The sequence below is a fragment of the Telmatherina bonti genome (assembly GCF_933228915.1).
Source record: "Telmatherina bonti genome assembly, chromosome: 12".
Classification (NCBI taxonomy): Eukaryota; Metazoa; Chordata; class Actinopteri; order Atheriniformes; family Telmatherinidae; genus Telmatherina; species Telmatherina bonti.
In genome coordinates, this window is record NC_136610.1 from 34,938,530 (window position 1) to 35,082,708 (window position 144,179).

General features: G+C 41.7%; 5 protein-coding genes across 5 annotated transcripts in view; 2 read left to right on the forward strand and 3 right to left on the reverse strand.

The window, feature by feature from the left end:
• Window positions 1-23,632: 23,632 nt before the first annotated feature.
• Window positions 23,633-70,609, forward strand: gpc4 (glypican 4). The gene is made up of 9 exons (XM_079250562.1): window positions 23,633-24,346; window positions 52,167-52,325; window positions 61,447-61,844; window positions 62,092-62,257; window positions 64,380-64,510; window positions 64,602-64,748; window positions 67,663-67,787; window positions 67,861-68,033; window positions 68,114-70,609. Exons 1-9 carry the CDS (start codon window positions 24,190-24,192, stop codon window positions 68,326-68,328), a joined length of 1,671 nt encoding a protein of 556 aa, XP_079106688.1. The 5' UTR covers window positions 23,633-24,189; the 3' UTR covers window positions 68,329-70,609.
• Window positions 70,610-77,305: 6,696 nt separating this feature from the next.
• brd8b (bromodomain containing 8b) lies at window positions 77,306-100,997 on the forward strand. Its single transcript, XM_079249605.1, has 18 exons — window positions 77,306-77,347; window positions 78,306-78,402; window positions 79,607-79,676; window positions 79,781-79,830; window positions 79,925-80,047; window positions 81,719-81,799; window positions 82,223-82,287; window positions 83,482-83,648; window positions 84,768-84,944; window positions 87,226-87,319; window positions 87,706-87,848; window positions 91,078-91,504; window positions 91,585-91,622; window positions 91,694-91,893; window positions 91,979-92,071; window positions 92,190-92,258; window positions 95,273-95,558; window positions 100,142-100,997. The coding sequence occupies exons 1-18, from the start codon at window positions 77,329-77,331 to the stop codon at window positions 100,199-100,201; spliced, it is 2,259 nt and encodes a 752-aa protein (XP_079105731.1). The 5' UTR covers window positions 77,306-77,328; the 3' UTR covers window positions 100,202-100,997.
• A 2,047-nt stretch (window positions 100,998-103,044) lies between these two features.
• On the reverse strand, window positions 103,045-104,336 carry LOC306763467 (DNA damage-inducible transcript 4-like protein). The gene is made up of 2 exons (XM_079250281.1): window positions 104,119-104,336; window positions 103,045-103,635 (listed from the first exon to the last, which is right to left on the reverse strand). The coding sequence occupies exons 1-2, from the start codon at window positions 104,291-104,293 to the stop codon at window positions 103,187-103,189; spliced, it is 624 nt and encodes a 207-aa protein (XP_079106407.1). The 5' UTR covers window positions 104,294-104,336; the 3' UTR covers window positions 103,045-103,186.
• Window positions 104,337-111,360: 7,024 nt separating this feature from the next.
• On the reverse strand, window positions 111,361-120,654 carry sting1 (stimulator of interferon response cGAMP interactor 1; the record flags this gene model as incomplete). Its single annotated transcript, XM_079250202.1, has 7 exons — window positions 111,361-111,608; window positions 114,544-114,730; window positions 116,541-116,800; window positions 116,973-117,081; window positions 118,077-118,263; window positions 119,975-120,201; window positions 120,643-120,654. The coding sequence occupies 7 exons, from the start codon at window positions 120,652-120,654 to the stop codon at window positions 111,361-111,363; spliced, it is 1,230 nt and encodes a 409-aa protein (XP_079106328.1).
• A 10,019-nt stretch (window positions 120,655-130,673) lies between these two features.
• The window catches only part of ppp3cb (protein phosphatase 3, catalytic subunit, beta isozyme), a gene marked incomplete at both ends in the record, with an annotated part of 53,470 nt that continues 39,964 nt past the window's right edge, over window positions 130,674-144,179 (reverse strand). The window contains 5 exons of the mRNA XM_079250556.1: window positions 130,674-130,852; window positions 137,498-137,545; window positions 141,324-141,421; window positions 143,524-143,608; window positions 143,711-143,788. Of these exons, the coding sequence (XP_079106682.1) occupies window positions 130,674-130,852; window positions 137,498-137,545; window positions 141,324-141,421; window positions 143,524-143,608; window positions 143,711-143,788 (488 nt within the window). The remainder of the gene's footprint in view (window positions 130,853-137,497; window positions 137,546-141,323; window positions 141,422-143,523; window positions 143,609-143,710; window positions 143,789-144,179) is intronic.

Genomic DNA, 144,179 nt, shown 5'->3' on the forward strand with positions numbered 1-144,179 from the left:
TGCTTCGCTCCTGTTTCAGCTCCATATAGTTTCATAGGACTATTTATCAGCGCTGCTGTGTCCATGAAAGAAGAGCTCCTGAAATGTGGTAGCCAGTTGGAGAGTCTGCGTTCCACAGGTTAGGCTGAGATGAAGGGAGACTGGCTCAGACAAAGCAGATGTGAGAGGTGGAGTGCAGGTGTTTGGATAGAAGAGGAATCTGGGTGCCCACATGGCCTGACTCTTCTGTGGGTTTAAACAGCACGCAGAGGCAGAAAAACATGCAGACTCAGAGCGAGAGCTGCCTTCATCGGGATAAAAGCCTTTGTTGCAAACTCTTCCAACTGTGGTATATTAGTTTGCAGAGAGTAGCGCAACCCATGCAAAATGGCTTATTAAATATTAGCTAACAACCTGATAGTGTCAGTAGTCAATTTTACATCTTCTAATAATAAGCTTGTCTTGTGTGCTAGCGCCAATGTTAGGATTTTAAAAAGTTTTCTGCATTAGTTGCTAGCATGCTAGCATTAGCACTGACATGCAAAATGACTTACCGTATTTTCACGACCATAAGGCGCACATAAAAGTCTTAGATTTTCTTCAAAATGTGCGTCGCGCCCTATCGTGCAGTGCGCCCTTTGTGTGCGTGTTGTTGTTGTTTTTGTTGTTGTAATTGGACGTAGTAGAGAACACCATGAGAACGTTAAAGGGTGAAGTGTGGGCGTTGATCGCATATAAAAGAACAGGTATGTGCGTTATGCAGAACACCTTTTTCTAACAACCCTAAACATGGCTAAAAGACACGCTTATGAAGCACAATTTAAGCTGAAGGCCATCAACTACGCCAAGCAACATGGAAATCGAGCAGCCGAGAGAGAATTTAATATTAATGAATCGAACTACAACCGCTGGACATCGGTGTGAACCGGCCGTTCAAAGTAAGGCTGCGAGCGGTGTGGGAGCGATGGATGACCGATGGAGATCACAGTTTCACTAAGAGTGGAAGGCAGCGCCGGGCAAGTTACGCCACAATATGCGAATGGATTGTAGATGCTTGGGCTAACGTGTCTGCTGGTACTGTTGTCCGCGCTTTTGCAAAAGCCGGCATCATTTCCGAGGAGCCGCACGGCACGGAAAGTGACTCTGACATTGAAGAAAGTGAACCTCACATGTTTGCTGGAGATTTAGCGCAGCTGTTCAACTCCAAAACAGAGGATGAGGACTTTGATGGGTTTGACTAATGACGATTACCGGTAAAAAAAAAACAACTTTGTAATCAATACTTAAATAAAGCACAACCAAACTCAGTTTTGCTCCCGCTCTATTTTTAAAAAGGCATACTTGTATGCTTGTGTGCATTGAAAATGTTAAAGGGGGGAGTGTGGGCGTGGATTGTACCGGTACATAAAACCCGCGCCCAATGGTCAGGTGCGCCTTGTGTATGTGTTAAATACAGAAAAGGAGCACATAACTGAGACTGCGCCTTTTGGTGCGGTGCACCTTATGGTCGTGAAAATACGGTACTAAATATTAGCTAACAACCTGATAGTGTCAGTAGTCAATTTTACATCTTCTAATAATAAGCTTGTCTTGTGTGCTAGCGCCAATGTTAGGATTTTAAAAAGTTTTCTGCATTAGTTGCTAGCATGCTAGCATTAGCACTGACATGCAAAATGACTTACTAAATATTAGCTAACAACCTGATAGTGTCAGTCGTAAACTTTACATCTGATCATAGGTGCTAGCGCCAAAGTTAGGATTTTAAAAGGTTTTCTGCATTAGTTGCTTGCATGCTAGCACTAGCACTAGCATGTGAAATGTCTTACTAAATATTAGTGAACACCATGATAGTGTCAGTATTAAAATTTCCATCTTCTAATAAAAAGCTTGTCATGTGTGCTAGCACCAAAGTCAGGATTTTAAAAGGTTTTCTGCATTAGTTGCTAGCATGCTAGTATTAGCACTAGCATGTGAATTGGCTTTCTAAGTATTCGCTAACACCAAGATTGTCATGATGTGTGTTTTGTGATGTCTCTTTAGTTTCTGGTTTCCTGTTTTATTTTGTAGTTTGTTCCTGTTTTGCCTTTGTCTATGTTCATTAGTTCACCTGGGTTCATTTGTTTCAACTGGCTCTTGTTGTGTTCTGCGTATTTATACCCCTCAGTTTTTGTCTTGAGTTTGCTGGTCTGTTGACTTGCGTGTGCTTGTGTTTGCGTGTCTTCTGGTCGACCATATTTTCAACTGTTTTTGGCATTGAGGTTTTTTTTGTTTTTGTTTTTGTTTTGTTTTTTTTAATTAAAACATCTTGGCCCTGCATCGGGCCTCCCATCCCTGCATTTGGGTTAACACAACTTCCACCATGCATCGTGACAATGATAGTAGTAAACTTTACATCTTCTAATAAAAGGCTTGTGTGCTAGTGCCAAAGTTAGGATTTGAAAAGGTTTGCTGCATTAGTTGCTAGCATGCTAGCATTAGCACTAGCATGTGAAATGACTTACTAAATATTAGCTAACACCATGATAGTGTCAGTAGTAAATTTTACATCTTCTAATAAAAAGCTTGTCATGTTAAGATTTTAAAAGATTTTCTACATTAGTTTGCAGAGACTAGCATGTGAAATGTCTTACTAAATGTTTGGTAGCTAACAGTAGGATAGCCTTCTTTGTCAACATTATATTTGCTAAAACTCTGCATGTATTGTTATGAGTGTGCTGTGTCAGTGTTAGGATATGAAAGAAGTGTTCTGAATCAGTTCTGAATTTGACTCTAGCGTAGTTCACAACCAGTGTTGTCGGGGTCAAGAAGAAGTGGATATACTTTCAATTTTTTACCCTTATTATTTTTTTTTTTTTTTTTTTTTTTTTTTAAATAGAAGAGTAGCCCAAAAAAACAGTTTCAGAAAAAATGACATATAAGACTATATTTAGTTGTCACATTATTTCTGCTCTTTGGTTTTAGGAAGGAGGAGTTATGAAAGGACTGGCACAATGCTGACACACAGACTTGTGAGAGATAGGTTCATAGACATATATACACATATCTTTATTATGTCTATGTTCAGGCTAAAGTTAACACAGCTGACTGAACCAGTGTAGCATATAGGTAACCTTAGCTGAGCTGCTGTTCAATATAGGTACATGTATAGAGACCTTTGTAATCGTAAAAGCAGCATCACAAGGTGTTTAGAAGTAGGTATACTCAATCCTGACTGAAAAAGAAGTGGGTATACTCCATATACCTGCGTATACTGTGGACTACACCACTGCTCACAACTCTTGCATTTGTTCGTTTCTGGTCGATGGCGCGTCTAACCAGAAACACTCATAAACAACCAAAACTCTGCAAATAACTCCAGCATTGACTGTTTTTTTTTCTGAGAAACAGAAGAAATTAAAGATAAAAGAAGAGATGTTCTGTGCAAGTTCGTGTGCAACATAACTGCAAACTGAACTCTTCCAAGAAGACATTTGGAGAAAAGGCTTTAATCTTCAGCTGATATAGTGTTCATATTTTAGCCAAGTTAAATCTGTTTGCGTTTTAGATAATTTATGATTAATTTATTTTCATCCCGGTTTCCAGAATTGGGACATAACGTTTCTGATGAGGTATTAAATTGCTGGAAATCTAAATTGGGTGGAATAAAAAGAGGTTTTTAAAGGGCGGCCTGTAGCAGGGAGGCAGATAATACGTAACTAACTGGAAATATCCTGACCCAATGTTCCAAACGACCATCCCTCTCTGAGCTTATAAACAACCTCTGTAAATTCAGCCAGTCCTCCTCCTTCCCCACCTCCTCCACGCCCCGCACAAAAATAATGTAGCTTGCCACCATCTGTGTAAACAGGCTTGGCTAGAAAGAGCTTCAGTCTCCCTTCTTGTTCTCACTGAAACAGGCCACAAAGTTTTGTGTGTCCCCATCTCTGGGCCTGTAGCTATGTGGCGACAGAGCAAGGAAAGCTGGGAAAAGGGAGAAGAGAAACAAGGGGGTAAATTTACCCTTTTATTGGACCCTTAATAGTCTTCCACTCTGAAGCTTTCTCAAATGAATCCAAGGATAAAACCTTTAAGATTAGCCCGAAGGCAGGAAGAAGAGCCCTGGTTTTAATTTCTGTGGATACAAGCTCCCAGAGCTGACTGAGTTCTCATCATCTACACAAGGGTCCCACCAGTATTTGATTCATTTCGTAAGCCCCGGCACTTTTTTTTTTCTGTTTGTGAGTATGCGTCTTGGAAAAGCGTTTGTTTGCTCAAGAGCTTTATTTACATTCACAGGCACTTTTTGGATGCACTAAATTGATTCCAGGCCCGTTCCTGGGTCGTGTCCATCAGCTCCGCCACAGTCCACAAACACTCTGCACACAGCAGGACCATTCTCCAGGCCCGCCGCTCTGCTGCACACTGCTGCTGTGGCACACACAAGCCATTTTGTGGGAATGTCTTAAAACTTTAGTGAAGGGCTTGGGTGGTTTGCATTTCACCAGTTAACCCTCTTTCTCACCTGGACCCTAAAATTCTCCTTCTGTCCTCCCCTTTCCCCGCTCTTTCTCTGCTTTTCCAGCCGGTTCTTTAAAGCAACTCGACGACAGGGCGAACATAGCAGGAGTCGTGCTGTCAATAGACTCCGAGCTGCTGGAGGAAACCACAAGCTAACCACTAAAAAGGCCTCAGACAGATAGTGAAACTGCACACCAGGAGCTCTCTGTCTGTACAGTCAGAGCGGCCAAATTGTCACACGTGGCTTCACTTCAAGCCTGCCTTTCTGCAGGAATGTGTGGAGAATTGTGCTTGTTTGTCAGCAGGGACGTTTCCACAACAAACGCGTCTCAATCTGCCAGCTACATCTTCTTAACTGCACCTACTGCCGGACCCGGGAAAAGATTGGAAACACATGTGTCAGGCCCCTCGCGTTAGAAGATAAAGATAGCATCCAAAGAATGTCTCCGGCTCTGATAAGAACCGTCATTGTCCGGTGTGTTGGGAAACTTAAACGAGGCCAACCTCTGACCCCTGGGTCGGCACTGACCTCTGAGGGAGCTCACAGGCCTTCTCTGTGCGCAGCAGAGCTCCCCACCCTGAAGGAGCTGCTTTCCCTCAGCACAGAATCAACTCTTTGTACGTTTGATTTGTTATGGGTTTTTTTTTTTTTTTTTTTTTACTCCTCGCGTCCGTGCACAAGTTTTCCACCAGAGTGCTAATATTAGGAATTTGCAGGAAAAATGTAAGAGTTTTTTTTCTCTTTGCATGGCTTCTCTTTCTCCCTGCTATGGTCATGTTAGTTCCTAGCTGGACGAGGAGACTGACGTAAAAAGGATTTGGACAGTGAGGGGAGAGGCCAGCGAGTGCAACATGCCTGCACAGTCTCCCTTCAACGGTTTTGTTAATTAATGGGTCTCGACTTGCATTTGTTCCACATGCCACAATATAGAAAGTGTGTGTGATGGGTTGGTTTCACCACTTCCCAAGATGCTTTCCGCTCTTATCAGAGCAAAGCCATAAAATGAGGTGTGTGGGTTTGGACTGGAGGTTTGGTAAAATTACATCTTCTTTCTGTTTTTCTGCTCTTCACTTTGTCTCCTGACTGCTTTTCTCTTTTAAAAACCAAACTCTTATTATCTCTTCCTGTCCACGTCCCAGCCTGGCGTACTTTCTTGGCCTTTGTGTGGGAGGGTCCCTCAGCCTAGAATAACAGAGAGCGTTGTGGAGGTTCGGAGGCCAGAGCGGCTTAGAGAAGGGCGCTGTTGGAAAGGCCAGGGGCAGGGCCTCCTCTGGGCGTCCCGTTTGTCTTGGCTCAACATTCCCAGCCTCTCGGAGCGTCCCTGCGGTCAGCCTGTGGGTGTGGAAACAGACGGCCACATTCCCCCCCCCCCAAACCCATGGACAGAGGCATCTTGCTCTGTTCCATCAGTTTGCACCATGCCAGCACAATCCTGAGATATACGACGTGCACGGCCAGCCAATAATTACAGCCGGGCTTCTTATCAGCTAACCTTTCATTTGCAAAGTCCAGCTCGGATCAGAACAAGTGTTGTCTTAGCAGCTCCTAACAAAGAGCTCCTCGCTTTGGAGTAGCTGCGTTGTAGAAATTATGCTCCTGATAAGATGTTTGCTTTACCTCCAAAAGCATAACCTGTTTTAAGCTTCTGACTCTTTGACCAGCTTAGGTGTGTTCTGTGCACGCATGGTCCGCCAGCGCAGCAGCAATCTAAACCATCTCTCCTCCATCTCTTCATAAGAAGCACCTGTGTTTGGAGACTTAACATTCCACATATTTATCGGACCCAAAAAAAGGACTTTGTGCATAGCACACATGTAGGGAATAAACTGTAGCGCTCCGTGAAGGTCCACGCCGGCCAGAGGGCTGTAATAATCTGTCAGCTGCCTCCTGATGTGGCCCTGCTCTGAAAAGTAATTGGATTCAGTTGAGGGAAGATGTTTACCCACAGTGTAAAATCAATTCTGCGACTTGTAATCTTCACCTGTAGCGCTCTGCTCACCGTAGCCAAGTTTTTGGACATAGTTTGCTTGTTGTGACAACTGCACGCTGTAAACGACGAGCCTCAGGCGCCGAGCGTTGCGGAAAACAAGACTCCAGATGACTCGCTCGCCCTCCCTCTTCCTTCTGTCCTCTTTTTGCACAGACAGAGAGAAACACACTCATGGGACTCGCTCTACAGCCTCTGTTTGACCTGTTAGGGTGATCCAAACAAACACCCCACCCCCATTTCTCTGTGTAAAAACCACAGCGTCTGGACACACGGGCCGGCTCTCCTGAGGAATGGACACTAAAGAAAACATAAATTCAAAGCTTGAATGCTACCGCGGTTGTTGACTCGCATGTGATTACCATGCCTGCTCATTCATGGTCCAGGCTCCTTTAGCACGCTACCAGTCAATGGTTGGACTGTTGACCCTTCCCCTGGGTCGTAACCGGAGCTCATAAGGCCACGATAAAACTAGCCGGGTCATTCTAGCAAGGTGGCGTCTTTTGCAGAGTGATAGACTTAAACTGGAAGGTTTGAATGGATGAGCAGGAGGAGGCCTCTGTTCTGCTGAAAAGCCACAAGGGCTCATATTGGCCGCATTAATCACAGCTGAGACTGAGGCTGTTTTTATAGCTAGGAGTTATCCATCCATTTGCCTAATTGTCCCTGTCTGTCCACTGTCGTGGCTTCTCCCTAAAAAGCCCAGAAAAAAAGAGAAAAAAGACATGAATCTGGACAACTTATGTCTGCTTTTCTTTTTATATATCTCATTCATGTGTCTGTACTTTGCTCCACACAGAGGCACAGGTGTTCATCACTAATTATACCAGGATATTATTAGTCCCAGTCTGGCGTAGGAGTGTAGGGGATCTAAGTTTGCATAGTGTTCAGTCCCAGTTGGGTTGTTTTTAAATCCTGCAGAACAAGGCCCCTCTGTGGCGCTGCTCATGTCCAAGTGTTTAAACTAGAAAGAAAGACCCTCTTCCCCCTTCTTTCAGGAATTTTTCCCGAAAGGGAGACTTCTTTTTCCATTTTTTTTTTCTCCCCACATTATTGCTGCTGTAAAGCACACCAACAACAATGCTCTCCCACTTTGTCTTTGGCTTTTTCACAAACTCACAGGGGCGTTTGTGCCCACCCCACTCAATCATTCGCACACAAACACACAAATGCATTCCTTCACCCCCCACCCCCCACCCCCTCCCACCTTCCCGCCCTGCCTCTTATCCACAGTGTATATAAAAGCTGTATCGAATTGCACCTTGAGCTTAATTGGCTCAGCAGTACAGTGTGCTGCTGTCGACAGTGACAAATCGGTCTTTCAAAGCCCCGGAGAATGTCTGCCCACTGCCATGTCAGAGGACACAGAAGGAGGAAAAAAAGTTAATTGTCCCCTGGCTAGCTTTCAAACGATGTTGTAACGGCACAAAAATTTGTTGGAGATGCAGTTTGGAGCTTTGGAGGTTTATTTATTTGCCTCCTTCCTCTGTTTAAGATGGTGCCAGGCAGCGTGGAGGCCTGAAGGCAGCAGGCAGTTCAGGAGAACGGCGCTTTTTCTGCATGTTTCTGACCCCAGCAGAGCAGGGCGAAGCTGCGGACAGACTCCGAACCGCTCGCTCTGATCACGCAGTGGCTCAGATAAGCCACTTCCTCCCCGTGGATTTCTCACATAAGAGAAAACACGACACAGATCAGATGAGACACCTAATTCAATTAGGAGGAATCTGATATTTTTAGAAGCTCAGATGTGACTCTGTGCAGGAGGATGTGTACGTGCAGAGTCAGAAGTATGAGGAATTTCAGCAACTCTGTGTGTGAAAGTGAGTGTGTTTCCTCTGGATCTGGCTTGACAGGCGGCAGCTAAGTTCATACTTCCTACTACAGAGTGCTGCTATAAAACCGATATCCTGGTTCACAGCGCGTCATAAGTCAGCGCCTTGCTTTCACGCAGCGTTCTGGATGGAGTTTGACTCAAACTCAGGTCAGTGTCAGCAGGGGAACAAGCAGGTGATTATTAAGTCGCTGCGCTTTGTTCAACTCCAGAACCAGCAAAAATGATGAGTTTTGCTTGAGCAGAGAGGAAAAAATGGAGCATGGTGTGAAACAGTTTTATTTTCTTCCCTTCTCCGACACCAAGCGCTCCCTGCATGCCGGAATCTGACAGTTTAATGAAAACAAAAGAGATATTCTCAAGAAATACAACAGCTGCATGCGTCTCCAGCGGCAGGACGCTGGAATCTGTGTTAAACTAACATCTCTGAATACATCAGTTGTTTGTTTTATGTCAGAGGTAATTGTAGAAAAATGTGAGATATATTTAATTAAGCACAGACGCAGAGGTTTAACTGTTTTATTGAATCACAGGAGTTCGTTAAAACGTTCTCTTTCCATCGGCTGTAGATTCATTCAGGTTGCTGAGTTAAGAAGCAAACATGGCACACGTAGACGATAAATATTTCCTGAAAGAATGCTTTGATGAGGGGAAAATGAAGAAAAAGCATGTTGTTGAATGTCTTCATACTTCTCTAGCATTTCTAAAAGCCAATAATTAGAAGAAAATACAAACAAACCAAATAGAAACATGTCAAGTTTACAGATATTTTTACTGCAGCTATTTATTAAAAAGCATCATTAGCTTTAATAAGGCTGTAACTGCATTGCTTCTACTCTACATGCTAAGCTAGGCTAGGCTAAGCTAAGCTAGGCTAGGCTAGGCTAGGTTAGGCAAAGCTTTTTTTTTTTTTTTTTTTTTTTTTTTAAACTTGAACATTTTTATTTTTTTGCCGCTGTAAAAAGGAAGAAATGTTTAGAAAAAACTCTCAACACTCCTCTAAACTCACAGACTCTCCGTCTGGCTAATAATTACCAAAACTATCTGATGTGCTGCTTAAGCTAGCTTGCAAAGGTCAAAGTCTCCTGAAACCATCTTATCTTTGGCACAACAGATATGTTTTTATTAAAGTCACTCAGGGAGGTGGACATTTCTTTCACTCCATTGTGAAATTATTATACTCATTTTCTCTGCTATTTTGACCGTTTTAAGGTTAAAAAAAAGGGGGGGGGGGGGGGGGGTTTATAACTAAAAGCGCTTGACATTAAAACTTAAAAGCATTACAGCAAGATGCAAAGACACATTAAATAAAAGAAAAAGCTCAGAGCCCCCCAGGAGTTGTGGAGTTTTTGTCTTTTTTGTTACATTACAATAAGGGATCATCTGACAGACACTGATTAAATGGCTATGAAAGCACTTTTAAAGCTGTTTTCTTTCAATGTTTCTGGTCTGTATCTGTTCCTTTCAGCATCAAGTCAACATAACACGCACATTTACACGGTAAGAGAGGAAGTGTGTTGATGTAACGTGGCACTTTTTACAGGTGCAGATGAGGTTTGCTGTAACCTGGAACAGTAACAAGCTTTTGGCTGCTTGTGTTCAGACTGCAAACTACGAGGAAACACAAACTATTAAAAAAAAATCCCCCGTGTCCCATTGGGGGGGGAAAAAAACACCTGAATCTGTCCATCTGGGCAGTAGTTTCACCCGATGTGATCCACTAATGTGAATCACAGATCTCCCAAATCGGACTTTCTTCTGTTTTATCCTCACATTTGCTATTTTTTGTTTCCTAAAAACAGTCATCACAGCGAGTCTTGGTTCTGTAGATGATTTAATTCTTAAAAACCACTTCAACCAACAAAGGACAACAAACCACTACACCAGGAATAAATATAAAAACTGGTCAGGTTTGGTTTTAAACGTCATTTTACAGCTTTCAACATTTTTAATCAAACTTAAAAATGACTTGATCCTTGTCTTAACCCTGTCATGCATAATGAAAACCTATTTAAAGGCATTTTTCTTCAATATTTATGAATAATATATATATATATATATAGATATATATATATATCTATATATATATAGATATATATATATAGATAGATAGATAGAGAGAGAGAGAGAGAGCTGCCTGTAAAATAAGATGAAATTGACTAAAGTTATAATAAATAAAAAATTTATAAATAAAAAAAAAATCATTACATTACTTTCTAATTCTGGTTTAATATATATATATATATATATATATATTTTTTTTTTTTTTTTTTTTTTTTAAAGCAAACAAATAAGATAATTTATTACATATTACATCAGTCATAAAGTAATATTTAGTTGAACAATGCTTTAATGTTTCCGCTCCAGTCAGGTGTTTTCTGTTCCTCTCAGTCAGACTTCTGCACCTGTTGGCAGGTATTTTGTCCCACTGTTCAACAGAAAAGTCTCTCATTTGTCCAGGACACATTTGTTTGTTTGTTTTCTTTCTTCAACTCAATTAAATGAAAAAACAGTGTCTTATATTACTAAATTATATTTTTGCAAAGTTTTAGTTATTGTTCCTTTTTTAAGTCTCCAGTTATTTGAGTGACTGTTGTAAATTCAGCCTTTTCTTTAATGAAAGGGGATGAAGACATATGAGCACAGCTGTATAAATGTGATACAACTGAACATAAACTGTAATTACAAGTTTGCCTTTTTGATAAAAAGGAAAAGACAATTTTACCGCTATATTTAAATTTACACCATATAAATATGATTATTTTTATAAAATTTTATGGAATGCATTAAAGTAAATTCAAAATATCACAAATAAATAAAAAAAAGTATCATTGCATAAGTCTGCAGAGGTAAAATACTGTATTTAGAATCCATTTCTGCAGAAGACCAAAGCTGATCCATGGCAGCATCGAGCGGTTTCGTGCCGTAAAGTAAAATTTCTCTCTTGTTTTGGTTTATTACACCAGACTCGGATGACTAACCCGTCGTTTGTTTCACATTCGGAGACACAACTTCATGCAGCCTCTGTGTTTTTTATTTTTATTTGTTTTTAGCAAATCGCCACGTAAATCCACATTTCAGCACTTGCTGTGTGTGTGGTTCAGCATGTGTCTACAACAATAACATGCAACATCTGGTTATACGAGGAGCTCTGCTCTCTCCCAGTGTAACATTGTTTTAACAGCTGTGCAAGACATCATGCGAAAGCAAGACAGACATGTGTTTTTCAGCTTTTGTCACTGTTTGTTCTAATTGTCTCCATCTTTTTCCTCCTGCTTCTCTCATATTTTTCATTCATCTGTCTTCCATCGTTATCTGCTACCCATCTCCTGCCTCGCCTGTCTCCCTCTCAGACCTCTCTGATAATCTGGCGATGGACGACTTCACCTTCCAGGAGCAGCTGCTGACCCCTCGGCTGGCCACCGGCGGGCTCGGAGGCATCCCCTCTCCTGCAGCTCCGCTGTGGAGGAGCTCCCTGATTCCAGTCCTACCTTTAACAGTTGCTGTCCTCCTGCTCTGCCACCACTGACCCGTGCACTCCCTTCTTCTTCTAGACACTTTGCAGAAAGAGACAAACCGTTTGGGATTCGGGTCCTGATGCAAACCGCAGTGGCTCGCAAATGGAAGCGTGACCGACCTGTTTGTCTGGAGCTGAACTTGTTTTACTTCAGAATCAGTGGATGTCCTCAACAAACCCGTTAAAGCACAGCCGATACATCCATGTGCGTCGTGTAAATAAGGAAACCACCTGCTGACTATCTCCCACCAAGACTTTTATGCTCTCTTCTTCTCATTTTGACTTCCTCTGTAACAATAGCTGTGTTTCCATCTCGGTTTTTAGCTGAATAAAAGTGATATTTCTGACATTTTAACTAAATTTACCAGCAACTTGCACGTGTTTCCAGTGAGGGGTGTTTAGCCTGTAAGCAGATGAGATTTTACAGGACACTGAGGCTCTTGCCAGGTTGCCAGGTTGTGTGTTTTTTCAGGGTTTTCCACAGCTTTTTAAAGCCTTTCTCTGTTTATCCTTCTAATCCATTATGAAACTCTGCATTTTGTTGTTATTCGCTATAAAGTATGTTATTATATTTTCTCTTTAATTATTTTTAAGAAGACTTCAGTTTGCTCCTCCGTCCATCTTTACCTGAAGTAAACTGGTGACGTCACCGACCCTCTACGTCACATCCGCTGCGAAGAAAGCGCTTTCTCTACACGTTTATACTTCTGTTTAAAAACCTCTGAAAAACAACTTCAAATCAAATCAAACTTTATTTCTATAGCACTTTTTGTGCTTAAAAACAATACAAAGTGCTTTACATTATAAAACAATTTACATCCAAATAGATAAAACACATACACCCATAGTCCCCTTTCACCCACCCACAACCACCCTCACCCATGCCCTATTAGCCATATAACTTCATGAGAGTGGAAGACATTTTTAGCGATATTTGAGAGTTTTTTTTTTCCCACTTTTTTATTGCGATATTTAGGTTTTGCGCAGTGATGGAGACACAGCTAATGTGATGGAGATCCTCATCTTTATCTCTCCCATGGACCTGTAAGTGAAGACCGAACAAACGGCAGAGCTTTTAAACACTCGGCCCGAGCCACTGCCTCGGAGGAACAATCTGGAAGAAGCAGAAAGTTCCTGCTTCATGGCAGGCAATGATCTCCGGCCAGCGCTGGACCTGAAGAGTTTTTAATAAGCTTCTCATTGGGAACCACTTATTAATAATGCACTTTTCCTTACAATGCCCTGCTACTACATAAATATCTGTCTGAAACTCTGATAGTTGTGAACAAACTTGTGTCCCACCACCACTGTTTCGCTTTGAACAGCCCTGTGATTTCAAACCAAGCCAACAAAGAAATGCTTGAAGGGTTTTCACCAGCAGACGAGTCCCTAAATCAGCTTGATTCCGATCCAGACGTGTGTTTCTCCGTGTCAGTGCCATGTTTACCACAAGACAACAAAAGGTGGTGATGAGCAGTAGGGGGGGTTTGTGGACTGAACTACTTGCTGGACTGTGACGCTTTAGCTTCTTCTTTAGCCTTGTGCATTATGCAAGCAGTTACATGACATATAAATATGTGTGACAATGTGTAAATTAGTCTTGTAATGTTTGTTTGTATTAAGCTCATGTATTTTCAAAGTCTGGCCTTTGTATTTAATCACTTGTTCCTCTATAGTTCTTTTTGTTTTGTATAAAACCAGAAGTCATATTTCATGCTGTTGTTTATTTAGCTTTGCCTTGTTTTCTAAATGAAGTGCAGTGAAAAATGAAATCCAGCTCACTTGTTGTTTATACTGGAGGACATATGATGGAAGTGTTGAAGAACACTTAATTAAAACTGAAAGCCATCCGCTGCTGCTCCTCAGCTGACGGTGGCCACTGTGCTTACAGCCAACTGTTTAACGTGTCATATCAGTAGAAGAACATGTGTGTTTAATAACAGTAATGATTGCTGTGTTTAACAGTCATACCAGGAATCCAGCAACCCAGACTGTAAAGCCTAACCTACATGCAGGCATAATTAAGCCTTAATAACACCTCTGTTTTTTAATGATAACAGTCATTTATAACCAGTTTGAAGGTTGCAGTCAGTGACCTGGAAGTGGTGATTGCTTCAAATGTCAGCTTGCTTAATTATTTATTTATTTTAATTTATTTATTTATTTGTCTGTTCACGGGGAACATAGGATGTAAAATAAATAATAAAAATGTTTTATGGTTTTATGTTTTGCGTAACGTTTCCATTGTAGATTTTTCCAAACTTTTTAAAAGACATAAATGATTAGACATTTTAAAAGTCTGAATCAAATTAAATACACGATAAGATTTAGTCTTTAACTTTAGCTTGTACATGATAAAAACTGGAAAACTCTTTACTCAATTCAACTTTTATCTGGAGTAAAGATTGGCATTTTGTCCAACAGTGCTGGTTTAACTAACCAGGCTTAGGGTTTCAGAGACTTGTGTTGCACATAGAACTTCTATAATAATAAAAAGAAAAGAAATTTTATATATATATATATATATATATATATATATATATATATATATATATATATATATATATATATATATATATATTTTATTATGCAGGAAAAAAGAATACTTTGCAAAAGCATAAAACAATGAATAAAGAAATATGATGATTAAAGAATGGGAAGACAAAAATAGCACTTAGACACTAAAGAACAATTAAGTTACACTTAAAGTAATAAAAACTCATGAATATATATATATATATATATATATATATATCTATCTATATATATATATATAGATATATATATATCTATATATATATATATATAGATATATATATGGGTACAGGTTCATTTCTACACATTTTTATTTATTTATCTATTTCCAGATTATTAATTTACACATCACCTTCATTCTTACATGAATTTCTGTTATATTTCCTGCAAACAGATTATTTTCCTTAACAAATTTCTTCCATTACATAACACATCTGATCTTCCTGTAAAAAAAAAAAAAAAAAAAAAAGTCTTATTTTGGGAACTAAATGTTTAAGTTTAGTGTTCATGTGAGACGTGTTACTTAATCAGCTTCCAGCAGAGAAAAATATACTTTCTAGGACTTTTAAAGAAAATATTCAGCCCATAAAACCTCCCACCAGTGTGGAAGTTAGCATCTAAAAGTCCTTCTTCAGACCTCTGTACATTTGACTTCACACTTGACCCCTCCCATCATTAAATCAGGGTGGGGTGGTCAGGTGTAGTCCGTTGTGCCCACGCTGAACTGTGATGTTGCATTTCCCAGTTCCCCGCTGCAGCTGCTGTATGGAAGCACAGGCAGGTGTTTCAGCCCAAGCCAGAAAAATGTGCCGGTTTGTGGTGTTGCGTGCTTTCAGTTGTTGATTTTTCTCCAGAACATGTGAGGTCATGTTGGGGGGGTCCCACTGCAGCAACACAGCTATCAATGTCAGAAAGCATGTAGCTGCCTCGCTATTACACCTAGAATAGCACAAAACCTAAATATTATATATATATATATATATATATATATATATATATATATATATATATATATATATATATATATATATATATATGTATATATTATATGAAAAATATATTAATTGCAATAAATGGAAACACCTACTTTTAAAAAAAATCTCTTGGATCCCTAAAAAGTTTTTATGCTTTCATGAGACATTTTTAGACATTTTTATATAGAAATATATCACAAAATGTGTAATTGAAACACTTATTTATATTTAAATGTTCCTAGAGGTGACATAGAGGGTCAATCCATCTCCAGTAAAGATAACTGGTGTGGCGCAAACAACAGCTAAATGTTGAGTTTTACAAGAAATTAGAAGGGAAATAATGAAAAAAGGTTTTGAAAAGTCGCGTCAAATCCTCTGCAGCAAGTAGAAACCCTGAAAATAATGATATGTGGCCACCTTGAGAACTGTTGAGAACACTCTTCAATGGAAACTCCTGCACATCACATCATCAAACAGTTTGTCAATTTTACAAATATCGCTTTTATTTTTCCAAAAACTGTAATGAAAATGCAGCTTGTGCCATCTATCATATCATCAGGGTTTCTGTAGCTGCAAGTCCATTCGCCTTAAAATTCCCCAAAGCTTAAATATGGCAATGAAAAAACTGGTAAAGGAGACACATTTAGAAAAGTAGAATCAAATATCGCTAAAAAGTTTTTTCCCACTCATGAATATTGCAAAAGTGCAATGGAACAACTTTTTTTTTGCATTTACACATCCCCGGATGTGACATAAAAGGTCATGTGACCAATTCATCCCAAGGTTTTTTTCTTTAACTTTTAAAGATTGTACAACAAGTCCGGGAACAAACAGACAACAATAAACACAGCAGTGAAAACATTAGTAGTAGAGAGCTGTTTGAAACATGATACAGTTCACATAAAAAACCAAATAATAAGAAACAAGAGGACAACTTTAAAACAGCAAGGACATCCCAGAACAAATATTCTTTTTTTTTAGCTTTTAGATTCTTGTGGACCAGATATTGAAGTGATTTAAAGTAACATGTCATTAAAAAATGCATTTTTTCAATTTACATGTATGAATGTAATATTTACCTGACATGATTATGAGATTAACAACATCTGAGATGCTTGTGTCCAGATTGTCCATAAAATATATATATATTGTTTATTTTTAAAGAAATCCAGCTATGAATGTCTGACCAGAACAGGTTAACAACAGAGCATGATTTAAAAAAAAAGAAGGGTGCTTGGTGGTTTCAGTCTTGGAAAAACAAAAGGTACAGGGATCTACTTCATATTTAAATCTTTCAAAGAGGAGATTATTAACAGGGTATTTAGCGGAAATTATTTTAAAAAGAGTTTCTCTGGGTGGGTTTGGATATGACAGACTGAAAAAGCCTTTTTCCTTAGAGAACCAGCAATGTTATCTTTTGTAGAGCAAGAGTTTAAATCTCCAAAAAGTTTCTGTTTAAAGACCAAACTAATCAACTTATTGTCACATCTTTTATCTAATAGGCTGACATCACCAATTATTAGGGCAGGCAGAAAGGGAGTTCATCCCAAGTAAAGACGTGTGTATGGACCATGAACTGTATATGAAGAGATGGACGGAGCCTCCATGACGTCACCCGTAGGTTTCTGAAGAGCTGAATTGAAGCTCGGTGGGCGGTTCCTACCATCGCCATCTTGGCAGGGGCATGCGCGTCATCTCACCCGGAAAATACAAATATGGGCAAAGAGGTGGAGCTGAGAGGGGGGCTGTGAGCGTCATGGTGGATGATTGACATCGAGCGAACTCCGAGCTTTCTGTAGCTAAGAGCTAACCGAGCTAACCCGGAGGTAACAGGAGCTAACCAGCTAACAGTGGTAAGCGGGCTAAAGCTAAGTCACGTTGTTAACCGGCTAAAAACCGCGGTTGTTCTACGTTCTTCTGACTTGAAACGGGAGATCGGCTACATGTCAATCAAAAGGACACGCCCCCAAATATGCCGAACTTATTGTTGTTTGTCAAAACTTATAAATATCACTCTTGCTTTGCAAAAAAATATAATGGAAACACAGAGCTGACACAAGTTACATTTCTAATGCAGTTTTCTTTTCTTTTCAATAAAGTGACATTTCTAAAAATTTCAGGTGTTTCCATTGAATGGAGTTTGGTGCTTTAGCTGCAGTTCTCATTAAATCTTGTTCGATTCTGAAATCTGTGAGAATTGCTGCGTTTGCTGTGTAGCATTGTTTCTGCGGAGGATTTGCCCCAGCATTTTCTAATCCACTCTCCTTTATTTCACTTTCTGATTAATTGTCAAACTCTAATCTGTAAAAGATGTTCTCCTCCTCTTTCCATACCTCCGGCGGTTAAAAGTGAAGTCTATGCAGATGTGCATAAAACTGCAGTTCCCCCTTCATCCACTAGGGGCTGCAAAACAGAGCAAATCCCCATAGACTCCCATGTTAAAAAGACCAACTTCACAGCAGAAATAAACATGTTTACAGCAGAAATAAACATGTTTACAGCCTGGTACAAAAATCCATTTTAGGTTTAATAGGTCAGGTTTACCTTCATGACAACTGTGGGGGGAGTGAATTTTTTTCTAACTCGCCCGGTTAAAAGTAATTTAATTTTGAAGTTCGGCATATTTAGGGGCATATTTAAGAACGTAGAACAACCGTAGAACAACCGCGGTTTTTAGCCGGTTAACAATGTGACTTAGCTTTAGCCCGCTTACCTCCGTTAGCTGGTTAGCTCCTGTTATCTCCAGGTTAGCTCGGTTAGCTCTTAGCTACAGAAAGCTCGGAGTTCGCTAGATGTCAGTCATCCACCATGACGCTCACAGCCCCCCTTTCAGCTCCAGGGACACATAAATGCGAAAAAAAAAAGTGTTTACATTACACTTTTGTGATTTGTTTCAAAATCTAAACATCTGAAAAATCACCTCATAAGAGCATAAAAAATTTTTAGTTATATTTGAGACATTTTTTTCAAAATGCAGGTGTTTCCATTAGCCGTTTTTATTACGATATTTAGTTTTTACGCAATTCTAGGTGGAGTGAAGACACACCTGAGCGTCTTCTCGTAAACTTTGGACAGCTTTCCCCAATGAGGAAGGAATTTCTTGTTCAAACAGCAGCTGCCAATTTGTACAACAATAACCGTCACAACAGATTAGATAAAAACAGCCATGGGACGAGCCGTCTTCTGCCAAATGAACAGCTGTCCAACACTTAGAAGGATGTCTAAAAGTGACGATTTGCAGGAGTCTGAATGAGAAGGTGTCGTTCAAGTCTGGGAAATGACTTTGCAGCGATGGATCCTCAGTTAAAATCAAAGGTTAGATGGAAAGTTGGGGAAATATCCTAATAAATCCAATTAAAGTAATCTTTCTGTCAGCACATTTTCATGTTTATTATCAACATCTGTAAAGCTGATTTAGCAACATGCATGTTCGGTTTGCCTGGACTTCTGACTTTTTATCGTCCTAAATCAGGAATCTGCAGCCTTTACAGTCCAAAGAGACATTTTCCCATCAGCCCGGTTAAATGGAACTTGTTTCGTGCCACAAATTGGTAAAAAAAAAAAAAAAATTCCTTTTTTTAAAAAAATATTTACTGTAGAAAATTTGCTACTTTCAAGAACTACAATTTTATTTATCTATTTTGGGTTTCAGAAAAAACACTTGTTAACATTTTCCTTCTATGGGTGTAGATATTTTGTGAAAATTATGTAAAAAATACTTTTAAAAGCTCATTTTTTCAGCTTAATGACAAGTAAAATAACAGTCTTCATGTCTTTATGTTGTGGAAAATCAAAGCCATTATTCCAAATCAACAAAAACAAAACAGCATTAAACTGGGTTATAGACTAAACCAGCATTTGTTATTATATCTGTATTTAAAATCATTTGTTGGTTCTTTAAGTGTTTTAGCCAACGTTATACGTTATCAGAAGGTCCAAAGAGCGGCAGGTTGCAGACCCCTATGCTAAGTGAAATGTCCTCGGTGACCGCCATCAGAGCTGCTGCGTTAACTGAAAATCATGTCGGTGAGGCAGAAGTCACTCTCTTCTGATTAGTTTGAGCAAAAGAAAACAAAAGAAACTCCCTCACAGCAAGAAATTGGTGTCAGGCTGAATGAATTAAGGTACATGAAGTTGCAATTTAGCTCGATTGCCAGGCTGTTTTTACATTTTAATATGAGGAGAATGAGAAAATGCTGTTAAACTGATGCTGTCTTATGTGTCTTACAGACCGCGGGTTTCCGTAAGCTGTCGGACGTCCTGCTTTAAAATGTGGGGAAGTCATTAACTGAGGTAAAAACCAATGAGGAAGCTGGGAAAAAAAAGCTCTGAAATGCTGCAGGAGTCCCACACTTGCATTTTCAGGGAAGCATTTTTTACTGGGTTCAACCAGAAGTAAAGATAAAACAGATTTATGAAGAGGACACAAAGAGATGAGGGAATATGTGTTACTTTATGTACCTTTCAGCCTCTGATCCACTTCAAAGACCTTCATGATTCATATACTTTACGTGTGTCTGGAGCGCTCTCGTACTTCTCCAGATCCTCAAAGCAGCCTGTGAATCATGGCTGTTTGTCTTTGGATGAGTATTTCTCTCCACCAGCAGATGATGAACAACTTTGAGCAGAAGATCTTCATCCTCTCTGTGGAGTGGAACCTGATTAGTCCCCCTCGGATTCACCTTAAAGCTGCATTGGTTGTGACTGTTTGTCTGTTTTAAAGGCCTCCTTAACAAGGTCAGTCACTTCACAACCCTGTTTCCGTACGCCCAGATGCTCTCTGCTGCAACTTTCCACGCCCACCCACTCTTAGCTTGGTAGATTTAGATAAAAATCCCTTTTTTTTTCTCTCTTCTGAGCAGGATTGCACCTTTTAAGATGGAAAGGAGAGGCTGACTAATAGGAGATGAGCAAATGCAGGCTGCAGGGAGAGCAGCAGCTAACCCAGGGTGGGGGGGGGTTTACACTCTGAATGCTAATGCAAAGCTGGAGAATGGGCAAACAGGCCCATTCAAATGCAGAGTTTGCATGTTTTCTTAGGGTAATATTCAGCCAATGTTGAAACAGCCTGCATTATGAGAGCGAAAGGTCAATGTGACGTTAGTCAGCAGGAGCAGGGAGAATCGCTGACTGTGGGGAATTGTAGCAGTCTGAGTGATTGACCACCTATGAATATGTATTTCAGCACTTATTTCATAGTCACATGAAGATATTTGGACTGGGCTACCTTTGGGAGTTGGACGTCTTATCAAACGACACATAAAAATGAAAATAAGCGTGTAATTCTGGTGTGTGAGTGTGTGTGTGTGTGTGTGTGTGTGTACTCTCCAGTTTTTTACCAAGCTGGATGCTGAAATTCCTCGACCACGGGGGAAAAGCCTGAGACATGTCATGTCGTTCAAAGCTCATTCATGTCTAATTACCATGGCACTAGACCATTTTCTTACCCTTTGTTGGGCCATTGAGAGGAGCTCCGGGCCCAAGCTCTCCCATGCGCACAGCTCCAGCATCCTCCTCCTGCTCCTCAGCAACCCCTGGCTTCCACCGCATCAGCCAGCAGTCACACAGAATGAATGGAGCCGCCTCAGGAATGCCGACACAAAAGGAGGAATGTCATTTTGTCGAGTGCAGCTACCCCCCCAGACCAATGGACATGTGCGCACACACACACACACACACATAGAAGCACCCCACAAGTCCAGGCATGTTTAAACACAGGGGGTGAAAAGTCTTATTATGATTTTTTTTTTTTTTTTTACCTATAAAGTTTTATTTAACAATTTTTGCACAAAAGTTATGAAATTTCCTACACTGAGACTTTACAGTGAACACATCAGAGTATCTGTAAAATGAATTATGATTATGATTAAAGCTGCGGAGGCTGGGAGTCGCCCAGAGGTGATAGGTTATGGAGGCTTAATAGTCTGGGAGTTTGACTTTTACTGTGAGCGTATCTGGAAAAATAAACTTAATTTTTTTTTTTTGTATTTGTGTTGAAAGTAGGGCAAAGGTCACAGCCAGTGAGCAGCGCATGCAACAGCGTGAAAGCTGTGACTTGCATCGACCTAACAGAAGTTTAGCCATAAAAAAACACACAACCGTAACGGTTTTACACTGCTTAAAATGCATTATGAAGAATGTGAGGGATGAATGCTGCGCACCTGCACATGTCCGCTCTCCCTGCAGACTGTTTACAGTAGTTTACAACCACGGACATGCTCTGTGACGGGCAGCTGCAGATTAGAAACACATCTGCGGCATTGCTAACAGGACACAGGCTGACCTGTATTTGTATAAGGAACAGGCCTGTAAATTTTTTACTTCACGGTTACTAAACCACTTGTCAGGTTTCCATCTGTTGGCTTGAAACAAACGACGACTTACTGGACGACACAGCCTCAGTCTATAACCCAGCAAACTACCATTCAGCTGGTCATACAGCCCAAGTTTGTGGCAGATTGGTGAATATCTGCCCATCTTTACATCTAAGAGATTCTGATTTTATACCCAATCACATTAAATCACATTATGTTGGACACATAAGACAGATGGCTAGTTAAATCTGTCGTGTAGCGGCGTAATTTTGTTTGTTTTCAGGGAGCAGAAAACAGAGCAATACCACCGGAATCCACTGGGGGCAGTGTTGATTTGTATAGCTAACACACAACCCGCGAAAGGAAAAACCCAGAGAAAAAGTAGAGAAACACGAGGAAGACGATACAACAAAAAATAGCCAAATTAAAATCACCTGACGAAGAAGAAGAAATTTAGAATAGCATTCATTCATTTTCCGAACCGCTTAATCCAATTCAGGGTCGCGGGGAAGCTGGAGCCTATCCCAGCTGTCTTTGGGCGAAAGGCGGGGTACACCCTGGACAGCTCGCCAGTCCATCGCAGGGCCAATTTAGAACAACAATTAACAAAAAAACAAAAAAAAACAAACGGGGTTTTATTCTTCTTCTTCTGGTGTTTTTGGAGGAGTTAAAAAATACTTTAAAGTGGGAAATTACCATTATGAACCAGTATCAGAATGTAGATGTGAACGCTGAACTCAGCACTGCCCACTAGTGGATGAACTGACTCAACTACTGCAACGTAAAAGACGTATGGAAGTATGAAAACAACGACATGTTACAACATTCGAAACAGACACCCGCTAACACATTTATTCATTCATACATTATCCGAACCGCTCAGTCAGATGAAGGTTAGCGGGGAAGCTGGAGTCTATCCCAGGAATCTCTGGGCGAAAGGCAGGAACACCCTGGACAGCTCGCCAGTCCGTCGCAGGGCTGCGACGCATACATGAATATCTAAACCTGCTTTTTTGTGATTCTTGATGTTTTTGGCTGTTGTCAACTTCCGTGTCTTTTTACGGTGCTTTTTATTTGCCGGTTTCTGCGTCGTCTTCTTCATGCTCCTTTTCTTCTTCTCTGGTTTGTCCCATTTGACAGTTGCATGTCAACTCTACAACTCAACACTGCCTCCTGCGATTTCTGGTGGTATTGCTACGTTTTCTGCTTTGGATAGCTAAGCTCCTTGAAAACAGACCAAACTAAATGCATAACTGACATAGACGAAACTGTCCGTCTGTCTGGGCGTCTGTTTTCTACTTCTTTTTTTTTGTGTTTTTTATTTGGCGCTTTTTGCATAGTTTCTGCATGTTTCTTTTCTTCTTCTCTGGTTTGTCCCAGTTGCCTGTAGTGTGTCAGCTACACAACTCAACACTTCCCCAGTGGTTTACGGTCGTATTGCCCGGTTTTCCACGTCAAATGACGGATAGCTTAGCTCCTTTTAAACCAAATTAGATGCATAACTGATGCAGGAGATGGACAAAACTGTCCGTCTGTCTGTGTATCCATCTTCATAACTGGGGACCCCCAACATAAAAGGACCCCAAAACAGTAAAATGGCCCAGATAAGATGGCGTGGCACCTTAAAATGTGTTGTTGCCTTTAAATAAATTAATTAATTCCCCTGAAATGGTATAATGCAGGGGTGTCCAAAGTCGGTCCTCGAGTGAAAGACTTTAGGGATTTTGAAGACCTCAGACTGGCTAATGGTTCTTTTCTTTATGTCTTGTGGGTCCATTATGAGTCAAGGCCTCATGTTTTGCCACCATGTAGCTCCACCCTCAGCTCCAGTCCTGATTTTCAGGGCTGGTTGCTTCCAGTCGAGACTCTGCAGTGAGCTGAGCTGAGAAGTGATCTAGGGTTGGAAGTCCCTGCTCCATGCTCCACCCCTGGTGTTCCTGATCTCCAGGTCTTTGTCCCCGGAACTCGCACTCGCTCCTGGGTGTCCAGCAGGGCTTTCTCCTCGCATCTGGATCCCAGTACGACCAGCAAGCAGCCCAGCGGTCCGGAGCCACACAAACCACGGCGTCTTCGAGCTTTTTTTTTTTTTTTTTTTTAAAGAAGCCAAAAGAAGAAAGAAAGCCTGAAGAAATCCAACTTTTGTCCCCCTCCAGGCTACTTTCTGCTCTCCTCCCGTGGTTTAAACTTTCGTCGAAGCTGTGAAGCAGAAGTGTGACTGAGATTGTTGAAGAAAAAAAAAAAGTTTTTGCACGTTAAAAAACGCAGTTTTTTCCGCACATTCGCGTCTCTTTTTATCGAGTCTGGTACTCGGTTTTTATCAGAGGGATCTGTGGCTTTTAAAAGGACGACATTTGAGCAGGGTTTAGAGTTATTTTCGGTGTTTTTTTCCCCCCTCGGACTGGTGTGAGAGCTGGCCTCGGAGCTGCGGTGAATGAAGGATCTGTTGAGCTGAAGAAATCAGCGCGTCTCCGCGTGGGAGTCGCTTTTACACACCTGAGCTGCCCCACACCTTCTCCCACTTCTTTTCTACCTTTTCTGCTTCTTTTCCTGCAAAATGAAGTCGCTGCTGGTGCTGTGTGCAGTTTGCACGATGCTTGTGCCTTCTCTTTCTGGGACTGCGGAGCCAAAGTTGAAAAACTGCAATGAAGTTCGTGCAGTTTTCAGCTCCAAAGGTTTCAACATGAACGATGTCCCCAACAAAGGAATCAACGGTGAGTTTGGCCTTGTTTCTCACCTTAAAGAGAAAATACTGGTTTAAGATAAGGAGAAGAACCATAAATAGAATGAATAGCACGAATAAAAGTGTTTAAAACGGAAGGAAAAAGTAAAATTAATTGGTTTTTATGCCCCATTGTGAGCTACAGTAAAGACAAACAGCTGTTTTGTCATTTATAACAAACTTTTAGCAGGTTTTTTCATAGTTTTCTTAGAGAAAAGTTGCTTTGAACTTTTAGTACTTGACTAAAAAGCTGTCACATCTGTACATGGTCATTTCTTCTTGTTTTAAGCCCACATTTCTATATAATCTGAACCACACACACATGCATTTCTTCCTTTCTTTCCCTTTTCATGTGTTGTTTTAAACAAGCATTGCAGCAGTTTTGCAGCATTTGGTGGAAGTGCATGTTTTCTGGCATGCAGGACGTGTTGCTGGCAACACTTCACTTCTTCCTTTGGGTAAACATCATCTTCATCGAGGAAATACTTGTAGGTAATTCATAACAATAAGGAGGTATAATGAGCGGTGTAGCTGAGCTCCCTGCTGAATGAAACCCTTCCAGTGTTTATTTCCAGGCTTCCTCAGAAGAGACTCCTCCGGCTGTGAAGTGTTGGCCGCTGGCTGTGATTTAGTAAACATTCCTGCACATTGTGAACAAGCCCAGCAGACTTCACTTCACTCTCTGGTTTTTGCTTTTGCTTTGTGGTTGAAAGCTTGTTCCTTGTGTGTGTTGGGCTATACCTCTCCCCTGCAGCCGAGCGCACATGACAGGATGTGGTGCATCTCTGGAGGAGCTGATATGTTCAGAATCAGCAGGGCGAGAGGGTGAATCAATGAAGCCAATCATGAGTTGAAGCAAAGTAATGGAAACTTGGGAGGGAGGAGGACAGGGGGGGGGGGGGGGGGGGGGGGGGGTCTTACAGTAAAGGTTTGAGGGGAGCAGGCGTAAAAAGGGACGTAGGGGAGGGGGTGAAATTCCACTTTGACTTGGTTACTTAACCCCCACTCCAACCCAACCTCCTCGCATTTCCTTTTCATTTTTTATAGTGGTTAAATACATGTGCGTTGAATGGTCCTAGCTTGGGTTGCCAGGTTTGATCCGGCTCCAGCAGGACGTTCTTGTAGAAGATTATACGAGAAGGTCACCCAGACTTCCGGCTGACTTGTTCATGTGTTTTGTTTTTATGTGATTTGGAGATGTATAATTAACATAATTGTCATTTTGCTTCTGTCTCCTCACCTGAACACATTTTACTCCTCGGCTGTGTCTGCATCTGTTTGGGGGGAAAAAAGGCCCAAACTTTTCCTTTTTGGCTGTTTTTTTTTTTTGTAGGTAGTTGTTGCGTGTTTGTGATGTTAAATGTCAGTGAAATCCCCCCAAACAAGCCTGAATAGGTCAGATTTAATTGTCTTTCATTTTTGGGATTTAAAGGGGGGGTCATGAATGAAGGTGGTGTTATTGTTTAGGTATGTGTGCTATACACACTGGTGCCTTTTCCTTACAATGAACTCCTGGTGTGTGTCTGGGCTTCAAGTATTGCCAGCCTCAGTGAGCAGCTCTTTGTCATTGATAGACACGGAGATAATTGATCCATAGAGAGGAAAAGGTGGTGGGTAACTGTTGCTGCGTTTACATGGGAGTGTTAATTCAGAATAAAAGTTAATTCCACTTTAAACACGTGAAAAACAACCATGTAAACACTTAATTCCTAATGCAAATTTCTGTTCGTAATTAAACCTAATTCCGATGTAAGTGTCTGGTTTATTCGCATTTTAATTCCGAACTATTTAATTCCTCTGTCATGTAAACCTTCGTTCCGCTCTAAGTTAATTCCGGTCGTTCTGAGCATGCTCGTTACCTTGTCCTGTCCCGATGACGTTGTTTTACCTCCCGTGTCTATCTTTCTTCTCCTTCTCAGTTGCTGCAGAAAGTGAAGTAGTATGCTGGTGTTCAGCTGCTACTTCACATTTATAATAAAAATAACGGTTAAACTGGTACTTATTATGTAGTTTTTACAAGTTACGACTAAAAAGACGAGAAGCAGGGAGCCGACTTTGTTTATTTCCGGTATACGCCATACGTCACGTGCACCCTCTGTCCAATCAGAACCCTTCCCAACTAGCCGCTCTAAAGAGGAGTTAAGTAAGGACGTATTTTATTTCCTTGTAAACTCGTAGGAGAATAAGTTAATTACGAATTGAAAAACATCATGTAACCGTAGCGTCTGTGAGGTCAATTCTGATGGATATGACCCTTCAGGTGATCTTTAGAAGTTTTCCAGCATTTCTTCCCCGTCCAGGAGGTTTACAGTCCAGCTGCAACATGTAGAGTTTATTCAGAGACTGTAGATGGTAAATGTACAGTGATGCATGATAACATTATTCATCACATCTTTATCATTTTCACTTCTGTGTTGCTAAGAGACTTGGAAATGATGATAAGTCACTTCCTGTCAAACTTCCCACCAATCAGAGAGCTTAGATTAATGGTAAGATCCACTAAACAAGCAGAAAACTGTGTCTGAAAAGAAGCAGGATGACGGGCAAGATGTTGCTTTTGTTAGAATAGCGGGTAAGTAGTGTGTAAATATGTGCATGTGTGTGTGTGTTTCAGACATGATGGAATGATGTGCAGATGAGAAAAGGCTTGGTCACTGCTTATCTGTGTGTTATTTCTACAAACGTCTGGTTTCTTCTGGTTGGTCTACAAGTCAGGGTCATTTTTCTCACAAACTCCATGTACAAGATGAATAAAGTGCTTTACATCAAACAATAAAAGCGCTACAGATGGTGTGAAGACAACAAATAAATCCCATTATGCTGTGATATTTTGTTTTTCAGCCTCATAATCCGACAGCTGAGGTTGAAAATGTCCCGTCTGCATGCTGACGTATTAACCTTCTACCTGCTATTTTACTTTTTAAAAAAGTTTTAGAGTTTTAATGATAGAAGTGTTGAATTGTTTGGTGGTGTTGGGGAGATTTCGTTGGTTTATCAAGATGTTATCAGACGTTCCCTCTGAAGTAACCAGCCTGTACAGAAGCTTCCAGATTAATATGACAATGATGACACATTTTGAACATTATCCACCGTTTCCTTCCAATTTTACTGTAATTAGTTTATATTTGATAATTTTAACCCTCTTTTGGTGCAGGCAACATAAACCAAATTTGTGAAATGTGAGTCTTTATTGGAGACATGGGATTTAGAAATTGCATTTCTTACCGCAGACATCTTGTGTTATTGTTGGCAGCGTGAAGATAAGAATGTTTGTTACCGTGGAAATTACTTGCAGCCTCATCCGAAGCCAGACTTGGGATTCAATAAAGATGTTTTAATGCGGTAAAACTGAAATGGAAACCCTGATTGCTCGGGCAGAGTGGCCTGATACAGAGGAAGAGGAGGCTCGGTTGATAAATTCCTCACTTATCCCATGGTATCAGTCGTTTACCACTCATCAAAGTGGTTCAAGGCTTCGCTTCCAAGTTTCTGTGTATTGGAAGATGATTTGTTTGGGGCCTGTGGTTGAATACTTCACATAAATGGGAAAGAAATGACACCAAGACTCTAAATGATGACATAAATAATGTTGGTAATCACGAAGAATGTAAATGGTGGTTTTTACAGTGTATCTGGCTGTTCACGCTGTGTATTTTTTCAACAGTTTGCGTTTGATACGGTGATGAATGGTGGAAGGTATCTGCTGCACAGCTGTAACAAAGCCTGGACTCTTAAAGTGCCGCGCGAAGCAAAGCAGTTAATTTTAACCAGGCTGCTTTCTGCCTTTTTAAAGGCTCTACGTTGCAGAGCTGGATTCTGGGATTCAGAAAAAAGAAAAGTAAAATCTGCTTTGGGGAACTCTGGCGGGCTCAATGTCACGCTTCAGGTATGGAACAATCAGAGATCAAAGAGACGCGGGTCGCCTTCCCTCCCTTCAGCACGTGGATCATCCCCTGTTCATAATCAGTCCAATGCGTTAGGACTGAAACTTGAAGCGTGCATGACCTCAGTGCGTTGGCCTGTCGGTGAGCTCCAGACGCTCTGCATTGCGAGGGATCTGCCGGTGGCGGCGTTCCTGGCTTCGTTTGGGCAATTACAGGTTGTGTTATTGCAGCGACATTCTGCAGATTAGATAGCAGGAAAACCAAGACGCACAGTCTGAGTGAGTTTTTCTTTAAAAAAAAAAAACAGTCCAAAGATCAGGGTTTGAGTAATCTTTCAATCATCAACTCATAGTTAATGTCTCACCTGCTTCTCAGGACTTTTGCTCTCAGTGCTTCAGTTTAAGTCTGGATTACAAAGTTACAGTTAGTAAAAAGTTAACTCTTACAAGCTGTTTTCACTCATCAACACTGGATAAATTCTGCCACGTTTAGGGATACACCGATACCAATATCAGTATCAGCTCAATACCAAGCGTGTGTACTCGTACTTTAATAAAAGTACTTGTACCGATACCACACTAGTCAAACCAGTGCAGATGTGTTTGATGACATGCTTTTAAAGGAAATAAATGCCTTGAATGTTAGAATGTGATATTTTTAGTGATTAGTAACTCCTACTTTCCCATAGTAATTAGCTCAGAGTTAGTTAATCATCCCCCCCACCTCAACTCCTCCTCATGACTGACCAATATGGCGACGATTGGAAGTTTGTTCAGCTTTTCAGGAACATTTTTTTATATTCAGTTGAACGATACAAGTTTTTTTATTTTATGGAAAAAAAAAAAAGATATCTTAACATTTTGAGTGCACTTGGAGCGGCTTCTATGGTGTTGTGGTTGGTGACCGAATATTTAAAACCAAACCAGGCTAAAAAAAAATAAAACCAAAAGTAAAAAGAACCTTTTTATAAGATTTTCTAACATCAAATTTAAGGTACATGCCTCACAAATTGCACCTAATTTGTTTTTGATGCACAACCCAGAGTATTGTGTATTTTAAACCCTGCTGTCTGTCCAGGATCATCATCTTGTTTTCTTAATGGTCATTAAAGTGTGTAAATGGTCTCCATAGTGAAGCTGCACACTCGGACTCATCTCTGTAAAAGCTCCAGAGGTTTACCAGCATCACTCACCACACGCTCTCACCCTGATACTGACTTTTCTGGAGTTTCCACCAGGTAGCTGGCAGCGTCATCTCTGCAGGAAATATAGAGGAAAGGTTGCAAACATTCCTCACATGGCGTCCTTTCGGTATATTTTCCTTTCACAGTGTGTTAAACTCCCAGCTTATCGAGTTACATGAAGGTTGGAGGTTGTTCTGCTTGGCAGATGAAGACTGTCACATTGATTTTTATTTCATTTTTATCCAAAATAAGACTTATAAGTTCACTATGTTGTGTTAAATAATGAGATAAAACCAGTGATGAAGTCATTTATGGCAAGATCGGACTGATTCAGGTGTGCCACTGAGGGATATGAGGTGTGGTTAAAACCAACATAAATGTCACACATGAGTCTGACTCACAGTCATAACATGAAATTACTCATAGTGTGACAAAGCCACGTTTTGGATTGCAGTCATATTTCATGAACGTTTAGTCATTTAACTGCAGTCCCGTGCGTGCAACTAAAAGTTTTTAGTAGGTCGTCTCTCTTTCTCAGAGGAATAAGTTTCCTTTCACAGATTTTTAATGAAAAGATGTGTGTATGTCCAGATAAAGGACTAAAGCCAAAGTATGAGCTGTAATCTCTGATAACATTCCAGAGTGATGAGCTGAAACTCTTTGGCTTTTTTTTTCCATGAAACAGCTCAACGTTTCTCTCGTGTTGCCTTTTAATTTTTCCTTTCTTACTCTTTCTCTGAAGATGTTAGGTTTTGTATTTTGGCACACGGCCGTTATTGGTAGAAACTGAAATCACACGGCCCTCATACCGGACTTTCCCTGCAACTCCACCAGAACATTCTGCAAGATTTCTGAAATCTGTGACATTTACTTAGGAAACAATGACCTCCTGGCTCGAGCATGTTTGGTTCACTCCCACGGATAATACGATTTGTTAGGAGTAGTGTGGTGCAAACCAAAGAAGTGAATTCTGGTTCACTGGAAAATTGTGGGCCTCATTCCGCTTGCAAGTGAACCCTGGTTCGGTTCGCTTACAGTGTGAAAGCAAACAGAACTTCCATCGTGCTTTCACACAGAAACAGTTCTGGATCAGGATATGTGCTTGAGTGGCAGAACATCGATGCTTTCTGGCAAACTGGCCTGCATTCACACCAGTTTAACCAGAACCAAAGTGGGAGGACTTGACTCGGGAGAAGTAAACATGAACATTTTGTATAACTGGTCCTGAAAGTAACTGGTTGAGTCATCAGGCTCCACCATTACCTGATTTCACGATGTTGTCATGATGGTTGCCTGGCAACATCACAACACAGTGATATTTAGGTTTTACATGAAATGAAGGATTCCAGTGCTTGCTTGACCTAAATAAACTGATCTAAACTTCACTTCGTAGCTGTAGTCGGCCTGCCATTCTCTTCTGTAGAGGGTTCCGGTAAGGGGAGGTGGTGCTTGATCAGCTTCTTCTTCAGTTTGTTGGGATGGCTGTCCAACAGCTGAAAAGAAAGGCTTTCTTTCTTTCCTTGGTCTAGCGCAGGAATCTTCAATCCTGGTCCTTGAGGGCCAGTGTCCGGCTTTCCAAGTGTCCCCATGCAACCCACCTGGTTCAAATCTGTGTGTTTATCTGACATGTGCAGAGCTTGTCTGAGTCAGGTGTGTTCCCGCAGGGACACTTGGAAAACCTGCAAGACGCTGGCCCTGGACCCGGATTGGGGATCCCTGGTCAAGCTCTCTTTTTTTTTTTTTGTTTTATTATATTTTAATTAAACTGAAACAGAGCATGCCATACTACACTTGTGTTTACATTGACAGACCATTGGTCAAGTTTGGGCTTTTGGTTTCTCTTTCTGAGATGTAAAAATCTATGTTTGCATGACTTCAGGTGAATTTAGCTTTGGCTTGAAGGCGATATTTCAGGTTGCAAACAGAGCTACTGGCTTTTGGTGCCAGCCTCCGGAACTACTTTCTTTTACCTGCGTAAATTGTACCGGCTGGTTTAAAATCCTGTTTGGGAATCGGCAGCATTCCAGTGCCCGCTCAGTGGGAGGCTACCGGTGAACCAAAGAGAAAGTTGTGTGGAGCGCATCATGGTGCAACATGCTGGATATTGGACCTTACCCTAAGGGATCATTTGTTAGACCTGCATGATGTCGTCCAGGTGGTTTGGACTGCTTGAGTACAGTGAGACGGGTTCTGGCGGAGCTTTTTCCTCTCCACTGTCGCCTTTGCAGATCAGGATGCGGGATCGAAATCAAGATTTGAATCAATCTGTTGTCTTCCTTAACTAGACTGTTTATCATGAATTGGCTGGAATAGATGAGCCTGAGAAGCATCCTGAGCTGACATTGTTGTGAAGTTTCAGGATGCAAATAAAGCTGAATTGAATCCAGTCTCTGTCTTGTACATGAGACATGTCCTCTCCATGTGTTTTGATGAGCTTTTAGAGTAATCAAGTTAAAGTATCATGAGGCTGCGGTCTTGTGGACCACAGGAAGCCTGATTGTGGCTTTGAATGACCAGATGGGGTCACAGAAGGAAGGGAGCAGGGCTGCACGTGGCCCATACGTCTTATCAGTTTCCTGCCATTGCAGTGCGAGCGCTCTGAGATCTGGGGCAGTCGTGGCATCCTGTTCTGCCGGGCCAGCGACGTCTGCCTTATCGTTGCCTCTAAATAGCAGCTTATTTTGGTGTACAGAAGCGAGAGCAGGAGCGGCTGGTTTTGGAGCCGCATGGCGGTGGTTTTGCCATCCCAGACCTTGTTTAGTCTTTGATAAACGCTCCTTAACAACAGTGGAATGTTAAGTTTCTCTCCAGCGCTCGTTTAGTATGCTCTGAGTGTTGCATCAGTTCAATAGCTGTGTGTGTGTGTGTGTGTGTGTGTGTGTGTGTCGGTTGAATGTCCGTTATTCCATCACTTTATATCCTTTGCTATGGTCTGAACCTCCCCCCCCCCCCCCCGTTTAGAAAGAAAAAAAAAAAAGACAAGTGAGCGACAGATCAGTGGGGGGTGGATGCTCTGTGTGGGAACAATTGAACTCCCCCCTTTCGACTTCACCCTCCCTCCTCACCACATTCCACACCGGACCACCAAGACCTGCACACAGGAGTCCTGGAGCTGGGAACACACGGCAACAAAGAGAGCTGGTGGGACTGACTGGGGGGGGATTGAGACTCTTCCGCATTAAGCCCCGCCTCCCGCCACCGCACTACATCGGGAGCGCGCACCGCACCTGCTTTCGCCGTCATTGTAACATCTCATAAACAGAAGGATTAGGCTCATATGAACTCAATAAAAAAACAAAATACAATGTCAACACATAGCATACAGCCCTACATGTTGGAACCTGAATCAGAGCCTGAAAACAAAGTGGAAAACAGCAACCCACAGCAACGAATGCAGCAGGATGTCTCTCTTTGGTAAACTCACCAGCCATCGTTGGAAATGACTTTATCCCACGTTTTCCACCCGCCTGATGTATTTGTACATGCCCTTGTTAACCAGTAGAAGGTAACCAATCACCGAACCTTATCCCCCGGGACGTCACAAGGATTTCCAAGTAGAAAAAACTCTCTAAAACGACGCGCTTTTTGTCGCCATGGAAACCAAGCAGAGCGTGTGCTGGAACTCAAACTCAAACATGCGTTTAGGTGATAAAAAACAGTGCCGTTCACATGTCTGATGAGGATTCAACACTGTAACACTGTAGAAAGCTCAGAAAACTCAAAAATACCATCATAGCACCCCTTTAAAAACCTTAATCTGACTTTGTGGTTTGTAGTATTTTGGGTTGAAAGACACAAACCCCCGCCCCGCCCTCTGAAATTCCTTGTTAACACGTCCCGTTTGCACTCTGGCTGTTTTTCCTCCCCTCCATCCGGACCTGCATATCGGGTCATTTTCTCCTGCTGCTGCTGGTGGCTCTCTAGCGGCTCCTCGGGAAAGTTGCGCTCCATTCCTAGTCGTTGCTTTCTTAAGCTCTGCTTGTTTTTGTCAGAAACGCTTTACTGGCACTTTCCTGTCCAGCCCATCGAGCTGATGTCTGCTACCTCCTTTTCAGCTTCAGGAAGAACTTGTGTGGAACGAAGAGGCTTAGCTCAGCAAAACAGAAGCTAACAGAGGAAGTTTTTCCAATCCAAACATCAGGATTGTCTCCATGTGAATATCTGAGCTAGTATGATTCCTCTGTCTCAGCTCATTGTGTCACTGCTATATTTTATTTCTTCAATTTGGGCTGGTTTGGTTTCAGTAAACCCTGATCTCTGTTGTGTTTCCATAAGCATCCGTACCGTTAGCTGGTAGCCGGGTTATAAGCCAAACAGCTGTAGATGTGTCCGCTACATAACGGCACGACCCTTTTCTTTAATTATAACGAAGAAAAACATGAAATAAAGTGGTAGAATGGTGGACATGCGAAGGTTTGTGTTCTTTGTAAACCTCCTGTTGAGGAGGTTTACAATCCAGCCACAATATGTAGTGGTTATTCAGAGACGATAATATGATAAATCCATGATAACACCATTAATTTATCAGTCTATTTTGACCCGGAAATTATGACAAAGCCACTTCTTGTTAAACTTCTGATCAATTAGACAGTTAAAATTGACGATAAAGTCCAATTAGGAGGAGCCAAAGATCACTAAGTGAGCAGAAAGTTTTACATGTGTCTGGAAAGAAGAGAAATACTGCTCTTCTGTGGTTGGAATAAAGCCAAGAAGGCGTTTCTGATGCAAGGCGAAGCCAAAGAGCAGCTGAGATGGAGGCGCTTTATATTGCTCACTGTTGATCTGTGTGTTATTTCTACAGTAATAAATCCTGTTGTCTCCCTCTGGTTGCTCTTTGTGCTGCTACGTCTATTGATACGTTTCTTTTACATCGTTTTAGCCTCATAATTTGACAGCTGAAGGAATAACATCTGTATGTTGATGCTGATTTAAAGACTGAGCCTCTACATACATTTTACTAGAGGTGGGAAAATCAAATCGAAAAAATCGAAAATCTGTTTGTTTTTTTGCCTCACAATTTTAAAATCGATTTTTTTTTTTTTAATGAAAAAATCTTTTTCTTTTTTTTCTCCCCAAATTAAAAAAAATAAATCAACTATAAAATTAGTCATTTTTATTGTTTTTATGGATCTTTTTACTTGTCTTTTTAGGCATTATAGCAGCAGAATGATGGTCTGGCTACTGTGTTGTTTTTTCCTAATAGAAATCAAGAAAAATGACGAGCAAAAATGAGTTTGATACATTATTTTTTTTTGTTTTTAATCTACAAAAATCAGCAAAATCGAAGAATTGTGAGAATCGCAATTTAAATCAAATCGGCAGCCAAAAAATCGGAATCGATTCGACAAAAGCATATCGTCAAAGCCCTACATTTTACATTAAAAAATAACCAAAAAAAAACATCTTCCCCCACCGCCCCTCCACCTCCCCCGCCACGTCACCTCATAGCTGCCGATCACAGGGAGTGTGGTTATGATGTAGGTGTAACTCAACCGAGGTTAATTGCTTTCCTATGAAGCCGCAGCGAGCTTGATTTCTGTGTTATGACCATCATTAGGATTTGTGTGACTTTTTTCTGTGGGGGGGGGGGAGCATAGCAGAGCAGCAAGGGAGCGAAGCCAGGGACTCGCCTTGGTGTTTGGGCTGAAACCTCAGTACTGGGTGCAGGCCAGAGAAGCTGTAATCCCTGCTAATTACTCCCAAGGCCTGCATCAACACTCCCACTGACAAGGCAGTCACTCACTTAGCTTGCGTTTCCAAACTGCAGTTAATTTAATAGGTTTCCTAATATTTACCCAGTCCCTTTGTGTGCTGATCGCACTTTGATTTATTTTCATATGAATTATATTTGAGATCCGCACCCCAGTCCTCTTGTCAGACGCAGGGAGAAGAAGAAGAAAAGCATCAAGTGGATCTTTTCGCTGCGTCAGTTTTAGGAATTTGATGCGACGTGTTAAAAGCAGGTCATCAGAACTTTGATTGGAAACATGGAGGAAACATCGGCAGGCGGCCTGCTGGCTGAGAGCCGATAAGCGAGGAGACCGGGGGAAGGAGGCGGGGGGGGGGGGCGACTCCACATGAAAGGATGAAATACTTTGTTTGATTATGACTGAGGCTGCAAACCATTAAATGATGTTTTTTAAGGCAGTAAAATGAATGGCTGTGTGGGAATTCAGGACTCGCCTCTACTGGTTGAAGTATCGATGGAATGACAAGTCGCTTTGATTTATCGACACTTTGAGTGCACATCATCAGGAACAGACTGAGGCCCATTAGGCCATTGTGTCCCAAGGTTTAGGCTTTCTGGTCCCTTTTGACAGGCGGCGATGAGTGGTTCTCTTCCCACCGCCTCCGCTGGTGTCCAGTTTCCTAAGGCCCAACAGGTATATCAGAAGCTTTGTTGCCCTTTTGTAGCTTTGAGCTTCCAGAAATTTGATCTTGTACCTGACCTCATTCTGCTTGGGGGGGCTTAGCCCGGCCTCATCCTGCATCAACATCTGGTGGACTTCAGCTGCCTTTGGATGTCTGTTATAAACATTGTCAACGAGCGCCCCGTCCTTAGGAGTGGTTTGTTGGCTTTTACCCGAAGCAATGACGCGTACTGTTTGCATGTAAAGTCTTCAACAAGCTATGTTTCTTATGAAGAAAATTGGATTTTCTAAAATACTTTTTTTGTGGAGCAGCTTGCACAGTGCATATGACGAGGCTCCAAAGGGTCGCAAGCCTCCTGCAGTATTCTCATGAAGCCTGGAAAGCACATTGTCACCGTTAAAACTTCAAGACATGTTCGACCATTTTATTCACCGTCAGCTTACTGATGTTATGTTTTCAGGACGGCCACAGCCGTCAGATTATGAGGCTAAAATGATGTGAAATAAACATATCAATAGATGTAGCAGCATAAACAGCAACCGGAAGAGGAAAAGCAGGATTTATTACCAACAGAAATGTGTAGAAATAAAACACAGATCAACAGTGAGCAAGTCTTCTCTCATCTGCACATCATTTTCTCACATCTGAAACAGACTTTTTACATATTTCCACATAAAGGTTCTTGATTACATCTCACCCCGAGAGGATCTCAGTCTTTATAGCAGTGGTGCCCAAGTCCAGTCCTGGAATATCCTGCAACTTTTAGTGGCTTCCCTTCTCCAACACACCTGAATGAAAGGAGCGTGTTATTACCAGGCTTCTGCAGAGCTCAGTGACGGTCAGATGAGGGAGTTCAGCCATTTGTTTAGCAGAAGGAATGCACCTAAAAGCTGCAGGACAGTAGATCTCGAGGACTTTTCGAGGAAGTTGTTGAATGCAGCAACAGAAAAGCAAACACAGACGAGACACAAATGAAAGAGGCTGACATGCCCGTCTTAGTCCCAACTGTTGTAAAAGTTGCTGGTCTAATTGTGCAGAAAGTGGAAAAAAATAGCAGGACATTCATCCACGATCGACCTGATCAACAGGTGCCTGGTGCGTTCACCTACAACCCTCTCATAACAGACTCGTACTCGATTACGTTTTGGCATCACCGTGTGTCAGAAACGCTGTTTTGGATTTATTCCAACCACAGAGAACTGTGATTTTCTCCCTTTCAGTCACACACAGAACTTTCTGCTTATTTCACAAACTTTTGCTGCTCCTGATTGGACACTACTGTCGATGTAAGCTCTCTGATTGGTGGAAAGTTTGACAGGAAGTGGCTTTGTCATCATTTCTAGGGCAAAATACGGAAACATAGCAGTGATGGTGATCTTTATGATGAAAATGTGATAAATAATGATGATGTCATGGATCACTCATCGTGGATTTACCACGCAGTCTCTGGATTGTAAACAGGACATGAATGCGACATGAATGCCTGCAAAACGTCAGTAGAAAGCAGCGGTTCTCAACATTTGTGCAACACAATACCCCTTTTAAAATATTATATATTAAATATTTATGTAGTATTAATGTATTTAAGGATGTTTTGAAGAAAACATAAAAAGATATACATTTGCAAAAAGTTTCATGTACTCCCTGGAATGGCTTGAAGTACCCCAGGGGTACGCATACCCCCATTTGAGAAACAGTGACCTAAATGATAAGCTATTGATCTCAACTTTACTCCACAGTTATACATGACCACTTATGACAAATTATTGACTATTTGAGATGGTGCCAAGGGTGCTGGCAGGGAGTCTTGATGGTTAAATAGGACCCATTAGTAGGCTCGACAGAAGTCCATTTCTCCTGCAGCACCGTGGCGTTTGTGCAGGGTCCCGATGGTTAAATAGGACCCATTAGTAGGCTCGACAGAAGTCCATTTCTCCCGCAGCACCATGGCGTTTGTGCAGGGTCCGATCGTAAAGCACTTGGCATAAAATAAAGGGTGTTTTTCATCTTCCCCTGTAAAGTTTTCATTTGTATGCCATGAGTCAGTGGAAAGATGGAGGGCTGGTGTGGAGGGACAAGCCAGGAAGGTCTTTTGTGCCTCTTTTTTTTCCTGCTTCCCCTCTCTCTCTTTCTCTCTTCTCTCGTGATAATCACGCTGTGCTGCAACTTGTTCTCTCCATTTGTCTGCAAAATCCCTGCCTGTCTCTGCACATCCTGAACATAACACACTCGCTTTCTTCCACTAACACTTCCCTCCTCGATAATGTTCACAGTCAAACAACCGACTTTAAGCATTGAGGCAAAACCCGTCGTAAAAGCAGCAGGTCCAATGCTGCAGATTTAGGGCTGATCAGGAACGAGAAGATGGTGAAAGATCAGACTGGTTGTTAACGCGAATCATCGCTGAGACTCCCACTGCGGCTGACGACATTCCCAGCAGAGTGATTGTTGGAAGGAAAAACTTGTGTTGTTTTTGCTTTTATGTGTGAATCCAGTCTTTGTACTTGACTCGACGCAGATAGTCGTGTCGGGAACCAGCCGACTGAGCGGCTTCGTCTTTGGCAAGCAAGCCAATCACCAGTGGTTGATTTATTTACCAGAAGGAAGTTAAACAAGTTGCAGAAAGTTTGTGTGGAGCATGCTATGGCGGTAGCCAGAACTCCATCACATCCTGAAACAAACCGCTCCTGTTTGAAGTGCGATTCCTCACAAGCGTGTTAACTCATGACTTGTTATTTTACGTTCTCTTTTGGTTAGAGACCGAACCTGCTGCTGGAAGTGCTGAAAGAGCCTAAAAAACTTACTTATTACCTTGTTTCTTTGTCATTTCTTCCCCCCTGTAAGACCTCATCCCTCCTGTTGGATCAGATGTTCACAGTTTAGTAAACAGAATGATGATTTTTACGATATTAGATTGAGAACCAGTCAAGTGATGATGCATCAGTTGCCTCAAAGTCCTTCTCATAAACACTGCTCATGAAAATTCAGGGACATTTGGCTTTTTTTATATATCAGAATAGACCTATAATTTTAAACTTTTGAATGTACTTCTACAACTCCTGCATGTATTGTACTTACTGTGCAACATCACAAACCATTAAAAAACCCAAAAGATGTGATGCAACCACAAGTTGACCATGAAAACTTAGTCTGAGATCCAAAACAGGAGGATTCTGCAAAACATATAAATGACTTTTAATGTTTTTTATGTTTAAATATGCAACATTTCCAAGGCAATGACCTAATTAATGACAGCGTTTATATCTTTATTAATCAATCTGACTTCAGTCTGGATGCGAGGTGAGCCAGTCCAGGTGGTTGTGGTTGGAAAAGTATGTATATTTAGTTTATATTTAAATAACTAAGGACCAACTACCCTCCATGTTTTAGAAGTTTCCAGCTCCAACGCACCTGATCCAGGTTAATGGAGCTCCTCGAGTTCTTTACAAGCCTGTTAATGTCTCCTTCATGTCATCCAGGTTTGTTAAGGTGCAGTTTGACATCAAGCTCTGATTTGTGTCAGGTGTGTTGCAGCAGGGAAACTCCCAACACTTGCATGACTTTGGCCCTCGAGGACCAGAGTTGCCCACCTCTTAGTTAGGTTATGGTGTGAACGATCAGATTCCTTAGCCTTTAAACCAGCGTCAGACAGCTTCTCGTCAGTGTGTTATAGTTTATTTTTATTTATTGGTTTTATTTACGATTCATTTTGTTTTGTTTTAATTCCGTATTCCTTGTGTGACCTGTTGTTTTATTGGTTATTTATATGCATTTGAACTCTTTTATTGTTATTTTGGCTGATTGTGTACAGCACTTTGTTTCAACTCTGGTTGTTTTAAAGGGCTTTATAGATAAAGTTGAGTTGAGTCAGCTGACAAACATGTAATATTCATCCGTTTGCATTCAGTCTTGCAGTGTTGCGTCTCCTCGACGTGATAATTCAGACTGAGAAGACTTTGTATAAGATTTAGGACTGATCTGACTTCATTTCACGTTCAGACACCCATCCATTTTCTTAACCACTTGTTCCATTTCGGAGCCACGAGAAGCTGGAGTCTATCCCAGCAATCATCAGGCGAGAGGCAGGTACACCTGGACAGGTCACCAGTCCATCACAGAACCCGTTCAGACAAAACAAAGTATGATTTTTGTCTTGCGTTTTGTTTCGGCGAATAGTTTGAAATGAAGTAACTATCGTGTCACGATTCAACTGAAACCTCCTCCAATCATGATGCTTTAAAAGTCACCCAAAAGGTGGATATTGCCAACTTTTAACGACCGGTCCACGCAGCCTCTAACTGAATCATTTAATTAAGCAGGACGAGGTTTCCGACGCAGTTTCTTTAACCGCAGGAAAGTGTGTGTACGTTGTCCTGCAGACGAGTGTAAGGAGGAGGCTCGGAGCAGAGGCTGGAATTTGGTTTCAGACTTGTTAAATGTAGTCAGAAGTGAGTTGAAGCCCTGACAAAGCAGTGACCTGGGAAGTGGTGTAGGCAGGGGAGCTTTTGTGTGGAGACAAAGCGGGAGATGCTGGGCCAGGATGGGAGAGGGGAAACAGATGGAATGAGAGGCCAGGGCAATGTTGTGGAATCTCCCCAGGGGCTTCTGGGTAAATGTTCATGGATGACGGCGTTTTGGAATTTCACAAATGGGGAGTTTTAATTGGCCTGAGGCCCCGACTGGTTTAGTGATCAGTAATGGACTCTGGTGGCAGCAGGCTCAGATTTATGGATCCCTGTGTGTGCATTGTTTGTTAAATTGACTGCCGTCTAGCGAAGGATTTCACATTTGGAAGAAAAACGTGGAAGATTTAGCAGTGATTAACTTTTTAATGTGACATTTCTTGTCTCTGAAGTGCTGGCGTGTAAAGGCAGAATCCAATGCAGCTGAGGGTTTAATGGGTTCTGCTTTGCTGCTTGCGGTGCAGCAGCAGGCGTGTTTTTTTTTCTCCTCATGCAATGTGACAAGGAGATTTCGGCAATTTGGTGTTTTAACAGCTGCGTCGTGGAACAGATTTTTAATTCCTGATTTATTTAAGGAAACATCGTTTCACACAGAAAAGCCGTGTGGTTGGCTGTTAAGCTCAAAATAGCCGCTCCAGAGAGTACTCCTCTGAAGCGCAGCTTCCTGCCTCATAAAGGGATTGCGAGCATTGTTCTAAGTGGCGTAAATCTCTCATATCATAAGCAGTGCTTCACTTTTCCTCACCACTACTGAGGGGTTTCCTCCCACTCCAAGATCTGATTATTTATGAGCGTTAGTGATACTCTGTGTGATTGTTGGTCTGAGTTAAGGCCTGTTCATGCTCCAGGCAGAAGACAGATACAAGCACGCCTACTTTCGTCCATCTCCTGCGTTGTTTACACATGAAGTTTGGTCTGTTTTCTGGGCCTTGCAGATCCACAAACTGGGTGGTCGGCACAGTTGAACAGTATAACTAACTAGAGAAGAAGAAAAATGGGAAGAAGATGACAGAAATAAAAAGTAACAGAAAAAGAGACTGAGAATGACAAAAATCCTTGTTCTACTTCTTCTGTTGATTTTTTTAATGGTTGTAAACGACCTAACTGTAAATTACTACTACCGTACTGCCCTCTGCTAGATGAACATCATGGGAACGTAAAAGACGCATTTAAGAATGAGAACTTTGACGTATGAAAACGTTTAAATCGGATCCCCATTTACCAACGTAAGGGAGCGTGAATGGGCTGTAAGGCAACAGGCTGCTCTGGTCAGGAGAAGTGGCTCGCTATCAGACATGGAGGAACTTGGTAAAGGTTGTGATGGAAAGAGGATCAACCAAGCAGCAATCTCAGACGGTTAAAAGTGAAGCCGATGTGGAAGTCCCAAAAATTGCTGTTCCTCCTTCATCCACTAGGGGCTCCAAAACAGCAAATCCCCATAGACTCCCATGTTAAAAAGACCAACTTCACAGCAGAAATAAACATGTTTACAGCCTGGTTCAAAAATCCATTTTAGGTTTAATAGGTCAGGTTTACCTTCATGACAACTGAGGGGGAGTGAATTTTGTTCTAACTTGCCCGTTTAAAAGTAATATACTCTCAAAATTCAGCATATTTAGGGGCGTGTCCTTTTGATTGACAGGTACCCGATCTCCCGCTTTAAGTCAGAAGAAAGTAGAACAACCGTGGTTTTTAGCCAGTTAACAACGTGACTTAGCTTTAGCCCGCTTACCTCCGTTAGCTGGTTAGCTCCTGTTATCTCCGGGTTAGCTCGATTAGCTCTTAGTCACACAAAGCTCGGTGTTCGCTAGATGTCAATCATCCACCATGACGCTCACATTAGGAACCGCCCACTGAGCTTCAATTCAGCTCTTCACAAACCTAAGATGCATCAGATGCATCAACAATGCTTCTTTAGTCTTGTTTTTATAAACCATAATGTTTCATAAAGCGACTAAAGACCCCTGCTCCTTCGAAGCGGTTAAGCCCAGGAACTTCACAGCTGTTTGATAATGTTAAATAATTCCTCAAGTTATAATCAAACTTCAACATCTCAGTATACATACTCAGCATTTAGAGGTGGAAAAAATTAAAAGGAAAAAAATAAAAACCTTGATTAGCTTTGTTTTGTCTCTTTTTCCTTTTAGCCCATACGAAGCTGAAATTTTGGGGACATTTGGGTTATTAACACATTTTTCACCGTTCAGTAACTTGCAGGAGAAACAAGGTTTGACTTTGCACCAATGCGCTGCTGCAGACGCTGCTGACTCCATCATTATAGTTTAAGCTTTGTAACTATGCTGGCACCATTTCTAAATAACCTTAAAGCAAATTACATCTGCATTATGTTGTGTTTTCGTTTCAGCGCGTCTGTGATTAGACAAACTTACCTTTTATCTGGTCACATTCTTTATGATCGCATGGTTCTTTATGATCGCAGTGCTGCTTTTGGTTTACATTAACTGATGATAAACTCTCTTTATTCATATGATTATCTTCATGTTTACATGTCATGTTGAGAAAAACGTGCAGATAATTTTGCTTTTAGCATGTTTAACTTTTAAAACCGCACCCTCCTTTAATTGAATCCTGAAGCGTATTCATGGCAGCAGCGTAGTTTCTGAGTCGTTTTTGAGTTTTGAGTCTTAAAAAGACAAAAAAATAACAAAAAACTGACACTTTGAGGAACAATAAATCTACAGTATGTGTTGGGGAGTGTCCTGCTCAATCGGAGTAGAATTTAACATCTGCTGGATGGCGGTGCTGGTTTGCACGAGCACTGGGATCTCCTGAAGCGAAGCCATTTTTAATAATTAGAAGATACTGACCAGTAATCTTCAGCTTTTTCCATGCAGGCCCCTCATGATGCCACCTGCGGATAAACCCTCTTAAACAACCACAACCACTCAGTCGGTCCTCCAAAGTGAGCACAGAGCAGTAATGACACGAAACATTTAACATGACAAATCATGCAGTGGTCTGCATTTCAACCCACCATTTTCTTGTTAAAGCCTTGGAGTTGGACAGAGAAGTCCCCTCCCAGCACATCCAGCGTCCGTTGGACCTTCTGTACGTACTGGGACCTAAAAAAGCACAACTGGCTTGGCAAAAACGGCTGTAAACTTGTCATTACTCTATTTTTGTAAAGAGGCTGAAGTGTAGAAAGAGTAGGTGGAAATATTGCCCTGCCCTGATTATCTCCATATGAACAGCTCAGTCTGGAATAACAGTTTCCGTTTACGACATATTGTCCAACGTTTTCTGCCTTTGTGGTGACTGAACCGTACTTAAACTCAGCGGTATACCCGAACACCCAGGAATGTAAGAAACCTGCGAGTTTTAACATTCATTATAACCTTGTTTTGTATGAAATGTGGTAGCAGTAGCTCTCCTGGTTGTTATTTAATTTACTCCATTGTATCATTACATTTGCCCACCAGTGGCTCTCATGTAATGGTTGCGTTGCTGCAGACGTCATGAGGTTGTCTTTTGAAGGAGGAGTCCGGAAAAGCCTCCATGTTTATTACTCCCCTGTGTACTCCTTCATGTCGTAAATAAAACTTAGCTTCTAAGTTAGCTCATCTACTGAAGGGATTACTTTAAATGGGGCGTGGGTGCGTCGTGAAGAGGCACTTTTATTTAAACAATAGTTAATTTCTCATTTGGATTTTATCTGGTGGAGTTTCAATGTTTCTTTTTAAGTAGCTGTTCAGTGGATCATGCTGTGATGCTTTTAATCTTTTCCATAAAGCATTTTTAATGGTCTTGCACATGAAATGTGATTTATAAACAAACCTGCCTTGGCTTCCCAGTCTGGGCTGGGAAAAACACTTGCACCAATGCCCCAAATTGATGAACGGTTTGGTCCAGGCTCGTAATTCAGTCAGTTTTAACAGAGAATAGCTATCAGTCATATGAAGCAGAAAACGGAGCAAACCCATGGGACAGTGTTAAGTCAATTAGCCGATACAAGACTGTATATAAAAAGATGGGCGGAGCCTCTGTGATGTCGCCCGTAGGTTTCTGAAGAGCTGACTTGAAGCTCGGTGGGCGGTTCCTCCCATCGCCATCTTGGCAGGGGCATGCGTGTCGTCTCACCCGGAAAATACAAATATGGGCAAAGAGGTGGAGCTGAGAGAGGGGGGCTGTGAGCGTCATGGTGGATGATTGACATTGAGCGAACTCAGAGCTTTCTGTAGCTAAGAGCTAACCGAGCTAACCCAGAGATAACAGGAGCTAACCAGCTAACGGAGGTAAGCGGGCTAAAGCTAAGTCACGTTGTTAACCGGCTAAAAACTGCGGTTGTTCTACGTTCTTCTTACTTGAAGCGGGAGATCGGGTACCTGTCAATCTAAGGGACACGCCCCTAAATATGCCAAATTTCGAGATTAAATTACTTTTAAATGGGCGAGTTAGAAAAAAAATTCACTTCTCCCACAGTTGTCATGAAGGTAAACCTGACCTAATAAACCGAAAATGGATTTTTGAACCAGGCTGTAAACATGTTTATTTCTGCTGTGAAGTTGGTCTTTTTAACATGGGAGTCTATGGGGCTTTGCTCTGTTTTGGAGCCCCTAGTGGATGAAGGGGGAACTGGAGTTTTATGTATTTCCGCATAGGTTTCACTTTGCTGGAGGTTGCCACTTGGTTGATACACAACCAAAGTACGGACCAAACCAGAGAAGAAGAGGAATAAGAAGACGACGACATGGAAACCGCCAAATAAAGAGCACAAAAGAAAGACGTAGAAAAAGCTAGAGAACGTAGATTCGGGCAGCTAAAAGAAAATTAATTAAAACTGTCATTCAGAACCAATAAACAATGTAAGATCTCTCATGTAAGTTATTTCAAATGTTCGAGAATGAGCCTGTTTCTTAAAGACACAAAACGTTTGCCATTTTCCCGTCACACGCCCCCCCATCAACAGCTAATCCAGTCTCCATCTTGCATCCTACCTGGCCTGTTAGCTCTCTCCAGTCAGCAAAAGACGATCTTACAATGACTCTTGTTTTGTCTCTTTCTCTTTTAATCATCTTGTGTTTCTTTGCTGAATCAGCAACGTTGCGTGTTTAAAACAGCCAGGTGCTTCTTTACCGTGAAGCGAAAAGTCACGTCCCAGTTTGGAAAGTTGTATCGTGTTTTTCAGAAACGCCACTCGCCAGTGACAGCTCCAGAAATGCGCTTAATGGATTTTTGTGCGCCAATAAAACTGGTCATAAAGGCATATTTTAAAAGTCAAAAAGTTATGTAGTGGCTCTTTAAATTAAATGGAAAAATGTATATAAATAAATTACCAAGTATATTTAAACTGTTTTAAAAATCTGCATAATAAAGTTTGCTTTGTGAGAAGTGTTTTTTTAAACAAATCAGTTTTTGTTTTCTTTTATCTTTGCTGACGTATATAGACATTTTTTAGGGAGTAAAGTGTTGTTTTTAACTTCTACATAGAAACCACAACTACAGGGTTCCTGCAGATGAAAGCAGGATGAGACCAAGACGGGGGATTGGACAACGTGCCAGAACAGGATAGAACTTAACAAGGGGGACGACTTGCAGAAGTCAACCTCTGTTTTATATGGAAATGAAATATGCAACTTCTTGTTCCTCCTTACCTGTTAAGCCTTTACCAGGCTGCACACACCTCGACAGCAGCAGCGTCGACTCCACCACCAGCATGTGATTGTGTGGAGCAGAAAGGAAAGTAGCCCAACAAATGGCACCAATCCTTTAGCTCCCCCCCACATGCCCCTCCCCTCAGGATAATTACACCCCAGACAGAAGAAGATAATGGCTGCAGGGGGCGCAAATTTGCAGCAGTCTGCGTAATGTTCAGTAAACTGACTGCGGTTTCCCTTACAAGTCAGAACCATGAGCTTAAGATGCCAAATTATAGTTAGTATGAATATTCATAGTTGTTTCGCATACATGATAGACGTTGGTAATTCAGAGCAACTTGGAATATGTTCACAGGTTATCTTGCCATCTTACTGCCTGGCTTGTTCCTCTGAATGCTGTTGGTGTATAAACACACAGTGTGTCATTTAGTCAGATATTTATAAAGTGGACAAACTGAGGTGTGCTCCAGTCTCGGGGGTCCATTCCCCTCCAGTCGCAGGCGTCTGGGTTTCTCCTCCAGTCGCGGGCGTCCGGTGTCTTCCAGGCACGGGTGTCTGGGTTCCCCTCCTGTTGGGGGCGTCTGGGTTCCCCTCCAGTCAGGGGACATCTGGGTTCCCCTCCTGTTGGGGGCGTCTGGGTTCCCCTCCTGTTGGGGGCGTCTGGGTTCCCCTCCAGTCAGGGGACATCTGGGTTCCCCTCCTGTTGGGGGCGTCTGGGTTCCCCTCCTGTTGGGGGCGTCTGGGTTCCCCTCCAGTCAGGGGGCATCTGGGTTCCCCTCCAGTCAGGGGGCGTCTGGGTTCCCCTCCTGTTGGGGGCGTCTGGGTTCCCCTCCAGTTGGGGGCGTCTGGGTTCCCCTCCAGTCGGGGGGCGTCTGGGTTCCTCTCTAGTCGGGGGGCGTCTGGGTTCCTCTCTAGTCGGGGGGCGTCTGGGTTCCCCTCCTGTCGGGGGGCGTCTGGGTTCCCCTCCTGTCGGGGGGCGTCTGGGTTCCCCTCCTGTCGGGGGGCGTCTGGGTTCCCCTCCTGTCGGGGGGCGTCTGGGTTCCTCTCTAGTCGGGGGGCGTCTGGGTTCCCCTCCTGTTGGGTGCGTCTGGGTTCCGCTCCTGTCGGGGGGCGTCTGGGTTCCCCTCCAGTCGGGGGGCGTCTGGGTTCCCCTCCAGTCGGGGGGCGTCTGGGTTCCTCTCTAGTCGGGGGGCGTCTGGGTTCCCCTCTAGTCGGGGGGCGTCTGGGTTCCCCTCTAGTCGGGGGGCGTCTGGGTTCCCCTCTAGTCGGGGGGCGTCTGGGTTCCCCTCCAGTCGGTGGGGCGTCTGGGTTCCCCTCCAGTCGGTGGGGCGTCTGGGTTCCCCTCCAGTCGGTGGGGCGTCTGGGCTCCCCTCCAGTCGGTGGGGCGTCTGGGCTCCCCTCCTGTCGGTGGGGCGTCTGGGCTCCCCTCCTGTCGGTGGGGCGTCTGGGCTCCCCTCCTGTCGGTGGGGCGTCTGGGCTCCCCTCCTGTCGGTGGGGCGTCTGGGCTCCCCTCCAGTCGGTGGGGCGTCTGGGCTCCCCTCCAGTCGGTGGGGCGTCTGGGCTCCCCTCCAGTCGGTGGGGCGTCTGGGCTCCCCTCCAGTCGGTGGGGCGTCTGGGCTCCCCTCCAGTCGGTGGGGCGTCTGGGCTCCCCTCCAGTCGGTGGGGCGTCTGGGCTCCCCTCCAGTCGGTGGGGCGTCTGGGCTCCCCTCCTGTCGGTGGGGCGTCTGGGCTCCCCTCCTGTCGGTGGGGCGTCTGGGCTCCCCTCCTGTCGGTGGGGCGTCTGGGCTCCCCTCCTGTCGGTGGGGCGTCTGGGCTCCCCTCCTGTCGGTGGGGCGTCTGGGCTCCCCTCCTGTCGGTGGGGCGTCTGGGCTCCCCTCCTGTCGGTGGGGCGTCTGGGCTCCCCTCCTGTCGGTGGGGCGTCTGGGCTCCTCCATCCCGGTTGTGTCTGGGCTGAACTCTGTGATTGGATTGTGAAGTGCGCTACCCCTTTGCCTCCACATCCCCCGCAGCAGCTTCAGACGAGTCGACGTCGTTACAGAAATAATCCACGACGGACTTTTCTTTCTTTGGGACAGTCGAGCCGTCCTATTTATACTTTTTGCTGGTGTCTCTGAGTTTTACGGCTCTTAATTGCAGGCATGGGGGGGAGAAAGAGGTGTGATGGGTGTTGTCTGTGAGGTGTCCCCCCCCTCTCCCCCACCATCCTTCCTCTGAGAACAGAGTTGGAGAGGCAGGACAATGTCAAAGGGAAGTGACTTATTTTATGAGCCATTTAAAGGGGATGGTGGTCTCTCCACAAAGGAGGGCAGAGAAGCAGCGCAGAGCGGCTGAATACCATGAAACACAGTCACATGTTTGTTTACAAGATGCTGCTCTCTTGTTTGGACCACCATAAATGGCAGTTTTCCTCTTCTGTTTGACACCAGAAGTGCTGCAGCACTTTGTCTCGTTACGTCCTGAATGACTTGGGGAAACTGGAGGGTTGCGAGGCCCCTAAAAGGAACCGAGAGTCGACTCGGCAGTCGCACGAGGCGGGAGAGAAATGACTGATGCTTTCCTGTACAGCGGCAAAGCTGAAACGTGTTTGCGTGAGATGTTTTATCAGAGAGGCTGCAAATTTTCACACTTTATTTGTGTGTGTGTGTGTGTGTGTGTGTGAGAGAGAGAGTGTTCTTGCAGGCATTTCCTCCCCACGGTGTTGAGAGAAATCGGCTGCCAGAATGCTTTCACAAAGTATGCATTAGCTAAGAATCTTCCGTTTAATCTTCAGACTTAATCCTCTGGGCTAACAGTGTGACATCTGTACAGACGTTCATGTGAAATATCAACCATCTCGCTTGTTTGTGTACTTTTGGTAACTTGGGCTATTTTGCACAGAACCCTTTAGATTTTGTGGCTCCGCTGTGGACCGGCCGGGGGCCCCGCTACAGGAGAGACTGCTCGGCTCTTTCGCCTACAAGTTAAACGTGTGTGTGTGTGTCGTGTACCACCAATCACACACTCACAAAGAGCCGTGTGTCGAGCAGCGATTTGATGTGTGAATATGTTTAGGTAGGGGCCGCCAACTGTGCCTGGGTACACGTGCACGTACGTGAGCAGAACGAGGGATGGCTGTGAGTGGAGATGAGTTTTAGCAGAGGAGTGGCGACTTGAGGCCTTTTTGGACTCGGTCCCAGACAGAGGGGTCCGGTTTATGGCGCCAGGGTGCATCCCTCCCCCCTGGAGCCTTGTTTAGATGATTGTATTGCCATGACTCACTTCTGACCTTCCACTTTAATTTTTTTTTAACATTTTAGAGACTTATTTTGACAAGCAGGAAGGTTCTCTGAATTTGTGCTCTGTTATTTGGTTGCGTCATCGTTGAGGAGTTTTTTAGTATCTTATGTTTATGGAAGCGTGCAGCAGTTTAAAAATATGTCACTTCTATTGTCAGTTTCTCAGGAAGGGTAGTGTGTGAGTCTGAGTTAAACTGTGATGGATAGACTCGCTTTAGGTGACCTACTGAAGTTTTCTGACATTTATATCCCGTCCAGGAGGTTTACAGCCACCAAATGTCGTGTTTACAGACTCCACGGTGAATCTACAATGATCCATGAGGACCAAAATATCACATTTTAATCATAAAAAAAGCTCCATGTTGCTAAGAGACTTCTATTGTCACCTGGACATGATGATGAAGACACTTCCTGTCAGACTTTCCACCAATCAGAGAGCTTAAACTGACGGTAACGTCCAATCAGGAGCAGCCAAAGATCAACAAGTGATGAGAAAAGCAGGAAAATAATGATCCTCTATGGCTGGAATAAAGCCAAGAAGATGTTTGAGATGCAGCTGAGGTGGAGGTGCTGCAGTGAGGATAGCAGGTAGATAGTAGCAGGAAGACGTGTGGAAACATGGAAACAGTGGGGGGGGGGGGGTGTTTCAGATGTGAGAGAATGATGTGCAGATGAGAAAAGGCTTGGTCACTGCTGATCTTTGTGTTATTTCTTCAAACTTATGCTGCTTTATCTGTTCATACATTCATTTTACATCATTTTAGCCTCCTGGAAACGATGTGTGTGTTCTGACCGGGATTAAAAGGGTTGAGATTCCTTGTAGCTGCATATGGATGCATCTTCCTGGGGAAAATAAGGTCTCAGCCTCAGGATGCTGCAGCGCAGCAGCGGCTTCAGGAATATACACAATAAATGTAAAACAAGCATCAAAACAAGTCAGAAAGACGTAGTTTTCAGGTCAGAAAGTTACATACTGCTATTTTAAGGTTCAACACAAGTAAACGTGCTTTTTAAACAAGCAGAGCTGAAATTTCGAAACACAGCGAGGCTTTTTAGGACGAAGGTTTCCTCCCATGTCTGCTTAGAACCTAAGAAATAGTGGCCGTAGACCTTTTTCATAGATGTTTGGACTTGGAACAGGTCAGGAAAGCGAATGTTTGTTCTGCTTTTTTGGCGTTTTCTCCACCTAATTTACCTGCATGGATGCAGAAGTGGAATGCAGGCCTTGTTACACCTGAGCTTCCAGCACAGACTGAGATGTTTATATTATCAAAACATTGAACAGTAATATTAATCCAGCCCTGTTATGAACCTGGACATCAGCAGCTGTGTAGAGACGGCGTGTTTTCCCAGTTTGAAACGTGGGTTTTCTGTGTTTAAATATTTAAAAGCAAAACTTGAGCTGGATCTGGGATTTGTAGTGAAAACCTGAAGTAGCAGCAACGTGTTCGTGCTCACAGGGTAGGTGAGCACAAGCTGCTGGGGAAAACCAAACAGACCGTTGGTGCTGAAATGCAATGAAAGGGTCCCTGTGTTCTCTCAAATTCCTGCAGCCATGTTTAAAACAAAACATTATTACAGCTGCGACTTTGCGTTCGTCCTCTCTTGACCCTCCTTTTAATTGAATATTAAACTCGCTTTTGACAAAGTTTACACTGTCTGTTTGTATCAAAGGCTGTATTTAGACTGCGACGGCGTAAAAACACAGAGCGGCGTGTCGTTTTTGGCTCAGCTCAGTATTTCATGCCAACGTCAATCAGCTGGAAAGTCCGACGTCTCTCCAAGTACACCAAAGTTTCCAAAAGAGTAAAAAACAAGATGTTCGGATTGAGTAAGTGATCACTAAGCGCTCCATGTTCACAGATCTCAGCAGATCTCAGCCCTTCAGGACGATAAATTAGTTTCATCTTGAGCAGAAAGAGATTTTCTGATCAGTTTTTTCCGTCTACAGATGCAAAGCCGCGTCATGTGTACCTGCATCGCTGCCTGAGGCTGAAGTCGTCTTCTCACCTGCAAAGAGGGTGAAAAGTCAAGCCTCTCTTTAAAAAAGTGCTGTAGAAGGACACAGCACCGAGGAAAGTGTCTGAAACTGCCAGTCAGGACTGCGGAGTGCCTGGATAAGAGCCAGGCTGCACGGCCTGGCGGCTTAAGGCTGATCTGAGATCAGCGCTGCAAATGAGAGCAGTGAAGGAGGTTTTTAACGTGTGGATGACGCTGTTATTTAATGCTGTGAATGTTTATCCTAGGAAGGTTCATTGGTATATACAGTTGTGCTCATATGTATTCATCCCCTTTCATTAAAGAAAAGCTGAATTTACAACAGTCACTCAAATAACTGGAGACTTAAAAAAGGAACAATAACTAAACATTTGCAAAAATATAATTTAGTAATATAAGACACTGTTTTTTCATTTAATTGAGTTGAAGAAAGAAAAACAAACAAACAAACAAATGTGTCCTGGACAAATGAGAGACTTTTCTGTTGAACAGTGGGACAAAATACCTGTCAACAGGTGCAGAAGTCTGACTGAGAGGAACAGAAAACACCTGACTGGAGCGGAAACATTAAAGCATTGTTCAACTAAATATTACTTTATGACTGATGGAATATGTAATAAATTATCTTATTTGCTTGCTTTTTAAAAAAAAAAAAAAAAAATCTATTGAACCAGAATTAGAAAATATGATTTTCATAAAATTTGTATTTATTATTTAGTCAATTTCAGCTTATTTTACAGGCAGCTGTTTTTTTTCCTTCTTTAATGAAAGGGTATGAATAAATATGAGCACAACTGTAAATTGAAGTCTGGAAAAAGAGAAATAATCCATAAAGGTTTGAGCCGTTGCTTCATGAAGCCCGGACAGCATCGCTCTCCTGGTGTTCGGGGACTGAATGAAGGTTTCACCTCACGCTGGTCTGTTTCCCAGATAACAGACTTTTAATATGCTGCTCTTGTAGCTCTCGAGGACATTGTATCCGTCACGTGGCGCTAAACTTTTACCCTTGTTGTTTCTTCCAGGAGCCCCCCTGAAAGTGTGTCCTCAGGGTTTGTCGTGCTGCACGGCGGAGATGGAGGAGAAGCTGAGCATGTACAGCCACTTGGAGATCAAAGCTCCCGTGTCCAGGCTCAGCAACAACCTACAAGCCACTTTCAAACAGAGGCACGAACACTTTGACAGTAAGCAAACACACACACACCGGCTACACGCATCACGCCACCGTCCCCGCCGCGCTTTGACGGACGCCCCCACCTGCCAGCGCGCTGCTCAAAGCGGAGACAGTCAGTCTGTGTCTGTTGGCCTGTCCACCTGTCTCTCAGCGTCTGAGCTCGCTGCCCTATCATACACCCCCTCAACCCCACCCCCAGCGCTCGTCTCCAGAGAGAAGCGCATGCTCCGAGACGGACCACACACATCTCCAGATTTTGTCTTTCTCTGTACTTCCTGTTCTGTGTGTGAGCACATGTGTGTACGCCTGTAAATACTGGGATCAGGTTTCCCCTGCTGAGGACCAGAGCGTATGGGAACATGCAACAGTGCTGACTCACAGAGGAAGCAGGGCAGCTTTCAGGACTCTCAGCAGCCTAACCATTACCCCCCCCCCCCCCGTTGCTGATAGGCTGAGATGGCGGGGAGAAGGTCGAGCACGCCGAGCAGAGAGGAGGAAAGCGTCGCATCTTAGCCTCTTCTGGATCAGCGCTTCCTGTACATGCAGTGCAGGAGATGTTTGCAGACACAACGGAGCACGGAGGCCTCGCTTCTCCTGACTCAGTGACAGAGGTGTCCATCATCATCAGCTGATGGATATTTATCTGGAGAACTGCTTTCTTTAGCTTCTACTTCACCACAGATCAGTCATTATGTTCCTCATATCTGGATGAACTGGGCTGCTGTCTTCTGGTTTGTTTCAGGAGGAGATAATTCACATTTTCCACTGTGTTCCCTCACTCTGTCCTAAAACCTCTGCAGTAATCTCAGCTTTCTGTAGAGACCAACATAAAACTCTGCAGCTCTTGTAGTTGTGAAGATATTCTTCTTTTTTTGTCTGTCAGGAGGCAGAAAAAAACAGGCCTCATGATGAAAACGCTGGATCTGTGCTTGTTAAGGGAGGCTACGAGCATAACTTTGTGCATTTACGGGTCAGAGACGCTCAGATCTTATGTGTCAGTGAAAGGCAGCGAGGGATAGTTGGTAACGGGGTGTATTGCAGCCAGATGTTTGGAGGAATGTGACGTGGAGGAATGCAGTGGCTGCTCGGGCCATTCCACCCCTCTTTTCCCTCTTCTCTTACTCCGCTTTGTCCCATCTCATGCCTCACTCTCAAAATCCCCCTGTTTGCCCCTCAAGCCGCTCGCTTTCCAGCTCCTTCTCATTGTTTGTTCAACACATTACACTGAACGTTTCCCTAACGCATGTTCTTACAACTGTGCTGTATCCTCCACCCTATCTCTGCAAGTCTCACAGCTCATCTGGATCTCTGCGGGAATTTTTTAAGGCTCTTTTCATTTATTGAGCAATCTGGTGATTACTTGTTTCATCGTTTCTGTAAATAATCAAATTCCATAAAAATGCCAGTAAGAAGCAGCTAAAGCAGACGTTTTTATTGTCATGAAGACAAAGGCTGATTAAAGCCTTGCTTGAAACAATGCGACATATCCGAGACAAGCAAAATATGTTGAGGAACTGAAACCAGAAGCAAAGTGTCGGGACAGTTTTTCCTCCTCTGATTAGCATGTTTAAATGCAAATAAGCTAAAAATAGTTGTGGCCAAACTGGAGGTTTTGTCACAGATGTGCATGAGAGCACTTGTGTCTTCCCACGACTTTGTAACTGTCTTTTCGTTTCTTTTCCTTTCGTTTCTTTTTCTCTCTGCCATGCACACCCTCATCAAGATGGAAATTTTCCCAATTCTGGACCTTTTTAGATGGAATCAAACGCTGCTCCTATAAACTACAGTTTAGCATTCAGCTAATCGCTTTGCCCCGATACAACTTTTTTTTTTACACCATTAGAATTAGTAAAAAATTAGTGACCTGGTCTTTGTGGCTCCCTCATTAGTTTTGTAAGGCAACCCTGACGTTGACTCCACTTCCTCGACATCTCTCCTAATTGGATGAAGCTATAGTATGTAATGTTGCCCAGAGACATGTTCCTCTGGGTGAAGCGGTTCCTCGTCCTGATAGTAGTCTATACATTCTGTAATCATGAACAATAAGAAATATAGTTAGACCCCTCAGTTTACTGTAAATCTGTAAAAACTCTGACCAATCCAAACGTTCCGACCCAAATGGAGTTGTTCATTTCTTATATTTCGTAGCTTCTTCTCCCGGCTCCCCTCCTCCCCCTCCAGCAGCGCATACCTGATAGCCACACCCTGCATATAAACAGCGTGTTAGGATGAAAATACAAAGTAGTGAAGAGGAAACTCGGAAGGCAAATATGGCTGAGAAAATGCAGGAAGGATTTCCCAACCTGGCTCGGTTGATTTGCCTCCTCCTGCTAAACAGCCGAGAAAGAGAAAATCGTTGGTGGAAAAAGCTGCGAATAAAAAAAAAACCTTGGATCACGCAAGGAGCAGAACCAGAGGGGGAGGAGCCAATACAGGGGGAGGGGTCAGTACAGGGGAAGGAGCCAGTGCATGGGGAGGAGCCAAGACAGGGGGAGGGGTCATTACAAGGGGAGGTGCCAATACATGGGGAGGGGCCTAGACAGGGCACCACTTTAACATCTTGCTATCTCCCCAACATTACCTACTCCAGCTTTAAGTAAAAATATTGAATTTATTATCTCAAATACCTCTGCTCATTTGGCCACAAATTATTTAATTTTGCTTCACGAAATGACTTAAAAAAATGTAAATATCTTCAAACATCTTGAAGTTTTAAGTTAAACTCTCTGAAGTTTACAGACTCCATGACTCTAACTTGCAGGATCAATAAGATCTAGCAGAAAAAACACGGTAAAAGAAACACTGCTAAACTACTAACAATGTCTGATTCAGCATCCATCTTGCATCCTGTCTCTTCTCTGAGATTTCTCCCACCAGTAAAAGTCAGTCGGATTTGACTCATCTCTTGCTCTCTTCTTGCGATAACGTCCTCTTGTGTTTTTTCAATGAATTGACCAGTACGTTGACATCTAGTTGCTAAGGTGTGACTCGGTGCCATAAAGCCAAATCTGCTGGAAGGCGATGAGGGGAAAAAAAGTCGGCTTTTTCAGCCTCAGGATGTTGCAGGACATGATGATACCATCAAAACAAGCCAGAAACACATACGTCTTAAAGACTAAAGGTTTTATGATGCTACTTTAAAAACAGCAAATGTTCCAAAAATCTCCTGTAAAATCTACACTTTAAAGTTAGCAGTCACTACAGTGAAACTGCAACCTAAACTGTGTTCCCTTTGACCAAGAGAGGGCAGCCCTAAGGCTTTTCTTCACCTCCGCTACCTTCCTCCCCCCTTTGCGCCTCCTCTTCATGACTGTCTCTGACCTGTTAGATGAGGGATCTCTTTTCAAAGACCTGCTGTGCTCTCTTCTACCTGGGCCATTAGAGAGGCTCTCTCACTGGATACGGTAACAAGCTCAAGTTGCTGTCCTTTTATCCGCCGTTGTCGCGTCGAAACGAGCCGAAGGAGACGCTTACAGTCAGTGGAATTGGCGCAGGAGGTGCTCATCTGTCTAATGGCAACAATGACGGCATCTCCTAACCTGTCACGAGAAGTGGGATGCTTGCGTTTGTAAACACAGCTGTGGCCGTACATGTTGACAAACGGCGCTACATGCTAACTAACAAACTCAGGAAGTGGTGTATGTGATTAGGCAGGCTCTCATCATGCGCCTGAAGCGAGGAGTCATGGCCAATTAAGACCAGAGCCAGAAATAGTTCTCTCCTCTCTGTGTCTCGTCGCTGTGTTTGTCCTGGCCTCAGCCTGTCTGTCCTTTTGCGGTGACCCCGTCCAGCAGAGCAAGGCTATGTCTGGGAATTAAGCGCTTGGATTAAGGCCCCCTTTTGCCTCCAGACACACACAACAAGAGACATCCATCTGAAGCAGAGAGTTCCAGCAGCAGGAGGGACTGAATCCCATCTCTTAAGAAAAGGGAGAAAGAAGCTCAGGGACTAATTGGCACAAATAGGATGCAATTACTGCCTGGGCCGGGACTGGGAGGAGTGGAGTTTATAAGGACACTGGTGGGAGTTGTTGGGAGGGGGGCTCCTTGCAGGAGGAAGTGGGAGGAGATCGGTCAGCTCCTCTGTTGCAGTGACGGATTGGGCCTCAGATCGTTGCTCATGCAACACGTTGAAGCGCTGTCAGTCAGGTTTGTGTGACGGAAGGAGATAATGGCTACTTTTGAGCAAAAATGATCCTTCTTCCTTACATTTTGCAGCAGTTTACACTCTCCTGTGTGCAACCCTTCACCCAGATTCTCCCCCAGCGTTTGGCCGAGTGACAAGCATTTTTTTCTTAAATGGAAAAATCCTAGGAAGTGTTCAGCTCCTAGCCTGTTGGCAGACGGCTTCTTGTCATGAACTGTTTTTTAATGACAATGCAAGATGCCTGTGTAATGCAGCTCATGCTTCAGCCCCCCCCCCCCCCTCAGTGCTCACACACACACCCTGCACAGGCCACTTCCTTCTTTACCAGTGGGTTCATCGAAACTCATATAGCAGTGGTTTACCAATATCTTACATGATTACCAACTCAGAAAGTATCAGTCTGAACCACTTCAGTTTCAGTTTGAGATGTTTTCAGACATTGACTTGTCAAATTCATTCAAACCATCATATTTCCTGTTTTTATATGGTCTGCAAAAGCAAACATTTACTGGGAGGGCAGCTTCAAGTGACATGGTTTTTGTTCCGTTGCTGTAAAAACGTCACGAGGTTCGACCTTGGAGGTGACATGAACCAAATTTATTCAAGGAAATATCCATCCGTTCTCTGCCGCTTCTCCGGGATCGGGTCGCGGGGGCAGCAGCCTAAGCAGGGAAGCCCAGACTTCCCTCTCCCCAGCCACATTTGCCAACTCTGCGAGGGGATCCCGAGGCGTTCCCAGGCCAGTGGAGAGATATAATCCCTCCAGCGTGTCCTGGGTCTTCCCCGGGGTCTCCTCCCAGAGGGACGTGCCTGGAACACCTCACCAGGGAGGTCCAGGAGGCATCCTGACCAGATGCCCTAGCCACCTCAACTGGTTCCTCTCGATGCGGAAATATCAGGATACCTAAAAATCAATATTTATTATCCTGATGAGAAGGAATGCGCCCACATCTGTGCACACTGTCTTGATACCTGGATCAATACATGCTGGTTTTAGTCTCTCCATCCATCCTTTCACCTCTATGCCTATTAATCCATTTCAGGGTCACGAGGGATGGCTGTCCCGGCAGTTAGCAGGCAAGAGGCAGTATACACCCTGAACCAGTTACCAGACCATTGGAGAACCAGTACTTAGTCCAGGAAAGAATTAGACTGACCAGTTAACCCAACATGCACGTGCTTGGATGATGGAGGGAAGCCGGAGGGAGAGCATACATCCTCCTGTTTCCTTTTTATGATGGCAAGTGAAGAGAAGCCTTTACCGCAACCTGTTAACAGGCTAATTATCCTGGTATCTGTTATCAGACCAGCTGATCGGATCATGTGACATTTTCACAGCCGTGTAACAGAAAAACTCACCCCCCACAGCTTCACTCGTTTTTTTTTTATTTATTGAGAAAGCGTCTAAATTTAATTTAAATCCCTATAATACAGTATCTTTATTAAAATAAATAGCCTGGGAGAATATTTCACTTGTCCGTAGAATGTTCTTGCAGGTCAAACAGGCAGCATAACAAAGGGGAAAAAAGCGTTGTCGTAATGATTTTCCTCATCTCAGACATTCTCTGAAGGTGTTTCGTGGTAAAAACATGTTTGTCTTCCACCATGATGATGTTCTGTTTTCATGCAGAGCTCTGGGAAAGCCTTTTCAGGCTCCGGGGTCTTTATTAGATCATTGTATGACAGGAAAGCTGGTCAGACAAAGAAAGATGGGCTGTCATGCCACAACAGGGCCCAGTTGGGGATTTGAACTGGGGTCCAGTCAATCTGCCGAGCTAAACACCTGCTCAAAACCTGGGCAGCCTGTATGACACATTTACTAACGACTCGTATGAATCGGGGTGACGTGAATAAGTGCAGAGATTTGTCAAACTTGCAGTGATAGAAGAAAACTTGAAGGATGCAGGTGCATAAGTATGAAGTAGTTACACCTGAGGCTACTGGATCTTGTCCATTCACAGCCACCGTCCATTTGAAGCCGCTGCTATGCCCCTCTTTGCCACTAGATGGCAGTAGTATTTACACATTTTACTTTTTATCCATTATCACGTTATTGGAAAGGAAATAAAGAAGTCAACGACCATCCTGGTGCTTCGTGCCTCTTCCTTCTCCTCCTCTTCTTCACCTACTTTCACTGACTTTCAACTTGTGGCTAATATGACATTCCTGCGGTGGGGGATGGACCATTTTTTGTTTTAATCTCTGTCAGTGGAGCGTGGAACTTGGTGCCCTCTCCCCCGCCTCTGCATGTGTGGAGGAAAGGGGAGGTCGGTGATGGAGGGGCTGCAGTGTTTCCGGTATCCTTGGCGACACAGTGGAGATTTGGAGTTAAAAAAGCCCTCAACTTAACCCGTCCTGAGACGCCCTCGCCCCCCCCCTCTATCTCATTTCTCCTTTTAGTGTCAGTCTGAAGTGGAAGTGACGGCACTTCTCGGGGACGGAGCATGGGAACTTTACATTTCAAAGCCACGCTGTGGCTCTCAGAAATACTTCACTGGGACACAAGTTTTGTCCACAAGGGTCAGTGAGAGGGATGCGGGGGGGGCAAAAAGATGAGTGAAAGTGTGTGTAAGGACATAGGGGGGATGCTTGCTTGCTTGCATGCCTGTGAAACTTAAGTTGAAACATTTTCAGGCTCTCTGTGGAATTCTCATTTTGTTCAGATTAGGAAAGTTGAAGGGGGGGGGGGCATGGGAGAAGAGGACTGGATTATTGGAGGTGGGGTGTGATGGACATTCCTCAGGATAAAGTAGGTCATTGTTTGCTCTCTAGTGAAGAGAGCTCTCTGAAGGAACTGATGAAGTGAAAGAAGTGGAGGGAGGGAGGGCGATGCAGGGCTGGACGGGTGTGGGGGGGGGGGGGGGGGGGGGGGGGGGGGGGGCTACAGGTCCATATTGGGAAGGAGGGGGTCGCATTATTCAGTAATCCTATTGAAAATGCCTCTGAAGGACAGTCCAAGAGAAGCTGGCAGAAAGGAAAGCGAATGGAATGTGACAGCAGATAAATGCCGTGATGGTGGTCAGTTTAAAGCAGACTGACGAGCCGCTCAATGGGACCTTTACAGGAATAGGGAGATGCTCCTTCCTCCTCCTTCCTTCTCCTCCTCCTCCTTCCTCCTCCTTCCTCCTCCTCCTCTTCTCCTTAGCCATAGGTGAATACGAATAATTGATTTAAAAAACAAAAAAAGTGTTTGTGAAATGCCCAACATGTCAACGTCTTGGCGTGTGCCTTCATAAGCTGGTTTCTTCTTCATGTTGTACTTCTGTTTTTCTACTTGTTCTGTTTTGTTCTACTTCTTGTTCTTATTCTTGTTTTACTTATTGTTCCTGTTATTATTATTCTACTTGCTCTTTTCCTTATTCTTCTTTATGTTCTTCTGTTCTTTATGTTCTTACTCTTGCTATTCTTGCTCTACTTCTGTTCTTCCACTTGTTCTTGTTCTACTTCTTTTTTGTTTTACTTCTTGATATTCTTGTTTTACCTATTGTTCTTATTATTCTACTTGCTCTTTTCCTTATTCTTCTTTATGTTCTTCTGTCATGTTTGTGTTCTTCATGTTCTTACTCTTGCTATTCTTGTTCTACTTCAAAATGTTCTTCTATTCCTTCTTCCTGTCCTTCTAGCTCTTGTTATTGTTCTACTTCTTGTTATTCCTCGTGTTCTGTTTCTAGTTCTAGCTCTTGTTATTGTTCTACTTCTTGTTATTCCTCGTGTTCTGTTTCTAGTTCTAGCTCTTGTTATTGTTCTACTTCTTGTTCTTATTAGTCTTGTTTTACTTATTGTTTCTGTTCCTTATTATTCTACGTGCTGTTTTCCTTGTTCTTCTTTATGTTCTTCTGTTCTTTATGTTCTCACTCTTGCTATTCTTGCTCTACTTCTGTTCTTGATCTTGTTCTACTTCTTTTCTTTTTTGTTCTACTTCTTGTTATTCCTCCTGTTCTGCTTCTAGTTCTAGCTCTTGTTATTGTTCTACTTCTTGTTCTTGTTAGTCTTGTTTTACGTGTTGTTCCTGTTCCTTATTCTTCTACTTGCTCTTTTCCTTGTTGTTCTTTGTTTTCACTCTTGCTATTCTTGTTCTACTTCTGTTCTTCTTGATCTTGTTTTACTTCTTCTTTTCTTTTTTGTTCTACTTCTTGTTCTTGTTATTCTTGTTTGACTTATTGTTCCTGTTATTATTATTCTACTTGCTCTTTTCCTTATTCTTCTTTATGTTCTTCTGTTCTTTGTTCTTACTCTTGCTATTCTTGCTCTACTTCTGTTCTTCTACTTGTTCTTGTTCTACTTCTTTTTTGTTTTACTTCTTGATATTCTTGTTTTACCTATTGTTCTTATTATTCTACTTGCTCATTTCCTTGTTCTTCATCTTCTTCTGTTCTTTAGGTTCTTATTCTTGCTATTCTTGTTCTACTTCTTTTTTGTTTCACTTCTTGTTATTCTACTTGCTCTTTTCCTTATTCTTCTTTATGTTCTAAGTCAAGTTTGTTTTCTTTATGTTCTTGGTATTCTTGTTCTACTTCAGAATGTTCTCCTATTCCCTCTTCTTGTCCTTCTAGCTCTTGCTATCGTTCTACTTCTTGTTATTCCTCATGTTCTGCTTCTAGTTCTAGCTCGTTCGTCTTGTTCTACCCTTTCTTGTTTTTCTTCTTCATTAAGTTCATGTTTGTTTCTTTGTAAATACTTCGCTCCAGGGCCGGATTAAAAGTGCACAGGCCCCTGGGCCTAGAGTGTTCCAGGGGCCCCTTCCCCACCGCAACACTGTGAAAATTGTGAATGATACGCTGTGAAACAGCATTTCTAACATCTCTCAGCCAGTTGTACCAGTAGCAATGTACTAAACACTGTTGTGTAACTATCTGGTTTTTATGTACATTTAGTTTCATGTCCAAACTGCTGGGGTTTGCCCTCCGTGGGTCCATTGGATAATCCGACCTTGCTTGCGCCCACCTTCACCCTGTTTCTCGTCCTTTTTCATTTTTTCTCTGCAGAGTTTTTTCTTGAGCTTTTAAAAAACGCTGAGGAGTCCCTGAACAGCATGTTTGTGAGAACCTACGGCATGATGTACGTGCAGAACGCCGAGCTGTTCCAGAACTTCTTCAAGGAGCTGACGCGGCACTACATGTACGGTAGCAACGCCGTCAACCTGGACTCCATGCTGGCGGACTTCTGGGCCGACCTCCTGGAGAGGATGTTCCGGCTGGTCAACGTGCAGTACGAGTTCAGCGACGCCTACATGGAGTGCATCAGCCGGCACACGGAGCAGCTGCAGCCCTTCGGCGACGTCCCCCGCAAGCTCCGCATCCAGCTGATGCGAGCCTTCGTGGCCGCTCGCACCTTCGTACGCGGCCTCAGCGTTATGCCAGAAGTGGTCGATAGAGTGTCAACGGTGAGTAGAAGCTGTTTCTATTCAGCCTGATGCTTGGACGGATTTCCCCGCTCCGTTCAGCATCATGACTTCACGTCTTCCTCAGAAAAGCCAGCTGTAACGTAACATAAAGCCCTCTGGCTGTTTCTGTGTGACTCATCGATGATTAGATTAAACTGTTTGCTCATAAAATGAACAGTCACGCTTTTTTACTGCATGAAAGCACATGCCTGACTCTGCTGTGGTCTTCTAACCCCCTCGCCTCCAGGTCGGCGCTTCTCCCAGCTGTGTGCAGGCAGCCTTGAAGATGTTGTACTGTCCCTACTGCTCGGGCCAAGTGGCGCTGAAGCCCTGCCAGAATTACTGTCTGAATGTGATGCGTGGCTGTTTGGCTAACCAGGCGGACCTGGACACGGAGTGGAACAACTTCCTCGGTAAGCAGACTAGAACATCCTCTTCAGTTATTATTACATGTATCCATCGACTTGTAACCTTTAGCAGACGTGAAAGACGCCTCGCGTTGCCGCCACCGTGTGGGAATAAATCACCAACCAGACTTTTCCTCTGTTGTTCCACGCTGGTGGAACGACTTGCCAAACCGACCGATGCGACCGGGTCCTGATCTGCTTTTAAAATATGAGCATTTCTACTCACCAGAATGAGTTGGAGACGTTTGTTCAGGTCTTTACCACAATTCAGCTCTGAATAAGATGACGATGTTATGGGATCAATCTTTCCTCGTAAATTAACAACTGCAGGGAAGGAAGGCAACTAAAGAAAACCATTGCATCCAACTGGACTCAACAACAGTCTGAGCCATCTATGATGTCCTCTCCTGTTTGATTTCTTGCTTGTGTTGTTCTCACTCTCAGCTATAAGTCGCTGTGGATAAAAGCGTCTGCTTAAAGGTGGAGTATGTAAGATTTTCAATATTTTCTAAATAAATTAACTAATAAAATAACTACAATCATAATTAGAAAGTTTTTTGAACATGTAGGTTCCAGTCTGTTCATTTTTGATGTGTTATTAAATTACAAGTTTAATTGCTGACAGATGACAAAAAACACTTTTTTTTTTTTTTTATACTGGTAGGCAAACATTTAAGAAGGGTCTTTGTCATTAATTAAACTTGTAATTTAATAACACATCAAATATGGACAGACTGGAACCTACATGTTAAAAAAAAAAACTAATTATGATTGTAGTTATTTTTTAGTTAGTTTTTTTTTAAATATTAAAAATCTTACATACTCCACCTTTAATGACAGTAGAATAGAATAAAAAAAATAGAATTATAGCTTCATGCATTTGATATGGCAACAAGTTCTGAACCTAAAATGCACGATAACCTTTGACTTTCTCCAAACATGCAGATGTGCAACTCTTCCACGCTTCAGTACTTGTTGCACAACACCGTGTTGTGCAACTACCATGAATCAATAACTAAATTTTCCTGTTCAATGACAACTTGGACTTAAACTCATTTTAGTTCAAAAGTCACATGCTGCACAGTTTGATGGCAGACAGGCGGACCAATAGAATAACAGCATCGTAACCTAAAAATAACTTCATTTTCCCCTTTTTTTTAGTGCAAAAAATGCAAAAGAAACATGAAGATCATTACTTTTAATAAACTCTCCTTTCAGAAAACAAATGATAAACAACTTCAGAAAAATAAATGCAGTTATAAGATAAATTTTATACCTTTTTTTTCTTAAATTTTATTTATTAAAGTAGTCCATTTTATTTTTTTATTTTATTTTTATTTTATTTTATTTCATAGCCAGGAACAAAAAGTTATGTAAAACTTTTCACATTAAGAAATTCGTTCCACGTTGCCAGATCAGACCTTGTGGTGGTCCAGTTTTAGACCCAGACCGTATCTAACACATGACAAGTTATACAAACACAGACGTCTTCATGTTGTGGTTTTCCCACCCCGGCTTTGGTAAATTTAGCTTCGATAAATAGTCCTACGTGCTCCATCAGTGTCGCATCAGTTTTGTACGTTTTCTGGACATTTTAGTCGTGTAAATGTAACTTTTAGCGACCAGTTTACGTCTAAATCCTCCTTTTCTTCATCCTCTTGGTGTTTATAATTAATCAAGTGTCGGTATTTTTATCTGTTGTCATCCTCCTGGAACAAAGATCAGGATTTAATGCGAGACAAAAGAGCGAGTATAACAGATGAAGGCTGCTTATTGTTAGAAGGCATGTAGGAACAGGAGTCCAGGAGAAGAAGGAGACGTAAAACCTGTGCATGTTGTGGGCGTCTGGATGAATGCAGCTCTTGTGTTGTGTAAACACAGACCTGGATCAGTCCCATACAGTCAGGGTGGTGTTCTTATCCTCTATTCATTACTGTTTGTATAATATATGTCTTGTATAACAAGCATAACATGACTTGCATTGCTGGTATCTGTCAGGGCATCTGGTTTCTGTCGTCGCCTCAACTTTTTCCGCCGTTTCACCACCATGCACATGCTTCCACCTAGTGGCGGATTTCAGTAACAGCATTACTGAGTGTCTAAAGGAGCTTCATTTTTTTATTTCCAGATGCTATGCTCATACTAGTGGAGAGGCTGGAGGGTCCCTTTAACTTTGAGTCTGTGATGGATACCATTGATGTGAAGATTTCCGAGGCCATCATGAATATGCAGGAGAACAGCATGCAGGTGTCTCAGAAGGTCGGTGTCGTTTCCATCCTTATGACACAAACTGGAGAGGAAAAGATTCGGCTCCACTGAGTTTCTTCTCTTCTTCGCTGTTTTCTGACAGGTTTTCCAAGGATGCGGGACGCCGAAGCTAGCCATGGCCTACCGTTCCACGCGTTCTGTGAAAGACCCGACCTTTACCGGCCGTTTCCGCCCCTACAGTCCGGAAGCAAGACCCACTACTGCTGCCGGGACCAATTTAAACCGACTGGTAAACACAGAACACAACAGAGGATTCTTGTTTTTAAAGGAGTGTAGAGATAAAGACGTGGGACATGGAGCCCGTTCACATGCAACCGAAGGGCTCATATCACGCCAATTCTGAAAACTCTCCATTGGCTCCCTGTCTCTTTTCGTGTGAATTTAAAAATCCTGGTGCTCACTTTTAGAGCCTTGCATGGCCAGGCCCCTTCCTACTTAAGAGACTTGTTGTGTCCATATACCCCCATGCGGAGGTTGAGATCGTTGGATCAAAACTTACTCATGGTCCCTCGTTCTCGTTTTAGGACCCGAGGAGACCGATCTTTTCAGGTTGTTGCGCCGAGGCTCTGGAATGATCTTCCACCCTCCTTACGTTCGCTTGAGTCTGTTGATGTGTTTAAGTGCAATCTTGAAACCTTCTTGTTTCGGCAGGCATACCCAGCTGTGTAGATTAGGGGTGTTATGACCAGCAGTTTCTGTGTCTATTTTTACATACAGTGTTTTTGTTGTATCTTTTTATATGTATTTTATTTTTGTATTTTGCTTTATTGTGAAGCACTTTGTGACTTCTGTCTGTGAAAGGTGCTATATAAATAAAATTTACTTACTTACTTACTATGCACACCAAAAACCCGGTCGTCTATGGAATCAGATTTGTTTCAAAATCTCCAAGCAAAACTTTTTCAAACCCAAGCAAAAAAACAAATAAAACTGAAACTTTCTAAAGCGTAAGTAAAATAAATGATCTTAAAATCAAAAATTATCAATCATCATGAAAACTATTGGGCTTTTATTTGGTTAAATTGAGTCGTTTTGTTTGCAGTTTCCTCTTCCTCTTTCTCTCTATTTGGTTGTGCTTCAAAGTCTTTGGTTTTGATTCTCGAGTGTTTGGTTTAATTTCTGACACAAACCTTTCATGGGCGGGCTCTTTTCAGGGGCGCACTCCGATTGGCTGGTGACTTTTTGAGTGACACAGCTGTAGCCCAATGAGATATACAAACACTTTATTAGGAAGTTTAAGGAATTGAAAATTAAAACTACTTCTGATTCTCTGACAAAGAATTTGAAACTGTGGAATTGTTTTTGTTTAATGGTCATTTTCTTTAATCATCAGCATTAAAATGTGCTGCTTAACCGTAACAATGTAAACATCCTTAAAACCATTAAAAAATGAGTTAAACAGTTTCACTTTTCAGCACACAGTATTTAAAACACTTTCCCATAAAAGTATACTCTAGACTTGTATCTAGAAACTGATGCAAACTGCACACTTCCTGATAAAACAGACATGGGTGCAAACGTAACTTAAACCTGAACTTGGCATAAGTATTGAAGGTTTTAAACAACAACTGGGCTACAGCTGTGTCACTCAAAAACTCATCAGCCAATCGGAGTGCGCCCCTGAAAAGAGCCCGCCTGAAAGGTTTGTGTCAGAAATTAAACCAAACAATCAAGAATCAAAACCAAAGACTGTGAAGCGCAACCAAATAGAGAGGAAGAGGAAACTACAAACAAAACGACTCAATTTAACTAAATAAAAGCCTTATAGTTTTCATGATGATTGATAATTTTTGATTTTGAGATCATTTATTTTACTTAAGTTTTAGAAAGTTTTGGTTTTGTTTTTTTTGGTTGAGTTTTAAAAAGTTTTGCTTGGAGATTCTGAAACAAATCTGATTCCATAGACGTCACATGATTTTCAGATAACAGAAGTGTTCATGTAGACGGCCGGATCTGATTCCTGCCACGATCAGACGAACAAACACAGATTTCTCAACGTCTCCGTACATTCATGTGTCCGATTTACTTTTTACATCCGTGCAAGTGCACACAGATTCATCGATTCTCTGGCTGAGATGACGCCCGACTCGCCGTTCACTGGAACTTTATTTCTGATTTTAAAAATTACAAAGTAGAAAAAGACATTTTTAATGGATTTGGCTGAATTTACAAGCAATTCTGATTTTTCCCATGGGATGAATAATGACATGAAGACTGCTTTTTCTACCTAACAATGCCGTGTCCGTGCATTTCCACGTATAATTTACCGCTTGTCGTTATTGGGGATGAAAATAAAAGAACCTGCTGAAAAAGTCTGGGAACCGCTGACGTTAAACATTCACCTTTAAACCGTTTAGCAGCTCAGTACCTCTCGCTAAGACCAGAGCGCCGCCGTGTTCAGCAGAGACCAGATGTTGTGAAAGTAAAACCAACATGTTCTCTGAAATCAGTGTGATAATGAACTGGAAACGTATTTCAGAAGTGCATGCATGTAGATGCTGGATTAGATCTGATTACGTCACCGTCAGAATCAGATCTCTGGACGTAAACGGGCTCACTGAGTCACAGAATTATCCCGTCTTGACTTAGGGGGGGCGGTGAGGGGGTTACCCTGGATATTGTCCTGTTTCCATCCATCAGATCTCATAAGTCAGACCATGTATGTCGGATATGTGCAGAATGATTCCTCCAAATACATGCAAATGAGCCGCTTATGGCACACAGATAACTACACATCAGATGCACACACAGACACACACCTGTTGCCATGGTTATACTTCCCCGATTTCACAGAAATATGTGCAAACTTTCCTGATGTTCATATTTACACAAATCCAGGTGATAATCTCTGAACATATCTGCGTTTTGCAGAACTCTGAGGGGTTTTCCTCTCAGGATGGAATAAAAATACTGTAAATGAATTTACGGTTCGGGGAGAAAGTTCGTTTTTCCTGTTACTGACTGGCAGCAGGTGTTTGTCTGTAGGTGGTTATTTGTGATAAATTGTCCAGAAATCCTGTTAAACATCAAACCTACTTTTTGGTTAACTAGTTTTTTTTATCCTTTAACTCCAGTAAGAGACGAACGTTGATCCTTTTCTTCTTGTTCTTCTCTAACGTGCACTTTGTGTTTTGTCTGCTCAGACGTCTGAAGTGAAGAAGAAGCTGAAACACGCGAAGAAGTTCTGGTCGACGTTGCCTGAGACGGTGTGTGCAGGTGAGAGGACGGCGCCTGGCGACGAGTGCTGGAACGGCACGGCGAAGAGCAGGTAGGCTTTAAAACCCGGAGGCAGATTTTACTGCATTGGAAGCAAACGCTGACAAACGGTCGCCGTTCTGCAGGTACGAGTCGGTTGTCATCGGCAACGGGCTGGCCAACCAGGTGTCGAACCCAGACGTGGCTGTGGACATAACGAAACCAGACGCCGTGATTCGCCGTCAGATCGGCGTGCTGAAGGAGATGACGATCCGGCTCAAAGCGGCGCACAGCGGCCATGACGTCACTTTGGACTTTGGTGAGAACGGCGAACGAGCTTCGTGATTTTCCTGTCGCGCTGAACTTCCTGATCACGCCTCCGATGTTTTCCCGTTCCAGATACAGAAGCCAGCGGCGGAGAGGAGAGCGGCAGCGGTTGCGACTCGCCATCGTGCAACACAGACCAGGACATTTACTTCTCCACTCCGAACCCGGGCAAACCCCGGGTCAAACCGGTGCACAAGAACCCGTCAGCCGGCGCGGCCTTACGGGCCAGCATGGCGCTGGCGGTCTGCGCGGTGGCCCTGGCGCTCCTCGCAGCTCACCTGAGATAAAAGCGGCCGGACGGGGAGGAAGAGTTGGACCAGGAACAACAGAACGAAGGGGAAAACTGTCAGAGAGACTTTTAAAAAGACTGCCTTCAGGACCTCGGACTGTCCGCTATTTTGGGGGGGAAGCTCTTCTTGGTATTACAGTAACTTCACTATTAACTACTTGTATGTTTTTAAGGACATCTGTGTACAGCGGTAAGATTTTCCTCCCTAAACCCCCCCCCCCCCCCCCCCTCCCCCCCCAGATAAACCGATTCTCTGTCGGAGCTTCCCGGTGTTCCCTACGCAGCCTCACAAGCATGATGTGATCGTCTTATCCGCGGCCATCTCGTCTCTCAGCTCATTTCGCGCGGCGACCATCTCCATATTTCAGGATGCGTGTGGTTGAGTAGGAAGCGGCGGTTTTGAGACACGTCTTCATGTTTCTGAGGATGTTTTCAGAGAACAAATGACTGAATAGGAACCTTTCACTGCAACGTTCTGAACGTGCAAACTGCCCAAATGTCACAACTTTAATCTCTTTTAACTTGATTTCTTCAGCTTGAGCGGTTCGGTAGTTTGATCCCGCTCATCCTGCCGTCGTCAGTGTTGGGATGAAGGCGTGATAGATAATGTGGCTCCCCCCGGAAGAAGGCAAAGCTGACAAGTCTCGGATGCCCCGGTTGGTACTGTAAGCTCAGTTCAGCACAAACGATCTGACTCCATACAGTCTTACTTGTTTCAACAGGAAAAAATAGATGACATGGTTGTTCAGAGCATTTCATGTTATAACACATAAGAGGAAAAAAAGACAGTGTTTTGATCAAGATAAATAAAAAAAAGACTATTTTAATACAGGGTTTTATGTTGAGGAGGTGTAATTTTTAGCTATTTTTTGGTATGAAGATATATATTTGGTACTAAAGCGGATTTTACTGCTAGTTTTAGGTGGGGAAAGAGGACGTGCACAGAAAGAGGGGGCACTTCTGGTCAGCGTGCACAGGTTGTTTTTTTTGTTTTTGTTTTGTTTTGCCCCCGTCCCACAACACACACACGTACCTCTTAAATGGCCTGTGTCAGTATAAATGGACTCATCCTGAAGCGTTTGACCGACCGTTCCTCATGTTTGCATAGTTTCATGATGAGCTGGATTGTTGACATTTTGTCACATTTACTTTTCTTTTCTAAAATCTTTCATCCATTATTGGCATCTTCTCGTGGTTTAAAAAAGGAGGTAGAGTGTAGATGTTGATGAATAATGATCCGTCTGCACGGATTCCCTGAAGCACAATGAAATAATGAGATAATCATGTCTGTAAGTGACATTACCTGGCTTTTTCAGCTCTAAAACCATGCTGCCTCTTGTAGCTTTTGTACAGTAACTTATCTCTGTATTTTAATGTCTTTGCAAACAAAAAAACACACAAGAAAGGTTTTTAAAATTGACTGATTTACCCCAAATATCAGCATGTTCGGAAAATCCCAATCAATGAAATTTAAGGGGTTTGAAAATGAAGTTTTATGAAAATTGACCAAGCGTTTGAAACTGTAGATGCAACACAAACCTTTGGCCGCTGAGGCTTTTGAAATTGTCAGGCCGATCGTGATCTTACACGACATTTTCTTCAGATTATCAAGATTCGTTCCAACTCATCTGCAAGAATTTGAAAGATTTGATGAAACATCTATGCAACCCAACCGAAGTCCCGAAGCCTTGATTTAAAACGGCGAAGCTGCACATCAGCAGCTTGATTTGGCGTTACTTCTGCAGTTTTTTTTGTGTGTCCCACAAGCAGGTCTACAAGGGCTTGTGCGTGTTTGTGTCGCATTGGAAGAGTTGTGCCAAGTGCAGAAGAAAACACAACTTTCTGAGAGCCGGAGGAAATGTTTTTGGGTGACGATGGTGAATGTCTGTGCTTGCAGGCCAGGGCAGCGACATTCTCCGGCTGGCAGGAGACGGTCCGGCTGCTGGGTGGGTTTTTTGTTCCATCCGCAGACCAACATCACTCTCAAAAGTGGAGTTGAACAGGTGGTGAAAGCCTTTCCGTCTGCCTTTGGCCCTCAAGAACAGAAAGGACTCGCTCTCTGAGGAGCGAGCGACTGAAAAGAATGGAGGAAAAAAGTGTAAATAAAGAGCAGCCATCTTTAGATGTCTCTAAAAGAGGCCTTAACAGTACACCAGATTTTTACTTGTCAGAGTATCTCCTAAATGTTATGAAAAAAGCAAGATGAGATAGATGTTAAATTGTAAGAGAAATTGTATATTAAACGTTTCTTAGTCTTGTTGAAATAAAGACTGCCAATATTTAAATGGGTGTGAGGAGTTTTATTTCCTTCAGTAGATTCGATGGAGACGCATGCAGAGCAACGGTTCAACCACTAAATGTAATAAAGTCATTAACTTAACATTTGTATAATCACTTATTTTTAAGACAGTGCAGAAAAAAGTATTTGAGATGTTCAGTAATCACATTAACATGCAGTTATTGCATTTCTGAGGACTTTTTTTTTTTACCAACTGACCAACAAATAATTCAATTTTCAATTCAACTTTATTTGTATAGCGCCACTTCACAACAATGTTGTCACAGGACACTTAACATACACATCATTTCAAGCCAACTCATACATATCCTATAATAGAAACCAACTGATTGCATCCAGGGGCGTCATATGGGGGGGAAAGTTAGGAAGATCCTAAAGACCCACGACTTTATAGGGGCCCAAAAAGATGTATAAACTATGAGAGAACCATTCAACCTTCATTAAAAATAATTTTTTTAAAGGTTTTAATAGAATATAGCAGAAATATAAACTGATAAACCATTTATATAAAAATAACCTAGTTTGATGGATGCACTGTGATTTAACCCTTTATAGGGCTCTCAAAGAAATGCCTTCAAATTAGGAATTTTAACCTAAAATTGTCCTTCTGGTATGAACTAAGACGTCTATTCTGTTGTTAAATGAACATAAAAACAAAAGTTGCATGCTGAATATGAAAGGAAACAAAGTGATCATAAATAGTCACTTGCCCCAGAAAGGGTTAAACAGCCCTTGATCTTTATTCAACCCATGAAAAGCTTTTTTTTTTTTTTTTAATCAGCTTAAAGCAGAAACAAAACTCTAAAATTTGCCATCAAGTGGTGGGGTCCATGCCGTTGTTTTTTTATAGAGCCCAAAATTCCTGGCGGCGCCCCTGATTGCATCGAGTCATGACTTCAATCCAATCCCCCATCCTGAGCTGCACACGGCGACAGTGGGAAGGAAAAAACTCTCCTTTAACAGGAAGAAAACCTCCGGTAGAACCCGGCTCAGGGAGGGCAGCCATCTGCCTCGACTGGTCGGGGTGGAGACGACAGGAAAGACAGATCAACATGTACAACTGCACTGTTTCAGGGAGACCCGCGATAAATTACATTGCTGGCTCAGAAATGCATAAATGTCTTGAAAGCTTGTGTGGATGTTGTCAACATTTATAAATAAGTCAACAAGTAAAACAAATTCTCGTTTCAACAGCACATGGAGTTTTCTGTACACATCAGTCTTCTGCTTGTGTTGGGGAGAGATGGAAAGTCGTGCTCAGAATGGCATCAGAACATGCTGCTCATTAAGGTCATAACATCCTTCGATGCACCGACGAGGCGGATGTCTTTCCACTCCCACTTCCACCCTGAAGGACTTCACGTCCTCATTACTGTCATTTGTCCCGGAGTTCATCTGCTGTGAAATTTAAGAGCCGTTGTTTTACCTCAAACATGAAGGTACAGTGTGTCAGAATTACTGACATATAGATGGGCATAAAAATAACAGCAAGCACAGGTACAAATGGACGGTGGCTGTCAGTGGCCAAAATTCCCGTTTTTATCTGAGTGGATCCAGAGGCCTTTTGCGCAGCGACGGCTACACCACAGGTGATTACTTCAACGTTTTGTACAAACATACCGTCTTCTTTATTTAAAGGTTCTCTACTTTTTGTCAATTCAACTTTATTTATACAGCATCAAATCACGGCATTGCCATCTCAAGACGCTTTAGACAGGAAAAAAAAAACATAATGAAAGCCAATTCATAACAGCCTATATAAGGAAACCAAGTTCTGCACAAGCCTGTTGCCTTAGCCTTAAGCTTGGAGGTTTCTCTTTTCACACACTTGTTTGTCCATTCAGAGACACCATAGTACAAATGACAGCACAAGTATGATAGATGATAACTTGCTCATTCTAAGTGAATAAAAACATAAAAGTTCTTTTAGTAAAGTGATTTGATCCATCCAAAAACCCATTCTTTAACAATACAGTAAACTTTCTTACTAATTTTTGCTCCTGTTAAGTTCTGCACCTTTAAATAAGTCTGGACTGATAGAGTTTTCCTCGACTTGAGCTGATTTTTGTGCATTATTGTAATACAGAAAATACTCGGGCTGTGACAATATGCGTCAATTCAATTTGATTCTGATTTTTTGTGTACCGATTCGATTTAAATTGCGATTCTCATAATTCTTCTATATTGCCGATTTTTGTAGTTTAAAAACAAAATAAAAGTATTTTTGTTCGTCATTTTTCTTGATTACAATTAAGAAAAAAATAACCCAGTAGCCAGACCATCATTCTGCTGCTATAATGCCCAAGAAGACAGGTAAAAAAAAAAAAAAAAAAAAACCCAAAGAAATTACAAAAATTTTATGCTGGATTATTTTTCCTGAAAAACAAATTTTTAACAAAAAATTCATTTTGAAATTGTGAAGCAAAAGAAATCCTGATTTTCGATTTTTCAGATCGATTTTCCCACTCCATTTTTATAAAAAAAAAAAAAAAAAAAAAAAAAAAGTGTGTTATGACAAAAGTACATAAACTCATCCACCACTTTATCAGCTCCACCTTGCTAGTACCAGGATGGACACCTTTTCCTTCAGAACTGCCTTAATTCTTGGTGTCATAGATTTAACAAGGTGTTGAAACATTCCTGAGAAATTTTGCTCCATATTAAAATGAAGCGTCACACAATCACTGCACATCATGATGAGAATCTCCTGTTCCACCTCATCACCATGACAATCTCCTGTTCCATCTCATCACCATGAGAATCTCCCGTTCCACCTCATCATCATGAGAATCTCCCGTTCCACCTCATCACCATGAGAATCTCCCGTTCCACCTCATCATCATGAGAATCTCCCGTTCCACCTCATCACCATGACAATCTCCTGTTCCACCTCATCACCATGAGAATCTCCCGTTCCACCTCATCACCATGACAATCTCCTGTTCCACGTCATCACCATGAGAATCTCCCGTTCCACCTCATCACCATGAGAATCTCCTGTTCCACCTCATCATGATGAGAATCTCCCGTTCCACCTCATCATCATGAGAATCTCCCGTTCCACCTCATCACCATGAGAATCTCCCGTTCCACCTCATCATGATGAGAATCTCCCGTTCCACCTCATCACCATGACAATCTCCTGTTCCACCTCATCACCATGACAATCTCCTGTTCCACCTCATCATGATAAGAATCTCCCGTTCCACCTCATCACCATGAGAATCTCCCGTTCCACCTCATCACCATGAGAATCTCCCGTTCCACCTCATCACCATGAGAATCTCCCGTTCCACCTCATCACCATGAGAATCTCCCGTTCCACCTCATCACCATGAGAATCTCCCGTTCCACCTCATCATCATGAGAATCTCCTGTTCCACCTCATCACCATGAGAATCTCCCGTTCCACCTCATCATGATGAGAATCTCCCGTTCCACCTCATCACCATGACAATCTCCCGTTCCACCTCATCACCATGACAATCTCCTGTTCCACCTCATCATGATAAGAATCTCCCGTTCCACCTCATCACCATGAGAATCTCCCGTTCCACCTCATCACCATGACAATCTCCTGTTCCACCTCATCATGACAAGAATCTCCCGTTCCACCTCATCACCATGAGAATCTCCTGTTCCACCACATCACCATGAGAATCTCCCGTTCCACCTCATCACCATGAGAAACTCCCGTTCCACCTCATCATGATGAGAATCTCCCGTTCCACTTCATCATGATGAGAAACTCCCGTTCCACCTCATCACCATGAGAATCTCCCGTCCCACTTCATCATGATGAGAATCTCCCGTTCCACCTCATCACCATGAGAATCTCCCGTTCCACCTCATCATGATGAGAATCTCCCGTTCCACCTCATCACCATGAGAATCTCCCGTTCCACCTCATCATGATGAGAATCTCCCGTTCCACCACATCATGATGAGAATCTCCCGTTCCACCTCATCACCATGAGAATCTCCCGTTCCACCTCATCACCATGAGAATCTCCCGTTCCACCTCATCATGATGAGAATCTCCCGTTCCACCTCATCATGATGAGAATCTCCCGTTCCACCTCATCACCATGAGAATCTCCCGGTCCACCTCATCATGATGAGAATCTCCCGTTCCACCTCATCACCATGAGAAACTCCCGTTCCACCTCATCATGATGAGAATCTCCCGTTCCACCTCATCATGATGAGAATCTCCCGTTCCACCTCATCATGATGAGAATCTCCCGTTCCACCTCATCACCATGAGAATCTCCCGGTCCACCTCATCATGATGAGAATCTCCCGTTCCACCTCATCATGATAAGAATCTCCCGTTCCACCTCATCACCATGAGAATCTCCCCTTCCACCACATCACCATGAGAATCTCCCGTTCCACCTCATCATGATGAGAATCTCCCGTTCTACCTCATCACCATGACAATCTCCTGTTCCACCTCATCACCATGAGAATCTCCCGTTCCACCTCATCACCATGAGAATCTCCCGTTCCACCTCATCACCATGAGAATCTCCTGTTCCACCTCATCACCATGAGAATCTCCTGTTCCACCTCATCATGATAAGAATCTCCCGTTCCACCTCATCACCATGAGAATCTCCTGTTCCACCACATCACCATGAGAATCTCCTGTTCCACCTCATCACCATGAGAATCTCCTGTTCCACCTCATCATGATAAGAATCTCCCGTTCCACCTCATCACCATGAGAATCTCCCCTTCCACCACATCACCATGAGAATCTCCCGTTCCACCTCATCACCATGAGAAACTCCCGTTCCACCTCATCATGATGAGAATCTCCCGTTCCACTTCATCATGATGAGAAACTCCCGTTCCACCTCATCACCATGAGAATCTCCCGTCCCACTTCATCATGATGAGAATCTCCCGTTCCACCTCATCACCATGAGAATCTCCCGTTCCACCTCATCATGATGAGAATCTCCCGTTCCACCTCATCACCATGAGAATCTCCCGTTCCACCTCATCATGATGAGAATCTCCCGTTCCACCACATCATGATGAGAATCTCCCGTTCCACCTCATCACCATGAGAATCTCCCGTTCCACCTCATCACCATGAGAATCTCCCGTTCCACCTCATCATGATGAGAATCTCCCGTTCCACCTTATCATGATGAGAATCTCCCGTTCCACCTCATCACCATGAGAATCTCCCGGTCCACCTCATCATGATGAGAATCTCCCGTTCCACCTCATCACCATGAGAAACTCCCGTTCCACCTCATCATGATGAGAATCTCCCGTTCCACCTCATCATGATGAGAATCTCCCGTTCCACCTCATCATGATGAGAATCTCCCGTTCCACCTCATCACCATGAGAATCTCCCGGTCCACCTCATCATGATGAGAATCTCCCGTTCCACCTCATCATGATGAGAATCTCCCGTTCCACCTCATCACCATGACAATCTCCCGTTCCACCTCATCACCATGAGAAACTCCCGTTCCACCTCATCATGATGAGAATCTCCCGTTCCACCTCATCACCATGACAATCTCCTGTTCCACCTCATCACCATGAGAAACTCCCGTTCCACCTCATCATGATGAGAATCTCCCGTTCCACCTCATCACCATGATAATCTCCCGTTCCACCTCATAACCATGAGAATCTCCCGTTCCACCTCATCATAATGAGAATCTCCCGTTCCACCTCATCATGATGAGAATCTCCCGTTCCACCTCATCACCATGACAATCTCCTGTTCCACCTCATCACCATGAGAAACTCCCGTTCCACCTCATCATGATGAGAATCTCCCGTTCCACCACATCACCATGATAATCTCCCGTTCCACCTCATCACCATGAGAATCTCCCGTTCCACCTCATCATAATGAGAATCTCCCGTTCCACCACATCACCATGAGAATCTCCCGTTCCACCTCATCACCATGAGAATCTCCCGTTCCACCTCATCACCATGAGAATCTCCCGTTCCACATCATCCCAATGAAAACTCCCATTCCACGACATCATGATGAGAATCTCCCGTTCCACCTCATCACCATGAGAATCTCCCGTTCCACTTCATCATGATGAGAATCTCCCGTTCCACCTCATCATGATGAGAATCTCCCGTTCCACCTCATCACCATGAGAATCCACCTCATCCCAAAGCTCATCCCAAACTCAGGTAGACTGTGGTGTGGGAGAACAATTTTATTTCCAATGCAGACTGTACTCTCAGAGTTTTTCAAAGTGACTTTATGTGTGCCTCATTCATTGTTGATTAGAAAATTATATTTTTAAAAGATGGATCTTTTTTGTTGGGCTGACTTCAATGCACACTATTTTATTCTCTTGGATTTGATATTCCACTTGTACTCCATGCCTCATTCAATTAAATAAGACACTAATTCTAACTGATTACGGTGATTTTATATTAAATGTGCAACAAAAAGAGATGTGAAATGACAGAAAAGATAATATTATACAAAAGTATTTTCATACAGATATTCAGTACATATTTATTTGGTGTATTTTAATTTCTGCTTTGGCCCGAAAAACAGTCACACAAGATATTCCACTCATAGACATCATATATGTCTATGTTTATGTCTACGATCCTTCTCTCGGAACCACATATAGTGTGTATCTCTAAAAACCGTCCGGCGGAAGTCACAATCCGGGCTTCATCACAAAAACAATGGCGAGCGGAGTCGGCAGTGAGTTTTATATATATTTATAAATAATAGTTTTACCTTCTTCTTTGGTGTAATTAGTCATTAATAGCAAACAACGTTGTTGAAAGACTTAGTAAAAACTGCATTCCGTGTATTTTAGCTGTAACTTGTAGTCTATTTGCTGCAGAAAGCGTTGTAGTGTGTGTAAATGTTTGTGTCTCATGAATGTGTCCCCCGTCTAACGTCGCTAAGCTAAAGCTTTAATTTACTATTTTTCCACTTTTTTCTACTTAAATATTCACTAATATGTTTTTACTCATGAAATGTCTCTTTCTTATGGCAAATATTATTAGTGGAATCCTGTGAAAATAGAAAATTATGTCTGTTAAAATGGAATAAGCACAAAACACGGCTAACGGTAGAAGTCGGTTTGGAAATGATTATTTTTGTTGTTGTTGTTGTTTATTTGCTCACAATAAAATAATCATGGCGATGCAGTCGTCTATAAAGTATTATTTACTTTAACAAATTCAGCCAAATAAACAAAACAAAACAAAAACAACGGTAGTCTATGTGGATACTTTAAATAATAATAATGATAAAATAATAATAGTAATAATAATATAACAACAACAATAATTATTATAATATGATAATTATAAGAATATAACAATAAGAATAATTATGACAATATAACAATAATATTAATAATAATATTGATAATAAAAGAAAGATATTGTATAAATTCTGACACAGGAAGGGGAACTTAATATTTTGTCTCGTTAACCTCGTACTCTGAAACTGTGTCATTTTACAAAAAGAAAAGGCTCCACTTTAGATTAATTGACTTTGTTCTGAGAAAAAGGTAAGTATAAATGTTTTGGGAATGTTTGACAAGCAGTTAATGTTTTTGCTCCTGTTAACTATTTGTATGCAGTTCCCCCAACAACAAGCGGACATGTAATCTATCTGATGTATTTCTGTGCTTTTTCTTTCACAGAACACAAGTTGCTGAATGTGGGGCCTACCGAGCCCTGGTCTGTCAGGGAGAAACTGTGCCTGGCCTCATCTGTGATGAGGAGTGGAGACCAAAATTGGTAAACTATAATAGACATTTTTTTATTGAGTATACTAAGCTGGTTTTATCTGTTATACATTAACAGATAAAACCAGCTTATCGGTCCCTGTATGAGCAATAAGCTGGTCATACATGTACCCTCTGTTTTATATGACAGAGCATATTTACTGCAAAGCAAGAGCAATATATGCAGTAGCTGCTATAAGAGCGCCCTGCGACGGACTGGCGAGCTGTCCAGGGTGTACCACCCTGCCTTTTGCCCAAAGACTGCTGGGATAGGCTCCAGCTTCCCCACGACCTTTAATCAGACCAAGCGGTTTGGATAATGAATGAATGTAATAAAAACACGTTAAAGCAACACTAGCATGACTTCCAGACATTAAAACTCGACTTCTGACTTGTTTTGATGGCACATTGACTATTGATTATTTATATTCCTGAAGCATCACATTACATCTACATTTTGTTCCAGCACTGTGTTTCATGCCAGCAACTGGATATTAATATACTGGAAGTTTTGAACATGCCCTGGGACTGATTCAGCAAATACTGGAGGACTTTATAAGAGGAAGAAAGGGAGAAAGTGACAGAGCAAGAGAAACGAGCATCAACACTCGGCTGATTTCTACTCACCGTAGAGAGCTTGGAGAAGAGACAGGATGCATGATGGCTGCTGAATTAGCATTTTTAGGGGGAGACATTGTAGAAAATCTGCCAAAATTCAGCAACCTTTAAGCGTTGACACAACCCCGATGATCATATCACTCCACCCAAGTTTTTTAACTCGTAATGCCTGCATTTATTTAAACAAAGGATTTGAGCAGCAGATTTTTAACTCGTACAAAAAACATGATATAAAAAAACTAAAAGTTTGGGGGAGTTTAAATATATAAAGACTTTCTGGATGGAAACATGAAACTGCAAAACTGACAAAAAAAACTTCAGAACTGGTGTATAGTTGGATGAATCAGCTCCATCTCTGCCACATCAGTCAGGTACATGTTTCCATGGCGGTGCAATTTAACCAGTTAGATCTGAACCAAATCTGGACCCGAAGCAGACCCCACAAGTCCTTTGTTTCTGTTGTGTTTGTGTTAAATCCTTAAAAAAAAAAAAAAAATCACAAGTAAGTGATTAAAAAAGTTTTTTTTAACTATGGAATTTATTTCTCAGCTTGTTCTCTTCTGTGTGTGTTTATTCTGAACATTTTCTCTGCCTTGCAGGGTGTCTGTAAGCAGAGCCATCAAGCCTTTCTCCGAGCCGGGTCGGCCCCCCGACTGGTTCTCTCAGAAGGTGAGAGAGCCACAAACCAACAAGACATTTTTACAGTTTCAGTTCCACCTGGTGCTCCTGTCATTCTACACAAACATGATTCTTCCTCTCCCTTTGCTTCTCAGCACTGTGCCTCACAATACTCTGAACTGCTGGAAGCCACAGAAGCCCCCAAGTCAGTACGACGACTGAAAAACCGCCATGTTGCTGCTTTAACCTTCTAACAGATGTAATTTGAGAATTTTGGTTTGCTTGCTGTTGTCCTCCAGGCGTAAGCGCGGTGAGAAGGGTGAGGTGGTGGAGACCATAGAAGACGTCATTGTTCGTAGGTTGACGGCTGAGAGGATAGAGGAGCTGAAAAAGCTGCTGCGAGACACACAGGAGCAGTACAGGTAGACACGTATCTGCACTGACTGGGCATGATTTCAATTCCTGTAGGACCATGAAACATCTCCAGAGAAATACTTTCATTAAAACACTTATTCTACCCGCTGAGTGTGCACGCTTTTAGCAGCTTACCCTGCAGAAACAACCAAAACAAAATAAATTTATCCCTAAGTAACCCACTCTGCTCTTATCAGTCAGCTGATCAGAGGCATCTGGGCTGATACGAGTCAGCTTATTGACAAAGCAAATGCTTTTTATCACAACGTTATGCAGAGATCAGCAGTTTCACTGGCAGACGGTTAACTACAAAGAAAACCACTAAATGATCCGGTTCAGTGACGGCTTGTATCTAAACTCCCCTCTGCTTTTTATTCTTTTATTCTTCTCTTTTTATCGTGTAAAAAGTTTTAGCGGTCGGCATGAAATATGCATGTAAATATGTTAACCAGCAGAGCCATCAAGCTTTTTCCACTTCAATGTGTTTCATATCTGCACAGCATCTTATCAGGCCTGATTACACACACATGTGTGACAACACGCCTGTTCATACATGCTTCCATGCAAACATTTACATAACATAGAAAGCAGTAGTTGTCTGGTGGCGTTTGGTTGTTTTTACATCACGACATCAGACAGGCTTTCATTTAGCCGCTGTCATTTCTTCCTATTATTTATTTTTAAGCATGTTTTCTTTGACCTTCAGAAAATGGGTCCAAACTGAGATGAAATGGACCGTTTGTGGCCACTGCTGCTGATTTGGAATATTTACTCAGCCACTGTTTGCTGCTAGCTTTGTAAACAGTCCTCTTCATCATGTTAACATTTAGACAGAAGCAGATGAAGACCACACCTCGCACCTGTTAGGTGTGTCGAAAACGCTGCAAATATGTGGGGTTTTTTTGTTTGTTTTTTTTTGTAGATTTTCCTTGAACTTTCTGGAATAAAACCTCTTATTTTGTTCTGCTGCACTTTATCAGAGTCTGTCTTTACACAGATGTTCTTCACATACCGTTCTATGATCTGAACGAGGTTAAAGGTGGATTTATACTGATGCGGCGTCTGCGTAAGGTCGGTTACTGTGTCGCCGCTACATGCTTCGTGTAGGTCTGCGTGGCCCCCATGCAGCGGGGTTACGCTGAGTACTCCCTTGTGATGGGTCAGTTTGTGATCTACATGTGGGTAAATGCAGACAAGGAACTGGAACGCGACTCCATAACTCTGCGCTCCAGTAAGAGAGCTTATTTCATCCGTATGCAGACACTGCACCAGTAAAAGTCCAGCTGCGTCATTCCTGATAGATCCATACTCCACCTCAAAGGAACTTTAGTCCATTTTTTTTTCTCAAAGTAAGCCTGAAAATATTTTCATTGGTGCGACGTGACATTTGTGCTTTACCAGTATCACATGTAGTTGTTACAGAAGTGTTAAGATAGACCTTGTGGAGAGAAACTTATTTCATTTTGACATTGCATTTTTTGAGAACACAGTAAAATTTAGTCACATGACTCCTAAATGTTTTTTTTCCATTGGTCTGATGGAAAACATGTAATGGGTTTTTTTTTTTAAGTTGAGAGTCTCATAACTGAGATTAAAAAATTCCATCTGCTTTAAAAGGAAAAATATTGAATATCTTCAGAAACGAACTTTAACTCTTCGTTCTTCTTGTTTCCTGACAGGAAACTGAAGAAGGAGGTGGACCTGATACAGATGGGTCACATGGATGTCCAGCTGAAGGATCTGTGGACAGAGATCACACTGTAAGACTCTCATCTGATCAGTAATCATTACCAGTTCAGCAGGCTGGTCCAGGGTGCAGAACATGTCATTAAAGGATAAATCCTTCAATAAAGTCCCACAGAGGACGGATAATTAAATAATTGTGGCACCAACATTCACTAAAATCCTCCTTCAAGTTCATATGAACCTGTTCACCGTTTAAGCTTCTGTCTGAAGCAACTTCTGCATATTGAAGATACGTTTTTACTCCCACAAGGCAGAAAGCTTCACAGCTTTAAATATTTACTGAGCCAAGAGTCAGAATCTAAACAGTCTGACAGAGAGTTGTCGCTGGCCGTGTAGAGGCGAGAGTTTCGCCTTGTCGTCTGCAAACTCGTCGCCTTTCAGCCACATCATCACCTTCCTCCCTTTACCATTCCTCACGTTGTTTTATTTCATTTCAGGAAGAAGAAACAAGATGAGGAGGAAGCCGAGCAGAAGAGGAAAGCAACAGAGATGGCGTACCAAGGTACGTTCTGCCTGCTTGTTCGCTAAAAAAACCCAGTTTCATCGGATTTCTCTGGGACTTAAGATGAAGTCCTGCTTGGTATTTTCCTCTGAGCACCGACTCATTTACTGTCATCCAAAGATCTACATTTATTGTTGTGTTACCATCAGTAAAAACTGCCACATGACACACAGAGCTGCACGATTCTGGATTAAATGAGAATCACGATTTATCTCCAATATAAATATTTATTGCACGTTTTACCAGCACATCAACTTTGCAACAGCTGACACTGAACATATAAACAATAAATATCTCTCTATTGTCTTCTCTTACACACACAACCTTTGAATAATTTTAACATTTTTTAAAATATTTTTCTGTGCATAAGGTGATGAGAGGTTGGTATGTTTCCGAAAATATAAACAACAGGAGGGTTGGACATGAAGCTAGAAATTTCACACAACATTCCTTTGGTTAAATTTGATATTCTGACATTTAACAATGGAGGACAAAAGTGATTTATGCAGTATGGGTCTAAAGTTATTAAAAATCTACTTTTTAAAGACATAACCTATTTCAATGGCAAAATAAAAAAAAAAAAATCAGAAAAGAGTTAGGAGGAAAATATGGTTTGAAAAGTAATTTATATTGTATATGATAATTTACTGTGTGTATTACCACTATTTATTGTTTAAGTTTCATAGTAATGTCCATTACTTTTCAGAGATCCTGTATCATGTTAGGGTGTTATTTATACGCGGGTTTTGGACCAGATACATGTTCAGCTTCTTCCAAGACCCTTTTCAAACTTAAAAAGCTCTTTTTGTTTGTTGTAATGACTATTTGTTCTGTTTTAAAGTTTATTTGTTTTAGTTTGAAATAAATTATTTAAAAAAAAAGTGTGTGTGTGTGTGTGTGTGTGTGTGTGTGTGTGTGTGAGAGTAAGAGGAAGCTTTTATGTGTGAATGTTTTTTATGTTGTTAAAGCACTTTGTGTTGCTGTGCATGAAAAGTGCTTCAGAAATAAGTTATGATTTGATAAAATAACTCAACATCTGCTATTTATTAGTTCCCATATGCAGAAAAATGGCCGTTAAGTGTCTTCAAGGCCCCTTCGATTCGCGCCTCATCCCGTCTGATGTGTGAAAGTCCATGTTGACGAAGCGTCAGGAAGTAAGAATCATCTGAACAAAGTGGGTTTATTCTGTTTCAGCCCGGCAGGCGATGAAGAACACGCCAAAACGCCTCCCCAGTGTCACCGTTCGTTCTCCGCTGGGGACCAGCCCCCCCACCATGGACTCTCAGACGGACTCCTCAGTCTCCACGCCACCCATGGAAAGTGGAGGCGTGGGCTCTGATGACACCTCCGCCCACTCAGCGGTAAGATCAGCTCTACATTTCAGACCTCTCTCACCCTGTCGGCAGAAAATCAGCGTGTTTTTTTTTCTGCTTTTTGCTTCTAAAACATCTTAAATGGCATCATTTATTTCCCTTAAGAGGAAAATTCAACTATTTTTAACTCATTTTAATTAATTCACGGCTGGATTTGATTCTGTTTCTGTTTTGAAACTGCATGTTGGTGTCCTCACCAGATCCGTTCCCCCAAACTGCAGGAAATCTCACCGGGGACTCGGATCCACCTGCCGAATCTGGTCTTTTCTTATGTCTTTTTATCATCATGATTAGTTTCTGCTGGAAGATGGAGCTTTTGCTCTGAACTCCTGGTTTCTAACACCTCAGAATCATGTAGAGGTTTTGTTTCATCACTCGCTCCATCATTAAAGCGCCTGAAAAGGAAGCAGGAGGTAATTTGCTCATCGAGCTGTAAGTTCAGTGTGTTAACAAGAGGAAGTTGTATCCTGTGTGTCCTACTTCTCTCTTTAACCACCATGAGGATGTTCATCCTATGGCTTCAGGAATAATTGATTACCTGCCTTTAAATGATCTGAGGCTCCCTGTGAGATATATAACCAAGTTATAACTTAAGAAATAAGGGAAGAGAAGCAAGTTTTAGGGTTTATTTTTATTATTAGTTTTAATTTTTACTCATTCTTCCAGCTTTATGATTATTTTTCATTTTCTGTCTCCCTCTTGTCCACATCGTCTGCAAGTCCTGATCGTTTATGGATGTTTTCAGGTGTTTACCTGCAAACGGCTCCTTTCAGCCTACAGAGAGTTTAGTATTTGTCCACCTTGGAGGGAAGTTTGTGTTCTGCATGACGATCAGGAATTTGAATATTTAAAAAAAAAAAAACAACTTCAGAACAAATTTAAGAAGATTCCTGAGAAGATGCTGCTGAAGGGACGCGTGTTGATGAGTTTGAGAACAGATGGTTCTGCTGCGTGTTTGGAAATGGATCGGTGTTCGTCGTCACCCTGAATGTCGGGTCATTTTGACCTGGTAGACTTTTCACAAAAAAATTTCATTTTTTCTGGTTTGTTTTTGTTTCTTTATGAGACCATTTCCAGCTCCTCACAGTTTCCTGCCTCCTCTCTCAGGTGGGAGTATTTCTACCTGCTGCAGACCCTCCAGGACCTAAAGACGGAGGCTTAACGGCGCTTGGAGATGACTCGCCACAGAAGAGACTGCTCACCCAGAAAGCCACGCCGCCACCGTCACCTCTTCTATCGGAGCTGCTGAAGAAAGGAAACCTGATCTCTGCCAGCCCCCGCCTGGTGAGACACGCCTCCGCCTGAATCCAGACTCACAAAGTTACAGTTTACACCAGTAAAAACACTAAGAGAGTGCATACAAGAAATGGTTGTTTCAGCCATAGACTGTATATAAAGAGATGGGCGGAGCCTCCGTGACGTCACCCGTAGGTTTCTAAAGAGCTGAATTGAAGCTTGGTGGGCGGTTCCTACCATCACCATCTTGGCAGCGTCATGCGTGTCGTCTCGCCCGGAAAATACAAATATGGGCAAAGAGGTGGAGCTGAGAGGGGGGCTGTGAGCGTCATGGTGGATGATTGACATCGAGCGAACTCTGAGCTTTCTGTAGCTAAGAGCTAACCGAGCTAACCCGGAGGTAACAGGAGCTAACCAGTTAACGGAGGAAAGCGGGCTAAAGCTAAGTCACCTTGTTAACTGGCTAAAAACCGCGGTTGTTCTACGTTCTTCTGACTTGAAGTGGGAGATTGGGTACCTGTCAATCAAAAGGACACGCCCCTAAATATGCCGAACTTCGAGTTTAAATTACTTTTAAACGGGCGAGTTAGAAAAAAAATTCACTCCCCCCACAGTTGTCATCAAGGTAAACCTGACCTAATAACCTAAAATAGATTTTTCAACCAGGTTGTAAACATGTTTATTCCTGCTGTAAACATGTTTATTTCTGCTGTAAACATGTTTATTCCTGCTGTAAACATGTTTATTTCTGCTGTAAACATGTTTATTTCTGCAGTAAACATGTTTATTCCTGCTGTAAACATGTATATTTCTGCAGTAAACATGTTTATTCCTGCTGTAAATATGTTTATTCCTGCTGTAAACATGTTTATTCCTGCTGTAAACATGTTTATTCCTGCTGTAAACATGTTTATTTCGGCTGTAAACATGTTTATTTCTGCAGTAAACATGTTTATTCCTGCTGTAAACATGTTTATTTCTGCTGTAAACATGTTTATTCCTGCTGTAAACATGTTTATTTCTGCAGTAAACATGTTTATTTCTGCAGTAAACATGTTTATTTCTGCTGTAAACATGTTTATTCCTGCTGTAAACATGTTTATTTCTGCAGTAAACATGTTTATTTCTGCAGTAAACATGTTTATTTCTGCTGTAAACATGTTTATTTCTGCTGTAAACATGTTTATTCCTGCTGTAAACATGTTTATTTCTGCAGTAAACATGTTTATTTCTGCAGTAAACATGTTTATTTCTGCAGTAAACATGTTTATTTCTGCTGTAAACATGTTTATTTCTGCTGTAAACATGTTTATTCCTGCTGTAAACATGTTTATTTCTGCAGTAAACATGTTTATTTCTGCTGTAAACATGTTTATTTCTGCTGTAAACATGTTTATTCCTGCTGTAAACATGTTTATTTCTGCAGTAAACATGTTTATTTCTGCAGTAAACATGTTTATTTCTGCAGTAAACATGTTTATTTCTGCAGTAAACATGTTTATTCCTGCTGTAAACATGTTTATTCCTGCTGTAAACATGTTTATTTCTGCAGTAAACATGTTTATTTCTGCTGTAAACATGTTTATTCCTGCTGTAAACATGTTTATTTCTGCTGTAAACATGTTTATTTCTGCTGTAAACATGTTTATTCCTGCTGTAAACATGTTTATTCCTGCTGTAAACATGTTTATTTCGGCTGTAAACATGTTTATTCCTGCTGTAAACATGTTTATTTCTGCTGTAAACATGTTTATTTCTGCTGTAAACATGTTTATTCCTGCTGTAAACATGTTTATTTCTGCAGTAAACATGTTTATTCCTGCTGTAAACATGTTTATTTCTGCTGTAAACATGTTTATTTCTGCTGTAAACATGTTTATTCCTGCTGTAAACATGTTTATTTCTGCAGTAAACATGTTTATTTCTGCAGTAAACATGTTTATTCCTGCTGTAAACATGTTTATTTCTGCTGTAAACATGTTTATTTCTGCATTGACGTTGATCTTTTTAACATGGGAGTCTATGGGGATTTGCTCTGTTTTGCAGCCCCTAGTGGATGAAGGGGGAACTGCAGTTTTATGCACTTCCGTATAGGCTTCACTTTTAACCGCTGGAGGCTCCCTCCGTCTTTCATATACAGTCTATGGTTTCAGCTGATGGTTTGGATCAGCGTCTTCCAGCTTTCGGTTGTGAGCATATCGATGCTTGTTCGAATGTTAACACTCTTCTATTCGTTCACCTTGAAGTTGCAGCACATCTTAACGCCAGTTTTCCACTTTCAGTGATCATTTCCAGACCGTCTCTGATTTCTTCTGCTTTTCCGAGTCAGGTTGCAGAGACGGAGACTCCTGGAACATTAACTAACGGTGTTCAGACTGCAACAGCGGCTACGACTTTGGCACCAGCTCACAATATCATTACAGGTAAACTTAACTTCAATTATTATTGACACGTTTCAATTTGTATTAATTTATGTTAAAATTCAGCTTCTTATTTGTTTCAGAAGCTCAGTTTTGGGCTACTATTGTAAGGTTTTAGATACATCATTTGGCCTCGGTGCATCACATCATCTGTCTGTCCGGTCTCCCCTGGCTGTGAAGTGGTCAAACACGAGTCTGAGTTAATGATAGAGGTGTTGTTCGCCTCTTTTACAGCCTCGCTTTGTGCATGCACCAGAAGGTCTGTGGTCATTAGGATGCCGTGGATCTCTTTCTGTCTGTAAAGACATGTGCCTCTCTTTCCCCTTCACTTCCTGTCGTTTTTCTGCTGTTGACTTCGGCATGATTTCTGCATCTGCTTGTGTTTGCAGAGGGTGACGCAGAAGCTGCGGCGAAGGCGGAGCTCGGTGAGGAGACGGGATTAGTGGAGGAAGACCTTGTGGCCGTGTCTTACATGGGAGATGAGCTGGACCTGGAGACTGTGGGAGACATTATCGCCATCATAGAGGAGAAGGTGTGTAAAGTGTTTTCTTCTTCACCACCACAAATCTGTGCTTTTAGGAGCTTTTACTGCTGGTTTCCCTCTCTGTCTCTGAACAAGCCTCCTGTCTAGAGCCAAAAAAATAACCTGTAAAACAGAAATCTTTCCATTGATCTGTTCAATTCAATTCAACTTTATTTATGTAGCGTCAAATCACAGCAATGGCAGAAAAAAAACATCATGAAAGCCAATTCATAACAGCCGATATAAGGAAACCAACAGATTGAGTTGGAGGGTCCAACTCAATCTCCCATCCTGAGCAAGCAGACGGTGACGGTGGGAAGGAAAAAAACTCCCTTTTAACAGGAAGGATTATATCAAATATGTTCAAATATCATCCGTCCACCACATGATAGACACGTTCCCTCAGGAGATAACGAGCTCAGGAGGACGAAATAAAACGGAATCTGGAATAAAATAAAACAGATTTTATAAAGCTCTACAATGAAAGAGGGGAATTTTTACTACATTTATATTTGCCTGAAGTTCTTATTTATATTGATTGGCCTTTACTCAGTCAGTCCTTCACCTTCTTGTTCACTTATGTGTTAGAATAATATTTAAGATTATTGATGCGAGTCTTCATCCACATATCTAATAAATATGGTGGGAGACAAAAAAGTCTATTGACATAAAAATTGGGAGTTTTTTTTTTTTTTTTAACCATTTTAAAATGTTTTTTTTTTCTTTTTTTTAATTATAATAAGAAAATCATTATTTTTGCCTTTTTTTTCCCCCAAATGTAAATGTTTATAAGTTTAGATGCCAGATGGAGAAGAAGTTACGACTTTTCTCCAGCAGGGGGCGAAACAGAAGACGGAGAATGGTAGAAACGTGCAGAAATAAATCCTCTGTCACATTTTAAGTCAATAGTTTACACACATTTTGGATTTTTAGCTTTGAAGGAAGAGCAGAGCTGGACATGTGGAAAGCTGTTTATAAACTCTGTAAAGCACACGTGGCGTACTGCGGTAACACGACTAACGTTACCGCCCACCTAGCAAGACGCCATCCTGAGCTAAATGCAGAGCTAACAGCCAAACGTAGCGCAGCAGGAGGACAACAGACACTCAAACCAGAACTTTTCTATGCAGCTCAAGTTTCTGGAACAGGAGTAGAAGTTCACACAGCTGCTTCAGATGTTCTGCTGCTTAAAAAATGCTGATTTATTTTATTTGTAAAATCTGGTTTGTGGTACAGGCTGTAAACTTGGTCATCATGCAGCTTTTTCACTGGTCGGCTGTTTAAAAAGCAAAATAAAAATCATCAATACCGATATTTAAATCAAATCTGCGCCAAAAAACGTTAAAAATCTAATCGAGAGAAAAGAATATCGTCCCAGCCCTACGAATAAACAAGCTTCTATTCTTTCTCCTGTGTCTCACACTGCAAAAACTAAAATCTAAGTAAGATAAAAAATCTTAAACTGAGTACACATATGCTTATTTTTTTTAAAGGTAAGATAATTCTTAGTTTTTATGCCAGAGAATTCCTCATGTTTAAAGAGTATTTTTACTTGATCAAGTCTTGACAAGCCAGATTTTCTTGTTCTGTTGGCAGATAATTTATCTCATTTTAAGCAACATTTACCTAAATTTAGTATATTTTTTCTTGTTTTTTTAAGGCTGAGTTTTTGCAGTGCAGCAACCTTGTCTGGTATCTTCATCTTTGTGCGTTCAGCAGTTTGACGTCTCTTTGTTGTCCCAGTAAGGTGGAATGAGGCCTCACATCCTTCCATCTCTGCCTCGAAGGATCTCAATGTTCTTTCTCTGCATTTACTTTTCTTTTTATATTTAACAACATTCATATACATTTAACTTGTTTTGTTTGGGAAAAGGGTAAATTTAAAGGTTTTATTCATAAATAACCATGTTTACATGGACACATGTATTCAGAATAAAAGCCAGATCGGAGTAAAAATGTTTCATATAAACGTACGGATGAGAAGATTCTGATCCCATCACGCGTTTTATCCCCATCGAGAGGGCGGGGTTTAGCTGATTTTTGTTCTGTCCTGCGTGGGAACGCATTACATCAGGGCTACTCAATTAGATGTTCAGGTGGGCCAGATTTTCAAATAAAAGAAATTATCAGAGCCAGTAAATAAAGTAAGGTAAAATAAGTCCGTAAAAATAAATAAATTAATTTAAAAAAAAAAGTAGTTTATTAAAATTTCTACTTTAAATTTAGTCCCACGTGACAAGGAAGGGCAAATGCACAAAATAAAATAATGAAAATTCCAGTCAGAACCTGTTTTTCTCCTAACTTTGAACATAAAATGTTCATATCAAACTAAACTTCTCCATGTTACGCCTCCTCACATTATAATCTTTACACACCGCCACACACTCATCGCTTATAAACACATCGGTTTGGAGCTCGAATGTGACGGAAAAATAAACAAATACTTATCAGTCCAGGCGGGGTTAAAACTGCGGTTTTCGTTGTCAATTTAGCATTTTGGGACAGAGAGCGACATGCTAGCTAGCGCTTCTCTTACAACTTCAAACCACAACAACACGCTGGGGTTGATGTTGCTAGGCAACCAAGAGTTGCATTCATGGTCTGCACAACTGTAGGATTGTAGGCTACTTAATCAGCGAAGGAATGACTGAAGTTTCTTGATTAATATCTTTATTCTTTTACATAAGCTGGGCCACATAGAGGTTGGTTCTGGGCCGCATGTGGCCCGCGGGTCGCCGTTTGAAGAGCCCTGCATTACATCATGAGTAAGGCTGGTATCGCTCTGGTCATTTCACTCCACAAAGGTTTTTGGAGAAAAACTTGACAATACATGTTTTAGAAGACGGAGCGAGACCAAAACGCAACTAATCCGTGTTCGATATAAATAAACTGCTGGAGATTTTAAAAGAATATAAAATTATTAAAGGCTTGGATCTGACGGAAGTAAACACACACACACACACACACACACACACACACACACACACAGTGTGTTAGTTTACACAGTTTATTCTTCTTCTGCCGTTTCTAAGTCAGACAGCGCTGCAGTTCTGTACATGTCATAAAGATTTATTCTGTTGAAACATGCGATGCGTGTAAACACACATCATGATCAGAAAAACAGTACGGGTCTAAACATGGCTGCTGACCAGTATGAAAGACCAGTAAGTCATGGTGGAGTAAACGTGTCTTTTTACAGCTTGTACTGATTCACCTCTTGCGTCCGTCCTTCCTCCAGGTGGACGACTCTGTGGAGGCTTTAGATGCCGCTGCCGTGGAAGCTGCTCTCTCTCTCTGCGAAGAAGCAGTTTCAGAAGGACACGCTCTTCCCGGCCCCTGGGAAACCCAGGATCTGAAGCCATCAGATCCCGCTCCCATCGTCCAGGACTCTAAGTCCACTCAGGAACCTCAGGACATGGCGCCGACCCCTGCCGGCCCGGAGACACAAAGCCAGCCAGACGCCAAAAGAGAAGCGCTGTTTAAGGGAAACTGCGACGGATCTGAGGTGGCGGGAAGCGACGTTGCCTCTTCTGTTGCCCATGGCAACGGCGCAACAGGAGGTGAAGTTACAGAGGAGGGAAGTGCTGGGAAGGAGGCCACAGACGCGGCGGTGAAGAGCGAGAGCGAAGAGTGGAGTCAGCCTGAACCCAACCCGCCCTGCCTCGGTGGGTGGCGCACACGTCTACAACATAACAACACACACACCTGCTTGTCTGACGCGCCGTGTGTGTGTTTACTTCCACAGATTCGGAGGACAGCTCCGTGTCTGGGAAAGAGTCCAAGGTGACGCACAAACACAACTCGACACGGTGACCACATTTACTGGGAATGAACTTTGAATTTTACTCCTCCAGGAGGTAAAAGAAGAGGAGGCGGGGAGCGAGGGCGACCCAGAGGAAGGCATGGAGCTGAAGGAGGACTGTGGGGAGGGCGAGGGTCCTTATCTATCAGAGGTGGAGCGTGCAGCGAGCGAGAGCGAGGACGGCTACGGCCCGCCGTCCCAACGCTACACTGCTGATTCGCTGGCCAGCAGCCCCGCCTCTTCCTCGCAGCTGTAAGTGTCCACGCCGTCGCGCTTGCACCTCACGCCTCCACCTCTCTCATCTGTCTCCACCTTCTGCTCCGTTCCTCTCCATCAGCTCCACATGCGGAGAAGACCAGGAGGCGGTGCAGGCGCAGAAGATCTGGAAGAAGGCCATCATGCTGGTTTGGAGAGCTGCAGCCAATCACAGGTGGCGTTTCCGTCGCTGCAGCTGCCGATCAGCTGAAAGTCGAAACGTCATTTCATTCGGTTTTGTCTGAAACTTGGAGGCTGCTTCCTCTGTAACGACGACCTTCTGTCCCCCGCAGGTATGCCAGTGTTTTCCTGCAGCCTGTGTCCGACGACATCGCCCCTGGTTACCACAGCATTGTCCACAGGTCACACAACACACACACACACACACATTTGAGTTATCACACTAAAATAACAGATGCAGTTAATGTATTTTATTTCCTACCTGATGAGTAATTCTTCCCCCCAGCAGCAGAAGCTACATGGCTATCCGCTAGCTTTGTATATAGTATTTTGCTCGTCTGCTTGTTTTTTTAGATTTTTTAACTCGTAGTGGATTTTAGTTATATTTTTATTTTTATTATTATTATTTAATACCTCTTTGCACTATCTACTTTGTTTGCACGTTTCATTACTATTCGCACCTTCCTTGTTGTTTCTGAGAGCCTATGTAACAGTGAATTTCTCCACTGTGAGATAAATAAAGTCTTATCTTATCTTAGCTTCCTGATAGCAGCTCGGACCTTTTAGTGCAGGGGTGTTAAACTCCAGTCCTGGAGGGCCGGTATCCTGCAGGTTTTTGTTGTTTCCCTCTACCAACGCAGCCGATTCGAATCAAATGCATCCAGCAGCTTCTTGTCTTTAGTTTTGGTCAGGTGTGTTGGAGCAGGGAGACAAAAAAAACCTTCAGGATAGCGACACCTGTGCTTTAGGGGGACGGACTTCTGGTCCGTCTGCCTAAAGTTTCCAGGAAGCATCGCAACCTTTAGCTTCCTGCTTTACTTTACAGCTGCGTTTCTGCCCTTTAATTATTATAAAAACATAATTGTGTTTGAATTAGGGCTGCAACGATTACTCGAGTAACTCGAGTACAAAAAATGATCGAGGCAAATTATCTGCCTCGAGGCTCCGTTTAATTAACTTCACGTGATGATATATTTTAATTTATGCATCGTCTCAGACCACTGCGCTGTTCGGAGGGACAACGTCTCTGCTTCAGTAAACATATAAAACATCTAAACATGTATAAAATACATAAAAACAGAACCTGTGGCCTACGGTGTGTCTGTAATTAAGTAAGTAAGTAAGTAAGTAAAGTTTATTTATAAAGCACTTTTCACAGATAAAATCACAAAGTGCTGTACATAAAAATGGGTACAATAACACAATCAACAAACAGTCATACTGTACAGTATGACTGTTTCACCCGGACTGATGACGGACATTTCCAACAGCAGCGCTTTGCTTTCTGTCTGAAGATCCTCCTTGCTTTGGTCTCTAATGGCAGAGAATGAAGAAGAGGGGAGGAAAAGACCGAAAAAGTTGCAAGTGTGGGACCATTTCACACTGAAAAGGGCAGAAAACGTAGTGCAGTGTGTGCGCTGTAAAGCAGGTCTCAATGTTGCAGCAGCTGGAAGGAAACCCCCCCACTTCACCGCTCCAGGAGGATTTATATCAACAGCAGCGGCTGTTAAAATGTACAGTGTTATAACCTGTGGTATGAGTCAGCAGTGACGAGGCATGGCGAGGTGTAACCCATCCCTCGCCATGCCTGTCTGTCTCTCCTGCACACACGCAGAGTCAAAGCGCATGTTTCAGTCAGCGTGTGACGGCAGGCGGAGCCTCTGATCCTGCAGTAATCGACAGAGTACCCGATTCCAGAAGTACTCGATAGTTGCAGCTCTAGGTTGAATATTTAGGAAGATAAACCTATTAAACAGTAAATCGGCCCATGACCGAGTGGTCACGTGGGTTTGTCTTCCTTCATAGCCTCAGCAAACAGAACTTTAATGGTATTTCTGCATGGTGAGGTGGAGCGTTGTCTGTCTGTCCTGCAGAAGGAAGCGAAGCAGAAAGTGCGAAATAAGAAACTGGACAGGTTTAACAGAAGCCAACCTAAAGGGTCAGACCATCACTTCACCACCAGCTTGCTGATGTGGCAGCCTTGTTGGACCTCCATCCATCCTGACCTAATCCTAATCGGATTTTAATCTCAACTACGATCTGGGTTTCCAACGATGATAAAAGTAAAAGGGTGTGATTATTTTTCTCTCTGCAGTTTCCTCTCCTGCTGTCTTCAGCTGCTAATCGAGCGTCTCTGGCGTTGCAGCGCTGTGCTGTAAACTCCTCCCACAGCCGCTTTGCTTTCATTCAGACACTGTTGCCAACTTGGAGACTTTCTTGCTAAATCTGGACTTTTTTTGTTAAAAGCGACAAATCTAGCAGCTTTTACTGGAGTTATTAGAGACTTTTCTGGTGTTTTGGCGACTGACTTGAAGGCACATATTGTTCTGCAGTTACTGTAAGGAAGGAGCAGCGGGAGCCTCTCCCGTCCTAAAGCACTCCCAGGCGGCCAGTCTCAGTCGGCTCCGGCTGCAGGTCAATGTAGAATAACTGCAGTAGGTTGTGGAAGTTCACCTAAACATAGTTTATACCATTGTCAGCGACAACTGGCTGCTTTATTTTCCTATACATAGTTCGGCCAGTTAAACACTGTAATATCCCTCCGTTACGGGCGTTACCATAGCAACGCGTTAACCAGCTGGTTCAGATCAGCCGTCTTTTAACAGGTGAATGAGAGAAACGCGCTGCAGCCTGACAGCGGTTGTTTGGTATAAAACGTACATCCAGGCCAACATAAAATAGTTCCTAAATAAGCGGTAAAAGCGGATTAAACAACTCGGAACCGTCCATTAGACGGTTATAATGCACGACACGGAGTCCAGAACACCACGACGCGCAGCGTTGTTTAAAAATACTGGATAATTGTGTTAAATAATCGAGATCTCAGTTTCAGTCAAAATAATTGAGCTTATAATTTTTGTCATAATCGAGCAGCTCTACTTCATTCGTGAATAAAACTGTGAAGATGAGTTTACTTGTATCTCTGAACACACTGCATTGGTTAAAGGCTGAAATGCGACTTCATGCACACCTGGAGAGGATCTGCAGCCGCTCCACATACCTGGTTCTGCTCATCAGCGGCTCTTTCAGAGAACGTTGAGCTGAAACTTCACATGCAGAATCATCTGGAACACATGTTTTTATTAATCATACATCATCGTTTGCTTCTGCAGCTGATCAGTCTGATGAAGATGAGTGTTTATAGATGCAGAATGAAACAAACTGTTCTCCCTCTGCTCCTCCCGTCCCGCTGCAGGCCGATGGACCTGTCGGCCATAAAGAAGAACATCGAGTCCGGCGTGATCCGCACCACGGCCGAGTTCCAGCGCGACATCATGCTGATGTTTCAGAACGCCGTCATGTACAACTCGTCGGACCACGACGTGTACCACATGGCGCTGGAGATGCAGCGCGACGTCCTGGAGCACGTCCAGCAGTTCCTGGCCACCCAGCTCATCATGCAGACCTCAGAGAGCGCCATCTCTGCTAAGAGCCTCCGCGGCAGGGAGGGCAGCCGTAAACCAGGAGAGCCGGCTGAGAAGGTGAGTTGTAGAGCAGGAGGGGCGCAGAAGTTCTGCTGGGAGCTGTAAAAGTTGTCTAAAGATGGGATGAACTCGAGATACATGTTGCTGACTCGATACTTTCTGTTTATGAGGTTTTATGGTTCTGATTCGTACTGCGAGCTCCAGATTCACTCCGCTGTTGGGCTTGTGTCTGCAGACATCCAGAAGGATGCAGGGACACTCCGACACAGACAGAACCTGAAGCTGGTTTTATGGAACAGGGCAGGAGTTACCGCAGCGCGTCTCGTTTTCTTGGCGAGGACGCTTGAAAAGGAACAAAGCTGCCATTTTCCTGCTCCAGTCTTTTCTTTAACACGGTTGTTTTCATCTGGATGCCGTTGTTTTGTTTTACAGCTTCTCTGTTCTAAAGAACTGAACATTTCCCTTCCCATCTTTATTTTCATTATTCGTGTTATAAGTCTGTTTTTAAATTAAGGAAATGTTGACATTAGTGAGTTTTACCGTTTTAAGTATCTTAAGTATTAAAATACAAAATGGCACCGATATCTAAAGAGAAACTGTTGTCGTGACAACCGTAGATGCTGCTTCTGTGGAAGAACTAAGGCCTGCACTACAAAGCCGCTAACTTTCTGTACTCCAGCGCTGGTTTACCGGGGTCGCCATGGTAACTTAAGCTCTAGTACTCCCGTTCTAGAGACCATGGGTGGCGGACGTGATGGGGGACGTCGTGCGGCTTGTTCTCAACTATAGATCGTATATGAAAGATGGACGGAGCCTTCAGGGGTTAAAAGTGAAGCCTATGATGAAGTGCAAAAAGCTGCAGTTCCTCCTTCATCCACTAGGGGCTGCAAAACAGAGCAAATCCCCATAGACTCCCATGTTAAAAAGACCAACTTCACAGCAGGAATAAACATGTTTACAGCAGAAAGAAACAGGTTTACAGCAGGAATAAACATGTTTACAGCAGAAATAAACATGTTTACAGCAGGAATAAACATGTTTACAGCAGGAATAAACATGTTTACAGCAGGAATAAACATGTTTACAGCAGAAATAAACATGTTTACAGCCTGGTTCAAAAATCCATTTTAGGTTTAATAGGTCAGCTTTACCTTGATGACAACTGTGTACATTTTTTTCTAACTCGCCCGTTTAAAAGCAATTTAATCTTGAAGTTCGGCATATTTAGGCGGCGTGTCCTTTTGATTGACAGGTACCTGATCTCCCGCTTCAAGTCAGAAGAATGTAGAACAACCGCGGTTTTTAGCCGGTTAACAACGTGACTTAGCTTTAGCCCGCTTTCCTCCGTTAGCTGGTTAACTCCTGTTATCTCCGGGTTAGTTCGGTTAGCTCTTATCTACAGAAAGCTCAGAGTTTGCTCGATGTCAATCATCCACCATGACGCTCACAGCCCCCCTCTCAGCTCCACCTCTTTGCCCATATTTGTATTTTCCAGGCGAGACGACACGCATGCCCCTGCCAAGATGGCGACGGTAGGAACCGCCCACCGAGCTTCAATTCAGCTCTTTAGAAACCTACAGGTGACGTCACAGAGGCTCCGCCCATCTTTTATATACAGTCTATGGTTTCAACGCATCAGACAATCAGAACTTTCTTCTCGCGGGGCTCCTAGAAGTACCGTGTGATTGGTTGGAGATTTGAGGTGGGCGTGGTTAACAGGGAAACTGAAGTGGACAATTTCCACTTACGTTTTTTTAATTGATGCAGATTAAACGGATAAAACCCCCTCAACCAATCAGCTCTTTTGCAATTTGACGGCCATTTCTGTCTACGTTGGCGTGCGGATCATTAGAGGAACGCTTAGGAGAGAAAGTTTGTTGGGATGGATCGATCCTTCTGATGATGAAATAAAAGCTCGTCTCCGACGGCTTTGAAGGATTTTTTTTGTTCTTGACTTTTTGCAGAACAGCAGATGAATGAATTCATCGAACGCACAACTACTTGTGTCGTCGCGGTGACGAAATAATGTTCCAACACAAAACGCACTCATGCAAGACGACGGGAACATAAAGGCAGAGGACAGCTTGTTCCATCCTCCACTAGAAGCAAGAACTTTGTTCTTGTTCTCGAGGCTCCGAGAAGAAAATGACGTCATTTTGTTCTCGCGGACGTGTTTGAAGACAGTTCTCGACACATCAGGCTGCAGAACTTTTTTCTTGCGGGGCTCCCAGAAGTATCGTGTGATTGGTCAGACATGTGAGGTGGGCGTGGTTAACACGGAGAAAGCATGAAGCGGAGTTGCTGCTTCCTGTTTTTACTGTTGCAGGTAAAACGGATCGTTTTGATAAAACAGCTGATCGAGGTGCTGAGAAAGTACCAACATTTTTACATGTGGCATTAAAACACTCGGACCCAGCCGCGTGCACGCCCCGCCGCTTGCACGCCCCGCTGCGGACATTGTTGCTCGTTAAATATGAAACTAGAAACTCGGAGAGCGGAAACCTCCGCCAAGCACAATGTTAAAGAATCCTGTTAAAACATTCCTGGATCCAAACGGTGATCCGGATCACCACCAGAATTTAATCACTTCTTCCTTTTCACATTTCCAACAACTCTTGAAATGTTTATAAAAATCTGTCCGTATCCTTTTGAGTTATCTTGAGCACAAAGATGGCGGGAAAATCATAACCTGGTGGAGGTAACAACCGGGTTCATGGCACATAAAGCAGACATCGCCCCCCGCAGTGACCCCTCCCCGCTGCAGACCTGCTTCTCCTGGAGGATGGATGGACCTGACAAACAAGAAGTTTTTTCTTGCTCTTGCAGCCCTGAAAGCAAGAACTCAGTTCTGGCTTCTCGTGGAGGATGGAACAAGCTTAAAGGAGGGAGGTGAGGAAGTTCTGCGTGAAACATCTGGACTGAATCGATCGGAGACCCGTCGGTTTGTTTTGTCCGATTAATTCATTTTTCATGATGTCACAAGTTTAGCGTCAACAGTCAGCGTTCCTTCCTGGCTGTTGCTATGGTAACAGCATCGCTTTCAGCACGGATGATGTTTAAGTTCTTCTCATTCATTAGGAATGACTGTCTGCTCGTCTGCGGTGAAGTCGCTGCGATGTAGAGCGTCTCCATGTCTGTGATTGGTCAGGCGCCATAAACTCCGCCCCTTTTCTTTTTATGTGAGCGTGCTCTGATCAGGATGGGACATTCCTGGGTTGAATTACCAAGTTGATAACCAGCTTCGTAGAACCGCTCATCCAGATCTGGTCCGGGTTGGTTGACCCGGTAACGGAGAGGTCCTGGTTGTGTTCATCAGGCTTCCTGTTTCAGACCTCGGACGTCTGGTCCAGACTCATCCTGGATGTTTTCCTCCGTAACAAACAGCTTCCCGCCTCCGGCTCACGTCCTGTCAGCCTGAATTTATTCAGTTTAACTTTACGTAACGTATAAACGTAGATCTCCATTACTGGTTTCAGTTTTGTTGCTCAGTAGAGATCAGAAAGGTCCCGGCAGGAAATATTACCTTCTTCTTTATTTATTTTCTATATTTCTTTTATTTATTTCCATTTTTTATGTTGTTTTTCTTTACAGAATATATTTTACAAATACCTCTTCAGATATGCTGAGTTTTTTCTGTTTGTTGTTGCTGATACGACCAGATTCTGCAGCTCATGAAGGACCGTCCTCTGAATCAGGATCTTTTCATGCCATCGATGGTAGAAGTCCCTGTTTGTGCTTGTTTGTGTGTTTTCTCTGTTTTTCAGTCTGAAAATGTCTGCTCTCCTCCTGAAAGCACATTGCTTGGTGCTTTGATGCTGTAAACATGCGTGTCTTCCTGCGTCCCGACCTTAACGGACGCCTGTCTCTCAACCCGGACTCGTATGAAACTTTCTCACGCTCGTGTCTTCTCTCCTCTTCTCTTTCTCACTCCGATGTCTGTCCTCCTACAGGACAGTGTCCCAATGGCTTCTCCTGCTTTCCTTCTCTCTCTCTTTGTAAGTATTCAGGTTCTCCCTCAGATTTCACCAGAACCAGGCCTCGTTTCCGCACACGCCTGCCTCCAGGCGAACATCACACACACCCATAGCCTCAGTCACAATCTGCACCCCCGCTCTGTCTGCATCTTTTAGTTTATGACACTGGAATAAACGGAGATCAGAGCTGGTTTTCTGTAGGGACACCGTCAGGGTCACAAGATGTTTTTATTGGAACTTTAAAGAGTCAAACATTGTTTATTCTCAATGTTTTCACCTCACACACACACACACACACACACACACACACACACACACACACACACATACAGGCTCCAGTAACCTTCATCACCCCAGCTTCTGTTGCCCTTGGTTACCATGCTGGTTCCCTGTGTTTTCTTTTTGTTCATGTGCGGTCGTCCATGCCTCTGCATGTTCTAATTTCTTTTCTCCTTCTTTCCTTTTAATCATCGTTTTTGTTGTTTTTTCTCGCTGTTCTTCATGTGAGGAGGAAGCCCTCTGAGGTGGACTGTGCTGTGTTGTTGTTCGGATCATGTGAGCCGAAGGGCGGTGGGGGGGGGGCTCGCTACAGTGATCAGCTCACTTCTGACCTCACCACCCTCACGCTGTCTTGTTTGTGGCTGTTTCTCTCCGTGTTTGCTGCAGGATGGAGGCACCAGAGGCCGGCGCAGCGCCATGGAGGCTGACCTCAAAATGAAGAAGTAGACGCGGCTTTTTTTGTTTTTAGGGACACAAAAACACTCCTGATTATGATGGAAGTTGGAGCTTTTTGCTGGTTTCTTTGGATGTTATCTGGAGACGTGAAGTCTCCGTGTGCCTGGTGTGTGTGTGTGTGTGTGTGTGTGTGTGTGTGTGTGTGTGTGTGTGTGTGTGTGTGTGTGTGTGTGTGTGTAGATGCAGGCTGTTCATGCTGGTTTTTTTACTCCAAGTGTCATTAAACCAGCGACGTTTGTCGTTTCACCACCTGCAGCGAGATCTTTACGGAAAGGACACTTTTCACCAGCAACTGTTTGTTTGCAAACAAACAACAAAGAGCAGGACGAGTCGTGCTCAGTAGTCCATGTTGAAGAGTGTGTTTGTTCATTTATGCCGTCTGTTTAGTGCAACAAGCTGCCCAGCTGACAAACCGTAAACACACCTGACTGAATTATAATCTAATCTGCTCCTTCTACTTTTCATTTCTCTGCTTCGGCTAAAGCGTGAAGCTTTCATTTGTCTCAGTTCAGAAACCTCCAGATCTGAGTCGGCCTTGTTCATCACGGTGCAGCTGGAAAGCATCATGTTGGCTTAACATGGGCACAGTTTGGTTCCATCCCCACTTGTCACTTGGGGTGTGTGTGGGTGTGTGTGTTCAGTGTAAAAGGTATATAAGAATAAGAAGAAGTCTTAGTGTCTTAGATGGGAGTACAAATGGTTTTTGTACCTGAGAAGGATCCTTCAGTAGTTTGGGTAGCTGGTGTTTCATGTTTTCTTGCTGTACATTTGTTAAATAAAGATTTGATTCAAAATGTTAAAATGTCCTTCATATTCTCTGAAAATATTCCAAAAATTAAAGAGATGTGCAGATCAATACAAAAATATCCATACCTATGTTCTAGAATCAATATTTATATTAAAATGGTTCTACTTTAGTGATCATATGCCCCCTGGAGTGTCTCCAAGTACCCCTGTCGTTAGACAAACACAACTCTAAACGGGACTCGGTATGTAGGAACTGCTTCTACCTGCTATAGTTCTATATAAAGTAAAGTACAGTGCAGACCTCGGCGGTGTTTATTAAATATTTTACTGGTAATTTGTTTCTGCTGCAGATCATTCTACATAAAACGGTGACTATGTCTAAACCATGACTTCATTTTCACTGTAAGCCGATTAGTTTTCAAAACACCTGAAGTTGCACAAAATACTGGATTGGCATTAAACTTAAATACTAAACAAGCTGTAAAAACCAGACTCTTGAGCTGCAGTTATTGAATTATTTATAATTTTAATCAGATTAAGTCTTTTTTCTAAAATATATAACAGGTTCCTAACTGTTCTCCAAGTTTAACCATTTTGCATCCAGTTTCTGAGATGTTTTTCATCATTTATGATAAAACCATAGACTGTATTTCACATAAATGAAATTCGTATATAAATTATATTTGTATAAGTTATATGAATATAACTTGTACTTTTTTTAAGTACTATTTTTATACTTATATTTATGGTACTTATATCCATTCATATTCAGATTTTCATGTACAGTCTACGGATAAACATTGTAATCGGGTTTAAGCGATGTCTGCCCCCTGGTGGATGACTTTGGTATTAGTTATTTTGACAGTGTAAATATGCAAAGATGGCAAAAAATATTCTTGCTATTTAAACAAAATGTTGAAGGGCAAAATTGAGAGTTCAATTTTCTTTCTTAAAAAAAACAAAACTATTTTCTCCCCAGTTTTTGTCTACGATCGACGAGACTGAAGTTAGCTTCCGATTCGTAATATGTGTTAAGGGCAATTCCACTGAATTTTTCCAAAACTAGGCCACATTAGATCAGGTCCAGACAAAAATCTACAACACTTAGATTCTTCAAACCTGGACTGAAATATTCTAAATACTATGCAGATTCATGAAAACATAGTGTCTGATTTGTGAAACCTTTATTCTATTTGTGAAAATGCAAATAAGGCTCGTTTCATTATATATTTGGCATCTGGACCACATTAGACCAGGTCCTGGCAAAAATCTACAACACTTAGATTCTTCAAACCTGGACTGAAATATTCTAAATACTATGCAGATTCATGAAAACTTAGTGTCTGATTTGTGAAACCTTTATTCTAAATGAAATAAGGCTCATTTTATTACATTTTTGGCCAAAAATATAATAAAACGAGCCTTATTTGCATCTTCATAAATAGAGAGATATCTAAATACATCTATCGATATATAATTACTGCCCAACTGTAGCCAGAACATGCCAACAGTGACTGGATGCAGAACGAGGCATGTAAGTTATACAAGTATACATTACTTAGTAAAAGTTTGGGATATTTACTGTCAAAATGAACTTAAACTTCACAGTAACCTATTACAGGTGAACTTCATGAGAGTTTGTGTAAATACAGCTTGTCAGTGTAGTTATTGTGAAACATGCTGTTTTCTAACAACGATTCAGCAGGAAAAGTGTCTGAATCAGCCCATAAAGGTTCTGGTTCATTTCCTGTTAAATTGTTCCTTAAAGTTGAATATCCCCAACTTTGTGCAATGTTTACATTTTAAAGTCAAGTTTTTATCCTAATTTTTTCCTCTTTGGGACCTGGTTAAAAACACGTGTTTTCTGGCTCTAATATGCATCTGTATGAAAAGTCCTACATAAATAAAGTTGGAATATAGTTTCTATGTTTAAAAAAAAACCTCCAAGCAGATACACCTCAACTAATCACTGTCAGGTTGGGAACTACTAAGGCAAGTAAGCAGGACAAAGACATTATACAAAGATATTTATTTAAGTTTTATAAATAAAGAGAGTACAGTAGACATCAGGAGTGAGACCTGCCCAATCCTGGAATGTTGTTTACGTGTTCAGTGTTCGACTTAAACTGGTCTGTGCAAAATACTGCAGTAAAGTAAAGCTTAGTGAACAGGCGGTTTGAGGACCTGCTCAAAGTTTTATTCACTTAAATAAATAAACTAGTCTTCGCTTCACAGACTGAAATCATGAATAACAGGACTAGCAGAGGAGTAGAGCTTCCTCTTCACCAGACGGTATTCTGCTCTCAGCTTCAGCACTTTGTTGGTCTCAAAAATATGCCTGAGCGGTGGCCAGCTGTCATTCCTGTCCACCCTGAAGACCACGGACAGTTCAAAGGTCGGGGTCAGGGTGGGGTCGGGGAAGATGCTTCCCACGGACTTCATGCCGTCTTTGCTCTCCACGTACAGCTTTATGCAGGCGCCCCGAAGCCCACAGGGCTCATCTGCAGAGGCACGGAGGATGTGGTGGCCCACCCTGGAGGTCATGTGATGAGGCAGCAGCAGCACCTGACAGTGGAGGATGGATGCCTTGGCTTCTGTCAGGCAGCGCTCCATCTGCTGGGTCACATCCTGGTGCAAGAGCCGCTGCTCATCCTCCAGATCAGCATCAGAGGTAATACCTGCAGAAAAACAGATGTTATTACTGTATGTTGACAATGCTGCTTAAGACACTCTTTTCATAGTTAAAAAAGGTATAAAATAAATAAATATAGGTGCAGCACTAGAGTTATCACTTAAAAAGCTTGTCTACAATGACTCAACAAGCAGTCAGCTGACCAGAGACCTTTACGTTAATTATTATTTATTCACTTAATAATGGTTTATAATTGTAAATTATTAATCATTATCTACTGCAATATTGAATTTCCCTTTGAGATTAATAAAGTATTTTTCAATCATTTTCATTTCATTCATTTAATTATCAGCGGTTAATCGTCATCCGCCATATTATATAGGTCCACCTTTAAACGTTAGGTTTAACGGGTGGCGCATTAATATCTACAGGTTTAAATGAATCAAGGTTCTGTACTAAAAAGTCACGAACAGTTTTAGTGAGTTACTGAGTCTAAAAAACGACTAAAAAACTTTTTTAAATGACTTACAAGGCGAGGTGCTCTCCGTCTCATCGCAGCTCTCGACGCTTCCCCGCCGGACTGAACTCAGTTTTCGGGCCGGCGATGTGAGCTGGACGAAGTATTTTCCGATCATCTCAATTAGACTGTTTTCTTCCTCCGACCAGACTCTGTGTCCGAAAGGTAAAGCCGCGGTATACACCATCCCGATTCTCTGGAAAACTCCGCTGTCGCCTCCGTATATTTGCTCCGTATCTTCTCCATGTATTGACCGAGTCAAGCTGCGCAGCTGAAAGCGGAGAGAGAGGAGCTTTTATATGAGCCGCCTGTTGCGTCAGATAAAACACGTGATCGGTGGGCGGGGCCAACGTAGACGCGTCCAGAAACGTCCTGGATCACGCAACCTTCCCGCAGATTGCAGAGCGGAGAGCCGTCACGCAGAAAGAGGACTCCGTGGTTAATGTGAAGCAACCAGAGTGGACTATTACAGCAGATTAAGATCTAAAACCTGTAGTTTTTACGTTTATTTTCAGAACAGGAGCTTAAATAGTCACATGTCATTAAAGAGAGTGTTTATTTATTTACTGGTTTCTATAATGAATCAAACTGGTTTATGTTAGTAATATTAATAAAACACGTTAAAATTAAATAATGTTATTTGGAAAAAAAAACGGACTCACCTAAAAAGTACAGTAAACTGTACTTTTACTAAGTTGTAATGACTACTTTTTAATGGCAGGGATACAGGAAATAATTAACCGATTATTACAACTAAACCAGCCTTTTTAATGGAGAAAAAAAAAGTTTAATTTTCAACCTGCTCAGAATGAGCTTTCAGTTGCATGTACTAATCAGTCTCTAATAAAATTTTTTTTTAAAAGTCATCAGTTTGGATCATATTTTTTCCCATGTTGACAGTTAGTGAGATGATGCTCTAAATGGTGCATTATATAGAAGTACATCACATGCTGCATTCACTTGGGTAGCTGAGAGTTATCCAGGTTAAAGTTTATACAAAACATTTGTTAATTTTTATTGTTTATTCTCAGGGTGAAACTCATATTTTACCCCTGTCACAGATGAGCCTTCATTTATTCTTAACTATAACTAAAGTTCTTGCAATAAAATACAAAGTAAATATTGGATTAAAGATGTAAAAAAAAAACAAAAAAAACCCCCAAATATGTTCATATATTAATCTATAGCAGTGGTTCTCAAACTTTTTTTTCCATCCTCCCCCACTTGGATGAATAAAAAAAAATATATGGTATGTAATATCTTTAAAAGCAACGACAAACTAAATACAGACTTTTAAAAATCTCATTTAAATGTACAATAGTAAATTTATTTATTCATTATATTAATTATTAAATTAATTAAAAAAGACTTTTTATTCCAGTGGGCTGTTGCAGAAATACATTTTTATTTTGTGAAACTTTTTTGATGTAACATTATTTTTACTAAAGCGTCTGGACGTCACAGACACATCAGCTGCTGTGGAAATGTACCAGTTTGTGATTCATGCATGTAGAAATGCAGTGAGGTCTGAACAGAGGTTCATGTTAGTGCAGTGTGTGTTTCAGTGTGAAAGAGAAGCTCCGACCGCAGTGTTTCACAGAGGAAATGTCATTTAATGCAGATCACAGGCCACTAATACAGCTGATGAAATTAGTTATGTCACCTTTATACATATAAATACATATTTATACACTTTTATGCACAATAATGTAGAATATCACTCAACTCAGCTCAACTTTATTTATAAATCCCTTTAAAACAACCAGAGTTGAAACAATCGGCCAAAATAAAAACAGAATAAAAAAGTTCAAGTGCAAATAAATAACTCAATAAAACTACAGGTCATACAAGGAATACAGAATTAAAACAATAAAACAGACTGAATAAATCATAAGTAAAAAAAAGAAGAATAAAAATAAAACTAAAGCACACTGACCAATCAAATTTGATCTTTGGTATTTTTAACTATTTTTAAACTAATAATAAATAAAAAATTGTGACGTGATGAAACACAAATTTTGCTTCCTTTGAATCCTCGTGAAATTCCAGGAAGGAATTTTACTGGAATTCTTTGTGTGTGTGTGTGTGTGTGTGTGTGTGTGAGGGGGATGGGTAGTGGGGATGGGGATGTGTGTTTGAGCACATCTAGTCTAGACTTGGCAGCATGAACACACCTTTACGCACAGGTGAGTCAAGTCAGGCACAAGACGTTTAGTCAGTCATGCTCCAGGAATCTTTTCCCTGATTGGATGATTCCAAGCAACAGATCTGTGATCAATCAGCCAAAAGATTCCCTGCTAATAAAATAAGCTATTTATGTTTATTTAAAAATTTCCTGTGAGGCAGTTTAGTGACATTTAACCCCTTAAAGCCTGAATTTCTTTGCAAGTCTATAAAGCAAAATAAACATTGTGAAAAATAAGAATGGAAAAAAAAACAAAAGAAAAAGGATAAATAAAACAATAAACAAAAAATAAATCGATAAAAATAATAATAGATAATGAATAAATAAAAAAAAACAACATAAAAGTACATAATAAATTAATTAAACCAATAAAATAAGAAAAGACTGGAAATGGTTTGGTGCAAATTTAGTAAATGGAAAAAACATTTTAATTTAAATTTGGTTTAATAAAAGATGAAAATCAGCTGCTGATTCATAGAAACACGTGAAACATTAAGACAACAACTTGTGTTGAGCTCCACCCGGGTGGCGTGATAAGAGCGCAGACGCTGAGCAGGTGCTTATTTAGCTGGTTATCTTCTCTCACCTGAGTCACCTACCTGGGAAATCTCCCGGCTGTGACATCACAGCAGCCAGCCAATCAGGTCGGGATCAGCTGTTGCAGCAGCGTCTCACCACCAAGGAGGAAGTCGGTTTGTGTGGAAATGAAGGGGAACTTCAGGTGACTCTACTTAGTCAGAATCCTATCAGTAATTATCATAAAAAGCCTCCCAGACTAGTTTTTAACACTAAAGGAAAAGAAGTGAATTAATCAGAAATATGACTTCCAGGTGAAGGAATTTAGTTTTTTTCTTTTAATTTTTATCTGTTGTTTCACCTTTTTTTAAAAAAAAAAAAATCAATCTTTTCTAAACCTAACTGATGCTTTATGTATAATTTGAATCTCATTTGTTGTAATTTTATTTAATCACCTCCGCCAAGGAGGTCATGTTTTTAGCCAGCGTCTGTCAGTCTGTTTGTTTGTTTGTTTGTTTGTGTTCAAGATAACTAAAAAAGTTATGAAATAATTTTAATGAAATTTTCAGGAGTTTTTAAAAATGTGAAAAGAAAGAACTGATTTTATTTGGTGGTGATCCAGCGGAGGTTTGCGCTCTCCAGGTGCTTTTCTCATAATAAATGTTTTCATTGGTATCAGGTGTGGACTGCAGGCAGGTCCCTCTCTTCCTAACCCTGGAGAGGGGAACTGTTCATGCAACGACCAGAAAAGTCGTGCATCCCACCCGCCAACCTGGAACCGTCACACTTTCAGACAGCTTCTCGCCACAAATGATGCATTCTGGCTGCGTCCTGTCGTTTAATACAAACTGATGATCTGTGGTATTTCTCAGACATGTTTCATCAATAAAATCCTTCAGGAAAAATCTTTTTTTTACCATAATAAACATGAAGTACTGCTGCAGCTCCACCAGACCTGCGTGTTAAACCCCTCAGAACCTGGACCAGCACTGATTGGATGCACAAGTGAGGCCTTTTAAGTTGGCCTTCTGATGCTTTTCAAAACCTCTTAAAAATATATTTGTTCAGGCAAGCATTTTAGCTCCAAAAAGGCTCAGTGACACTGCTGTGTATTTATACTGTTTTTATTTATTAATTTATTTTTTCCACACGTTGCAGGTTTTTTTTATGTTTAATTGTTGAGAAGCACTTTGTGACCTTGTGTTTATGAAAAGTGCGATATAAATAAAGTTTATCTTATCTCAGCTTATCTTAAGTAGTTTTTTTAGCCTATGCGGAAGTGCCAAAAACTGCAGTTCCACTTTCATCCACTAGGGGCTCCAAAACAAAGCAAATTCCCATAGACTCCCATGTTAAAAAGACCAACTTCACAGCAGAAATAAACACGTTTACAGCAGAAATAAACATGTTTACAGCAGAAAAAACATGTTTACAGTAGAAATAAACATGTTTACAGCAGAAAAAACATGTTTACAGTAGAAACAAACACGTTTACAGTAGAAATAAACATGTTTACAGCCTGGTTAAAAAAAAGTTATTTAATAGGGTGAATTTCTTTTTATAACTTGTGTTTTTTTATCATGAAATTTGGTATAATTAGGGGTGTGGGGCAAGAAGGCAGACGGTAGCACAACTGTGAATTTAACCGGCTAACAGTGTGCCTTAGCTTTATCCCACCAACCTCTGTTAGCTGGTTAGCTAATTGTTAGCTCCAGGTTAGCTCTTAGGTACAGGCAGCTTTGAGTTTGACAGACATCAATCATCCACCCTCATGTTCACAGCCCCCCCTCTCAACCCTGCCTCTTTGCCCATTTTTTTTATTTTCCAGGAGAGACGGCACCTGTGACTCTACCAAGATGGGAACGTTGGGAACCGCCCAACAAGCTCCAGTTCAGCTCTTCAGAAACCTACAGGCATAGGTGACAATTCCTGGTCCAGAAAGTAGAAGTCCTGCCATGTTTTTGGATCTACCTGTACATTTAGAACAGGTGTTTTCACTAACAGGCTCGTTTACCTGGTAAATAAACTGCTCAATAAATTCAGCTTGTTTGGTGGCTGCTGCCGGACAGGACTTTTACTTTCTGGACCAGGAATTGCCGTCTCTGAATACAGTTACGTCACGAAGGCTCCGTCCATCTTTTTACAGTCTATGGGTTCAACGCATCGTATCGCAGGTAAACACCAACTAAACACACACGTGTGCGTAGGTGTAAAAGTGCATCACATGTTGGAACTTTTGCATTGTGCAAAGAGCTAACTTAGCAGTCCGCTAACACTGATGCTAACAGAGAGTTTTACATCCAGACTGCTCTTCCATCAGACTCCAACCAGCAGGTGGACTCGTGTCTTTCCTCTGGAGCGATCCCTTTCCCGCTTTCTCTTTCTGGCCTCCTCAGACACCGTTTTCACCTCCTTACTTCCTTCAGACATGACAAACTTTAGTTGGAAGTGGAGGAAAAAGCAGCACAAAGCAGAGCTTCTGTGTTTAAAGCAATGACTCCATGAGAGACGGATCCACTCCTGCAGTGTTACAATGTCTGGTTTCTGAAGAAGGCAGCATCTTTTGAAGCGCCGACGAGCGTCAAGTTCTGTACACCGACCCCAGAAATCATCCATTATTGCTCACATTAGGCTGTTTGGATCAGAAGTTACACAGAAATAACTTCTGCAATGACTTTAAAAATAGAGTCATTGCATTATTTTAGCACATTGACCTCATTGTTCCCATCCGTCAGCATCGGCGGGTGAGGACGATAATGCTGGTGGACAGGTCTGACCTGTCTATAGCTGACATGTTTACAGTTTTGGCTGTTTGGTAGTTTTACAAACCATCATCTGTTGACGACTCTGATCACACAATCTCCTGGCAGCAGCATGATGTGTTGATGACACAGAGCTTAAACAGCTAAATCACTGACACTTGTTTGTTGTTTAGTCTTATTTGTTGTCTTATTTTCCCATATCTAGTTTTTGATTGTTGGAAAATGATCTGATCTAATATGTTGGGATGTTTTCCATTTTGGGGTCTATATATGTGATTTTAAGATCACTAACGGACCATGTGCTTTTTTTTTGTATCATGTTTTATTCCATAAAACCTTATAATAGAAGCAGTACGTACATTTTTTTCACAAACTTGCTAAATAAAAAAAGCTAAAATATCCTTTTATTCTTTATTTTTTTCCCCTTTTATGTCTCTTTTTTGTGTCTTGGAGCGCTCAGCTGAGAGACCTTCGCGCTAACTACAAATACAATGCAGACACATTAAAAATCCTTTAATCTGCATGTTATGAACAATGTGAACAAACTGCATCCAGACTCTAAGGAGCTGATAACAGCAGGGATCAGATCGCTCTGCTCCTCTTGCCTGATCCTCACTGTTCCAGAACATCAAGGTTGTAAACATGTCTGATGCAAGCTGGCCGTGCAGTTTCAGCTGCGGTAGCTCGCGGTCATGAGGAGTGTGTGTCAGATGCAGATAAACAGGCTCAGTGCCAGCTGTCTTGTGACTGCTTCTTTTGTTTAAACAACCATAAAACACATCTTTCTCTTTCTCCCTCCTCATTTACACTCATCTTTTGCCTTCCTTTCCCAGCTTCTCCCTCCATCTAGATTCATCCTTTTTCACTCAGAATCAGTAAAGCAATATATATTTTTTTACTATTCATTTGTTCATATTTTCTCTTTGGAGCCATAATTTGCATTTTAAATCTTTAACAGACTTGGTGGAAAACTTTGCACTAATCAAAATATGTAGTGTGGGATTAATTATTCTTTGTCCAAACCACAGTCAGGAAAGCAACAAGTACAACAGAGTGTACCCCACTCCATACTTTTAATTTCACTACACATTAACTACCTGGAAGGAAGATGATGAATACTCAGCCTGAAGTCACGACACTTCCCTGAACTCGGCAAGGCAAGTTAAGACGTTAGAAAATAAGTAGAAATGTTAAAATTAAAACCAGAAAGAAAAGGAAATAACATGCAATAAAAATCTATCTATCTATGTTGTTGAAACAATGCAGACATTTAACCCCCTGAGTCCTGGTTTTTCTACAAACTTTTAAAAAAAAAAAAAAATCTAATCACTTTAATGTATTTATTATTCTTCATGTATTTAATTCTATATTATATATTCTTTTTTTTTTTTATTTTTTTATAATAACTCATATAATATCTAACCATATGTCGTTTTATGTCAGTCTTTTTCCTTCTGCTTTTTCCATGTATTTATTTTGTTTTCATATAATTGCAAATACTTCCAGGTGTTAAGGGGTTAAATCAGAGGTGTCAAACTCCAGTCCTGTAGTCCTGTATCCGGCAGGTTTTTGTTGTTTCCCTTTACCAACACAGCTGATTCAAATCAAATTGATCCCGCAGCTTTTTGTCAACCTATTTTTGAGTTTCAGTCAGGTGGTTCAGAGCATGGAGACAACAAAAACCTGCAGGATAGCAGCCCTCCATGACTGGAGTTTAACACCTGTGGGTTAAATATTTTCTACATCTGCCAGGTCACAGTGTGCAGATCCTGCAGGAGAGGAGGGCTGTGGTTATGCATCATGTCTCTCTCTGAAGTGGGGTTCGGTGTTCTCAGTCGGCTCCCTGAGAGGCAGAGGTTGCTCCAGGCTCATCATGAGCGTTGGCTCTCTGCTCATCTGTTCTCCATGCGGAGAATTCAGGAATAGTTGTTCCTGTTCCTGAATGGGATGCGGGGTGAGACAGAACTCCTCTTTCTCCTGCTGCTCCAAGTGTTTCAGGATGGTTTTGGACAGGAAATGAGGGTCGTCCTTGTGCTCATCTGGAGGAGGACAACACATCTGTGTTAGCACACTCTAGTGGTTCTCACTGTTTTTACCTCATCTCTTAAAAAACAAATCAGAAACATGTAAGAGCCTTAACTTATTATACACAGGACAAGGAACAGTGATGCATGTTTGGTTTTTTTTTTATAAACAGAGCAAAGGTCAACCTTTTGCTGTAACAGGTAAATTTTTTCTTCAAACAGGTACAAATGCAGAAACCATTGCTTTATAAACCAGACCATCCGCAGCTCATTTCTGAAACCTTTTTTTTTTTTTTTTTTGCATTTACATGTCTTCAAATTTGGCATAGGTGATCACTTTACTAGTTTGTCAGGTAAAAATGGATGGACGGAAGAGACTGAAATCTTTTTACAAATGATTAACGAGAAAAAAATAACCACCATCTCTGAAATTAGGGAGAAGGCTTTAAAAAGCCATGGAAAATAACCGCATATGGCTACAATTCTCATAAAATCTTGAAAATAATGTCAACTGGCAAAAATGTATGCCTCAGACAAGATTTTACGAGAATTGCAGCCAAACAATGTTCAATGAAAACACCTGAGAATCACAATTATAGTTTGTCAAAGTGTTTGAAATATTGCTTTTATTTAGCCAAAGACTGTAATGGAAACGCAGCTACTGATGAGCCTGTTAAGCGGGACCAGGCGTTACGATTGATAACGCGGCACCAGTACCGCCAATGCCTTGAATCAGTTACGTGATTTCCGGTGTCTCGTTGAGACGTACAAAGAGTCACACGTCATCGGTAATGAGACGGCAGAGCTTTCACAAATGCTTCAATGCAGCTTTTCAACCAAGTCCATCTCATTTGAAGGAAACAGGCTTCGGTGCTTCCATTTCAAATGTCCCATCTCTAGTTTCCACTGTCCAGCAGAACCATTAGCTAGAGGTAACTATTCTGCAGGGTTCTGACTTCACACCTCTCTCCACGCTTCACCGGTGGGAAAGTAACGCACTCGTGTTCCAACGCTTTTATTTTTTAAAGTTTTGTGTCAGAAACATTAAATTTACACAAAAAGTAGAATTTCAAGCCTAGCACTCATAGTTAGCCACACTGTTAGCTTCCATAGTTAGCTACGATGCTAGCATCTATAGTTAGCCACAGTGCTAGCATCCATAGTTACCCACGCTGCTAGCATCTATAGTAAGTCATGCTGCTAGCATCTATAGTAAGTCATGCTGCTAGCATCTATAGTTAGCCATGCTGCTAGCATCCATAGTTAGCCATGCTGCTAGCATCCATATTTATTCACGCCACTAGCATCCATAGTTAGCCATGCTGCTAGTATCCATAGCATAGACTGTATATTGAGAGTTGGGCGGAGCCTCCGTGACGTCACTCATAGGTTTCTGAAGAGCTGAATTGAAGCTCGGTGGGCGGTTCCTACCATCGCCATCTTGGCAGGGGCATGCACGTCTCGTCTGGAAAGTACTAACATGGGCAAAGAGGTAGAGCTGAGAGGGGGGCTGTTAGCGTCATGTGGGATGATTGATATCGAGTGAACGCCGAGGTTTCTGTAGCTAAGAGCTAACCCGGAGATAACAGGAGCTAATCAGCTAACGGAGGTAAGCTGACTAAAGCTAAGCCATGTTGTAAACTGTCTAAAAACCGCGGTTGTTTTATGTTCTTCTGATTTGAAGCCGGAGATTGGTACCTGTCAATCAAAAGGACACACCCCTAAATATGCCAAACTTCGAGTTTAAATTACTTTTAAACGGGCAAGTTAGAAAAAAATTCACTCCCCCCCACAGTTGTCATGAAGGTAAACCTGACCTATTAAACTGAAAATGGATTTTTGAACCAGGCTATAAACATGTTTATTCATGCTGTAAAGTTGGCCTTTTTAACATGGGAGTCTATGGGGATTTGCTCTGTTTTGGAGGCAGCCCCTCGCGGATGTAGGGGGAACTGCAGTTTTATGGACTTCCGCATAGTCTTCACTTTTTACCACCGAAGGTTGCTGCTTGATTCATAGCTAGTCATGCTGCTAGCATCCATAGTTAGCCACGCTGCTAGCATCCATTGTTAGCCATGATGCTCGCATCCACAGTTAGCCACGCTGCTAGCATCCACAGTTAGCCACGCTGCTAGCATCTACAGCTAGTATTCAGAGTTACAGTAACTACAGTGGCCTTTCTGCGTGGAGTTTGCATGTTCTTCCCGTGTATGCGTGTGTAACCCTCTCCAGCATCCCCGGCTTCCTCCCACCCTCCAAAGACATGCATGTTAGGTTAATTGGTTTTCTCTGAATTTTCCCCTTGAAGTGAACGTGAGTGTGAATGGTTGCGTGTCTCTGTGTTGGCCGTGTGATGGACTGGCAACCTATCCAGGTGTATCTGCCTCTTGCCCAGTGGTTGCTGGGATAGACTCCAGTTTCCCGTGACCCTTAATTGGACTAAGTGGTAAAGATAATGGATAGATGGATGTTGTCTGACATATGACTCCTGTTATGTTAAATAAAACAGTTTTTCCTTTGTGAAGCACTTTGAGTAACAGAAAGGTGTTGTACAAATAGAGAAATCTAAATTCAGACATTTCTTTTACAACTACCTGTCCAGCCGTTTCAGGGGTTTTTGCAGATACTGGAATAACTTCATGAGGTGAAACTGTATTTCTTCAATAACAAGCCTAAGATTGATTCTCTGACCTTTACATGTAATTATTTAAAGCCACTTTCTTTAAAAAAAAAAAAAAAAAAAAAAAAAAGCCCCCCCACACGCACAAACGAAAAAGCTAAACCTTTTAACCCAAACTGCAAAGGCATCTATTAACACATAAATCCTGACTGTGAGTCCTCAGGGTGGAAGTGGATCAGCTAAAAGCTAAAATCCCCCTAAAAGCAGCCTGTCATGCTGCGCGCTGTGCACAAAGTTCACAGCGGCTCAAATGAGTGCTTGTTCCCGTACCATTGAGCAGAATGAGTCTGTAGCAGTTGCGACACTCCAGCGACTGATCCAGGATGTCCTGCAGGGTCCTGTAGAAGAGCAGGACCTGCTGTCTGCGCTCAGGCTCCCCAAAACCTGTGCTCCGCTCCTGCGACATCCTGTACAGGGTCAGCAGAGGGGTCGCGTACTCCATCGCACAGTCATACACCTGGTTACACACAACAGGCTGTTTTAATCACTTCAGAGGACATTATCATTGACTTACATTCATTTCCTGGAAGCTTATGCTAATACTTTAAGTTGTGTTTATGATCAGGAAATTTTGGGCTCTGCTTCTTGTCCCTCAGGTGGAGTCGAGTTCCCACAACACGAGCTGTGTAAATGCATTCAGGGAAGACAAGTTTCCTGGACAGATAATCCTTTAAAAGCTTGTTGCTCCGTTTTCAGGCATGTTTGATCGAGATGTTCTGCAGATAGATGGTGCTAATAAAAACAAGAGGTGATATCTCAGGTTTAACCATGAGGTGGCAGTGATGTTTTGCAAGAAAAGTACAAATAAGCTGCAACAACAAAGCAATGCAAACAATACTGTAGTGCGTCAGGGTACATGTCAATAAATATACCGACAAAGCTACTATTTATCACTAATTATTCTGGGAATGTGATATTAAGTGGAAATGTGATTATGTTTGAAGGCTGTTACAATCTTTAATGTGATATTACTTAAGGCAAAACAATGGACAGCTTTCAATTTCTCCATAAAGGTGAATTTTAACCACTTATAAACACCTGTAGAGCAATAATTCTATTATTGAGGTGATTTAGTGGTTTAAAAAGGCAAATTATGAGGAATACTGGTTGTCAGGGTAAATGTGGGTTTGAGCTAATTCAGCATTGGTGTTTGTTGGTAATCCTGTCACACACATTAATGAAAAGACATATTTCTGTCCGCTTTCAGGGTGCAACATAAAAAAACTTAATCCCGTTTGGTCAATTAAAAAATTCTCTGATCTACTTCATGCTAAGTTTGCACATTCAAAGACAAATGTTCCAGATTTTCCCCACAAAAAGGATCTTGTTAACGTAACAAGTTTTACATTTCTACAATTCAACATATCACATTATACTATAGCAAGTTTCAATACAAGTTTTTACAATAAACTGTCACTTCATAGCAATAAAATACAGTAACACTAACATGCTATAATGTGATAGGTTTCATGTTTTTACAACAAAATGTAACACGTTGTATTGTAATAAGTTTAACGTTTCATTTTTTACAATGAAATGTTTTATAACATTATGTTTTACGTTTTTTACAATAAACATACATTTATAAGATAAGTTTCATATTTTCAAAATAAAAATATCACGTTATAGTTTAGCAAATTTTACATTTTTACAATAAAGCTATCATATTCTAACAAGATAAGATTTACATTTCAATAATGTAAATAATAAAACATTCACGTCATAACAAAAGTTTGCTTTTTTTTTTACAATAAAAAGTACCACATTCTAATATTATATTTACATTATTTTATGCTTTTACAACAAAACTGTTTGTACGTTGTTACTTTTGTACAATAAAATTGTACAAAAAAATAAAAAAAATAAAAAAATAATTGTAAAAAATAAAATCACAAAATAAGTTTTGTGTTTTACAGTCAAACTATCACATTATAATGTGATATGTTTTACATATTTACAATAAAGCTATTATATTATAAGAAACTAAGTTATGTTTTTACAATCAAACTATCATGTTACAAGATAATCAGTTGTATCTTTTTATATAATTTATATTTGGGTACTTATTTTTATTTAATTTAAATGTTATTTTTTATTTTATTTATTCTAACACCAGATATCTTGACACTCAGGTACATGGAGGAGGGCTCTCCAGGTGTCATGGGCCAGTTCATGATGACTGGAGAGCAAATGTCGTTTGATTCTGTAAACATAATGTCTGCTAAAAGCTGTAAAATGTACTTTTATTCATATTTTCATTCACTTACGTTCCCTTGCTCATCGCGGACTCTGTAGACGCTGTGCTTGTAAACCCGACCCCGGATCCCAGCCCTGTCGATCTCATTGTTTTGAAGGTTCTCAAAAAAATAGATGTTGTCATCCTCGTCCTCCAGCTTGTCTGGGATGCTCGTATCAAGAGGGATGAGGATGAGGAGTTTCTTGGAGCCGCGACCCCAGAGGGGCACCTGATGTGGACCGATGCTGGACTGATGTGTGGCACGAAACTTTGCGATGGCATCCCCCAAACCTGGATGGATACATGGAAATTCAGATTTCTTCATGCACGTTTTGTCACACCTCAGCTGATAGGAAGGGAGCTACAAAAAATGCAAATGAGTCCAGTGTGCAGGACGTATACCAGCTGGGTGGTTGTAAAAACTCAATATGCAGCAAAAGTCTGTGGTGGATTTGTTACTGACGTGGGAGCACCAGCTGCAGGTAACCTATGTAGAAGGACCAAGCCAGACCATGGGCCACGTTCATCTTCCTCCTCTCGCAGATGTCTGACACTTCCACCTCTGATGGACCCTACGCAGTCGCCACAGAAACAGCCAGAAGGATGTTACAACTCCTCACCTCAGCTCGAAGCCACCTAATGTACTGCAAGGTATCAGGCAAAAGAGAACGGGCATTCCTGCTCCAAAGCTGCCCTTTCTTTTATTGGATAAATTTTATTAGAATCAACATAAAGAAAGGCACAGCTACACAAAAGCATGAGATGGATTTTCATTCATGTGGAACAGAGGAGGTCGTGAAAGCTGAAAAAGCTAAGAAGCTGAAAAAGATGTATTGATTACAAACAGCTGCCGCTTTGGGGGAGTTTTTACAAGAACTTAAGTGCAGTGTCATACATTTCTTCCATCTACTGCTGCTAACTCAGCTGCAAAATATTAAAGTTGCTGCCTACTCTTCTTTAGTTTCTTCTAAAGCACACAGTCACTGGCAAAATTTACAAAAAAACACTGGTTTGGCGGCTAATATTGGCATTTAATCATAATTTATTCTCTTACAATGAGCTGTTTACATGTCAGCTGCCATATTTAGGCCATTATTTTTACTACGGTGTCTCTGAATGGACAAACAACCCTGTGTGTGAAGTAAGAACCCTCTGAATCATTGATAACAATTTGTTTTCTTACATAAAGTTCTAAAGTAGAAAGTTTAACTTGGCGACAAAGTACGCTAATGGAAAATGTAGTGCCATTGTAGCTAATGCTAGCTAATGTAGCTAAGTCCAGTAGCGGATGCCTCCATCGATATCTGATCGATGCCCTTTCTACTGGCTGTGGAAATGCAACAGTTTGCTACACCAGACCCTCCCGTGTTGGTGCACTGTTTGATGAAAACAGGACTTAAAAGGTCATTAGCCCCCAAATAAATCCAGCGATTAGCATCTATAGATCTTTCAGAATTTTACTCTGATATTCAGAAGGTTGTGTTATTTCTGCTTGAACTGAAATAACGTGAGACTTAAAGAGGTAGGTGGAAGTGAGTAGTGTTTGGGTGTTAGGTCTGAACCTCACCACTAGTCCCAGGCTTTTGAACAGGGTGTAAACAACAGGAAGCAGGAAAAGGAGTTCCCAGTACTGGTTTTTGTGTGGCAGAGTGTGTTTGGTTAGGTAGAACACAAGGCCGGCCACCAGTGCAACCAGCAGGGTCTGACCCAGCAACCCACAGGCTGACAGCATGTGGAGCTTTCGGCATCGATACCTACAAACACAGAGAGAGCAGGAGGATGCTGTTGGTCCTGATATCACATCCTTACTGTGGAATATTTTTATCTTTTAATAGCTCTAACAAACTGAGCAAGAGCATTTATTTTTTTATCATGAACTGGTTTGACTAAAAAACAATATGCAAGGAAAAATTGTTGTTGTTCATGAAAAAAAATGGCATGCAAGTATGGCCACCCTAGGCTTCCGTATTTGCAAAAGGATACCATGTAACTTGTGCAGGGCCGGATTAAAAGTGCACAGCTCCCCGGGCCCAGAATGCTCCAGGGGCCCCCTTCCCCACTGCAACATTGTGAAATGTGTGAATGATACACTGCGAAATTTCTAACATCTCACCACTGGTACCAGTAGCAATACACTAGACACTGTGGTGTAACTAGCTGGCTTTTATGTACATTTTGTTTCATGTCCAAAATGCTGGGGTTGGCCCCACATGGGCCCAAGTGGGCGTGGGCCCCTGGGCCTGTGCCCATAATACCCACTGGATAATCCGGCCTTGAACTTGTGGTCCAAACAAACTAATGTGAGTAATAATGGATGATTTCTGCTTTTCGATGCTCCGAGGGCGTTGCCCTCTTCACAAACCAGACATTGTAGCCTTGCAGGAGCGAATCCGTCATGTGACGGATGGAGTCATGTGACCCGTAGCACTTTGCTTTATGCCCCCCCCCCCCCCCCCCCCCTTTAAGAAGGTGAAAACGGAGGCCAGAAATAGAAACCAGGAAAGGAATTGCTCCAGAGGAAAGACACGAGTCCACCTGCTGGTTGGAGTCTGATAGAAGACCAGTCTGGATGTAAAACTCCCTGTTAGCATCAGTGTTAGCGGACTGCTAAGTTAGCTCTTTGCCTGTTACGTAGCAAAATGTGATGAACTTTTTCACATCTTTCAGCCAGTTTTTATTCAGAACAATGGTAGTAAGTGCCTGATGAGCCGCAGAATGGTGCAGAATACGTCTGTGTCTTTGTTTTGCTGATTAGTAGACGTTAGTTGACACTAACCGCCTACAGACCAAAGCTAACGGGACTCTCTAAACATTTTATGTAAGTTGGGCTGGTTTGAAGCAATAAATGCCTTTCCTATAATTCATATAAATATCAGAATTAAGAGATCAATTACCAACTGGTCTGGTTTTATGGTTTTATGCTGTTAAATAGTTAAATAGAAAGCTGTACTACGGTAATGTCCCATAAACTAACAGCTAATGCTAACTTTTAAATAATGAGCTATTGACATGAGTTACTGCTTTGTTTGATACCTAAAACTACCATTTATAGTAATGTTTTAGACAGTTTTTGTTATGTGTGAGTTATTTTGTGTATCAAGATGGCAACTGTTTAATTATGCGACAGCGTCGTGTGTTCTGTGGGAAGTTTCAGGTTTAGCGGCTCTAGTGGCCAAAAGTTACATGGTATCTCTTCAAGGTTTGCAAATGCTTTTTTTTTGTTTTGTTTTTAACAAATATTGAAAGGAAATACTTTTAGCTCCTGAAAAGGAAGCATATTTTTAGTTGAAGGGGAAAGCTGTAACAGTATTGACCAACAACAATGAGCTAAGTGACCCTGAAATAATCTGCAAGAAGCTGCAGAATTACATCTAAAAGACACATATTACTACACAACACAGCTTGGCTAATAACATGCTGATGACCATAGCTGCTTAACAGTTTGTCATCCCATATTTCTCTTACCTGGTGCTAAAATGGCGCAGCATCTCTTCTAGGAGCAGACAGACCCCATGTAGCAGAGAACCTAATGCCGTGGTGAGTATTGCCAATGCCGCCCAGCCACAGAACCTCTCAGAAGATACAACCACCAAGGCTACTGTTGTTATGACCGCCAGCACAACAGAACACACCTTAGGCAGATTCCCACGAGGCCGCGTGATGACAGCATCTAGATCTCGGAGAGGCTGCATCTGTCAGGAAAAAGTCCTGTTAAAGCCAGAATCACAGATCACTGAGTGTGTCTGCTGACTCCACCCAGAAAACCTAAAAGTCTCACATAATATTACAGTTGGGAGAAAAACCTGTTTTCTGTCACTTTTTCTAAATCTGTAACAAAAGAGTTTGGTGTGAAAATGTAGCTGAAAAACTATTTTAAAAGCATGCAAAAGTGCAGCTTATTGGAAGCTACATGTAAGGACATAGTGCTGGATGTTTGCATGTCTAAACAAAAATTTGCCCCTGGCTCTATAATTTTAAGCACCGTAGTCAGAACTCTGAAAAACTGGCTGTGCCGCCCTCAGTCAGATGGAAGTAATTCAGTGGAAAGCTTTGAATAAAAAGAGCATAATTACTCAAAGATAAATGAAAATATAACCTGTGAAAACTTATAAACAGGTGGTTTGTTGCTGTACCTCTGCAGCCATAGTAATCCTGAAAGACTGAATTAAACTAGACTCCTTTTTTTAAAAATTTTTTTTATTCATGATGATGTTTCAGTCCAGAACTGAAGAAGCATTTCAGGTGAGGTGAAAACATCAAGAACCAAGTTGCATTTTATCAACCTTTTATTACAAATAGGTGACTTAAACATGAATAAATCTTGTTGATTTCATTGTATAAAGAGCTTTAAAGCTAAATCTGGATACAGTAAAACACAAAAAGATGCTGTATACAAACAAATGCAGACAAAAAGCTTCACTTAACGTTTCTGTGTCTAATAGTGTGGTAAAGACCGGTTGGTTCAACACCACAGAAAATGCATTTCTAAACGATGGAAGAGAAATAAGTGTATGATGAGTGTATGCTGGGACTCACCTCGGTGTGTTTTCTCTGAGACAGAAAAGAGAGATGTACTTCATTTACTTATTTATATACCTCTCCTCTCATGTCTCCACCTCCTCTGATATAACACTTTCTGTTTCAATTTCCTATACATGCTGTAACTCTGACTGGCGCCACCCTAAAGCAAAGATAAAGGTGGGGGTGGGGGTGTTTCAACAGACTGAACCGCAGATGTCAGGAAGTATTTTTAATGACAAATGACTGACTTTTCCACATAAAAGTGTGAAGACGGCTGAGAGCTTCACTGCTTTCCTGTGTCTCATGTTGAACCCCTAGGATACAGATAAAACACTATCAGATGCAATAGCTAATAAAAGGTGAATCAGAACATCTCCCTGCAACGGACTCTGTGAAGATAACGCTGCAGTCGTCCAGATATTCCTCCATCATTTGCATGTTTTTGTGTGGAGATCGTATGTAAAACATGAGTTATTTAAACACTTATCAGAGGTGTTATGTGTATTCACATTTTATTTATTTACTTTAAGTATAGATTTAAGTGTAAAAGTACTGGTTTTAGAACTGAAGTATAAAAATGAGAGTACCATTAGAAAATGTATGCTTAGGAAGGACAAAAGCTTAGGCCACCTGTCTGGAAAAATATAATTTTAAAGGGCTGTGATTGCTATAATTTCATCTTTAAAATGTTAATGTTGGAAAGTTTGGGAGGCGACCCCACCAGTATGTCCATGTGGGGCCCATAATGGTTAACCTTACAAAGCCAAACGCATCATTTTTTATGCATACAGTTTCTGAGACATTTTGCATCACTTTATGGTAGAGACATTACTAAACCTTTGGTGTATACCATATAATACTGCTCTCCTGGTAATAAATTGTGAAAATACAAAGAAATATATATATATTTATCTCAGATTTTGTTAAAGGGTCAAATAAAAACTTCAGTTTTAAAAAAGAAAATGGGACTTTTCTGCCCAGTAGTTCTAAGCTTGGGCTTTAAAGGGTTAAGTATGGGCTGCTGATTAGGGTCCTAAGTGGGTTTTTCACAGTCTCCACATCTGTTGGTCCTGACTGAGTTTCAGCCCAACTTGGGTCCATTGTAGGCTTAAACTGCCCACTTAGCCCACCTACATCCCTTGTGGGGCTCATTCAGTCCACATGGGCTTCATATGTGGGGTCCATCTGACTGAAACCACATGGGACCTCCACTCAGTAGACACATAGCCCAAATGTAACCTTTATATGCCCCACATGGACATGCTAGCTAAGATATGGGGCCTACACGGGTCCTGTCCAGTTCACTAAGTTGGGCCCCACATGAGCGAGGTGAGGTGAGGCCATCGGCAACCTCCGGCAGTTAAAAGTGAAGCCAATAGGAAGTGCATAAAACTGCAGTTCCCCCTTAATCCACTAGGGGCTGAAAAAACAAGGAAAAAAAAAAAGTTAATACCCATAGACTCCCATTTTAGAAAGACCAACATCACAGCAGGAATAAACATGTTTCCAGCCTGGTACAAAAATCCATTTTCAGTTTAATAGGTCAGGTTTACCTTCATGACAACTGTGGGAGGAGTGAATTTTTTTCTAACTTGCCCGTTTAAAAGTAATTTAATCACGAAGTTTGGCATATTTAGGGGCGTGTCCTTTTGATTGACAGGTACCCGATCTCCCGCTTCAAGTCAGAAGAACATAGAACAACTGCGGATTTTAGCCGGTTAACAACGTGACTTAGCTTTAGCCCGCTTACCTCCGTTAGCTGGTTAGCTCATGTTATCTCCGGGTTAGCTCGGTTAGCTCTTAGCTACAGAAAACTTGGAGTTCGCTCGATGTCAATCATCCACCATGACGCTCACAGCCCCCCTCTCAGCTCCACCTCTTTGCCCATATTAGTATTTTCCGGGCGAGACGACGCGCATGCCTCTTCCAAGATGGTGATGGTAGGAACCGCTCAGCTCTTCAGAAACCTACGGATGACGTCATGGAGGCTCTGCCCATCTTTTTATATACAGTCTATGGTATTTCCTTTATCTGCAGCCAAAATTTAACCCAATAACTACATAAAGTAATGCTTTGAGTTAACTTTGACTTAATCCAAGGACAAGACTCAGCCAGTATAAAAGCCAACATGGGTTCAGCTTAGTTTGGCAGGGGGTCCACAGCTTTTTAGTATTTGCATGAAGGGGGTCATCAAGAAAAATAGGTTGGGAATCATTGTGATAGGACACCTGTTCTCCTGAGTCTCTGTCACAGACATCTTTATGAGGCTGCATTCGTTTGCTATGTCCCTGCTGGATGTGACGGGATTAGTGTCGTGCAGTTGTGGTGGGTCATGAAAGAACAATAAGGTGTGTTGAATGATTGACGTTATACCTCTCATCCAACCACAATGAAATCCACTCTTATCTGGATGGTTTTGTGTGTATGTGAGAAAGAGGGAGTGTTTTTTTTAATGAGAAGTCAAAATGAAATCAGCATTATGAGGCTGTTTTTCAACTGGAAGGAGTAGAAAGTAAAACGTTAAGAGGAATTAAAGTGGACATACCCCAAATTTCTACTTAAATAAGGAAACAAAGTATTTGTACTTTGATGCTATTGACAGTAAAAAAGGAAAGAACAAACTTTGAAAGTCCTTCATTGACTTCATCCATCGGAACCGACTTTAATGGACGCTTGTACTTTCTCTCCTGTTAAAAGTTGAGCCGTTTATGGGCTTGGCTTTTCCCATATCTGTGTGTCAGATAGATATTTCTCCCCTTCCCTGGGGTGTAGATGTTTTCTCAGGGTGTGACGCTGTGCTCACCTGCTCCTCATATCAGACAGAAATTTAGAAACTTCAGATTTCCAGTTATTCCAGTCCCAAATTACAGAACCCTGTGGGGCTAGTCTGAACTACTTTTGGCACCTATGAGTCAGTTATGGCACTGGCAAGCCTTATGTGGGCCACATGTCAGCTGTTGGCTTGGACAGGTATTATACCAGTTGTTCTGTGAATCATAAGTGGTCCAAACATGAGAAACTAGGCAGGATGTGGATTACAATAAGTTTCTCGTGGTCCACATGTGGTGGTCATGTGGCTGAGTTTTGGGAGCAACACTCAAAATAGTCAGTGTCATAAGTCAGGGCCACATATGGGCCGAACGTGACTGCGGATGTGGGCCATATTTGGGCCAAACATCTCTTGCTATCTGGGTTTATCTGTGTGTTTACATTGCTAAAGCTTGTCACATTCTCCAAAAGAAGCAAGAACTTTGTTCCTGCCCTTGAAGCTGCAAGAAAAAGCAAAAACTTCTTGTTAGTCTAAGCTTCTCGTGGGAGATGGACCAGTCTGCAGCAGGGAGGGATCACTGAGGGCGGCGATCTTTGCTTTTATCTGCAATAAACTCGCTTATTTCACATTTAAGAAACTTTGTACGCAGCAGGGCGCGTTGTGCATGTGGTTAATATTTCTTAAGAATTGGACGCTTCATTGTGAAAATAAATCTTGTTTCACTTTTTGCCCTGTGTGTTCCTCTTTTCAGTCAAAATATATAAATATAACAGATCATAACAGTGTACTGATGTTAAAAAAAAAAGGAAGTATTACAGCTGATTTTGTAATCCTTAAGTTATTTATATCATTTCAATCATGAGGCTTTGGTTTTTTATCTATGATTAAAAAACCTCTAACTATTTATAGGCTGCCTTTATTTATGCCAATTAGTGGATGTTAATGTTTTCATGGTAAGTACTTAATTTTTTAGGATTAGTTACTACTTTTTAAAAGTTTTAAAGGAAAAAAATGTGTGTGTGTGTGTGTGTGTTCTGATCTCGTTGACATCTACTCTGCAACTCATCTTGATGCTGCTTTAACAAAGAAACTAAACTCTGTCTTGCTGGATGTTGGATTTAACCGGTATTTCATACTAAATACGCCCTCAGTTGGGAAAAAATCCCCCAAATTTCTTTCACTGAATTCAACAAACTTTATTTGTTCCTTTATTCAACGTGCGTACATGCAGTTTTTAGTGGTGTAAACACTGGAAACGATGAGGGATTCCCACGAAATGCCTACGTGGTATTTCATAACATTTTCGGTCCAGCTTTACATGACACAGGACTTTGTTTTGTCATTCTGTAACTTTCACTTTCTGTGTTTTCTACATGCTCTTTTTCATGACTGGCTTTTTAAGTAAAATCATCACTTTATTATAACGCGAATATCTAAGCAGCCAGTCACATGGCAGCAACTCAGTACGTGTACATGCAGTACATGTAGACTGTTGAAGCTCAAACTGAGCATCAGAATGATACTTTTAATGTGGGCTGTTGTTGGTCTGAGAATTTACTGGGATTTTAAACCATCTCTAGTGTTTCCAGAGAGAGTCTGAAGGAGAGAAAGCATCCAGATGTTGATGTCAGAGGTCAGACTAGAATGGACAAACAGGTTGGAGATGATAGAAAGACAACAGGAAGTCCAATAAGCATTGGTTCCAGCAGAACATCATCTCTGAACCCGTCCAGCCTGGAAGCAGATGGTCTCCAGCAGCAGAAGACCACAGCGGGTTCCCTCCTGTCAGTAAGAACAGGAAACTGAGGCTACAATTCACACAGACTCACCAGAACTGGACAATAGAAGATGGAGAAACGTTGCTGGTCTGATGAGTCTCCAGTTCAGCTCCACATTCACATGGGAGGATCAGAATCTGCTGGAAACATCATGATGGATCCATCCTGCTGTCAGGATCAACGCTTCAGGCTGCTGCTGGTGGAATGGTGGGGGGAGGTTTTCTGGTCCCACTTTGGTCCCCTTAGTACCATCATGACCTGGTTTAACCTCCACAGCCTACCTGAGTCCTGCTGCTGACCATGTCCATCCCTTTCTGAGCACAGTGTAGCATCTTCTGATGGAAACTTCCAGCAGGATGATGCACCATGTCACAAAGCTCACATCATCTCCACCATGACGATGAGTTCACTGTTCTCCAACGGCTCCACGGTCACCAGATCTACATCCAGCAGAGCAGCTTTGGGATGTGGTGGAACGGGAGATTCTCATCATGATGAGGTGGAACGGGAGATTCTCATCATGATGAGGTGGAACGGGAGATTCTCATCATGATGTGGTGGAACGGGAGATTCTCATCATGATGTGGTGGAACGGGAGATTCTCATCATGATGTGGTGGAACGGGAGATTCTCATCATGATGAGGTGGAACGGGAGATTCTCATGGTGATGAGGTGGAACGGGAGATTCTCATGATGATGAGGTGGAACGGGAGATTCTCATGGTGATGAGGTGGAACGGGAGATTCTCATGGTGATGAGGTGGAACGGGAGATTCTCATGGTGATGAGGTGGAACGGGAGATTCTCATGGTGATGTGGTGGAACGGGAGATTCTCATGATGATGAGGTGGAACGGGAGATTCTCATGATGATGAGGTGGAACGGGAGATTCTCATGATGATGAGGTGGAACGGGAGATTCTCATGGTGATGAGGTGGAACGGGAGATTCTCATGGTGATGAGGTGGAACGGGAGATTCTCATGGTGATGAGGTGGAACGGGAGATTCTCATGGTGATGAGGTGGAACGGGAGATTCTCATGGTGATGAGGTGGAACGGGAGATTCTCATGGTGATGAGGTGGAACGGGAGATTCTCATGATGATGAGGTGGAACGGGAGATTCTCATGGTGATGAGGTGGAACGGGAGATTCTCATGGTGATGAGGTGGAACGGGAGATTCTCATGGTTGAGGTGGAACGGGAGAGTCTCATGGTTGAGGTGGAACGGGAGATTCTCATGGTTGAGGTGGAACGGGAGATTCTCATGGTGATGAGGTGGAACGGGAGATTCTCATGGTGATGTGGTGGAACGGGAGATTCTCATGATGATGAGGTGGAACGGGAGATTCTCATGATGATGAGGTGGAACGGGAGATTCTCATGATGATGAGGTGGAACGGGAGATTCTCATGGTTGAGGTGGAACGGGAGATTCTCATGGTGATGAGGTGGAACGGGAGATTCTCATGGTTGAGGTGGAACGGGAGAGTCTCATCGTGATGTGGTGGAACGGGAGAGTCTCATCGTGATGTGGTGGAACGGGAGATTCTCATGGTTGAGGTGGAACGGGACATTCTCATGGTGATGAGGTGGAACGGGAGATTCTCATGGTGATGAGGTGGAACGGGAGATTCTCATGGTTGAGGTGGAACGGGACATTCTCATGGTGATGTGGTGGAACGGGAGATTCTCATGATGATGAGGTGGAACGGGAGATTCTTATCATGATGAGGTGGAACGGGAGATTCTCATGGTTGAGGTGGAACGGGAGAGTCTCATCGTGATGTGGTGGAACGGGAGATTCTCATGGTGATGAGGTGGAACGGGAGATTCTCATGGTGATGAGGTGGAACGGGAGATTCTCATGGTTGAGGTGGAACGGGAGAGTCTCATCGTGATGTGGTGGAACGGGAGATTCTCATGGTGATGAGGTGGAACGGGAGATTCTCATGGTTGAGGTGGAACGGGAGAGTCTCATGGTTGAGGTGGAACGGGAGATTCTCATGGTTGAGGTGGAACGGGAGATTCTCATCATGATGAGGTGGAACGGGAGATTCTCATGGTGATGAGGTGGAACGGGAGATTCTCATGGTGATGAGGTGGAACGGGAGATTCTCATGGTGATGTGGTGGAACGGGAGATTCTCATGGTGATGAGGTGGAACGGGAGATTCTCATGGTGATGAGGTGGAACGGGAGATTCTCATGGTGATGAGGTGGAACGGGAGAGTCTCATGGTGATGTGGTGGAACGGGAGATTCTCATCATGATGAGGTGGAACGGGAGATTCTCATCATGATGAGGTGGAACGGGAGATTCTCATGGTGATGAGGTGGAACGGGAGATTCTCATGGTTGAGGTGGAACGGGAGATTCTCATCATGATGAGGTGGAACGGGAGATTCTCATGGCATATCTGTAGCAACCATGTGATGCTTCATGTCAATATGAAGCAAAATCTCTCAGGAACGTTCCCAACACTTCATTGAAACGATCACACCAAGACAACAACCAACCTGATTAGGGAACAACTGTAAACAACAAACACACAGTCATAGCTCATATGTTCATTATTTTCATCGTGCAACGTCTTCTGCTCTGTTTGACTGCAGCACATTCCTCAGAACAGGTATTAGTTCGAACAGATTTCCACTTCCCATATTAAGCAGTTGCATAACCAGCCCAGTAAGTTTTACCTGATCAGGATAAACACACTGTGTGTGTGTGTGTGTGTGTGTGTGTGTGTGTGTGTGTGTGTGTGTGTGTGTGTGTGTGTGTGTGTGTGTGTGTGTGTGTGTGTGTGTGTGTGTGTGTGTGTGTGTGTGTGTGTGTGTGTGTGTGTGTGTGTGCATATGTGACTTCATTCTTAGAAGTAAGGAAATAAAGACTCAGTAACCATAAAGGTTCATGCATATTTTATTCAAGAGTAAAAAAAGTGGATCATCCCATGGGGCATGCTTACAGTGTTGGTGACTGGGGAGTCGATACACAGAGAGAGAGAGAGAGAGAACTAAAGAAAGAAAGAAAGAGAGCGAGCCGTGGCACAATTTCTATGGCACAGGGTCTCCCAGGGGGGGTTCACCTTTCCCAAAGAAGCACAAGATCAACCGAGGAGCAACGCAACATGAAGAGCAACCAGCAGAGAGAGCTTAAATATTAAGAATAATGTCCATAATAAATATAATCATAATAATCATAAATAACAAATAACAGGACTCGTCAATAATTATGATCAGAGAGAGAGAGAGTACACATTTTCCTTTAAACTGTGACGGCAACACACCGGCTCTTCTGTTAAAATGTGTCTGCTGCTTTTGGCTTTGAACAGCGCAAACTTTAACCATGCAATCATGCTTGTGGCTGCCTGAATGCCTGTGCCTTTGTATATAGTATGGTCATTCATCAATGCTAGTTCAATATTCCTTTAAAGTTATTCATATTTATCAATAAAAACAACTCCTGTACATTGACAAAGAAGAGAGGAGCAAAGGTGGACTTGACACTTTGAGAAGAAGCGTACCGTCATTCTGTACAGCGTCGAAATAAAAGCGGAAAACGAGGACTGTGAAGAAAGGACGGAAGAATGGAAACGCGTCAAAAAGAAGGAAAACAGAAAAAGAATAGAAAAAATAAATTAAAACTAACATTATGTACAAAATCAATGATTCATTATACCTCAGTCGGTTTATGTTAGCCAGAAAAACAAGAAGAAAATTTTCCTACCATAGTGAAACACAGAGCACAAATATAATCTTCACATTATTATCAAAGAACTTAACTTTGCATGCACTGATGCGTTAATATAAATGCTTTACAAAGACCTTTTATTTCCATCTGACTTCCTGTTCTTCTTTTCTTGGCTGCTGCTTTCACCAGAAGAGTCCGTTTCCTCTGTGAAATATTCCCTGCTTTTTTTTTTTTTTTTTCTTTTTTAGGCCAGCCTTCGCTGCGTTTTCGTAGCAGGCAGCAACGCGGGAAGGAAGGAGGATGTAGAAAGAGAACGAAGAGCGTAGCTTCACATTTTAACTCCCTCGCATACATAAAGCATCCTACTTCTTCTGTACTGCATCTTGCATCCTGTGATCAAATGCATCAGATGTGCAATAAAATCTCTTGTATATGTATCCTATTTACACACAACGGGTTGGGTGGGGGTGGGGGTGGGGGGGTCCTCACATGTGATCCAGGACCAGTTTCAAGCCTTTCCAGAGAGCTGACTGGCCAGGAACCCAGGTTGTGGAGGAGCCTCCACCCGACTCCAAGAGGAGAATGAGTGCAGTGTGGTGCTACAGAAGCAAATGGACATCTCCTGCGTCGAAGAAAAGGACGGCGAGGGCTCAGATTAGACTGCAGCTGAGATTATCCACCCCCCCCCGAATCTCTGCGCCACGCCATCAAAAACTTTCTCACAGTTGGCGCCAGCTGCTTGCGTTTGCAAACAAAAACACTTTATCATTAATAACCGCACAGACACTTCCATGTTGAGGCATGTGCACGCCACACGCAGGTATATCCACAACTCCTCGAGAAACAACCGAAGTCTGTATTTCAGGATACAAACTGAAGCTTTTAAAAGAAAAAAAAAACCGCTTCGACCATGATTTCCGGTTTAACATGACCTCCAAACAACACAAACCACCGACACGGACACGTCATGCTGACACCGTCTACCCCGCTGGTCATCCCCCGTCACTGGCGGTGAACTCGTCCTGTTCGGTATGTGGGGGGGGGGTTTAGGAGTTTCTATCCAGTTGTTGTGCAGATACATGGGAGTTGTAGTTCTCAAGAGTCAGGCCGATCAGTTCAGCAAACAGACTCGGCCTTCGGTGGTAAAGTCCGGTATGCTCATGCCTTTAAATAACAGCTCAGGGCAAAGGGGAATGGGGAAGGTCATGGTGTGTGTGTGTGTGTGTGTGTGTGTGTGTGTGTGTGTGTTAGCATGTGAATGCATGAGTTTTATGTTGGTGTAGCATCTGAGGTGTATGAAACTCTGTGTTTATGTGATATATATATGTCTATGTACACGTATCTATAAATAAGGTACCATATTGTTGTAATTGCAGGTATGTGTTTGGGCATGTAGGAGTATTCTGTCCATCACTGTATATTACTGTTGCTGTCGGTCCCATTGGGCTCTCCCATGTTCATGCGGCCCATCGACAAGCCCACGCTGTTGACAGCGTCGCGTCGGGGCGGCATCCTCTCATTGATCCGGTCCAGACCTTTGGCCTCCTCGAAACTGCTGATCCGATGTTGCGGGGAGAAGCCTCGGATGGCTGCGGAGACATGCGCACAAACACGCACACACAAGCATACGTACACGCGTGCAGAGTTAGTATTTTACCACAAGAAACTTGAGCAGAATTTTGTCCGTCTAAATGTTTGGGGTCTCCTCCTAATCTGGCTGATCTGATGCATCGCCACACGCCACAGCGTCCTCTTAGATCAGCAGAAAAGTTGCTTTTAACTGTCCCTAAGACACGCTGGAAATCCAGAGGAGACGGAGCCTTTTCAGCTCCAAACATCTGGAACAGTCTCTCTCTTGGACAGGACTCTTGGACTCTCTCTGTCAGGTTGGATAGGAAAACTCCCTCGCTGTGTTTAATAACACGTTTTTATTCGTTGGCATTTTAGCAAGACTGAGTCGTCATCTGTGTCCTTGAAAAATAACTGTTCTTTTTCTCGTATCTCTTATTTTACAATTTTATTGTTATTTTATTTTCTTAAGCTGTTGATGTTCACTTGCTGTTTCTGTGCAGCACTTTGGTCAGCTGTGTGTTGTTTTTAAAGTGCTTTATAAATAAATAAATAAATAAATATGGTCTCTGAACCGAAACGTAAACCGTAATATTATATATTTGCATTCTTTTTCCGTTTAGCCCTCTGGGGACCGAGGGTATTTTAGAGAAATAAACCTCGCTTGAGTTTTTTTTTTTTTTTTAGTTTAAATGCTAATGAACTCCACCTTTCAATGCCCCATAATGTCCTAAACCTTGTTTTTTTTTTTTTTTTTTTTAAATTGAAATATCATAAACTGCTGTAAATGAGGCTCCTTTGCTTGAAATAAAGAGTATTATAATTTCGAAGCCTGACTAAAGGTACTGAAGGGGACTGAAGCACCGCAGCTTTCAGCTGCACACACTGTATCTGTTACCAAGTTATACATCTGTTACGACGCCGTCGTGTCGTTTATGTTGAAATAAACTACTTGAGTAATGCAAATGTTTGTTTGAGCGATTACGCATGGTATGTGTGCGTAAAAACTGTTGTTTTCATCATTTATCGGCCTTGTAAATACAGAAGGCAGCTATCCGACTGCTAACCAATGCAGAGTGATTGACACTGTTTGGAGGCGTTTCCTGAGGCATCATCGGCTCTGATTGGACAAACACATGTCATGCGCCAAAGACAAAGGCTCTGATTGGAACGTCTATTTTAACACAACACTGTATCACCTAAGAATGGGCTACAGTGATGCTGGAACTACGGTCTGAAAGCCAAGAGTCTCCCGATTAAGAGGGGAAAAAACAGTAAGTTTCTATCTTTTATGGATCGAATGTTATGCTGGATTAAACACAAGATGGTCCCTGGCATCGCCGACGGTGCCGGAGTCCCCAGTGGGTTAAAATACTTTCATCTGATCGCAATTCACTGCATTTCTGCTGAAGGTCATTTTGTGTTTGGAGTAACAGAATTCTTTCAGTCACATCGACGTGGTTTTAACAAAACAGCAGAATCTCCTTCGGTTGTCTGAATGCGGAGCTGGGATTAGTTTGAGCTGAGCTAGCAGCAGGTGCGTCAGGACGACTTGGCTTTTGACCCTGAGACACCTGGTGGATTTATCCACAGCTGCAGAGAAGCTGTAAGTCATTCGTCCTTAAAACATACTTCTAGTCAGTTTTGACAATCAGGCATTTGTTAAAAAAAACTCTATTTTAATAAAATGTACCAATCTGTACATGTATGTCATGGTTAATCAGCTTTTTCTGATGATCTTTAGGTTCATTTGTCGAATAAATTAATAAAGTAAATCCTGAAAAGGGCATTCCACGGATTTTTACATTCATTTTAATACTAATTCTGTTCAAACTTGCCCATCATCACAACAAATGTTTCCATTGGGCGTCAACAGTCTGGGAAATACTCCTATATGAGAGGACTGATCAGCTGTTAGACAGGAAACCCAGTCTGCTTCTGTCTGTGATGAATCATTTTTCATTTTATATGCATGAGAAGCTCACTACTTGACTCTGACAATGTGTGGTTTTACGGGAAGTGCTGTTACTGGTGAGTCAGTCAACTGTGTTGATTGTTCTTGTGAAACAGTCATTAACTTCTGGCACATGAAGGGGAAATACGAGCACACAACACGTTTCATTGGCTTTACTTTTACTTTAAGATAAAATGTTCAGCTAAAAAATCATTTTGATATATTAACAAAGATTTTTTTTAATCCTAACTGGGAAAACGAGGAGAAAGCTTTACGATGCGGGCTAAATGTTTACAAGTATTACAGCATGGGAATACAGGTTAATATATACAGTTGTGCTCATATTTATTCATCCCCTTTCATTAAAGAAGGAAAAAAAACAGCTGCCTGTAAAATAAGCTGAAATTAACTAAAGTAATAATAAATAAAAATTTTATGAATTTATTACATATTACATCAATCATAAAGTAATATTTAGTAGAACAATCCTTTAATGTTTCCGCTCCAGTCAGGTGTTTTCTGTTCCTCTCAGTCAGACTTCTGCACCTGTTGACAGGTATTTTGTCCCACTGTTCAACAGAAAAGTCTCTCATTTGTCCAGGACACATTTGTTTGTTTGTTTTTTTTCCTTTCTTCAACTCAATTAAATGAACAAACAATGTTTTAAATAACTAAATTATATTTTTGCAAATTTTTAGTTATTGTTCCTTTTCTAAGTCTCCAGTTATTTGAGTGACTGTTGTAAATTCAGCCTTTTCTTTAATGAAAGGGGATGAAGACATATGAGCACAACTGTAGGTTTTGTCTTTTATTTAACATTTACCTGCAGGTGCAGTCGGCACATTTAATTTTCTTAAGCCCCTTTTCCATCAGTAAAACAAATCAGTTCACACCTGCAAACATCTGGCTTTTGCATCTAGCAGGAAAATTCTTCCATCTGCATTAAAGGTGGAGTATGTAAGGTTTTCAATATTTTCAAAATAAATGAACTAAAAAAATAACTACAATCAATCATAATTAGATAGTTGTTTTTTTTTTTTTAACATGTAGGTTCCAGTCGGTCCATATTTGATGTGTTATTAAATTACAAGTTTAATTAATGACAAAGACCCTTCTTAAATATTTGCCTACCAGTAAAAAAAAAAACTTTTTGTCATTGATTAAACTTGTAATTTAATAAGGCATAAAATATGGACAGACTGGAACACGTTTAAAAAAAAAAACTATCTAATTATGATTGTAGTTATTTTATTAATTTATTTTGAAAATATTGAAAATATTACATACTCCACCTTTAAAGTCCTCGTCTTCAGCAGGGGTGTCCGAAGTCAGTCGTCGAAGGCCGAAGTCCCGCAGGTTTTCCATGTATCCCTTTTCCAACACACCTGGCTCACATTAACCAGCTCCAACAGTCAATGAAGTTCTGCACAGTGACTGATTCATTTAAATAAAGTGTGTTGGAGCAGGGATACATGGAAAACCTGCAGGATTGTGACCTTCGAGGACAGACTTTGGACACCGCTGGTCTACAGCCTTCACTCGGCATGAAAGTGCTGCACGCCAGGCTGCAAAGCGGCAATGACATAATCCTTCCACTTCTTATTGTTGCAGCGTGAAACTTTGTTCCCTGAGAGGAAGAATTTATTCAGTTAAGTAGCTAAACTATCTTTGCCTCCAAACGTCTTTGTTTTTAATTTAGTGGTCAAATTTCCTACAGCATCAGCTATAAAATCACAGCACTCATCCCAGATGTTTATTGGCTCCAGGAAGCATTCGGTCTGAAACACTGCGAGTGTGCACATTGATTTTCAGCTGAGGGTGCTGCACGCTGGGCTGCAAGAGTGGCAACAGTGTGGTTTAATGCAGTCTTGTCGTAGCCTAAAGCCTTGTTTCCTCAGAGGTAATGGACGTAACTTCTGTCTTTGTAGTAGCAGTACACAGGTAGTTAAACAAGCTGGAAAGAATTTCTTCTTTTTAACTTTAACCTTTATTATGACGTCATGGTGTTTGTCAAAGGTGTGCCAAAATAATTATGAAATGTAACAGTGTAAATGTGTATTATAGTGATGTAGGTAACAGGTTTTAGGTTTTTATGTTGAGCTGAGGAGCAGAATCTCCTCTGGAAGACAACAGCTTCTTGTGAAGTAGAATTTAGCATTGTAACGCCGCAGACTAAGTGCTACGTAGCGCTCTGACGGAAAGCAGGTACAAAGAAAACACGACGTCCTCCTTAATCTGGTTCAGACTTTGGAAAATTTCTTCGCTGAATCTCTGGAGTGCCCTTGTAAACTTCAAAACTCATCAACGGACACATGCTTGCTTGTTGCAAAGGAGTCAGAAACTCAGTTTTATAAAAGTAAAACTAGTAGAAGCAGTAAAATCAGCTTAATAGGGGTTTCTGGCATGTTCTCCCAGACCCAGAAGGTGGTCCACGTCGAGAGAGACCAACTGCACATAGTGGACTGCAAATCACATTAAAAAACAGCAGAAACAAAACACAAGGGATACCCATAATTTATTTGCACGAACAAATTATGGAGTGCGCTTCAGGTAAGCCAACGACAGCACTAAACACAGAGCAGTACGGTCAACTGAAGCGTGCAGACGAATAAGTAGGTCTGTGTAGACAGCGTAAACTTCACTAAACACAAACAGCATGACAACAATCTGTTCAGGAGAACCCGGCAGACCCTTTCCCGGCTTCAGTTTGGTCTGCAGGACTGAAGCCTGGATGTTCGCTCTTTAACAGGGGGGGGAGGAGTCGTGCTTGTGGCGTATTTTAAGCTCAACTTCTCAGAGATGTTTCAGACACATTCACTGGGCTTCTTCAGCAGACAACTCGCGTACCGGGACATGAAACACTGGCATGTTCACTGATGCAGCATCACGTCGCATCTTATCAGGGTCAAGCCTGATAAGTAGAACTGGATTTAGAGCCCACCACAGGACCACCAGTTCTAACCTTTCACATCATTTTATACACTCTAAATGTACAGTCGTGCTTATATTTATTCATCCCCTTTCATTAAAGAAGGAAAAAAAACAGCTGCCTGTAAAATAAACTGAATTTGACTAAAATAATAAAGATTTTATGAAAATCGTTACATTATTTTATAATTCTGGTTCAATAGAAATATTTTTTTTAAAAAGTACACAAATAAGATAATTTATTACATATTACATCAGTCATAAAGTAATATTTAGTTGAACAATCCTTTAATGTTTCCGCTCCAGTCAGGTGTTTTCTGTTCCTCTCAGTCAGACTTCTGCACCTGTTGGCAGGTATTTTGTCCCACTGTTCAACAGAAAAGTCTCTAATTTGTCCAGGACACATTTGTTTGTTTGTTTGTTTTTTTTCTTTCTTCAACTCAATTAAATGAACAAACAATGTTTTATATCACTAAATTATATTTTTGCAAATTTTTATTTATTGTTCCTTTTTTAAAGTCTCCATTATTTGAGTGATTGATGTAAATTCAGCTTTTCTTCAATGAAAGGGGATGAAGACATGAGCACAACTGTAACACACCCAGTCATTTGCATTAATTGTAGTTTGCTTACTTCATACTGTGTCACAATTGCTGTGATTGTGATTTTTAACATTACTGGGTAGAACAATCTGGAGAAATGGCTTAGTATTAGTTTGCATGTTTTAATGTGTGTTGCACACTTAATGTGTCTGAAAGTTAGTGAAAAAATCAGCAGGTGAGACCAGATTAATTTAGAGAAAACAAGTCAACCAGTTTAATTTCCTTTCCTCTTAAAATTAGGTACAAAAGTGTCTAAAAAACCCCCCACAATTTTCATCTAGAAAGTAGCTTAAAACTGAAGCTAACCATGAAACTGTTCGCATTCAGCCATGATTAGTCGTATAAAATCCAGTTTTTTTAATTGTATTACCAATTTTACTCAAATGATTCAGTTATATATATATATATATATATATATATATATATATATATATATATATATATATATATATATATATATATATATATATATATATATATATATATAATTTTTATTAATTAATTTTAAATCAAAATATCTTGACATTTCCAGCACACTTGAGGGAAGTCCCCCCCCGATGCTTTTGTGCTTCATCCACGTGGTCATTTGCTGAAGGAGGCCGAAAGCCGTCTGAGAAGCTGAGTTTCTCCACAAATAAAGTGTTTTTAATTGGTTTGTAGAATAAATCCAGCACATTAGTTTCTAATCATCATCCCAGGGTGACACTTGTTCTGCCGTAGCTTGAACAGAAGCAGATTGATTGCATGTTTGTTGACTACAGAACTACAGCATCTACTAAATATAAGGAAAAGACTGTAAGACGATGCAGTAAAACATCCGAGTAACCCATCATTACGACACCCACAGCCCTGCTCTTCTGCTATATGTGTGTTTGCTAAGAAAATCCTTCTGTGTTGCATCTGAAAAGGTAAATAAAGGTTGTTGTGTGTACAGATGAAGCATAGTTGTGAGTTTTTTCTGTTTCCTGAGAAAAGGAAAGAGAAAAGTTTGTGTTTCATGTGGTGGCTTCAGCATGCAGCGGTTTAAGGCTTTGATTTGAGCGCTGATGCGGTTAGAAGAGCTCAGTGTTTCGTGGGTGAAGAAAATCTATGACCTGATGAGCATGGCGGCCGTACCACACACACACACACACACACACACACACACACACACACACACAGTGGAATGAGAGTGATTTTACCTTCGGGGTCCTTAACTGTCTCGATAGCTTCTATGGCCTCAATGGTAGCTGAAGGATGGGCAAGAGAAGAAAGACAGGAAGAGAGAGGAGAAGAAGACAGAGTCCGAGAGAGAAGATGAAGTACAAAGAAAAGAGAAGGAGAAGGAAAACGAAGTGAAGGCTGAAACATGCTTCTGTGCAGATATGCATTAACATCTTTGCCTCAGGAAGCAAAGAAGGAGAGTATGAGTGATTGTCAAACATTCGCTTTTGGAAAAAGTTAAATTAGGTTTTTTCCTGTACAACAACTTAACAAAAAAAAAGAAGATAATTAATAACAAATCAGGCTAATATTAATGTTTGATTAACCCTTAAAACTCCACAAGATCACCGGTAGCGCAGACTGCTGTTTCTCAGGAACGTGGTGTGTAACTCTGTGGGGTAAATAATGATCAATCCCTCACCTTTTACATGATCTATGAAGTATCAGACATTTATGTATGGGGTGACCAGATCTTTTCTCACTAAATGTGGGACAATGTGAGAGTCCACTCTGCCATGACAAAGTTTGAAAAAAATAAACTTTCTATTCTGCTCTTTGGTAATAAAATTATTATCCAAACCCAACAAATCTGTGACTATAAAGCCTCCCTCTGAGTAGCTCATTTTTTGTGCCGTTTCTCGTCATATTCCCCGCCGTGTGACACAGAAAAATGACTTTAACAGACCCTCTCACAGTCTCCTGGAACAGGTTTAACACAGGAATATCTGCTTTCCCAGTCCTTCTTTTCTCCTTCACTGCGGTCGTCTCCCTGTCCGCCATCATCGATCTGTGTTTTTATTTAGTCATTTTATTGGCACCTCTGTACCTCTCTGAGCTTCTGCAGCATCATTGTCCCGTTAAGGCTCTGAGATCAGAAGACCAGATGCTTGTCGTCGTCCCCAGGACTCGACTCGTGACTCATGGAGACAGAGCCTTTTCTGCAGTAGCAGAACAGTATAACTCTGTTCCAGTCTCCCTCTTCCGGTGAGGTCTGCTGGGACTTTAAGTGGTTTTACATCTCTTTTAAAAACTCATCTTTTAATGTTTGCTTTTAACTCCTGAGAGCAGGAGCACTCGGTCTTTTCTGTCTTATTTTGTCTTTTAACCATTATGTTGTCTTTATTTTAGTGCTTTTAATGTTGATTTATTTTATTTTACCTGTACAGCACTTTGGTTACTTTGAGGTATGTGAAAGTGTCAAAATAAAGTTTGATTGATTGATTGATTATTTATTTTCGTTCGCGGGTGCACCGGTGCATCTTAGCTGTGCATTAAGTCCCGCCTCCTAGTTTGATTGACACGAGTGTAACTCAGATCAGCAGGCGGTGTGATGTGACAGCTGTCAAATATTTTGCCACACACAATTGGTTTGTTTTTTCACAAAAGTGAAGACTAGTCGTGAAAATGCGCCCCGTTTTGTGGGACGTGTGAAAAGTAATAGAAATGCGGGACTATCCCGCACAAAGCGTGACATCACCCTATTTATGTCTATCCTGTACAGGAGGTTTATATTCTGGCCACTGTTGTATCTCCGACCAGGAGACATGACAGGAGCTTCCCTTCTGACCTTTTAACCCTCAGCCTGAAAAGAAAAGAGCTACTCTACACTACAGACTGATCAAATGCTTTTGCATGATTATCACAAGCTGTATGTATTTTTAATGTTTGCAATGCAATAGTTTGATTAACCTTAGTAACTTCTTTTCGTAACTTTTGTTTGTAACTCTTTGGAAACTCATGTTTGTAAGATTGTGGAGCAGCATTGTGGAGGGATTCCCCTCCATTCTCCTCTCAACTCCCTGCCTTTATGCAGGCCTCTGCTGGAAAGATAAGGAAGCTGCTGTAAGGACATAGAGATGTTTTATGCAGTTTGTTATACAATAGATCGATTAACTACTAGTAACTCTTATAAACCTTTTGTAGTAGTAACTCTTTGGGAGCTTAAATTTGCAATGTAGAGGACTGTAAAGCAGCATTACAGACGGTGTGCTGAAGGAGATAGTGGGAGAGAATTCCTCCCTCCTCTTTGCAGCTCTCCTACCTTCAAGATAAGGTGCTGCATGGAGACTTGATGTGTTTTTTATGATGTTTCTAATGCCTACAACCATAACAGGGACTTTTTCTCATTGAGATTCTCATTGTTCTCAAAAGGACTCTATGTATATCATGATGTCAGACACTGGCAGGAACTCTCCTCCTGGTTTCTCAGCTTTGGCTTGAAGAAGATGGAAGATTTACAAGGACTTTCTGTAGGCTGTAATGCTTGTGGAGGACCCTTATCTAGTCTCTCCGGAACCTGCCTCAGTGCAGGCCTGTAACACCTGGTACAGAAGACGTCTTAGCTCATTAAAACAGAGTTCCTCTGTATAACTTTCCCCCCTCCCCTTCGGGAAACATGCATGCTTATTGAAGGAGGGGTCATAATTTGTATTACAGTATCGGAGGAATGTATGTGTGTTCTATAAGTGGGAGTGTAAAGTTTAGTATAAAAACATTAGAAAACGATGAAAAGACGGCTTTTGCAGCTCAGCTGCGGCCCAAACGCATCCTTCTCAGTTTGCTTTTGGCCCTTAAATCATTGTTTATATTAATGCCCTCCAGAGCTTGATGAAAAGACACTTTCAGTGTCATGAACCCCAATAAGACCAGACTCAGAGGGACTCACACCTCAGTGACCTTGTCAGTAAGCCAGGTACAACCCAACATGGAGAGACTGGTAATTTCTAAAGATCAGTTTAATGTTTTCCACTAAGTAACAACAACTTGCCTTGTTCCACATGTTTCTGGTTGTTGACACGTTGCACTTGGTTGCAGTTTAGTGGCTGTAATTATTGTTTCTTGCCCCTCTAACTGTGGCTTTATTGTTCTATTGCTGTTTTGATTTTTTTTTATATAACATTTTATTTGCCCAGATAGGAAAAAAAAAATACTGTATTTGCTATTGAACCATAATTAAAATAACTTTGTGCATTTTCTCGTGTTTCATCCTTAAAGCTGCAGCGTTTGGCCCGTGGCGCACTGGATCATTTTCAGTTTGGCCTTTGGAGGCAAAAAGTTTGGGCACCCCTGGTCTATATGCATGTTTAAATTGCAAAAAGTGTTTTTAAGTGGAGTTTTAAGGGTTAAAAATATGCGTACAAACATTAAAACCACCTCCCAAAACATGAAAAGGAGGCTGGCCTAAAAACTCAGCAAGTAATCCTCAGGGTGTCCAATTGCAGCCCAGCTGGTCGCCTTTGATTCAGATCTCAGCTACGTTGTCAGATTCTTGATTTTTCTTTTATTTTTTTTGTGGTCTGGGTAAACGCTCTGAACCCAGGGCTGGTAAAGTGACAGACTCGGGGGGGCATGTTTCAGGCTTTAAACATGTGAGGCCCTCAGAGCGTCATGGCAGCTTCAGAAGGGGGTCTGGTGTTAGCAGCAGCTGGTGTTAGCTTTACCGCTTTCTCTCTCTCTCTCACACACACACACAGTTTAGTTGCTTTTGTGTTTCTGCTGCCTACTTTCAGCGTCTCTCTCTCACACACACACACTCTTCCAGTTGCAACCACAAACACACCCAGCAGGCTGTTAGTATCCTCGGCGCTGGTGAGGTGAGGTGGAGAGAGTGAGTGAGGCAGGAGGATGAGGAGGAGAGAAACAGCAGAACGGGAGGAGAAGAGGAGGAAGCCCAGGAAGGAACCGGAGGATGATCCAAAGGAGGTTTATTAACTGTCCATGTTTTCTCATGGTGGTTTTTTTTTTTTTTTTTACTTCCACATCTCTGTTTCTGTTCAGGGTAGAGCGAGTTTGTGCAACACTCACCGCTCTGCAGGGTCTGCTTGCCTCCAGACAGCACACCGCTGGGCAGCATGCCGGTAGGAGTCAGCCCCTTCAGGGTCAAGACGTTCTCACTTTCCTCCCTGAGAAACAGCCAGACACAGCGAGTGGGTGTGGGAGACAGATGTGAGTGGATTTTTTTTTTATTTTATTTTTTTAATCAACAGAGAAAGATAACAGGTGGGAAGGAAGAGAAAGTCAGAGGATTATACTCTTAACTGTGCACCTGCAAACACGCAAACTCATGATGGAAATTGCAAAGAAAAAGGATCTGGAAGCAGAAGCTGAAAAAGAGAGAACATTTTTAGATATGAAGGAAAGTCTGCCGGGGAAATGCGTCGTACACAGACAGCTGCTGTTAAAAAACCCCAACAGCTGTGTTTACATGAAGATGTTGATCCTGATCAGGGATTCTCAGTCCTGGTCCTCACAAAATCTCACAAGTACCATGAAGTAAAAAAACATGACATTGTCACTCATTGTCTAAAGAGGAAAGGAAAGCTTTTCAGGTCCAACCTGCTACTGGTTCAATTCATCAATATTTTATTTTAAATTGTGTTATGTTATGTTATGTTATATTATATTATATTACGTCACATTATATTACGTCACATTATATTATATTATATTACATTATATTATATTATGATTATATTATGATTATATTATATTATGTTATATTATATTATACTGTATCATACTATATTATGTTCATTTTTATTATATTATATTATATTATATTATGTTATATTATATTATATTATATTATATCATACTATATTATGTTTATATTTATTATATTATATTATATTATATTATTATATTATGATTATATTATATTATGTTATATTATATTATACTGTATCATACTATATTATGTTCATTTTTATTATATTATATTATATTATATTATATTATATTATATTATGTTATATTATATTATACTATATCATACTATATTATGTTTATATTTATTATATTATATTATATTATATTATATTATATTATATTATATTATTTGTTTATCATCGAGGACAGTGCAAGTAGACTTCACACTTTCCAAACCAGTTCAGCACTTATTTGATCAGGTCAGACCGACATACAGTATTTAAAAGAAATGGTCTTGTTGGTGCTCAAGACATCTGCGAGTGTATGACGAGGTTTTTAAATATTTCATGGCAGTATGGGTATCAGAACTTAAGCTGTTGAGAGTTCCCTAACAGTATTTTCTTCTCTTGTCAAAGGTGGGTTAAAAAAACAAACAAAACAGAGATAACAGTAACGCATTGTAAAAATTAAGGATGTCTTGATATTATATTTTAAGGTTTAACTTTACAATTAGTGAAAACAAATTCATTTTTAAATTCTTTATCGACACCACAGAGGAAACTAAAAGTCTAATTTTTAACGCATCTGGCATCTAAAACACAGTGAAGTTTGAATTAGTCGAATATCCAACCAGCTTCACTGCAGTCTCCTTTACTCTGACAAACCTCGCCCAAACAAAGTGCTGCTTCACAGCCGAGACTCTCTAATGGCTTCCGTCATCTGGTGAGACGGTAGCAAGACATCCCGTCACTTTGCCTGCTGCTTCCTAAAGACGTTTTACATAAAAGTTATTTTGAAAGGATTTAAATTACTGAACTTTGAAAAAAATCTTAATAAATTGAAGTTCATACTTTTAATTACTCTTTTAATTACTTTTTTAATTACTTTGACATTAAAGAGAAACAGAAACATATCAGCAAAAGAAATGTTGACTTATTGCTCTTGCAGTAATCATCACAATTGGGGCGGCAAAAGAAAGATCAGGATGCATTTTTAACAAAACAGTAAGATTTAAATTTATTCGATAAATCATGCTTGACTGAGAAGCCTCAAACTTCTGCACAGAGGACAAAATACCTTGTAGACATATGTAAATAAACCCACTTAATAAAAATAAAATAAATAAATGAATAAAATATTTTAAATAAGTCAATAAAAAAATAAAATGTGAACTACCTTTTTATAACAAAAAATTAACATTTATAAATTAATAAACAAACAAAATGCAACCCACTGTTTTCTAAATAAAAAATAACAATTTTTAAAACTAAATAAATAATAAATAAATAAAACACTGCTCACTTTCTTTATTTTAAATTTAAAAAAAAAAAAATCAGATAAATAAAACGTAGCCCACCTTAAAACAGAGAACATCTTGGCCATCTTCCCGATGGCGCGGATCTTGTTTTTGATCACCTCTTTCCTCGCTGCTGCTGCACTGGCTGCAACAGAGTCAAACGCAAGCTCAGATATATATATATCTAAAAAAAACAACAAAAACCCTGTAATGACTGAAGAGCGTTCGCTCCATGAGCGCTTCTCACCATCGTAGATCTCGTCTCCATCGTTCATGAGCTCGTCATCAGAGCAGATGCTCAGGACATTGACTAGCATCTCTGTCACTGCCACAAAGAAACGGAGAAACAAAAATGGAGATTGTTTTGTAGCAGCTGCTTAAAAATGTGACCTGTCAGATCACATAAAAAATACAAAGTCCACATGAGGGAGATGTGTGTTGACATGACCTCACATCACTGTGAATGCAGTAGACGTTAGCGTAATAAGTAAGATAAGATGATAATAGGCTAATAGGTTGTAATTTTCTTCTTATTTAATGTGATGTCAATGCTGCTCTAAAGCACAAACTATTAAAATATATAAAAACAAACTGAGACATCATTACGATTTTGTAAAAAATAAGTTTTTTTGTGCTTTACACAAAAAAAGAGACATATTTATTATTTAACTCTTCCATCCACAGCAACTCGATGAAGAGCACAGTTTAGGATAAAT

Excerpts from the sequence above, each read along its gene's own strand:
- LOC306763467 (XM_079250281.1), bottom strand. The coding sequence starts at position 104,293 with ATGGTGTATACCGCGGCTTTACCTTTCGGACACAGAGTCTGGTCGGAG. Across the intron at positions 103,636-104,118 it reads GACGGAGAGCACCTCGCCTT|GTATTACCTCTGATGCTGAT; the intron begins GTAAGTCATTTA and ends GTTTTTCTGCAG.
- gpc4 (XM_079250562.1), top strand. The coding sequence starts at position 24,190 with ATGAAGTCGCTGCTGGTGCTGTGTGCAGTTTGCACGATGCTTGTGCCT. Across the intron at positions 52,326-61,446 it reads GAGGCACGAACACTTTGACA|AGTTTTTTCTTGAGCTTTTA; the intron begins GTAAGCAAACAC and ends TTTTCTCTGCAG. Across the intron at positions 64,511-64,601 it reads GCATGCAGGTGTCTCAGAAG|GTTTTCCAAGGATGCGGGAC; the intron begins GTCGGTGTCGTT and ends GTTTTCTGACAG.
- brd8b (XM_079249605.1), top strand. Across the intron at positions 79,677-79,780 it reads CCGACTGGTTCTCTCAGAAG|CACTGTGCCTCACAATACTC; the intron begins GTGAGAGAGCCA and ends TTTGCTTCTCAG. Across the intron at positions 87,320-87,705 it reads AGCTCACAATATCATTACAG|AGGGTGACGCAGAAGCTGCG; the intron begins GTAAACTTAACT and ends TTGTGTTTGCAG.